General features: G+C 38.8%; 2 protein-coding genes across 8 annotated transcripts in view; one reads left to right on the forward strand and one right to left on the reverse strand.

The window, feature by feature from the left end:
- col9a2 (procollagen, type IX, alpha 2) overlaps positions 1-1,023 on the forward strand; it is a 31,420-nt gene extending 30,397 nt beyond the window's left edge. The window contains exon 32 of the mRNA XM_053490049.1: positions 1-1,023. This exon is cut by the window's left edge and continues 2 nt beyond it. Within this exon, the coding sequence (XP_053346024.1) occupies positions 1-204 (204 nt within the window). The 3' untranslated portion in view covers positions 205-1,023.
- Positions 1,024-2,591: 1,568 nt separating this feature from the next.
- On the reverse strand, positions 2,592-106,543 carry col16a1 (collagen, type XVI, alpha 1). Of its 7 annotated transcripts, XM_053489720.1 has the most exons (69): positions 106,297-106,543; positions 105,974-106,018; positions 94,889-94,986; positions 79,561-79,629; positions 78,109-78,226; positions 73,652-73,775; positions 71,629-71,916; positions 68,533-68,613; positions 63,391-63,465; positions 54,101-54,133; positions 52,891-52,926; positions 52,525-52,581; positions 51,887-51,931; positions 51,716-51,754; positions 51,473-51,535; positions 50,807-50,851; positions 50,624-50,719; positions 49,534-49,569; positions 49,348-49,392; positions 49,011-49,046; positions 46,926-47,048; positions 45,846-45,881; positions 42,952-42,987; positions 42,729-42,836; positions 42,496-42,531; positions 40,380-40,415; positions 40,225-40,278; positions 38,540-38,584; positions 38,385-38,435; positions 37,931-37,957; positions 37,722-37,820; positions 32,530-32,652; positions 31,839-31,874; positions 31,689-31,742; positions 31,140-31,208; positions 30,725-30,778; positions 29,798-29,824; positions 28,447-28,503; positions 27,359-27,406; positions 25,514-25,585; positions 24,359-24,412; positions 21,263-21,298; positions 19,605-19,718; positions 19,073-19,111; positions 18,868-18,945; positions 15,016-15,060; positions 14,439-14,483; positions 13,064-13,117; positions 12,880-12,933; positions 12,601-12,654; positions 12,189-12,233; positions 12,011-12,064; positions 11,844-11,879; positions 11,676-11,738; positions 11,310-11,381; positions 11,067-11,120; positions 10,496-10,540; positions 10,257-10,301; positions 10,050-10,103; positions 9,344-9,397; positions 9,185-9,235; positions 8,979-9,068; positions 8,849-8,884; positions 8,702-8,746; positions 7,379-7,576; positions 7,215-7,278; positions 6,759-6,935; positions 6,578-6,655; positions 2,592-5,012 (listed from the first exon to the last, which is right to left on the reverse strand). In XM_053489720.1, the coding sequence occupies exons 3-69, from the start codon at positions 94,962-94,964 to the stop codon at positions 4,816-4,818; spliced, it is 4,584 nt and encodes a 1,527-aa protein (XP_053345695.1). In that variant the 5' UTR covers positions 94,965-94,986; positions 105,974-106,018; positions 106,297-106,543; the 3' UTR covers positions 2,592-4,815. The 7 variants fall into 7 exon arrangements, with proteins under 7 accessions (XP_053345695.1, XP_053345696.1, XP_053345694.1 ...); XM_053489721.1 differs by lacking the exon at positions 105,974-106,018 and having other exon boundaries at positions 94,889-94,982; XM_053489719.1 differs by lacking the exon at positions 105,974-106,018.
- Positions 106,544-144,179: the final 37,636 nt, after the last annotated feature.

Raw genomic sequence — 144,179 nt, forward strand, 5'->3', positions numbered from 1 at the left:
CCTCCTGGTCTGGATGGAGTTGCAAAAGATGGCAAACCAGGAGAAAGAGGCCCGCAGGGTACAGCCGGTCAACCAGGCCATCCCGGAAAAGCGGGTCCTCCTGGCCTACCTGGCTTCTGTGAAATGGCAGCATGCCTGGCGGCGTCAGCTTACACTTCCCCACGACTCCAGGAAGCTGGCACAGTCAAGGGACCATCCACTTAAAGCCTTCAAACATCAGAAATATTAAAAAGAGACCCACAGCCCTTTCTTTCATGGGACATCATCATCATGATGCAACGGTCCTGAGTGACTGAATTTGCGGTTTAGTTTGACAATTTTGTGTGTGTGTGTGTGTGTGTGAGTGGGGAAGGGTGGTGATTAGGGTTCATCAAAAACTGTAATCTAGGCTCGGCGCCGTCTCACCATGAGTGCAATGAGATATGAAAATGTCATCATTAGGACATCATGATGACAATGAGGTCCTCGGGAAGCCTTAACTCAGAGACTGAAATCTAATCCCTGGTGCTGTTTCATCTTTTGTAGTGGTCACTACATATGTTCTTAATTATAAGAATCTATGAAGCTTATGTGATATAATGAAACAAGACATGGCCGGAATTTCACAGCAAGGTTTACCCGTGTTAATATTGATAATAATAAAAAATTAACAATAATACAAAGTCCCAGAAGAATAGTGTTTAATTTTTGTAACTTATTGCTAAATACCTCGCGGAAACGTCTTTAAGCTTATAGTTGCTGTGTACATTACGCACCTGTCTATTAGCTTTTAAATAAACAACCTATTCTAACCTATTCCCTTTGCCCATCCAATAATACTGTAAATTCTTTGTAAATGATGCAAGTGTGCTAATTGTGTAGCAGTATGAATCAAATCGGTACAATATGGACAGGAACCTAAAGTTTATATAGTCAACCTTCAGAAGAACTGATTATTCACAGTAACACCCTATTTATTTGGTTCATCTGTAAAGACTTTGTTTTCATGGTTCATACCAATCAATAAAGAGGAACCTTTTGTAAGACTGAATGTTCTTCTGCATCTTGTGAAATTTCAAAATCAGAAAGAACCAAAAGGGCACGACCGCAACTACTTTTTTAAAAAAAAACCTTTTTTCTTTTCATCACCCCCCCCCCCCCCCCCCCCCATACGATCTTTCTTTACATATTCTTCCTGGAGAAAATAAACAAAATGCATCCATTTAGACGTGCAGCCTTATTTCATGGTGGAAAATACCCAGCTTTAATCCCATTAAAGTGCACGACCCTTAGGGGGTTATGATGAGCCTTGCTGCATGTGGACAAGATAAGTGAAGAAATGTAAGTGCACAAAAAAAAGAAGAAAAAAAAAGAAAACCACATTATGGTCTCATGCTGGAAAGGAAAGAAATGACCGGTTTTTGTATGGCAAGATGGATTTCCGAATGTGATTCAAGCAGCGCTGTTAAGCCAGGTAGATGCGGAAATGCAGACTACTGCACATTGTGTACAGATAGAGATCACTGTTAATTATTATTTTTTTAAATAATTGTTTTTATCCACAACACAGTGGCTCAATAAACAGCAGGATTTGTTATGTGCTTCAATTTAAGGATTATGTGAATCAAAATTTATGAAAACAAAACAAGGTTCAATAGAACACATCATAAATTAATAGTTTTTATTTTGTCTGTTTTTGTTCCATAATTTAAAGTAGGTGCATAAAATTACATTACAGTAGGTCTTGTTTGTTGTGAGCATTTGTTTTAAAGTTTCTTCCTAGAATGCAATTAGAAAATTAGTAATCAATGCAACAAAAAACAAAAAAATGCATTCAAAAGTTTAGCTGATGCTCATATGAAACCTCTGCAGTCCCACTGGGCTAAACTGAGTTGGCAGTGGATTTAGTACAAATTTAGCTCTTTTCTTCTTATGAATTTGCCATATTACTGGTTCTGGTTAGCCATGCGGCCCAGCTGAACTTTGGATCGCAATTTTGCATGATCTAAGGGGTTGTGGAATTTGAATTGTCCTTGCACTAAACTTTATAGTTGTTGTGCAGAGCAGAAACATTTATAACAACAAGATCTATGGCAATGTACTTACTGTATTTGTACCCTAATTTTGACTTAAGACAGACGTGGAATTTTTTTATTTATTTATTAAGCATTTAATCCTGTTTAGAACCTATCCCAGGGAACTCCGATTCCAACCCAATGCACACACACGTACCCACTGAGACACCCATTCACACTACGTGCACATTGGAAACACCAGTCAGCCAACAGTGCATCTCTTCAGACCTCATTGTGGTTCAGAGTTCATGTAGGAAGGCCACAAGGAGATGGGGAGAACATGCACACCTATGTTCCACACACTCACTGTACACAGATTGGAGATTAGAGCGAGATTAGAATAAAACACTCACAAAAGTCCACATGGAATCTTCCACTTATCATACTGTAAAAGTTAGCAGAAACCTTCAACCTTCAGAAATACTTTAATTTGGTAAAGAAACTTTCCCAGGACTTTTTCAACCTTTGCAACGATCAATAGATGTTACTGCTTAAACGGTTACTATTGGCATTTCAATGAACAAATCCATAGCAATCTGCTTTAAAAAAAGAACTTTATTGCGTTTTGTTAAAAAAAAAAAATTGCACAAAACAGCTAACACATTAATGACACAAATGGATCTATATGTAATGGTGGCATTTTAAAAAAAAAGCTTTTTAGTAGGCTATTATAAAGCGTTTAAAATGAAAGGACAAACGGCAACAATTTACTGTCATTTAAAAGACTTTAGTGGCCATAACAATGTAAAAGTGACCAGCGCTTGAATTTTACTGAGATTCAACAAATGAATGAAAAGTACAAAGTGCATGGTGGCATTAAAGATATAAAAGATTAAAAATTGCACTATGCATTCATTTCTATGTTTTATTTGAACATAAGTTAGTCCCAGGTCTGAGAAAATCCGATAAACCATGCAAGCACACACAAACACAAATTCCTGTATCACTGTACTTGTAAGGACCATGACTCACACTCATGTGACCTTTCTCTTTTACTGGTCCTAAAAATGAAACATGCAAAATTACATTACATATTTGAAGGCAGGAGAAGCTTAACAAACCTAATAAATGGCTACTTTAGTTATTGAACTACATACGGAATGTGAGGATGTCTGGCCATCTGATAGGTACATATACAAGTATAGATATAGAAACACTTTGTGGAGGTCTGGCAGACGGGATAAAGTGCTGATGGTAAACTTATCTCGTTGGAGCCTGGCTGACACTGCAGTGTGCTAAACGGCATGGGATCAGAAAAGCTTTTATATTGTGGGATGAAAACACTAAACCGTAGATGATAGTGAAGCACCTGGCTTTCTCATGATGGATGATGAGGAGCGGAGGAAATTTGATGAGAACGATGAGAACATGTCGAAAGAGAATTGTTCCAGAATCAACATTACGTTTTAGCTGAAAGCGATTGACGCTTAAAAAAAAATAATAATAATAATTTCAAGTCTAAAAGATATATTAAGTGGAGGTCTGAAATGGCGAAGTACGCGGTCGTAGAGAGAGAGAGAGAGAGAGAGAGAGAGAGCCCTGACATAAGACTTAAATAAATAGGATGGTTTCCAAAGTATGAAATCTGACTTAAAATGAACTTTTATTTATATAAATTCAACCAATTTACAAAAATCTCATTTTTCTTTATTTCCTAGCGCTATTACAAATACCACAATATCCGAGATGACGATTCAAAAATAAGGACTGGAATCCTGACGCTGATCTATTAAATGTATTATAAAAAGCCATGACATATAAATACAAATATGTACAACACAAGGCCTCAGAGGAAACATGAATAATTATATCCTATTTATACCTTTCCACCAAGCTACATCATAGTGCTAGGAGAGTGGCAAGTTTTTAAACAGAATGCAACATTTGGTCCAAATTTAAGATCGATTACTGTTTGGGGTGTTAGGATGAAACAAAAATAGCGAGAACGTCAGCAGCTGCCATGAAAACCCAACAAAAACCTGGTTAATGATTTGCGAAAGCATTTCAGTATCAAAAATATGGTGCAAAAAGTAAACATTGGCTAAAAAAGAACCAAGCTGGTTTCACACTGTGTTTTGTGTGTGTGTGTGTATGTGTGTGGTGGATGCAGTCGTGACAAATGGATAGTGTTGCGGCAGGTTGGGCACAAAAGTGGATGCAGCTCTCTGGAGAGAAGAAGGAAGAAAATTTTTTATTAGTTCTTCCATCTTTCTCCAAGCAAAATACCATGCCTCCTGCCCGGCTAATGGCCGCGCGCAGCAAAAGCGCCACGCGGAAGTTGAAAGCGCTTGAACTTCGGATGATCTTGTGCGCGTCGCACCGGAGATAATGTGTTTAAAATCACAGCTGTAAATTTTCTGGGAGCAGTGTGAAACCGGCTTCATAGCTGAGCTTAAAGAGACAGCACCATTATGGCCAGCGAACCAAGGATAATATGTTTAAGGTAGTGATTGTCCAGAAGGGGAAAAGTTCTTTGTGCTTAAGGTCCTTAATCCAGGAGTTTTCAGTCAAGCATCTGCAAAGAGAAAGTTGAAATCAGAGAGTGGATACACACTAGCCTTAGCACTAGTGGCCGCAGGGAATATTTTGGCAATGGGTACCCTTTTAAAATAGCTTATGAACCAATCTGGCCCAGCCATCACTATATTAACAGAAATGCCCTTTAGTTCCACTGGTTCCCCGTGGATCACATCAAAGGCATTGATAAGGCAGATTTGGTATTGTTGGTCTTTGGCTCTTGTCTCATTCTCAGATACTCTCTCTAGTACATGGGCCCTTTCATTTGCGGGCCCTTTGGACTGTAATCCACAGGTCCACTCATGCAGTCAGATGGATGGCAGCGGCCATCTTTTCCCTTTGATCCAGGGGGCCCTTGTGGTCCAGGAATGCCAGGGATGCCCTGTTGACCTGTCGGGCCTGGTGGTCCCATTTTTCCATAACCAGCGGGTCCAGGAACACCTAAGCGAGGATCAAAGAAGAGTGATGGGAATTGAATCGAAACGTAAATAATCAAACAGGTCATAGTTAGGTCAGAGAGACTGTATGTGCTAAGAAGTTTTTATTTTTAGACAGATATACAAGGAGTCTCCAGTGTCAATGCTTTGTCATTGTCAGCAGTGTTGGGAAAGTTACTCAAAAAAAGTAATCGTCTACAAATTACTAATTAAAAATTGTAATTTGATTACATTTATGATTATTACATGTAAAAAGTAATCAGATTACTAATTACGTTACTTTGAAAACATCTCATGGCGTGCGCCTCAACCTGTTGTCGCTCCTCGCTCTGTAGGCTCCCTACGTAGATACACCCCCACCCCCACCCTCCGCAGCTGCGTAAAGGGCCGAGGCTGTCAGGTCGGGCCGTCTGACGATAATTAGTGTTAACGCATCTCGGGATTTCTCTGCCTTAAAAAATTCTTATCTTTTAACCGTCCCTCCCTAAATAAAATCACCCTTTCTCCCCGTGTGTCTGTGGTGCCACCCGTGCAAAAGACTGAACCCGTTACAACATCAAATGTAAAACTACAAAACTGTCAGACGATTGAAACGTGATTTTGAAATGCATTTTGCTTAATTTTTAAACACTACATTTGTAACGCTAGTAACGTAATGTTATTGACATGGTAACTGTAATCAAATCAATGCATTTAAAACTTATGTACAAAATAGGTTACTTTACTGCGCTATTAGAAAAAGTAATTAGATTACAGAAACGTGTTACATGTTATACCCAACCCTGATAGAGAATTGGGGTCTTGGTGACATGCAAAGCTAAAAATTTTTATTAATTATTATTCTATTTTAAATTATTATTCATGTCAGTAGAAATGCTGGAATGAAAGTGACAACAAAAGCAAACTTTACAAATAACCTTAAAAACTTTTCACATTACATATAATCATAAACAGTTCAAATATTATTTCTTCAATAATGTTTAATGTTTAAAGAACTGCATAACTATCAGTAATATACTGTATGTACAGTACTGTGCAAATTCAATTCAACTAGGTACAGGCTGCAAACTGCCTAAAGATACGATAAAAAAAAATTGGTTGTTTTATGAAACAACCTCAGCAGCAGCCTCATTTCCCCTCTCATCTGTTCCAACCAATCAGCTCTCAGCATCACCAGTATACTAATCACCGGCCTGATCATTCCTTATCATCCGCACCTGTTTCTCACTGTGTGGCTTAACAAACAAAAACATTTCTCCGAAATTGCTCAGGTACAGGGACTGGTCTGAAAATGTGAGACGAATATGTCCTTCAGGAAGCCTGGAGAAGTATTGCTTAAGATGACATTAAAAATCCAATAAAATCAGACTCTTTAGAAACAAAATATAAAGAAATCACAAACTTTTGTATAGTACTGAGATATACAAGAATTACTTATACACCTAAAATTGTGATTTAAGTATTATATTCCTACATAACAAGCAACATTATTACATAATTTTTTCATGACTAGAGAACTATGTACCAAGTATAACCTCGCATTCTTAAGATTACAGATGAAGTACGTACCTGGAGCACCAGGGGGTCCACTGTCTCCCATCTCTCCTATACCTTTATCTCCTTTTTCTCCCTTGGTACCTGGAGGACCTGCAGTTGCAAATGCACAGTCGTTCTAGTCAGTATTTCAGCGTTCAGCCTAAAAAATAGTTTGTCTAAAAAAATAATAAAACTGGAACAGTGCTGATGTTACCCTGAGGGCCCATAGGTCCTTGTCGTCCCTCTCGGCCGATGTGTCCCGGACGACCCGGAAGCCCTGGAGTTCCCACTCTTCCCGGAGTGCCGTCTTTGCCTGGGGGTCCGGGTCTGCCCGGGGGTGCTACCATTTCCACTGGCATCTGCATGCGCGACATGTAATAGGCCATTCGCTCTGAAGAGATGAGTGCAGACAAGTAAGCATTAGTCAATGACAAATGACCCTAATACACAAACAAACGGACGCACCATAAAACACAGTGTGCCGCTCCAAGTCAGAATAATGCCATTACCAGGCTGGCTATTGATTTCCAAATCATTTCAGCATTAATTTTACGTTCTCGGTCTTCATACTGGCATTTCACAGAATATTACGAGTCATTTTCAAATTAAATTTTTTGAGCACAAGTTTCTCGTATCACTTTATCCTGGACGTTTTTAAATTGCGTCTCACCGTCAAAGATCTTGATGACCTGCTGTCTGATGAAAGACCTGACCTCATCATAGTTGACAACAGCCTAAAAGAAAAAAAAATGATAAACAAGAATATCATGAAGAATGAATATCACACTTCCTTCAAATCTAATTTGCACTTATTTACACAAAGATGCGTCTTACATCGTTTCCTGGCATTCCCGGTGATCCAGGAGGTCCGGACTGTCCAGGTGCTCCAGGGCTTCCTCTCTCTCCACGAGGGCCCATAGGTCCCATTATACTCATTTCAGAGTCTTTGGAGGAATATCCTGCACCTCCAGGGGGTCCAGGACGACCCCGTTCTCCTGGTGGACCTCTCAGGCCTGGACTTCCTGCCTCACCCTGCAGGAGGAAACAGACGGTTTAAAATGCAGATTACGTCATTTGTTCATTAATATTATATATTATATAGAGTACAGTATATTTCTCACGGCATCCCGTCACTGCCTTGTTGTCTGATTGTGTTCACCTGCTTTGTATTAGCTATTGATCACTGTGCCCTTTTCTGTCGCGTGCGTCACTGTTCTTCGCAAAGTCTTTTTTAAGTCTGCATTTTGATTAAGTCTAATCCTTGATTACTGTGATCCCTAGATCAGTATTCTCCTTGTCTCGTTTTTTTTTTCCTCCCTTACTTTCTGAAATTATTTAACTTTGCCTGCCTGTGTTTTGACCCCCAAATAGACTTGCATTACAACTCTGGGATTTGTTCCAATAAAGCATATGCTTTGCATATTAAATCAAGCTTTTTGCACTTGTGAAGGTACAAAAAAAATCGATAATTTGCTGTTAATTTTTATAATCCCTTAGATTTTTATGTGCCATTTCCAGCAGTCTACGTCTGCAGGTTGGAACACAGTGCACTCGGAAAAAATGATCACTTTCGCAGTTTTTAAACATGTTTTTAAATAACGACTACACTTAAAACATTTTACTCACTGAAACTGTTCAATTTTTTGTAGTAGTGCATAACCCCATCTCTCAATTAGCTCCTATTTCTATACTTTTTGAATGTTCAGTTCGGTTCAGTTTTGCTTTCTAAGAATATTAATAATAAAGTACGGTACAAGAAGGCATAAAAGATGTAATAAAGCAGGTCAAAGTACAGTAGGTTTAACAGAAGGCAATGCAAACAACAATTTGGATATGACTCTACGGTAAATCACATTGAATAAGATTTTTATGTAAAAGGATTTTTTTGAATAAACTCCAACATGCAAGTCTTGCAACATGCACTTATTTTGGCGAAACTGGAACGCAATCCAATACCAAACATGGCTACTTTTAAGCTCAGTGTTCTGCAGTTAGACCAATATCTGCAATCACTCATGTGAGCGTGAGGCTAAAACATAGCTGGAGGAGATGTGTGATGGGTGTGCTGTATAAAAGAAGGGAAAAAATACACACACACACACGCACACACACACACACAAAAACAAGCAAACTAACAAAAACTAAAAACATACACACCTTCTGCCCTTGTGGACCGGTTTCTCCTGACACACCTGGTGTTCCCTTAACACCAGATTAATAAAAGGAAATCATTAGTCAATTTCAATCTTTTGATATAAAACTGAGAGGGAAAAAAAACCAGAAGCAATAAAAAGCGAGACTTACATCTTTTCCTGCTGCACCATCACTGCCTGGTTCTCCCTGAGACAAATCAAAAGCAAACATGCACAAATTTTCAGTTTTAAAAATACTGTAATGTTTAAATACGAATTATAAATAACCATAAGAATCAGACCATCTGTCCTGGATGCCCAGGAGCCCCCGGAGACCCAGGCATTCCTGGCAGTCCTCTTTCTCCGGCCTCCCCCTTGTCACCTTGAATACCCTGTGTGTTAAACATGAGGAGAGTCAGCGGGATCATTCTGAAAACACGTAATGTATTCTAATAATACGAGCCTATTATTAGCATGTTAAACTGTCTTGTTTGGCTTGATCACTTACCGTGCCGGGAGCTCCAGCTGGTCCTGGGGGACCTGCGGGACCTGTCGAACCCTGCGAAGGGAATTAAGTAAACACTTAATAGAGCATATGCTGTCGTTTGTGCTTCCATTTATTTATTTATTTATTTATTTAAGAAGGAAGGCATTCTTCAACAGTTACCAAATGTCCCGGAGAACCAGGTGGTCCTTGTGGTCCTGGTGGACCAGGGTCACCCTGTAGGAATGAAGCAAAGACAGAAGAATACAAATCAGTTTTAGGATTTATGAAGAGGAAATACAACCGAATGACCTCCAAATCTGAGACGTATTTCCAAGTACAGTACGTTCACACACCTGCGGTTTAAACTATGGCGAGCCCATTGTTACTTATGAAGGACTGTAACCGGTGTTTAATCACGCCTATGTAACTAACAAACATAACAGACCTACAGCATTGCGCAGTTAATAATGATTCTGACTTGGGACATGGATATTCCTTCTTCAGTCCTTATTTTCTATACCATTTCCAGAGAGAGCACAGCCGATCAACTCTTGAGAAAAACGTAGAAGCTGGAGCGTTATGGGAAAACAAGGCACTATATATATATATATATATATATATATATATATATATATATATATACACTGACGCTAACTGCCTGTCAAACCAAAGTGCTTTTTCACTCGCATGACCGATCCAAGTTTATGAATACATTTAATGCATCAAGTCACTGTACACTAAGCTTTCCTTTAATGACTACTCTTGCCATAAAAGTCTACGTGCTCTGACCATCATCACACTCTTCTATAAAAACTATTATTTAAATGCCATAGTTAAGTTTGATGGACAGAAGGGACATAAAAAACAAACAAACAACAGAACTCACCTCAAGTCCTGGCCTTCCTGCTGCTCCGGGTAAGCCTTGAGGTCCAACCTCTCCCTGTAGAACACAAAGCAGGGAAAAAACTAAGGAAAACAAAATACTTCCAATTCACAAACTAGGTGACGCATTAATGGAAGTGAAAGGGGCATTTTGCTTCCGGATCTGGAGATTAGTTTATGTGCAAATAAAAATGATTAAACCATTTCTCACTTTTAGTCCTGGCAGGCCTGTATGTCCTTTTATGCCCTTGAATCCCTGCCATGAGGAAAAAAAAAAAAAACACCAAATCATCAGCATGTAACATGCAGACGCACAGGCGAACAAGCCATCTGTTAAGTTTAAATCTGAATTTTTGAGAGGCTTTAATGCCCAGACGTGATGTTCCATTAATTTGCTACTGAGATACAAGATTAAAAATAGACGAAGGGATGAAGATCCTCAAGACATACCGGGATTCCCCTAGGGCCGATTGGGCCAGGTATACCCGGATCACCCTGTATGTGAAAAATATTATTATTATTGTTATTATTGTTATTGGTAATAATAATAAAGGTAGTTTTAAGAAAAACAGCACTAACAAATTGACAAGAACCAAATACAATAATAAATGGATAGGTAAATAAATAGGGAAGATGATAAAGTTGTACTGGGCGTGTTCAAGTCAAACCGGGACATGATGAAATTTCTGATGAATAAAGGCATAAAACAGATTCACATATACAGACGACTTAAAGCACCGTCTTAGCCGGGGTAAAATATTTGAAATGTGCCACATGACGTAAAGCAAGCGGTCCGATCACGGCTCCAGAGTACTGAGAAAACTTTCTACCTTGATGGGATCCAAGCACTAGTGAAACACTGGGATAAGTGGATTAGTGTAGCAGAGGATTATTTAGAGAAATAAAGGGAGTTTTTACTTTCAAAATGCCCCGGTTTGACTTGAATGGCCATCATACTGTATATAAATTTTACAAATGTTAAACATTTTAAACAAGGAACGTGACAACGTGTAATTCTGACCCTCATCCCTGGTTTGCCATCTTTCCCATCAAGTCCTTCCATTCCAGGTGCACCCTGTATAGATAGAAAGCCAAGCACACATAAACAAGTGCAATTAGTTACAGATCTCCCCGGGGCAGGGACACTTCAGGTTGTACATCTTCACTAAATACTTCCCCAGGACATCGGTGTATCCTCTGAAGAATGCACTGCCATGTCAGCTTTACATATGCTGCAGTTTCAGAGATTGTCCTGCCGCCTTACCTGCAATCCTGGGCCTCCAGGTGGTCCCGGAGGGCCTGTAGGTCCCTGTGGACCCTGAAGTCCTGGAGTTCCCTAAGGAAAAAAAAAAAAAAACATCAAGCAACTGATTAAGTTACATAGAGAGGAGACAGTGAAAACAGTAAGGTATGCTATAATGCGATTTCAAAATGTTGATAATCATAGTATCACGTGATAAAATAGATTATTATATGTATGCGATATACTGTATACTGTATAATGATTTAAGGAAAAGTACGAGACGTGCAGATTAGGATGCGCTTTAAATTGTGCCCGGAGTCTACTCGCGATTCAGCACAATATCATAAATCTTCAATTAACAGAAACTAATCTAATAGTCCTGCTTACCGAATCTGCCTTTGGTCCTGGTGGTCCGGTAGGACCGATTTTTCCTGGAGTTCCTGGGGGTCCCTGAACATGTAATTAGCCGTTAGTCCACGAGAGAACCTGATATATATATATATATATATATATATATAATACAATGAAAATAACATCTTAGACATGTATTTCTACCTGCTGTCCTGGGAATCCTGGGGGTCCTGCGAATCCCTATAAAGGAACAAAAAACAAGACAGATACAACATGGATTGCTGAAAAGAGTTTGACAAAGTCGTGCTTTTTTCTTTTTTTCTTTCGTTAAAAACTGTTCGATACTAGCCGTCTGAGCAATACATTCTTACCTGATCTCCCTTTGGTCCTATGGGTCCTGTCAATCCTGAGTCTCCTTTGGTACCCTACACACACACACACACACACGTCTTTATATGAAGCATAAATAAGTAATATGTCAATTGTATAGCTGTGTACGTAACACTGTACAGAAGTGACAAACAGAAATCTTTAATCATGTTTTCTTACAGGTGGGCCTTGTGGTCCCTGATGACCTGGAAATCCTGGGGGGCCCTGCAGGTACAAACCAAAGTTACAGTAGAGGAGTGATTAACTTTTCTGGTGCGTGTAGACTATTGAACTCAGAATTAATTTCGGAAACTTTAGTGGTGTTACTTTACTGGGATATGTGAAGAATAAATAATTTGACAATGCAGTAATGTACATACTGTATGACGAATAAAGGCTGAACTTTTTTTTTTTAAAGGTATTGATATTAGTGTACTTGCTCTAATATGTTATCTTATTTATAATAGCAACTTATTCATAGGGACTTTTTGATATTTTATCTAGTTTTATAATAAATTGATAAAGTATTTTAATAAAGAAGTAAAAAAATAAATATATATATATATATATATATATATATATTCATTCTTACTGATTCTCCTTTCTGCCCTGAGCTGCCTGGGCTTCCTCGTTCTCCTTTAAGCCCCTAAAGCAACAGATGTAAAGTGAAAATGTGTTAGTCAGATAAAAAGTTTGGGACAACTTCCTTATTTAACAATTTTTTTCCATTGCATTTTGCAATATTTAGTATATCAGGACTTAAAATAGGTCCCTCACTTACATACAGGGTTGATTAACAAAGAAATCCAAACAATATGTCGTACAGTATCAAAATCTGGTACAAGCTCAATCAGGAAGTAGATCTACTTACAGGAAGTCCAGGTGGTCCCATTGTTCCTGGGTATCCAGGAGTTCCTGGTGGACCCTGGGGGAAAAAAAAGCAAATTGATCAAACAAACAAAAAGCTATATTAATTCGTCTTGGCAACAAATGTACTGTAAGTATAGACAACCTTTAATACATTTAGGCAAAAAGAACCATAGAAATACACCTACCTGTTCTCCTTTCTGTCCTGGAGTTCCATGTTGTCCACTCTCACCTTGCAGACCCTATAATTTGTGACCAAAAAGCAAAAAAAAGTATAATAGGAATTTTCTAGGAATGTGATTGAAGTCAGAAGAAATGTTGCATCTCCTCAAGCATAACTTTTCTGCAAGTGAGAGACCAAGCTGAAATAACGGCGTGTGTCTATACAGTATACAGTATGTATAGGTAACGCGGTGCAGTAATGCCACAGTTTAAAAGCGTCCGTTTCCCGACTCTCTCAGATAGCTTTGCGTTCTGCATGGTGATTTGAGAGGATTATAATGGCGTCTTGCCATTCAGATCTCATTTCTGCGGGGCGCTGCGCTAATGCGCCGCGCTGAATCCTGACACCATCTCATTATTTACTTCCTAAGCGAGACCTAGTAATGGGCTGGATGAATTATTGATCCCATCGTCATGTATTCCATATAAACAAACAAATGATCCATGATGAGATATTACCTTTATTATCGCGGAAGCCAAAATGTGCCTATTGGATATAGCAGTAAAATGCATAATGAAGGACATGTGCACCTGAACCGAATATGAGATTTCGGTGTTATCCATTAAGTCTTCCTGTATGGGGATATCGCTAATGGTTTTATCGATAAGAGCTTACTTGTGCAGCATAAAGCTCTTAAGTTCTTATAGTCAGGCTCTAAATAATGAATCTGTTTCTAGCAACCATGAAATCAAAATAGCCGAAAAAAAGGAAGCAGTGATATACTGACAAAGACAGTGAGTGGGAACATGTACAGTTTCTTTAGTGATACGTTGATTATTGATCTAAACAGGTCCTTCTTTAGGTCGCATGCAATACTCGACCCTGTTCTTCATGAAAACGGAAGATGAAATAAATCCTCTATCCACTATTAATCTAGAAGCTTGTTGACGAGACACCTAGAGGATAACTGACGCGGCCGATTTGCATATCAATGCCATAGAAAATTTCGGGTTCAGGAAACAGGAATCTTCGCCGTCCTGTTTTCTTGCCTCTTCCTGCTAAGAAAGAAAAATCATGCCGGCAAATTTCAAACGATTCAACGTCTATTGATGTAAATGAAAGAGTGCAGATAGAGCGCATGTCACAGTGGGCCACAATGAAAGCAGAATCCATGCTGGCTTAAACTGCTCTTAGGTCTCGAAACCAAAATCCTTGCAAATACAAAACATTCAGAGAAGAATTACAAGTAGTATGCTATCAACCCACTCGACTTGATCTTTTTCATGAACACAAAAGAGGTTTTTTTTTGGTGGGGAGGGTGTGGGGGGGTTGATTACTGGCGCTGCCGGATAGAAAAAATGTAGAAAGATGTGCAGGCGTGGAGAGCGCACTCAACTTACAGGGAGTCCAGGTGGGCCTGGAGGTCCAGGGAAACCAATAGTACCCTAAAGAAAGAGAGAGATGATTATATAAAAACTATATAAGATTCAACTAATTGAATATTGAATAAAAACAGACGGGAATATCTCAGACGTTATATCCTTTAACCATTCCTTACTCGAGTGTGCCTTCTTCCATCTCCTGGTACATTGCACTTTTAAAATGAAACACAAGAGGGCTCTGTGGTCTCACTACAAAAACCAACGGCGGTTTGCTCTATTTTTATTCTCCCCAATAGGAAACAGGGAAACTGAAACAAACTGGCCTGCGTAAACAAGCAGAGTGCACTGGGACTAAATGTTAATGGCCAAATCGAGGCATGAAGAGCACTCTGGCGTCCGCTCCACTTCTAAAAACGAGAGCCATTTTTTTCTCTGTGAATGACACGCGTTTCCACCATCTGATCTTCGATAAGCATGAAGAAGACGAAGTTTTTTTTTTTTTTGAGAAGAGATAAGACAGACAAAGATAACAAGGAAAGAAGAGGTTGATAGTTTGCTGTGGTCAAAGACAGCAAGATCAAAATCGCAGACTTACTGGAGATCCAGGAAGACCAGAAGGACCCCTGTCACCCCTGTCACCCTAGAAAACACAAATTTTACATTGAGTATACTGGATATACAAGTAGTACAATATTTACACGTGAGATCCAATACACCTGGCTCTAATATTTAAATGCTGCTGGATCAGGTTCAGGTATTAAGACATGTACCTTCAACAATATTAATATTTTTTTTCTGTCAGAGCTGAGGGGAAAACATGGTTGTTTGGCACGGTGTACATACTTCTGCTCAGTCCTCCAACCTCGTCAACCTCCTCGCTGGACAGACTGTGATGAACACAGTTAAGTGGCCTCCCTCTAAATGTCCTGGCCTCCCCCAGTCTCCTGCTGTTGAACTTGCTACGTGAGCTGAATCACTGCATTAGCACTACACCTCTGCTGCACCGTCCCACACTTCACCACCTCGATGAATGCATCGGACTTAAACCACTATTCACATCTAGCATAGTACTATATTTTGGGGTAAGGGTTGGATTTGAATTTTCTGCTATCCACTCTTTACCTGGACAATTGAAAAATGTTCGTCCAATGCTTCAGCCTTGAGCGTCAAAGAGAAGCAGTCTCTGGATGTTTTTGACATGGTGACGTGCTGACTGTGTTGGCATGCCAATGCCAACAAAGTGCATAAGGCATGAGGCTGCAAGATGGACCCTAATTTGAATTCCATGCAGTTTGTCATTGGTGAGGTCTAATGACATTGTCTGTCTTATACTAGAAATTTTTTTATTGGAGTAATCACTCTAAGGTGGCACAGTGGCTTCGTGGTTGCACCTCCAAGGTCCAGGTTCAAATCCTGCTTCTGGTTTATGTGCATGAAGTTTTTATGTTCCTGGGATAGTCTCCAGGCCCCCCATGACCTTGTATACAGGATAAAGCGGTATAGACGATGAGTAAGTAAATGAGTAATCTCTCTGAACCTGCAGCTTCTGACCAATCTGTAAAAAAACGTTGTGGGAGACCAAGACCACAGTGTAGGGTTGCTCTCTTCCAATCTGGTTTGTGGTTTATGCCAAGTGTGCACTACACAGTCTGTGCAGGGAACGGTCTTCGGGCCTACAACCATACAGTCCCTGGAGAGAGAAACCCAAGTCCTAGCAACTAAAAATTAGAACAGCCAAAAGATCTGGTCAAATGGCGTTGTCTAACTGCTCAAAGTTTGTCTCTTCTTGGACAAAGGCACAGTCAACCATTTTTTCTCTATGAATGAAACGCATTTCCACCATCTGATAGTAGTTCAGAACAAGAGTTCTACTCAACTTATTTCCTAGTTCAGAAGAAGTCTTGGTTGAGAAGGTTAACCAAAACTGTGGTCTTAAGAGGGTTAAACTAATTCCCAAAACCATTGATGGCCTATCACTGTTTGTTAATGACTTTCAGCTCATATCACTGGATCTGCATGGTGCATTTTCCTACAAAAATAAATCCCAAGTTATCAAGTATCAGTCTAAATTTAAATTCATTCAGAATGCCCTTGTCAATGCAAGGTGTGGCAGGTATTATCATTGGCGCCAATAGAATTTGGATAGGTCTTTATGTGCAACACCAATTCCCATAGAATGGCATCTGCACACAGAAGAAGTGTCCCAGATATAGGAATTTTGGCAAGACACATGTGGACCTCTGTGCTGATGCCAAATTTACTCACTATGTTTATCTCTGGCGGAGCTAAACAATTTGCTAGGTCAGGACTCTCAACTGGCCTCAGTTTACACTACGTAGATACTTTTCTGGCTCTTCCACTGATTCAGCCCATATTAAACTGAGTTCTGCAATCAGACCACAGAGTAGTAGTAAACTGCTCCACAGAATACTGGATGGAATTCCTTGGCAGATTCCCCAAATAGAAAGAATATCTCACGCATATGGGTTTGGAGCCTTGGAATTGAGGCTCAGGTAAGGCTCAATGACCGAGCAGTTTAAAAGACACACCTGAGCTCAAAAGAGCTTAGTTACACTCTGGTAGATACTGGTCTGTAAATGGTATGCACTCTAAAAGCCAGTGCATTTCCCAATTCCTAAAGTCACTTTTGTTGGCCTTTCTATGAGGGAGTGGGAGAGAGTGTCCTGGACTACACTAAGGTGGTATGTTGTGGCTATTGCAGCACATCATAACGCTCTTTATGATGTCTTGGTGTTACTGTTGATGGTGCAACATCATGCAACCTCATGTAAACTTTCTCATACCTTTCAGCCCTAGGTTGGGCCAGTTTCTTATCACCCCTGGCAGTTGGTAGGAGTGAAATATCCATGTCTTTATGAACACCTGATGAACTCCATGGTCTATTGACCCAGGCAATGTTGGATATACTGTATGACAACAGCGTTCATATGCAATATTTAGTGATACACTTTGGGATGTGTGTGCATTTGCCTATGTACAGTAAGATATATATGTAAAAGTATTGAGAAACCATAACTTTAAGTACCTTTGTAGAAAAGTGTGTAGTTGCACTGTAATTCATTTTTCTTGTGTTGTATGCTTTATAATGTCTGAAAAATTGGTATGTTTAGGCTTTGTGCCAGCTTCTTTAATAACATTTAAGGCAGGACATAATTTAGTACATCAGCACATATTTTGTTCCACAAGGTGATGGGTTAAATGTAACCTACAGTAATTTGATTCATTACTGTAACCTTGTACTGGGTCAATGATGCCTCTGTGATGTTGGCTGAGAATTCCCAATGGCTTTCTGTTCTATCCAAAGACAGCACAGTCAAGGTCTAGTTGAAGAATAACCTAATCACTGGCCTCTAATGGCAAGCCCGCTACTATGATCTGTTAACTACCTACTAAAATGGTCTAACCCACTCAACCCAGCAAGTGTAAATCACCAGTGCACTGTAAATAATAACCCAGTACAATACAATTGAGACTGGGAGGATTATTAAAATGGGAGATGTGCTAGAGAGAACACTAATTAAAAGTTATATAAAAAATTTGGGTCAAAGGTTAAATTACCAGGAACAGAGCTGGACACCTATGAGAGCAAGCAACGATGAGCGGGCCCAAGCAGCCCGTGCCATGGACAACAAAGGCACAGTGGGCACATGCATTTAAATGGGGGCATAACAATACCCTTATTACATAATTGTAAAAAAGGAAAAAGATTTATGTTTAGACATCTAAAAAGCCCTAGATCCTGAAAAAAAGCATCACCCTATGATGTCACTGAATGTGATGTCACTTAATACTGTATAATGTCACACAGAAAGTTATTAACCACTTTTCAGCTTAGTTTTGCATCCTCAATGTATTGAGATCACATGGGTATTGGTGGCTTAGTGGTAGGTGTTTTGGCTGCTATGCAAAAGGCATGGGTTCGATTCCCAACCAATTCCCAAAGTCCAGCCACTGGATGCAGTGCCGGTCCCAAGCCCGGATATAATGGGAGAGTTGCGTCAAGAAGGGCATCTGGTGTAAAACCTGTGCCAAGCTTGTATGTGTGGACCGGATGGTCTGCTGTGGCGAGCCCTTGCCGGGAGCAGCCAAAAGACCAACAACAATGTATTGAGACCCAAAAGACCCAGTTTGTGATCATACAGTATATATCCTCTAGGATGAAAAACCCATCGGTGTGTTTTGCAAACAATCCAACATAACTGACTTCCTGTTAAATTGAGCCAATGACATGCAATGCAAAGGTTGTTCAGCTTGGTGAAATCTAAATGCATACCAGGTGTGTGGATATGTGCATGTGTGTATGAGTTATGCAGCAAAATCCTTAGAAGACCAAGCTACAGGGCTGATGTCATAGTGTTTGGGCCCTAATTATTAAACCATCTGCAAAAACATTTTAACGATCAAAGCCTTCTGCTCATCTTCTTACCGGGTCTCCTTTGATCCCGGGTTGCCCTGGAATGCCCGGTGACCCTGGCACACCTGGGCAAGGGCCGCTGTTGGTATTCTAGAATAGATTAAACAGACACTGGTGCTACATTATGTTGACATAAGGATGCACTAAAGCAAGCAGTGCTTCTCATGATGAAACATGTGTTTAAAGATAGCGTCTAGACTTCTTTTGGTACACTTACAGGCCTCTGCGGTTCCTCCTCCTGCAGCCTCTCGAGACACTGGGAAAAAAAAAACAACAACCAGGGATTGCTTTACAAGCTCATTTGTATGCATCCGTAAATAAAATGAACCTGCACAACAGTACATCAAGGGCTGTGTGACTAGAAGCTAATTTCAATGTTTACTTGGCAGTAGGTTGCCAAATAGGAAGCTTCGTATCAGTACTTGCATGATCTGTGGCTGTGATTATGCAGGATATTGCACCTTTTCAAGTATAATAACTAAAAGAAAGGCAACTCGTATATTCAGTTTAGGAGAAAAATGGGCCTGAAAGTGGAACAATGCTTCAATGATTTTCGCAATATGAAAATGAATGGACGTTACAATTATTTTAATATCACATTCATACTACAAAGGGAAAGATGCGCTACACACAGGCCATTACTGTATATCATATTTTTAAATACAGACTTGCAGATATAAATTCATGAAAATAATAGAGCTGACCTAAGACATCTAATAAAAAAAAAAAACACATATTATTTTAATCACCTTCTCACATCCATCTGAAGAAATAACACCAGGCTTGCCATGATCCCTCTTGTCCGGCTTAGTGTCAGGTACCCCAGGTACGCCAGGCAGACCTTTGGCACAGTCGGCACAATCCTACAGGAGAGCACATGCATGGCAGACAAACAACTATTGAATGAAACTCAAAAAACTAAAACTAAAATAAAAATTCAGCATATAGAGGTACTTGTGAGAAAAAGTGTCTAGTGTGGCACTGAGGCACGCCCATGGGAGTATTTTATTCATTACACAGTTCAGCAAGCATGAACAGAAACCAAATAAAATGCACCCATATATTAGCTTTGAGACCAAAGGAATCACTAGTACTGTAGAGCATGACGAATGGATCCAGTTTAAGTTTTAGATGTGCAAACGTTATTGGCGTTAACGCATGAGTGAGCGGTGACCCCATGACATGAGATGAATAATTACTTTTGGTCACTCAAAGTTTGTGCCTCGTGAGAGTGAATGCAATTAAGCCACTAAAATAATGCTGAGCTACTCAAATAAATAAATAAATAAATAAATTTAATGTGTTTCTTAGACCATAGTGTTGCTTAATTATCAAATCTGATTCAGCAAAATATGTTGAGCTATGTGTGTATATACACAGATTTATTATTTTTTATATTAATCATATATACTGATTTATTATAATTATTAATCTTATTATCAATAGATATTTATATAATGAAAGCTTATTCACTGGGATAGTAAACACATAAAAAAATGTGTTGTTGTGATATAACTCATATCTATTAATATCACCATGAGGATTTCATTAAACGATAGGTGACAACATCTCATTGTATAATGTTTACAAGGCACTTATTTAAATACTTAAACATATATTTGGATTTACATTGTTTTTTTAGATTTTTCAAAGACTTTTTTTTGTTTTGTTTACTTTCGTGATATTTAAAAAAAATATTAGAATTATTATTTAAAATAGAATTAAAAAGGTACTTTTACAACAATGTATTTTTATTCCTTTCCTATCTAGGGTAATACTTTTTTCAAAATGCGCCAATAAAAAAAAAAGCTTGTTTTCTCCAAATATTTTATTTATTTATTATTATTTTATTTTTTTTAACTGACACTGGCACTTGTAAGCTACCAAATGTGGTTAACTTATGTATGTACCAGATTTAGGGTTACATATAGCTTTTTTTTTTTTAAAAAAGCATGATGTAATTCCATCTTTTTTTATTGCTTACATAAACACTAATACAAACTGTCGCATTAAGAACCTATCTCATCTGATTTAATTCATTCCAAATCAAATCATGCAGAAGCAACATCCACTCAAATCGAAACGTGTTCTGTGTTCTTAACGTTTCATTCTTTTATGAATAGAAAGGAATGTTCGTGTCTTGGATCAGTGTGCATTGCAAAATTTCACAAGTTTCAACTGAGCTCCACAATAGCTCCGAAGCTAGACTGTGAAAGTTCAGCTCTTACTGCACATGAAGTCCCAGCGTGAAGCGAAGTGTTACATGAATGTAAGAGAACGCGTGGGCATGACGGACAGACTGAAGGCTGAACTTATGTCAGGGTAGGGAATGCATGTGGGCACAGGCACTGGTTTACAAAAATATAGTATTTGATAAATATGAAAACTTTCGTACATTGTGACTAACCTTTTTGTTATTGGAAGAATCCGGATCTATTGGAATCTAGAAAATGGAGAGAGAAACAATATTCAGGAAAGTTTCAGTATACATAACTTCTGTATTTATATAACAAGTTTATTAGGGATCTCTTTGAAGAATTAAAAAAGATCAATAACATTTACATCACACTTAATATAGAATGGGGTACTTATTTTAACAACATTTTGATTATTGATTAAATATATGATTTATCATGGTTTTAACAAGAAAACCATTGTTTCATTACACACAGCAGTACAGGAGGTCCTACATCTGCCTGCAATGGTTATTAATAACATCATATTAAAAAGACACAAGGCTGTATATTTTGTCTGATTAACTCCAACAAAACCTTTTCCCCAATTTGTGCACTTTAAGGTGAAAGCATATTTTTTGTGAAATATATGTACTACTACTACTACTTCAATGTTGTACTTTACTATTATATTAATAATAATAATAATAAATACCACAACGATAATCTTAAATAGGCTTGCACCAAGCACGGAGAGAGGGATCAAACTTGTCGTTAAAAGCTCAAATATACCACTTAAGTTTAGTACGTTTTTATTCCCCATCATATAATAAAGACAGAACTGCATGTAATCTTATAGACTGAAGCTGTGCTACGCTTCACTCATGAAACCGTATAACATGCTTGTTACTTATATAGTAACGTTTATGGACATTTAAAAAAAAAAATATTTACTTTATATTTATATATAAATATATTATATAAATACAATATATACAATATTATTATTATTATTATTCTAAATATGTATATAAATATAATTACATAAATACATTAATCATAAAATGCATACAAAAAACATGATTATTATTATATAAAATAGTACTTAAAATATATAATTATATGCATATACATATCTGTTTTATTATTATTATTATTTTTATTATATTAATACTACTATTACTACTACTTATAATAATGTTTGATCCAACATAGCCTATCATTTATCATTTTATCTTTTTTATGAGTGATTTATATTAATTATATCAAACCATATAGTGAGAAGCAAACAATTCAGTGCCCTTTTTTTCTCTGAGAGCATTATTTCAGAGTATTCTTCCTATTCACTTCTGTTGTACTAAACCAGCTTCATCACCTCAGGTGTATAAAAACATACTGCAGGTAACAAGGGACTGTTAAAGACTGCCCCAGCATTGTAACGTTTCTTTGATTTACTAACTTTTCAACCTAGCCCTAATCTTGTAAAACAACACAGCAATTTTATAGTAATAATATTCATTGAATGTGTCAAACCTCCCATTTATAGCTCACCCCGTAACCCAGAAGACGTGCAGTCAGTGACCTGCTTTCACGACTGCATTCTGCAAGCACTACTGTATGTCAGTAGAAGCCAATCTGTTAAGTAATTTGGGCGCTATAGTCTCATTTTAAAGGAGAAAAAAAAAGGATCCCAAAAAAAAAGGTGCTGTAATTTTTCTTTAATGAGTGTTCTATAAAAGAACATCAATTACTGGAGCTTTTAACCTACAGCCTGGACTGGTACAGAACCTGGCAGAATTCGCCAGTGCAAGCCTATGGATGTTAATAAAGCAGGTGTCTGCAGTCACTAAACAGATGTCAGGTTCATATTTCTCCTGTCACTACTGGGTGGTCTGAAACACTGATGTGAGATGTGTGATGAAATGCTTGTAAATGGGCCTCTTGCAAACTTTGCTCTCTGTGAGATCTATCAACCCGACTCGTTCTGCGTGTACTGCTGTAATCAGCAGGGGTTGTGTTGTAATTTGCGGTTCTGAAGCAATTTGCACTAACTTTTGATTGGGTGCAATTACAGGATCTTTTAAAGACGTCATAATTATGATGTTTAGGTAAGGTTAGTGTACATACGCAGGCTATTCTGCCTTTTGATTTGAAATGGCTATTTATGTTTTTAAAGTAATTTTAACTACTTATAGCCCGGTGATTACATACATAGCAGGGAAAGTTAACGTTTGTTTAGTTTTGGTTTCGGCTCCGATGTGGTGGTTGGATTAATCAAGGATTAAGGGGCCGGATGCTGAAACAGTTTGTCTGTAAGAATCTGGTGATTTTTACCCAGAAACGGAGCAGGACTGAGACGGGATTCGTTAAAACCTTGACATTTTTCATGAAGACATGAAGGTGAGCATGGACCTTCGTCCAGAAAAAAAAAAAAAGGTACACAAACACTAGACACTAAGTGCTGCTCTAAATTAGATCTAATACCTCTTACTTTACTGCACATCGGTTACTCTAATGGCCATCCTCCCTGCAACTCAACACAATGCCGCTGTTTACCATCAAATGGAGCTTATGAACGCCGGAAGGATGACGCCGGCATTGGTCTTCATAATGAACATTGGCGCAATTGAGGCCGCTCGCGTTTGTGCTGAGCTAAAATGCTCGCGAGTGCTTACCAGTTTCTTTTCGGGAACCATTAAAAAAAATACGGTGTGTTGTTATTGTCCTCGAGATGCTGCACTAGTGAACTCCGTCTCTGCACATCATTAATCCCACTAATAGCTCGTATAAAGCCCAGCCTGCTCCAGTTTCAAAGCAGCCCTGTGTTTAAATTTTTAACACACCCTCATTGACTTCCCCTTGCCACTTTGTAACAGGGAAATCTTCATCTTCGGCTTAAGAAGTGTTTAAATACTTTATTAGCTCAAGTGACTGAAATATTAGTTCGAGAGACTGAGTCAACAAGACGGTAGACTTTAGGAGTGGTACTTTGCACTTTGATGTGATTATTTTTAATGTTTATAAACATTTACTAATTAAATAAAAGCTTTCTAAGAAAAACAAAAAACAAAAGTTGATTGGATACCTGTTTAAATCAGATTTTATGCAAGAAAACACATTGAGAATTCATTTGCACATTGTGTTACTACCAACCAGTATTAATACTCTAGGTCAGGATGAAGTCAGTAGGATCGTAGAGAAAGTGCATGAGGGTGTGATAAACCCCAAACGCAACCCAAGGCAAATATCAACCAACCAGATTCGTGAGAATTTATGTGAACCAATCAGAAAAGTACTCCATTAGCTCCTCCCACTATTCAGTTACTCACTGCTGTGCCGGGCGGACCCGGTTGCCCTGGTAAGCCATCATTGCCAGGGTGACCCTGCAAAAAGGAATTGAGGTTGAATTCAGCCTTCAGCCAGGCTCTGGACACCTCCGTCTCCAGCGTGGTATGGGAAAAGTAGCCGGGACCTGGTTTGTGTTCCAGCGCGCAGCCTTTAAACGTTTAGGTTTAGCTTGTATTTTGACTTGCGTTTAGTTTTAGATCTTCTCGTTCAGGCTTGGGAAATCAACACAACACCAGGTTAAAGACCAAGCTTTGCTCACAGTGAAGCCTTGCTGAGACACTACTGTATATTTCCCAATGTTCAATTAAGAGAATGAGCTGTTTTTAAAAGAAGCCATAAAATGACAAAAAAAAAAAAAAAAAAAAAAAAAGAAGAAGAAGAAAATACTACCTTGGGTGATATTCAAATTGAAATTTACTGGCAAATCTTATTGTTAATGACCAGAGACTGTAAAGGGGGCACCTCAACAAGGGAACTGTATTCCAGCACTTCACAGTGAGCTTGGCACGGTTTTTAAAAAGAGAAAACAAGATTACCAACTAACAACATTACTTTTAATTGGATCAATATTACTTTTAAAATTATTATTCACATTATTATTAATTTCAGATTAAAAATACATTTAATTCTACATTTACGTTACGTTTTTAAAATATATATTATAGGCAACATTCCCAGGCCCCCTTCCAAGCGTTAGTACAACTGGAACATATAGGCAGTTTAACACGACTTTAAAGGATTAATTTAGCAGCATTAACAGAAGCAGCTACATTACAAGCTACATTACATAATCAGCTGTTTTATCAGACTGTTGTGTACTTAATTATAATTTAATTAAGTTATTATTACATTGAAGTTTACATTATTTGTTTAGTTTATATAACAGTGGTTTAAATTGTACTACATTAATTACAGAAATGATATAAATAATGTGTAATATTTTATTCAGCTCTAGCCAAAGCCCACAGCTTCCCATGCAGGCCGCCTTCCCCATCAAAAAAAGCCACATACTAAGACAATGCAAGACACAGGAGACAACAGAGGACACAGAAGCTCACAGAGACACAGGTTTGAATCCCATACTGAAGACCAGAATTTTGCAAAGGAGATCCAAAAGCACACCATTAATCACTTACCTTTGGGCCTGGATGCCCTGTGAATCCTTGGGGCCCTGGAGGTCCTGGTGGACCTGGAGGTCCTGGAGGCCCCTAATAAAGCACATCCGGTACATCCAATTAAGACAAAATATAAGACAAGATAATTCAGTAAGTTTAAAAGTCCATTACACATATTCATTTTATTTTATCAGACAAATCGTGAAAAGATGTGGCATAGAAGACAGAGCGTCTTTCTAATTTAGTCATTTATTTTTCTTCAGCTATTCCTTAAACAATTATGGAGCGTAATCCCAGCAACCATGTAAAGCAAAAAAAATTGCTGAAATTTGAAGCTGGTTTGTACTGTTGCATACGAAGAATAGCAACTACTTCGCTGTTGTTGGTGTTAAATTATTTGTGGTTGGTTTCGGTGTTATGTAAATTAGTTGTGTTTTGTATCTACTTATATTTATGTATACTATAAATTTATTGCTTATTTTTTATTATTTATTTATTTTTGTATTATTTCTTAAAATAAAAAGTGCTTTTTTTTGTCATCCAGCATTTTTTTGTGGCTCTTTAATTTTAAGTATTCCAAACGAGGGTGGTACAGTAAGTTTCTCACCCGCCATGTGGAAGGCCCGGGTTCGATTCCCAGCCAATGACCAAACCTTAGCCACTGACAGAGGGGAAAAGCCTTCTGCATAGTTCAAGGGTTGTTTATAAGAATCATACCGTTGTGGCGTCAGGGGTAGCTCAGTGGTTAGGGTCACAGGTTCAAACCCCACCACCATCAAGTTACCACTGTTGAGCCCTTGAGCAAGACCCTTAACCCTCAACTGTTTAGATGGATAATGAGATAAAAATATATGGCACTCTGGATAAGAGAGTCTGCCAAGCGCTTTAATGTAAATGTTTTACAATAACCTACAACAGATCTTTAACTAGTTATAGTCTCAGTAGAGGTCCCAAATCCTGCTCTGAACCCTCACCCCTGACTGTCCTCTACCCACAGGGAGACACTCCATGAGCACTTCAATCTTGCCCAACAATCCATTCCTATCCCTGACCTGGTCCTTAATCATGTCCTTGTCTTAGGATTAACCCAAGACCCTGGTATCTGACCCCACTGGTCTGACTCCTCCTGGCTCCTCCACAGTCTTAGTTCCTGTGACCTCTACTTTTGGCTGTTGTCTTGTTATATCGACTGTTCCAATCCAGGAGACCACTGCCGCTCTGCCAGCCTCTGTGGGGTCACCATGCCAGACTCTGAGACTGGAAGCAATGGCACCATATGCTCCTAAGTGTGCCGCACCAGTTATTGTGCCAGTCTGTGCTATAACTCTCCCTGTTCATTATTTTGGCCGTTGCCACGTTATCTTAATACCTGCTTCACGTCTGCCAAGATCAATCCTTCTAGTTATTATGGAAGGACAGCTTAGGACAAAAATTGTCTATTTAGCTTATGTCAGTCAATGAGGGAATGGAGCTGTGTCTAATTTCAGGTTTTGACCTGTGACGTCTGGCCGGTTTATTATTAACTTCTGGCTAGACCTCATTCATTCCTTTGTAAAAGTCAGGACTGATAAGCCACCAGGTTTTGTAACATGTTGAAAATGTTGGTAATTTAACATTGGGACCCAAGGTAATGTTTTCTCAGTATCATTGTTCGCTTTGAATTTTAAGGAGGATGGTCCTCCCTTTCTATAATGAATAAGCCTCATCTGATATATTCCTATCAATAAAATTAAACATGTATTACAGTGTTGATCAGAGAATTATTGTTTTGCATATGTTTCTAAAAAAAAGAGAAAAAATAGCACTGCAAACAGTTAAGAGCTAAGCTTGATGACTAGTGCATTTGTTAGCCCAGAGCTTGTTAACCTGAGGACCAGGCTGCCACGGGACCGAGGGACCACCACCAGGGACACCCTGCGACACAAAAACAATGGAATTCCAAGTCACATGACCTCAAGCTGATCTTGTTCAATATGTTATCTGGACTTACACCTTAAGCATACACACACACATATGGCATTAGAGAAGCATTTTATGTCCTTAAAAAAATCAACTGCAGAATTATTGGCACCCTTTCATGAAACCAAAGTTAGTAACGATGAAGCTTTGAACTATAGGGATATTGTATTATGCCTTTATATGGAGAAAATCTGAACACAAGCCGCTTGATTTCACAAGCCGCGCCTTTTCCCCTATAGTAAATATTGAATTTAGCATCCCTTAAAAAATAACTGCACTGAAGCACTTCCTGTCTAACTTGTAGACACTTAAAGAAAGAATATTTTAGCGACATTTATTTTCCTAGATTTACTGTATGCACATGGACTTTATTCTTTTAATTCAGACCAGAGATACTGTATAGGTTTTAAACGGTATGCAAAGACTAAGAGACAGTTTCAAAACACACTAGCTCAGGAAAAAAATCGAGAACGACATTCCCAACCTCGGAAAACAATGTTTCTATTTTGCTTAGAGAAAAAATATTTATAATTTAACAAACTCTAATCATGTGATTTGTATTACATCATATAATTGATTGGTCAGGATTTAAGCTGAATGCAATTGGTTATCACTTCTAAAGGGACAAATTACATAAAAAACAAACGACAAATACATAAAAATGTGTCATTGTTGATATTGCAGAGATAACTGTAATATGTAGGTTTTACAAAGGGGTGTCATTACTTTTAAACACTGGGATAAAATTTCTTGAGGGTGCAGCACATCTTGCCACTAAAGCTGATATTGTTTTGTAATAAAATTTTTATTTTTTTTTGTTATTGAAATAATGTTTTTTTTTTTAAAGGTTCCCCATAATTCTGCAGTCGACAGCAGCTGCACACATATAAAAAGGAGAAGAAAGCCGGGGTGAGACGGATAAAGCATTTGCAATTTGGCATGCGTGTCTGAAATAACGTGCTTAAGACGACGTGACGTGACGTGACGCTACTCACAGGTCTTCCGGGTTGAAGATTTGTATACGGCACACAGTTGCATTCTCCTGGTTCTCCCTATGAAAAAGACATAACACATAACACACAGTCCTGTCTTCTTGCATGCGGTGCACTGGGATCAAACAACTCTGTTATGGTGTTCAAATATGATCTCGTGCATTAAAATCGAGTGTGAAATCCAAAGGAACGATGCGTATCTCAGTGCTCGCTGGATTACTGTACATCACATCTAATGATCTCTTCCGCTAATTCTGTTCTGAATGCTGCGGTCAGCCACACCTATGTAAAATGATCAGAAATAGTTTTACCAGTGTTGTAACATGTAGTGTTGTATGTCTTCCAACAGCGTTTTGCTCTGGTTTGATCATTTGAGATTGTAATCGTTGTGTCTTGACCACATACGTCACTAGTGTTATTTCTAATGACCTTTTCTCGACTAAGATGATGACGGGACGTCATGAACAGCGACAGTGACGAAATCAGCATGCGATATCGTTGACGAAAAAACATGAGACTAAAATATAGTTGGAAAAAAAATGAAAAAAGGAATGTGACATCTGCCTTTATTTTTGGCAACATATAATTTGCCTCACAATCCGCTGCGATACGGTGTTCATTCATGAGCAGCAGTGTTCCCGGGTCACGGCGCGCGGCATATCAGGAGTGGTTTGTGCGCGGCAGTGAAGAGATGTTACGAGCTCATTTAGCTTGGTTAAAAATAAATATAATTAGCTGAAAACATCAGATAAAAAGATACATTTTAAATGTTAGGATAATTATTTTGTGAAAAACTTGGTTTTGATATTGGTGTGAAAAAAAATGGTTTTGGCTAGACTATAGGGATAATTAATAATAATCTTTATTATACTTATTATTATTTATATTTATTATATTATTATGTATATTATTATGTATATTTATTATCATGAATAATAATCTTATTGCTAAAATGTTACATTTTGATTGACTAAAACCAGACTAAAACTATTCTGGGACTAAGACTAAGACTGAGACTAAAATACCTGACAAAATTAACAGTATGACATAAGATCACATAGTGCTTTTGCAGGATATATGATTTTTACGTAAAGTATCGATGCATCTCTAGTTTTGCATCACGTCTCGTTACCTAAGATATACCAGAGAAGCAATTTCAGTTCCTAAAAATGACATCAAATTAAAAATAACCCCATTTCTGCTTTTAGTGGCGCTTTCGAATGCCTCAGTCGCTCACCGTCCACATAATCAATTCCCTCTAGATAGCACCTACATCTCATATGCACCTTCACACACACATTTGGTTTGGAGGACCTCCAAATCCCCTCCTCAGTCCACTGAGCCGGAGTCTTACCTTGTCACCCCTGGGTCCGACAGCTCCCTGAAAGACAGGACACACACACACACACACACATCTCAGATTTAGCCTGCTATTGTGTTTAAAGCCCCTGGGCCTGTGAGATGAGTGCAGATAAGGAACGAGAGGGGACAGCTGATGAGATGAAAGCAAACAGCGCGTTGATACGGATCCCAGGCAGCGCTAGAGACAACCCCGCCCGTATCCCCATCCATTCCTGCGTCGCCTGGTAATTAACATCTGACGCTGTGAAAGCAGACAGTGTCGCCTTTGTTTCTTTAATGAGGAGCGCTTTGCCAAGACAATAAATTTCCCACATCCTTTGTCCCTATAGCTGACAAGATCGCATCCGATGCCAGGAGCATGCAGTGCCGTTTGATGAACTGAATGAGTTACAGGAGGCTCTAATATCAAGAGCAGTTTTCATTTCATCCCCCCACCCCCCAAAAAAACGTCCTTTTTGCTTATTCATCCTTTTTGTGTCACAGACACCTTATTTAGACGTTGTTTATGTTCCCTGTCATGACCCCTGTAATTCGTTTTACTCCCCTTCCATCTGGCAAGCATCTTTTAAACAGAAAAGTTAACAGGAAGCTTGGTCACATGACCATGAAGCTTCCAAATGGTTCGACTGATACAATTTAGAAAAATCGTCTTTAAAAAACATGTACGAGCTCATATATATATTTTTTTTAAAAAAAGTATCATAACCCAATAACAAGCTCTTTTTTTAAAGAGCTTGTTTTTTTACGCTGGCTGCAATTAACATGGGATGTCATATCGTCTGCACACTTTTGCAATACAATTTAAAGAATCTAATTTATAAGACTCTAAGTAATCTAATACATACTGTATAACGTATCTAAGATTTAAACGGGTTAAACATTTCATAGCGGAAAGAAGAGGCGCAAACACTTTACTCACCGGTGCTCCGTCTTCTCCTGGGATTCCTTGAGGGCCAGGGAAACCATCTCTACCCTAAAACACATTAAGCAACAGCATTATTAAGACAAATTTAATTGCGATATATTTTACATATTTATTCGCACAGGCTTAACTGGAATTGCTTTTTCCATTTTCATATAATATATTTTTATATAATGTAAGCCTACATCATTACAATATTATTCTGATAAATGACCATGAATTAAAATATTACTGTTCTGTATAATATTACTGTATTATCATTTTTTTGCATTTCTTCTACCCTTTGGCCCAACCCTATAATAATAATAATAATAATAATAATAATAATAATAATAAAGGTTTATTAATAAAGGAAAATATATTGGCAGCTCATATCACATCTGTCTTCAGACTGTTGTCTCAATAAACTTACCGGAGGTCCTGCTACGCTGATGCCGATTGGCCCCTGAGGTCCTGCCGGTCCCATTTCTCCTTTCGAACCCTGTATGGGTCACATGATTAGTCAAGGAACTGTGCATCCTCAGCCTCAGTTCCCACTTGACGGTTCAGTGTGATTTCTGCTATACAGTAAATCGCTACGTTTTCAATCCTTGTGTCTTGCTGTGGGCCCTGTAGTGACGCTGTAGTATCCACTGCAGTGGAATGATGATTGTTTTACCTAAAACCCTAACCAGCATGCTGTAGCTTGTCATAGCCCTTGGCTTGGTACGAGTGCCTCCGTTTATGTACAGAAGGTCACGAACAGGCCTACAGAAACATATGGTGAACCTGTGAGTCATGAGCTACAGATCACTGCGAGTCAGCTTAACACACCACAGCAAGCCGGGATCTTCCTGACCGCCTACGGCTCTTTGCAAAAATCATTTTAAAGTGCGAACTGGGCTTTAGCGCTTGGATATCCGCAATCATATATTATATTTGGATATTTCTATTTTTTATATTTATATTTGGAGTCTCCTACCTTTTGTCCAACTGGTCCTATAATCCCAGGAGGTCCATGAGGTCCTGATGGACCCTACGGTATAATAATTATACATGTCAGGAGTAATGTGTAAAATAATGCATGGAATTAAGTTTGAAAGCGATTACTAACGCTGTTTAATGCACTTACTGTAGGTCCGGGAACACCTCTCAGCCCTTGGTCACCCTAAATGGAAAAACAGTCACAGGATGGATTAGTGAAACGAATAAAAAAAAAAAAAAAAGAAGCAGGATTATATAATATATTTGGACTATTTAATTATATATATATATTTTTTAATATGACGACAAATCACTAACACTATAATCTACAGTGGTGTGAAAAAGTATTTGCCCCCTTACTAATGGCATGTTTGCCAGACTTTAATGTTTCTGGAAGGGAGGGGGGGGGTCAAACTGTGTGAAACATGCCAAAAAAAAAAAAAAAAAAAAGAAGTCAGTAAGGGGGCCAACACTTTTTCACACCACTGTAGGTGCACATGGCATTTTCATATTTAATCCAACATCCTAAATGAAGCAGCTTTTAAAAGGCTTCAGTCAAATGTGGTGTGGGTCGAGAGCGCATGAGCGACGCCTATAAGCACTAATAAGATTTGCTTTTTATATATCCTTGTGGGATGTGTTGGCTACGTGTATTGGAACGTTATTATAGAAATATATATTTAAAAAATCATAAAATAATAAGCTATATTTAAGCTGATTTTAAATCACATTTTCATAGATATGCTAGACATGCATTGTATAATTGGGCGTATATTTAAACCTAGCCTCAAAGCGCTCCTTTACTGTACATCCAGCGTATCGTGCGGAGAGAAACTCACTTTCTTCCCAGCTTTCCCCATGCCTGGTTCACCTGCGTCTCCCTTCTCTCCCTTGGATCCAGGTAAGCCCACAACATCGCCCCTATCCACAGGAAGTGTTGGACAGCTGTCACAGGCGTCGCCCTGGTAACAGAGGCAAAAAAAAAAAAAAAAAAAAAAGACATGAGGACCCAAGGGCTCGGTGTTTAGCATAAGCAGCTTTGACGCCACTTCAAAGGGGCTGGCGCCTGCCACTTATGTGTAAATGGGATATGTAAATAGGATGTAAGTCATTTAGTTCCATCGCTGTCACACTTTTTAAATGTTTTTTTTTTTTTTTATTACTTTTATTTATTGTCCCGAGCGAATTTGTTGCAGTCGTCTCTGTTTACACTTCTGAAAGCATTATCTGTCAGCATTTGTTGTTCGGCGGCAGAGTACATTTTAATATTTCATGAGTGTTTTACTTTTCACGTCACGTTCGGTCGTTTTACAAGTTAGGCTGTGTGAATAAGCAGCGTGCGCCATGCATATTGCATGCTTTCCTACTGTTCGCTCGTGCGCTGATCTGCTTTATAGAAAGTAACAAAGCGATCGAGTCTCTTAAAGGATTTGAGCAACCATTATATTTCTTCATTTTGAATTGAGAAGAATCAACAAGCTAGAACAAAACGTCTTAAGTATCAGAGGGTTTAAAAAAAAAAGAAAAAAAGGAAAAGCTTCACCTGGGGCTTTACAACAACTGGTAAATAATTTTGATCATAAGTCAGGGTGTAAAATTTACTTTAAAAAGTACAACACACCTGAGCATTGAGCAACTGTTTGCTCGCTTGGTTGGGTTAAAAAAAAGTGTATTTACTTTAAGTTAACGAGTATCAAATAGACAAAGTCAAAAAGAGCTACTGTAACAAACACCTGCTATGCGTATGAGGGCCGTTCAAGTCAAACCGGGACTTTGGATTGTGCAGAATAACAGAACACTATTTTTGTTCCTGGTTATTTCTCTATATAATTCCCTGCTACACTATTGCACTTATCCCACATCTGTCTGCCTGCTTCACATCTGAAACTCTGGCCTCCCAGGAACTCCTTTAATGGCTTAAATATGTGGAAATGTCTTGTAGGCAATTTAGTGGAAATAAATCTCTAATAAAGTGGCCATTTGCATTGTTATCCATTTCAGGTCTCTTGGTGCAGCTGGCTTTAGTTCTGTCCAACATCGTACAGCCTTGATGCATTGTTCACTCAAGACTACTCATCCATATTGTTGATCGTATTTTCTGGCGAACTTTATACAACCGACATTCTTCAGACAGAAATTTGCTATTTGATGCTACAATACTAATGTTGTGTCAGTTATACGCCACACATCACTACAAAGTGAAAAATTATTCCAGATGCAATCGTCAGCTGTTAGTAGTCAAAAACTTTTTTCATGTTTAAAATTAAAAACACGCTTTCCTGTATACTTCTTTGTATTTGCAGTCTGTTCACTGGATCAGGCAAAGTATCAGGCTGCAACATGGAAATGCAATAGAACTTTCTCATGGATGACATTTACAGAAGACTTTAAGCACAGTACAGTTTTAAAGAAACATTTAAAGCAGGCAGTCTGTCAATGAATGACCATCCTGGCCGAGGGGGCTTGGAGCGCTGGAGTAACTGTATTAGTGTACTTAGTGTACGCTGCATTAGTGTACTTAGTGTACGCTGGGATAAGTGCATTAGTGCACGCTGGAATAAGTGTATTAATGTAAGCTGGGTTAAGTGCATTAGTGTTCTTAGTGTACGCTGCATTAGTGTACTTGGTGTATGCTGTGATAAGTGCATTAGTGTTCGCTGGAATAAGTACATTAGTGTTCTTAGTGTACGCTGACACAAGTGTAGTAGTGTACTTAGTGTACACTACATTAGTGTTCTTAGTGTACGCTGCATTAGTGTACTTGGTGTATGCTGTGATAAGTGCATTAGTGTTCGCTGGAATAAGTACATTAGTGTTCTTAGTGTACGCTGACACAAGTGTAGTAGTGTACTTAGTGTACACTGCATTAGTGTCCTTAGTGTACGCTGCATTAGTGTACTTGGTGTATGCTGTGATAAGTGCATTAGTGTTCACTGAAATAAGAGCATTAGTGTTCTTAGTGTACGCTGACACAAGTGTATTAGTGTTCTTAGTATGCGCTGGGGTAACTGTATTAGTGTACTTAGTGTACGCTGCATTATTGTACTTAGTGTACGCTGCATTAGTGTACTTGGTGTATGCTGTAATAAGTGCATTAGTGTACGCTGAAATAAGAGCATTAGTGTTCTTAGTGTACGCTGACACAAGTGTAGTAGTGTACTTAGTGTACACTACATTAGTGTACTTGGTGTATGCTGGGATAAGTGTATTAGTGTACTTAGTATGCGCTAGGGTAACTGTATTAGTGTACTTAATGTACGCTGCATTAGTGTACTTAGTGTACGCTGGGATAAGTGTATTAATGTAAGCTGGGTTAAGTGCATTAGTGTTCTTAGTGTACGCTGCATTAGTGTACTTGGTGTATGCTGTGATAAGTGCATTAGTGTTCGCTGGAATAAGTACATTAGTGTTCTTAGTGTACGCTGACACAAGTGTAGTAGTGTACTTAGTGTACACTGCATTAGTGTCCTTAGTGTACGCTGCATTAGTGTACTTGGTGTATGCTGTAATAAGTGCATTAGTGTACGCTGGAATAAGAGCATTAGTGTTCTTAGTGTACGCTGACACAAGTGTAGTAGTGTACTTAGTGTACACTGCATTAGTGTCCTTAGTGTACGCTGGGATGAATGCATTAGTGTACTTAGTGTACACTGGGATAAGTGCATTAGTGTCCTTAGTGTACGCTGGGATGAATGCATTAGTGTACTTAGTGTACACTGGGATAAGTGCATTAGTGTACGCCGGAATAAGTGTATTATTGTACGTTGGGATAAGTGCATTAGTGTACGCTGGGATAAGTGCATAAGTGTACGCTGGGATAAGTGCATTAAGGTACACTGGGATAAGTGCATTAGTGTTCTTAGTGTACACTGGGATAAGTGCATTAGTGTACGCTGGGATAAGTGTATTAGTGTAAGCTGGGATAAGTGTATTAGTGTACGCTGCATTAGTGTACTTAGTGTACACTGGGATAAGTGCATTAGTGTTCTTAATGTACGCTGGGATAAGTGCATTAGTGTACGCTGGGATAAGTGTATTAATGTACGCTGGATAAGTGGAGTAGTGTACGTAGTGTACACTGCATTAGTGTATTTAGTGTGAGCTGGGATAAGCGCTGTAGTGTACATTGCATTAGTGTACTTAGTGTGCGCTGGGATAAGTGCAGAAATATACTTAGTGTGCGCTGGGATAAGTGCATTAATGTACGTAGTGAACACTGCATTAGTGTATTTAATGTCTGCTGGGATAAGTGCATTAATGTACGTAGTATACATTGCATTAGTGTATTTAGTGTGCACTAAAATAAGTGCATTAGTGTATGTGGTGTACACTGCATTAGTATACGTAGTGTATGCTGGGATAAGTGTATTAGTGTATGCGGGGTACATTGCATTAGTGTACTTAGTGTGTGCTAAGATAAGTGCATTAGCGTATGTGGTGTACACTGCATTAGTATACGTAGTGTATGCTGGGATAAGTGCAGTAGTGTAATTAGTGTGCTTTAGGATAAGTGCAGTAGTGTGCTCTGTTATTCTGCACACTTAAAAGTCCTGGTTTGACTTGAACACCCCTTTATATTAATAAGCCTAGTTACAGCAACGATATATATCATTCCTTTGTTGGTGTTTCATTTTGATTAGAACATTTCTTATTTTTATGGTATGATTTTTAAGTGTGCACTCACTTAAAAATGCTCAGCCATGCCACCACTCCACACTCACATCACTAAACCAGTTCATTTAATTATATTCATTACGAAAAAAATATTCTAAGGAATATGTCCTTTTGATTTTTTTTCCATCTTATTACTGTTCACATCATATTTTCACTTATGCTCATGAAACCCCAGAGCTTTCAGACTACATCCTGACTTCATTAGAATTCAGCTTCGACTGCAAGTTATGTTCAGACCCACACTGATAGCAATGCACCATGACTTTAATCACTGGAAAGATGCGCTACACCGCTGACAGATGGATCAAGAGTGCTTATTAGAAGAGAATTCCCGGAGTATTCAGCCACATGCCTGAGCTTCTTTGTGGAACTCATTTGAGTCAAGGAGGATGTAAAAACTCTCCCAGGACTCCTTGGATAGCTAAAATAACCTTTCATAATGTAGAACAAGTATCAAAGTATTGCATTTGTTCTGAAAAAAAAAAAAAAAATTAGACAAAAGTGATCTTTACCTTACAAGGAAATACTCTCTAACATATATATATATATATATATATATATATATATATATATATATATATATATATATAAATATATATATATACATAATATACATATATACATAAAACGCATAGGAAAATAATCAATGTGAGGATGGGTTTATATGGCCAGATACATTACAAAACACTCCCTATACTTACTTACGACTCGTTCTTAATACCATGTAAAGGCGTGAAGGCTATCCCAGGGGACTCGGGCATGAGAAGGGGTACACCCTATATGGGGTGCCAATCAATCAAAGGGCACACTAGCACACACTCACACACTACGGGCAATTTGAAAATGCCACTAACTCTAACGTGCATGTCTTTGTACTGTGGGAGGAAACCGGATTACCCAGAGGAAACCCACCAAGCGCGGGAAGAACATGCAAACTCCACACACACTGACACGAAGGTGCGATTCAAAACCTCGTCTCTGGGGGTGCGAGGCGACGGTGCTAACCACTACGCCACCGTGCCGCCAAACAAACAGTCAATGTTGTGTAACAGCTGCAGTAAGGACATGATGTATGCTAAAGAGGCTATAATCAGTCTTTCTATTACCACTTACCTATTTTAAAATTGCGACTTAAACAGTATAAAACAAAAATGTGTTGCAAAGAAATCGCAAATCTTTTTAATTTGAGCATTTACAATACAAGTCCTGAGATAAGCTGCATTAATTTAATATAATATAATATAATATAATATAATATAATATAATATAATATAATATAATATTTTTTATATATTTGCATTAATATAGTTTTTGCAGCTGGAACAACTGTCCAAACAATTCTTTATTATAACGTCACCTTCTGTCCTTTGAGTCCATCTTTCCCATTCTCCCCAGGCTGTCCCGGAGATCCTGGTGTTCCACCAACTCCAGGCTCTCCCTGCAAGCCCTGATCACCCTGCAGATATGGACAGGATTATGATTATCTGACAATGTACTATAAGATGATGTCCAAAAGGTCATTGCTACAGTATAACTCCTGGCATTCACATATCTCTAAGAACTTACCTTATCTCCTTTTGGGCCTTGAGGTCCCTGTCGAGATCGAAAGAGGGATCAATTTAAAAGTGAGTCACACGCTGATGTCTGGATTAAATCAGATCTCAATGAGGATTGTGTTGTCATAAAAAAATATATATATTCTGTTAGAGAAACTATGAAGCATCATGTGATTTTTTTTTTGTCACCCTGTGTATTGTGGAAATTATGATGCATGATTACAAACTAAAAAAAAAAAAAGGAAAGAGAGATACAGAGGGAGAACTCAAACACATGCTCAGTAATGCAATTTTAAAGACATTATCATATCTTGTCTTCATCAGTTTTTCATATCAGCCAGGTGCCAAAGCATTATAATATTTGAAATATTTATTTTCTGCTTTTGGATATGTGAATTTCTTATATGATAATTAGAAATTTGCATACATATGAACGCCACTGCGACCATAAAATCAAGACACACCTCTTCGTCGTTCTCAGATGGGGAATTTGAACACACACCACACGAGTCCCCCTGAGACACACAACCAACGCGTTACATTACATTTACGCATATTCACAAACAAAGCTTCATTTAGAATAAAAAATAAATAAAAAATTACGGTAAAAGAATGGTACCTTTGCACCTTTGGTCCCTGGCAATCCAGACTGACCAGCATCTCCCTACACAATAAACATACAACTGGAATATGATTACATCATCAGGGTCACATTATTATATTATACATCACTACTGTATATATTATTAAGCCCTTTGCTGTGTGAAACTTTGCAGCGGTTATAAAGCAAAACCGAAAATAAGGATGGACAAATGATCACCCAGCAGAGCCGGATAAATGTTAAAAAATTGGCAAGTTAATCTATTTTACTGCTAACATATTTTAATAAAATATATTAATAATCTAAACAGAAAGCCAATAATATGCCTGGCTGCCTGGGGGAAACCTTTCAAATGATGCTGAGACGGGAGCCATGAGTAGGAAATGTTGAGCTTCTCAATTTCAAGGGAAAAAAGTGTAAATAAGATTTAACCATAAGAGCATAAAAATAAAAAAATATATTTATTATATAATCCTGGTCTGGCTTTCTATAAAGATTATGTTAAGTAACTGGAATATAGTTTAATATTCAAAGGGGGATTTTTTCCACAATTTTTTCCCCAGTTACTGTAAGTCGTGTCCAATTCCTCCCCGCCACTAGGGGGCTCCCACATTAAGGCTACTACTGCCATTCAGTCAGGAGAGGCCGTGTTTTCTCTGAAGCACGTGATGCCAGCCGACCACATCTTTTCAAACTGCTTGCTTGCACACCATTGGGGGCGGCGTAACACTCGGAGGACAGCGCTATCAGCTTCTTCTGCTTGCATGAGGTCACAGACGCCCTGATTGGCTGTAGAGCCGTGATTAATGTAGGAGCACTATGTACCTCTCATCTCTCCCCTCTGAGAGAGCTCGGCCAATCAGCTCTCTCTAGACCTCCGGCTGCGGGAGGCTACAGCATCACCCGGAAATCGAACTCGCGATCTCCGGGTGACAGAGCGAGCACTTTACCACTACGCCACTCGGAGGTTCAAACCGGGACTTTTAATTGTGCAAAATACCAGAACACAGTTATGTAGAGGGATATGGCAATAACTTCCAGACGATTTCCTGTAATGTTCAAGTAGTGTTGGAAAATGGTGTCTACCACAGGAAAGCGACAGGTGGTCTATGGATTTTTAAAGATGAGACGTTCCAATTGCTTGAATTGTTCCCGAAGCCACCTCAACAGGATCGCATGGCCTTCTTTAAAACGTCTGCTCCATTCAAACGTTTTATTTTAACGTGGCTTTTCACAAATCCCTTGAATGCCCTTTGTATAAAAAAAAAATCTTAATAAGGTTATACAGTGTTATGATCTGGGGTTGCTTCAGTTAGTCACGTCTAGACTTAGCAACATTATGCGGCAACAAAATGAAGTCAGCTGACCACCTGAATGTACTGAATGACCAGGTTATCTTGTACGTCTATGGAGTTTTTCCTCCCTGATGGCACGGGTATATTCCAGGACTCAATTTCTAAACATAATGGCGACCGCAACTGGGTGCTCTAATCAAAGCTAAAGGTAGTCGAACAAAAACATATGTTAAAATTTCATCAGGTGAAAGGTTTTTCCAGGCCACCACACATATACCTATTCACAGTCTGTGCAACCGAGCACATTAATATACAGAACCACAGCGCAGTCAGGAGCCCAAGGTTGCATTTTTCCCTCCTTTAAATTTTACTCCGCAGTGCAGCAGAAATGTCATAGCAGCTCATCACCTTTTCTCCTCTCTGTCCATCCTTGCCACTTAGACCTCTAGGACCAGGCTTGCCCTAAAAAAAAAGGTTTCCATTTATTGTCTAGACAATCTTTAATGTTTTGGCTATTTATTTAAATAAATGCAAGCGTTAATATATAAATAAGGCAGACTTACAGTTTTCCCATCGCTGCCTTTGACTCCTGCATCACCCTGAAACCAAAATAACAGAACAGAAAGACCATGATGTCAGTTCATCAAACTGATACACTTACTTATTGTCTATACTGCTTTATCCTGTATACAGAGTCACAGGGGGCCTGGAGCCTATCCCAGGAGGCTTAGTGCACGAGGCGGGGTACACCCTAGACAGGGTGCCAATCCATTGCAAGACACACACACTCACACAATTTCTTTAGACTGTGGAAGAAGAACTCCAGGCACACAGAGACGGAAATCGAATCTGGCTGAGAATCGACCTCAGACCCTGCAGGTGCAAGACGACAGGGTGCCACTGTGCTGCCCAAAGTGATACATTAATATGATAATACTTGTGGTAAGTCCCATAGGATTCCATATTGGTTATCCATCCATCCATCCATCTAGAGCCTCTGTTGTCCAACTAGGAACCATGGAGGACAATGATGATTGCTATTGTATCTATTCCCATATTATGCCCGGTTGAGGACCTCCGGCAACAGTTACATGTGGGAAATTTAGGAATGGCAATTTATAGATAAAAATCTGCATGTCTTTGGACTGTGTGGGGAAACCCACCAAGCACGGGGAGAACATACAAACTCCATGCACACAGACCCCCAGGCGGGAATCGAACCCAGACCCTGGACGTGCAAATCGACTAGAATCGCTATAGCTGTAATCACAATATAAATGACAATATCAGTTTAATATGGGAGCATCTACATAGTTTACATAACATCCAGAATACATAATATCCAGTAGAAAACAGTGTTACAGTACGTTTCCTCTGAGTTTAAGCTGAACACGAGTTTAGGCTGCTCTGTTGAGTCACACCTCAGCTATGCCAATACGTATTGACTCGGTTTGTATACAAGTAAACATTGCAGGAATATTAAGCAGCATGGGTTATTGGATTCGCATGGGGTTGATAAAAACCAGTGCTTTAAAAGGAAAAAGTTCCAAATATCATGATCGCATTTGAGACAACCCGGGTTTTGTTTCACATTAGAACATTAGATCTGTACAGCCGTACACGCGGAATGTTTTTGTTTTTCATTGCGTCAGGGTCCCCATTAGCTGTGTTTACACGGACGGTATTTCTTCAATCCAACTGAAATCATTCTGATTAGAGATTCTTCATCCCACTTAACTGTTTACAAGGACGCTGCTCCGACAAAATGTGTTTATTTGCTGAAAAGATTTAATCAGAATAAAACTTTTTTTTTTTCTTTTAGACATGAGAAACGTGGTTCTGCCTGCTGTGAAGTGTTTAATCTTGAAGAAATGTAACAGAGTACGTTTTTTTTTTCCTCCAGCTTTGAGGTTAGGTTTCCCATCTTTTCTGACAAAAATCGCGCTTTTTATGTTTTAATAAAAAAGAATTCAGTCTGGTCTACGATTGGTTAGATGCTGTACTATGTGCAAAATGGTAAGCCAATCAGTGTCCCGTCATCAATCAAAGACACTGTGGGTCAAAGTCTGTAAAGTAAACACTGGTGGGATAGAGTTGTTAGTTGTTCTTGCTAAGGTTTTGTTTGTAGACTGGATGGTCCGCTATGGAATTTTTAAGAAGTTTAATCAGATTATTGTAGCAAGACACTAAAACTCAACGCTATGCTTTGATCGTTGTCATGCAATATGACCAGAATGCTTTCATTTCATCACGTGGTATCAGATCTCAGCGGTGGATTTTTCAGTGGTTAAGGTATCGGACTACGGTTCAGAAGGTCCCAGGTTCACATCCCATGACTGTCCCTGTTGGGCCCTTTAGCAAGGCCTCAACTGCACACATGTATAATAAAATACAAATTTAAGTCGCTATGGATAAGGGTGTCTTGTTAAATGTCCAAATCTAAATCATACAGGTCAGTTTTGTGCTAAAGCCAATAAAGTACACTGGGTAAGGTTTTAATCCCAAAGATTGTTTTCAAACACTTGAAATCGGGGAAATCAAACTCAAATCACGCGAAATGCAACTTGATAAATGATTTTGATGTGACCGGTTAAAAGTGTTTGTGGCTTTGTATCTATGGAGACCTTAAAGACCATCAGAATTCCTTATTAATATAGAAGTGTGTTTAACAAGGCAAACCTTTTCCCCCTTTGATCCAGTTTTCCCTGGTTCTCCCTAAAAAAGAAAAAAAGAAGTATAATTTAATAACCATAGAACAGATAGAAGAAGAGAAGACCCATATTACCTATAGCGATACCATATACAGTTAAACAAACGGTGCAGTGCACAGGATCTACCATGATACACAATTCTTCCTGCCATACACAATGTTCCTAAAATACACAGCACCGCTCAGAAAAGACATAACTCACCTTCTCTCCATTCTGTCCAGTTCCTGGTTCCCCTTTAACCCCCTTCATCTGCAGATGCTGAGGTTGGGTAGTACCGGCATTCGTTGAGCACATGGCACACGACTCGCCCTGACAAGGACAGAACATGACAGATTGGTTCGGGAACCTGGCCTGAGTATTGCTGCCTGAGCAGCAGAGAGATACTTCATCTTCACGCTGTAATTCTGCAAAAGTCCAAACTCACCTTCTCCCCTTTGGGCCCCTCTAAGCCTCGCTCTCCCTGTGAAACAAACAGTCATAAAACATTCAGCTCTCTGTGAACGCTTCACAGCTAAAAGCAGGACGGATAAAGACGGAGGACATGGCGGACACGTACGGGTTGTCAAATCACACTTTGTGCAGTGTCGAGTAAGCGCTAGTTTTTGATGAATGATTTCAATAACACTAGATCTTGGAGGTGATCTTAGGACTTGTTTGATGCATTGGGGAAAGTTGGAAAAGTAATTCGATACATCATGATACATCCAAGTCCAGAACAGGACAAGAATCCCAATGTGAAATTCATTAACACTGGCCAAACAGGCACAAGTAGGATTTAGTTTATATAGTTGCCTGGCTGACAATTTGGTTTAATTACCATTTAGGGAAGGTTGATGATTGGTAAGAAAAGTAGGCCAATCTGAGACAGACTAAGGCCGGACACGCGTTGCCAAAATGGGGAAAAATATTATTGGCGATACCTGCTTGTCAATTCATTGTGACCCACACCAAAATATGGCCTCTTATAGAAAATTTAAAATAATCATGGGGCATTAGTGGCTCAGTAAGGTTCAATTCCCACCCATTGCCCAAACCTTAGGTTTTTTCAAACCAGAATAAAATGGAAGGATTTTATCACGAAGGGCATCCGGCATAAAACCTGTGCCAAATTGCATCCGGATCGGATGGCACACTGTGGTGACCCTTCGACAAGAGCAGCCGACAACCAAAAATCTACATAATCAAATTAACAAGGATGATGAGTCAAGGCAACTAAGTGGACAAAAACTAGCTTGCAAAACATATGACCCCACTACGGGGTCAGGGGTTCAAACCCCACAACCACCGAGTTACCACTGTTGGGCCCTTGAGCAAGACCCTAAACCCTCAACTGCTCGGATGTATAATGGGATACAAATGTACAGTAAGTCACTCTGGATAAGGGTGTCTGCCAAATGCCTGAATGTATACCTTTTACATTAACTCCAGCGTATCCTACTACAAATATTTGTACTTTCTAATCCACTAGATTTCCAACCTGGCATTGCATTACATACAGTAATCAGAGTGGCACATGGTATTTGCCTTCTCTAATCATGTAGCAGGTGTCTGAAATCAGTGGAAACAGTTGGAGATATTGACAAAACAGAACACCCATGGTTGGTTGGGTTGGCCTGGTCCACATTGTTATTTTACTATGTCTTAAAGTACGTTACTATAAGCTAAGGCAAGCTCAATACCATTTGATACTCAAGTATATATGAAGGTAAGTACTTTGGTACTCGTGCTCAGGTAGAATTGGTAAATGAGGGATTCTACTTTTACTTGATTAATATTTTTATACTGGTACAGAATCCGTGTACTTTTTCCCATCTTAACCAGCGCCTACGCCCTCTCAGTCCCCAAACTCAGCCGGAGGGGATGCTGACAGTGCTGGAGATGCAGCCACTTTGATTACAACTTCGAAGGAAGATGATGTTAACAACCTGAAAATCTGCATCTCTGTGGCTTATGTTAATTTCATAATGATTCCCCGAAGTCGAGCAGCAGAAGTGACAAGTGTGTAAATACTCCCAGCTTATTCTAGTGTGAAGTAAATATGCATGAGACGTCTTAAGTAGCTTGTACATCTGTACGTTTCTGACGTTATTTAAATCAGCCTATTATCAGCAAGCAGCAAAAATCAAGCAGTTACAAATCAAGGGCATCAGTTAATGTAATGTAATGTAACAACAAACATCCGAATAAAGGGATAATGTAATCTCTCTGACTTTAACTGTGGCCTACATGATGGTACCAAAATGTGCTGGATTAAATATTTTCCGAAAATGTGGATAGAAAAGCGTTGTTGTTAAAGAGGTCGGAGAAAAATGACCCGATTGGCTCAAGCTCCCAGAAAGAATATAAACTTAAATGAGTTTATATTCTTCGTTTATGTTTATGAATATTATTATTATTCCTTTATAGTTTTAACTCCCTTTCTGATCATTCTCCTTTGATCTCTCAGAAGCAATCTGCATGATTTTATGGAATGTAATTCTACATGATTGAAGCAGGCATGAATAAAGGTGGAGGTCTCTAATAAAGAGAAAGGTTGTCATAATTGCATGTTTTTTTTTTGTGCTATATAAACAGACCAGGTCTTAGATGTGTTTAGCTCCACCCCAGGATCCAAATCAGAATCCTTTAGTTCCTTTCCTAACACATGACATTAACATTGATTATCTATAAAAAACTATGTCTGTACATGAAAAATATTTGCAAAAAAATTATTTATGGTGACGTAAAATGAATAATTGAACACATCAAGATTGTTTGTTTGTGCACGCATCACGTAAAAACCACTAAACAAATTTTAATGGGGTTTTCAAACAAGTATTTGTCCAGCTTGAGGTAACATACAGGCTTTGGTTCTTCGCAATCGGCCCACGGGAAGAGAAAATATGCTACATTGAAATTATAATGGAAAAACACTCTTATATTAAAAAAAAAAATCAAACAGATGGTGCTGTACATTTTTTAATACGCAAAATCCTGGCTCTGAAAGAAAGGTATCAGAACACCCAGTGCATCACAGCCTGCCGCATATGGAGCTTACCAGGCAAAAGGTTCAAGGTGGTTGATCAAGCCCACTAACTGATATGCTGGACAAACAAATCAGAAGTCTTGTGGAGTCATACCTCACGGTCGGAGCAGTTTTGGTGACACGATATTGGGCTTAATGTTTTAGGTTTTAAAGTAATGAGAGCTGTTCGGTGTAGCTCCCTCAGATGGGAATGTGTTTGTGTCTGGATATGGTACTAATTGCAATATTTTCATGCTTTAATAGTTAGAAACCATTCCTTAATTAGCGACATTAAAACATTAATTGGTACAAACCTTTTCTCCTGCGTTTCCGTCTTTCCCTGGAGAGCCCTAGAAGGTGGAGATAAAAACAACATTGATGGCACTGCTCTCTTGCATACGGACGCTATATCATTTTACACACTGTACACTCTCTCTCTCTCTCAATTTATCTATCATTCCCGGCCCTTCCTTGCGCTCTCCATCTCTCCTCGCCCTTCTCCCCAGGCCAACATCTGATTATGAGGAACCGACTCTGACTTTATTGCAAATTGTTACAGAGAAATGCACACCGTTGTCTTACGGTGAGCCAGGCAGACTTATTCCGCCGATTCGATCCTCCTCGCACAGTGGAACAGACAGTAAGACTAAATAGGTAAAATGGGGGAAAAAAGATGGAAGAGCCGAAAGCACACACTACGCTGCGAAGATTTCATCTCTGCCAACTCGAGCGCGATGAAAAAGGGGGGAAGGGGGGAGAAAAACCTGCTGCTGTTGACAATGGAATAGGGGTTTTGTTTAGAGAAAAATCACCAGGCCTCAACAGATGAGTTATAAAAACACTCCCAGTGGCTATAATTATGTGAGATGGAATATGATTATGTGGCTTGGTTGGTGGCGAGCGGAATAAGGGCATCGTTACTCATTGAATATAAACCCAGCAGGCTTGAAGCATCGTTTCATCGGTTTAGAAACTAAAAGCAAAGAAGAAAAAAAGGTGAAGATTGCCTCCCACAAGGTAACCCGACTAAAAAAAATAGCGACGCGAGAGAGAAGCGTGCCGAGGCAAGATAATATATTGACTTTTTGCAGCACGCGGAAAAGTCCCAGAATTCAGAGAGCAGGACTTGGCCACTTTATTGTCCTCTTTGTAGACTCTTTTTTCCTTTTTTTTTTTTAAGATAAGAAATCTAGCTAGTCGTGCTCATGGGACCATAGGATTTCGCATCAATTCACACATCCCTGCTTCAGTGTCATGTCCGTGTAACAGGTTTTATCATGCTGTAGGTGTGAATGATACATCAGCATAGATTTGAATGCTGTTCCATCATTCCTTAGGACTTAGAAAAGAATAAAAGATTAAAATTGGCTTTTCAAAAATCACTTTGGACTTACAGGCAAACCCTGCTCTCCTTCGCCTGGTGCTCCGGGTTCTCCTTTGGGACCAGGCTTCCCCTGAAGGACTGTGGTTCCACTTGTATCCTTTGGCAACACTGGACAAACTTCACATGGTTCTCCCTTAAAAATTGGGGACATATTATATATTTAGTACATACAGTATACATTCCATTACAGACAATTGAAAAGGTTTCCATCATCTTTTGTCCATGTTTAATTTGCTAATCAGCTCTGAGAACACTGTGTTTTAGTTTAGCAGTGACATGAATGCAGTTTGGGGTCAGGGAGAGGGAACGTAAACTGTAGCAGAGGGAAAGGAAGAACACTGGAGCACTGCAGGAGCTAGAAGCAATGCCAGATGTGGCTTACACGTGCCGTGTACCGTCCATCTCTATCGTAAGTGCTCTGGTGAACTTTCATGAACTTTGGAGTTTAATCAGAGCCAGAGCACGCCCCTGCTGTCGCTCTACGACTCAACAACTCTACGACATTACCTCTGTCGGTAAAATAGACCACTTTAAAGTTTAAAGTGCCACACAAGATGTTTTGTACTAATATATACCCTAAGGATGGATGATTTACAATGCCGGTGATACAGGATGGCATTCTGAAGGCTCCACAAGCTGTGCATTTTCCAGTTTTTTAAGCCACAAAGCGACTAATATTTCTTTTAACATTACTGTTTTTTACTCGGTGGTTAGCACTGTCGCCTTGCACCTCCAGGGTCTAGGTTCGATTCCTACCCCGGGTCTGTGTGCATTTTCTCCCTGTGCTTAGTGGGTTTCCAACCAGATGCAGATTAGGCTGATTGGCGTTCCCAAACTGCCTTTATTGTGTGTATGTGTGTGCCCTGCAATGGATTAGCACCCTGTCCATGGTGCCCTAAGTCTCCTGGGATAGGCTCCAGGCTCCAGGCCTCCTGTGACCCTTGAATTTCATGTAACCCTGGTTGTTAGACCAGATCTCAGCTTGCACCCAGAAGCTACGAGGCAGATCTGTGAAATGGCCACTGGTTCATTGAAGACAAATTATTGAGCGAAGTAAACTGGATAAGTCTTTTCTCATATCACATCCATACTTTATCAATGTGTAGGGTCATGGTGGAGCCTATCTATCCCAGGCAACTTACTGTATGGCACAAGGCAAGGTGCACCCACTTCACCACATGGCTCAAGCCCATATGATCCCATCATCAACCTACACTGCATGTCGTTGGACTGTTGGAGACAACTGGAGTACCTAAAGGAAACCACCCAACCATAGAACATTCAAACTCCATATACTGTACACACTAAGACTGGAGGCGAAATTCAAACCTCTGTGAGGCAACAGTACTAACCACTGAGACACCATGCTGCCACTTTATGGAACAGAGTTGGTTTAATAGACTTAAACAATGCTTGGACACAGTGGTTTAATATACAGTACAATAGCAGATTATTCAGAATAAAGGCAAAATACAGGGAATATCTTGAAGTAAATGTGCAAGTAGTTTGAAATGCAGTAGTAAAAATTTTGGACACACTTTCTAATTCCATGATCATTGTTACTTCTTTCAACATTGTGAACCAATGCTGAAGGCATCAATCAAATTATGCATTTGAACAGCTGATATTGAGATGTTTCTGCTACTCATGATCCTTCATAACGGCTTTAATATGAGGTTCTGATTGTTAATTGGTGATTTCTGAGGCTGGTCTCTCTACAGTAAATGAACTTCTCCTCTGCAGCAGAGGTAAATTTTAGTCTTGCTTTCCTGGGAAGGTCTTCATGAGAGCCAGTTTCATCATGGTGCAAGATGGGTTTTGCAAATGCACTTGAGACAAAACTGTTCTTGCAAGCACTATTCCAAAACAGCTGACAATTGACTTTTATAATAACTGTTGTATAATAATAGTTGTTACATAATTCTCTAATTCCATACGTGTTATTTCACAGTTTTAAAATAAGAAATCAAGTATTGTTTTGGAATTTAGGAACTTATTCCAAACTTGTGTCGAAACTTTTGACTGTGTGACAGTTTAATAGAGTAAAATACAGTACAGTTTGATTAATAATCTATAAAGTATTGTGTTGGCTCACCTTTTCACCTTTGGGACCTCCTGGACCTCTTGGACCCTGCAAGCACCCAAAGCACATCGACAAAATACACATTGGGTTTTGATCAGGTTTTCAGCTTTCACTGTACTTGTAGATAATTATGATGTAATTTTAAACAATGTATTATTATTATTATTATTATTATTATTATTATTATATATGTATTGTAGTTAATTAATTATTATAATGATAGTAAGAACAGTTGCGGCTGTGGTGTTAATGTCGGTGTTAATACCGACAGAGAGTGCACAGTCGGTGCTCTCTGAATCATAAGGAGATTGAAATCAACTTCTTAACATGAAAGGGTCATCACACTTACAGGATCGCCTGTCGTGCCATCCTCCCCGGGCATCCCAGAATCCCCCTAGAAGGGTGAAATAAAGATATCACTTTGATCAGACACGGTTCTTTCGCAACGTCTCATGATGTAGTCATGAGAAGTAACAATTCAGTACCTTAGTCTAACAAATTCTTACAATAATCAGTTGAATTCGGTTTGACTCACTTTGTCTCCCTTTGATCCAGGTAATCCTGGGCTCCCCTGAGGACAAATAAAGAAGAAGATGGGAAGAAGAAGAAAAAAAAAAGCGGTTGATCATCCAGAACGACTTTAATAAAGACAAATTCGTACTCATGTCATAAATCATTACACGCGAAGGGAGCCCAGACGTCTTCTACTTTAATCTGCCTCCGAGAGAGAATGAATGCAATGCCGTGTAAGAACGTATTGCAGGAATGATGCTAATTTCGGTGAAAGCATGTGAAATGATTAAGTATAATGAGCCAGTCTCAAATGTTAGGTGTTAAAAAAAATGGGCAAAATCCTTTATATAACCATTGGTAGCAACATAAGAAAGAGAAAAGCATCTCATATGATGCACAACACACCAGACCTTGAGGTCGAAGCCCCACAATAGCAATAGACCTAAAACAGGAATCTAAGGCTACGGAGAGTTATAAAATATTTGATTTATCTTGAATTATGCTAAAACTTCCAGATGTTAGAGTCAACAGCATGAGTCCCACCTTGCCTTGTACTGTATGAACTTGCCCCCTATTTGAACCTTTTTTCACTGACTATAATTTGAATGCCGTAGCCAACTGTATATGTATTACAAAGTCATCTCTAACTGGTATTTCCAGTGTACTTTAAAGCCACTCCCAGGCACTGGATCTAAATCTAATAGCTCTCCTATGGGATATGGTTGAATGAGAGATTTGTGTGTTTGTGCGAGTGCGGCTTACAAATCCGTAGAAATCATTTCATCATGTACTAGGAATGTTTCCAGCATCTTGTGGGATCCATGCCGCATGAAATCGAAGAAACGAAGAAAGGGTTCTAGCAAGTATTGCAACAAGTAGGGTGGTGCATGAGCGTCTTCGTCTTTGCATTTAAGAAGGATTGAAATGCAAGACGGGGTCAACACATGTCTAGTGTTGGGAAACGTACAGGACCGTGCAAAAGATAATTCCAGACAACTATTCGTCAAGACTACATACAATAATGCATGGCTTTTTGGAAGCAAAATAGTGGAGATCAAGCCAGGACTACAGTATATAATATGAGATGTGAATGATATAATTAAAGTGCTTACAGGATTTCCTGGTGTGCTGACGCCAGGAGGTCCAGGAGGTCCTGGTAGGCCTGGGTCTCCTGCGAGTCCCTCGGGACCAACAGAACCTGTGTTTCCCTTTTTAAACCATTCACAGCTGTTAAAGGTTTTATATGCTACAGTGTAAAATCAATCTTTACATGTTGAAGGATCAGACAGTTTTACCTTCGGCCCTTTAGGACCAACGATACAAATAGTTCCGGCACGACCCTGGAAAAAAGCAGACCACTTCAATGTACATGCCAACAGCAATAACACACACACACACACACATACAAACACTGCAGAAGTAATCAACAACAGGTCATCAGTGAAGGCTGGTTTAACCAGATAAATAATTCTGATTAATAAACAAATTAAACCTGTAAACAAACACTAAGCAGTGAATCTGTTAGCATACTCATTTCCTGAAAAGAAAAGAAAAAAAAAAAAGATTAGTGTGTTTAAATCTTGGTTAATACGCTCCGACTCTCCATTTAAAAGAATCAATGGAGGAGAATTGATTTGCAGGCCTTTGTTGGTCTAAGGTAATCTATGAGGCATTAAAGAGATTTAAGTTCTAAAGAGATCCTGCAGAAGAGGGAACAGGCGGCGGCGAACAGCTTAAATCGAGTGTAATTCTTTATAACGCTTTTAAAAAGCTGTGTACTATGAATGTATGGATTTTAAAGAGCAGAGGGAAGAAGCGCTTGAGGAGCGCACGCGCTTAAGCAGCAGCAAGATACATGGGGTACAATTACCCTGAATATTGATTTCTTTTATTAAAAAAAAAAAAAAAAGTCGAACAATAGAAATGAAGATGTATTAATGTAGTGTAGATTCTGCACATACATCTTTCCCCGGACTTCCAGAAAGACCTGGGGATCCAACCTCCCCTTTCTGCCCTTTATTCCCCTGGAAGTGAAAAGAGCAGTGTGAATTATATAGTAATAGAGATGGTGAGAGACGGGGGCGGGGCTTATGGATATATCATTTTATTAGCTTTACATATGTAGAAATCAAATAAACCGTTATAATACGTATGTATCACGTATGTATGGGAAACCATTGCTTGTTTTTTTTGTTTTTTTTCACCTTGACTCCTAAAGCCGCCTCCCAGTTTCCGGTCGCAGCCTGAAATATAAGCGAATAAGGAACGGTTGAATCGAAAAAGTGCAAACAGGATCAAGATATATCCCTTGGCTCAAGCAGAGCCTCTTGAACAATCTATTGATCTCAGACAAGCACACACACACACACACTCACCGGCTCGCCTTTCTCTCCTTTCTCCCCCTTCACTCCTTCTGCGTACTGCAAAGCAAGCAAACAGGTTGAGCAAAACATTAGTACATATAATAAATAAATAAATAAATAAATAAATAACCCCTCCCATCTGTCATTATACACCAAATCAATATTGAAATTGAAACGAAAGCTGTGACCAGGAACGGTGCCGTCCAGACCCTGCGGATGGATTAAAAGGATCGTTGCATAGCGGTACTGTATAATATAATCCCCTTAAAAGGTATTCTGATGCTCCCCAAACAAGAGAAGCACAAAGACAAGTTTAATATCCTCTCATGATCGTCTCATAGCCTCCCATTAAGGAGATGGGCTTCGCTATTAATGTATCAGTAGACAATGCCAAAAATAATGAAAGCTCGGAAAAGTCAGTCTATTCAAAGAGACGCTTTGGCACGAAAAAAAAAAAAGAAAAAAAAAAAAAAGCAGGAGTCTCTAATGAGCCAGAGCTTAATGATGCCAAAACAAATGAAGCTCCCTGTGTGCGTGCTGACTTATTCGTCTAATCTCGGAAGGTCTGGGCCGTGAATGACAGCTGTGTTTTTTTTTATGTGCCCTGCCAAATGCAAGTCAGTAATAGTGAACAAACTGCTAATTCTTACCCGCTCTCCTTTTTCTCCTTTCTGGCCACGCTGACCCGCTTCACCTTCCTGGACGAGCTGCAACACAGCAGCACAGGACCTGTTATGATGATGATGATGATGATGATGATGATGCGACGTGGAAAATGTGGCGTGCTCACACAAGCTGAGTGGAAATGCATCATGCAGCGTGACGCCGGGCTGCAAATCCATCTTACACTATTTTTTTCCCCCTCTCAAACAGCTTTCCTAATGCCCCTTATCTTGGGTGGGGTGGGGGTGGGGAAAGGGGAGATGTGGAGGAGAGGACGTGGAAGTGGAACGCCGTCCAAAAGCGCTTTCATGCATACTGTATGGTGCAATACATGCACGATATGTTATACCCACATTTTGATCCTCAGTGATCAACACACAGCCTGCGCACTAGGAGAGAAAGTAGAAAAGTCCAATCACTTTACTTGGACACGCGGAGACTCGCATGAGAGTTCCACATGTTGGACTGAGGATGGCAGTAAAGCACAGTTTAAAAACGAAGGACGGAGCAGAAAAAAAACAAAAAAACAGACAGGGCATATAAGGAGGGGGTAAACAGCAAAAGAAGGGGTGGCGGGTGGGAGGGGTAGGGGTGCACTGGTGCGTCTTTTTAGCATGGCCTATCTCTCTCGCGGGAGATAAAGATCAGTAAGAACAGCAGGATCCCTACGGCGGCGCTGGCACACGCCAGCTGGAGCGCTACACGGGCAGGAGGGGGCACATGTGAACTAAAGCAAGTCATAAATAGCCGACACTTATGGCGGAAGGCCGTAATTAAAACAAAATCTACCACCCGTCGCGCCTGTGAGTCCTGCGTTCGCGACCGGGCTGTTAATGTATACTGACTGGAGCGGGCTAAGACAAGGAGAGGACGAGAGAACGCGATGAAACAGGTCTCCTGGCAGGAGCGGCGTACTTACTCATCGTTTCCAGTCACACATCTGTAATGTGGAGGGGAGAGGAGAGGGGGGGGGGGGTGGAAATGTGAAATATACCATTGTACATGTTGAGTTTGAACTCTTCGGGACCGCGCTGCTCCCAGATGAAATAACACACTAATATATATTTTTTAACAACAATGGAAGCGTTTCAACCCCGAGAGGCATTAGGACATGTTTTTAATTCAGCCGAAAACAGGTAGAATCCTTTCTCTCGCCGAGCCATAAGTGATCAGGAGTCTACGCAGCTGAAGTGCGAAACAGACTGACAGGAGATGTTTAGTATGCTAATTTGAAGCGCTACTCGGTTATTGCACATGAGCGACAAAACAGGCAGGAAACCAGCGAGCCCCTGAAGATCGCTGCTGCATAATAACATACAAATCATTCCGCTGTCAGTGTATTATCTCAATTTTCAATCTCGTCTCTCTCCGCCGCGGCTCCGGTATTCAGCTATCTGCTTACCATTTATTCCGAATTACAGAACGGGTCAGAGGTCTGTCGGTGCGCGAAGGAGGAGGAGCTTCCAGACTGAGCTCGGAATTAACGCGGCACATGTGGCGGATTCTCCTAGAAAGATAGGGGGATTAAATGAGGTTTCCATTGGCGCGGTTTACGAGACTTACTTTTTCCGCCAACTCCTTTGATCCATGGATTGGCTGTAAAAAAAAGAGAAAGGGATAACATTAGTCAGGATCAAGTTTAATAACTCTTTTTTGTCTATATATATATACAGTCATTGGCCACTTTAACAGGAAAATCTATACCGTCTCCACTTACTGCTGATCTCTTGGGATTTTCAAGAGCGAACAAGGCAGAAGAGGATAATGTCCCTGTTGAGGTTGACGAGAGAATTCAGAGGAAATTGGCCAGATACTATAGGTTTGATTTCAGATAATCTCTTTTTATGATTGTGGCCAGCAAAAAAGCAATTCGGAATAGAATAAAGTGGTAAAGTGCTCGCCCTATAATCCCGGAGATCGCGAGTTCAATTCCCGGGTGATGCTGTAGCCTCTCGCAGCCGGAGGTCCAGAGAGAGCTGGTTGGCCGAGCTCTCTCAGAGGGGAGGGATGAGACGTGCTTCGTGCTCCCACATTAATCACGGCTCTACAGCCAATCAGGGGCGTCTGTGAGCTTACGCACGCGGAAGTGGATAGCGCTGTCCTTCGAGTGTGTTACGCCGCCCCCCAACGGTGCGTAAGCGAGCAGTTCGAAAAGGTGCGGTCAGCTGGCGTCATGTGGTTCGGAGGAAACACGTAATAATCATCGGCCCTCCCGACTAAGTGGTAGTAGTAGCTTAATGTGGGAGCCCCCTAGTGACGGGGAGGAATTGGACACGACTAAACTAGGGAGAAAATCGGGGAAAAATCCAAACATCTTTTTCTGTACAGCCAGATTTTGTTTAAACTAGAGATCATCAGTTATCGAGACTGATTTTTAATAAGAATGTTAAGGAAGGAGCTTGACCTACACTACTGCTACATAACTACATGTAGATGACTAAACTAAATTCATGTTCCTATTAACGTGGCCAGTGAATGCATTTCAAATATAATCAACACAGCATTTATCTTACATCAGTGATATATATATATATATATATATATATATATATATATATATATATATATATATATATATATAATGTACTTTTATAAGGTTTATTATCAACAATTTTATTAAAAAGATTAAAAGAACTAAAAAACAGGAAATCAAGACAATGAGATTTTTCTCTTTTTTTGGAAATAGTGAAGAAAGAAACTAGAAAAGAATAACACTGGGATGAACCCTGAGAAAATAGAGTGTGTGCTGGAGGAGAGCGTGATCCTATCTCTTAACACTGCCAGCAGTTTATGTCCTGAGGGAATCACTAGCTTAGCCAAGAGACATCATATTTTTTAAGGTAGAGACATTAGATTAATCGTTGTCCTGAAATGCTATTTACAATTATGCATTATTATTTTTTTTTTTTAACTACGGACTTGAGTAAAAACAAACAAAACAGCAAGGTAAAAGACACAATAGCAAATAAAGCTGAGCACCTAATCTCCAGATGTGCCTGCAGGACCGAACAACATATTAAGAGCCAAGTAAAGCAACACACACACACACACACACACACACACACACACAAACATGTACACAGTGGAAGTCCACACAGCTCCAGGCATGCACAGGACTGAAAACCATAACAGTGACGCGTTGTAAACACACGAGCGAGGAATGTAGCTATTAATAATGCACGGCGTCTTTGTTTAAGTCGGCTGTGATGATTTCACTCGGGCCGTGCCGGCGTGGCAGCGCGCGGGATGACGCTGGGAATCCATCAGTCACCGACACACCGCCTGCATCTCATTAGCCACAGACACGCAGATGTGTGTGTACACACACTCCATGGGCTGTGCAGCACCGAACGCCACATTATGCTGTAGCTCTGGGGTCAGCAACAACAGCGAGCATGTGTGTGCACGCATCCAGTGCAGAGGCGGCTGACGCATCCATGGGAGCGTTTCCTTTTCAAAAATTGCCAGCAGATTAACTTCACTTCCAGCAGGAGTTAAATTAACACTAATATCCAGCAGCGAAGGTCGGAAATGGCTGCATGCACAAGAGAAAACCCCCCCGAAAAAACAAGCACAAACATGCGCACACATACACACAAAAGCGTGTGCACACTGCCATAAAAAACACCTCGCTCCTTTCATTACATTACATTCTCTCCAACTCAGGGGTCATCAGTTCCAGTCCTACAGGGCTACAGTCTAGCACAGTTCGGCGTTTTGCTTTTGCAGCCTAATATTTACCTGGTGAGTCCAATCATTGGTCTTTCAACAGGAAAATCACCAAACTGTGCTGGATCCCCCTCTAGGACTATGATTACTTTCTAGCGAAATGAGATCGAATCGATATAAAATCCCGAAATGAAAAGCCGTGAGCAGAAAGGCATTTAAAAGATGATTTAGAAAAACATGCGGTGACTATGTAGAGTTCATTTAGTGTGAATATTATGTCGTACTTTGACAACACATACACAGCACTCTGGGAATACCCATCAGATACGACTAAATTCTGGAAAAAAAAAAAAAAAACTTAATAGTTACAGTAATTGTTTTCCTCTTTCTTTGAAGAGGCAAAAAACAAACAAACATGGTGGTAAAGATGTCTACAAGGATTTCATCATTGAATCCTGAAACTGATCCTGTACTGGTATACTGTTGTGAGAAATTGGAAAAAAAAAACAATTAGCGGGAGATGATTATCAAGTTCATCAGAGTTCCACACAGCTTGACTTGACAATGGCGGCACGGTGGCTTAGTGGTTTCCATCTCCATGTCCTGTGTTCGGTTCCTGCTTCGGATCTGTGTGCATGGAGTTTGCATGTTCTCCCCGTGCTTGGTGGGTTTCCTCCAGGTACTCCGGTTTCCTCCCATGCAAATTAGGCTAATTAGCGTTTCCAAATTGCACGTAGTGTGTGAATGTTGAGCGGAGGTCAACCCTACCACGGTCATTTAAATGGGAAGAAATACAATGGTCACCATCAGTCCCGAGTTGGACTAGAGAGATTCCTAGAGGTTCTCCGTCTGGTGGGTTCCTTAGACTTTATAATGCTGTTTGCTTACTAATGTTCTCTAACAAACCTCTGAGATTAAATCACACACACTAATCAGTTGACTTCTAAAGGCAACTAGCTTCAATTTTAGTTGAAATACAAATGCACGCTGCACTTTTTAGATTTTTATTAGATTTTTCACATTGTGCTGGTCTATCTTGTAATATCCCAATAAAATACATTTTTACGTTTGTGTGAAAATGTAAAAAATTTCAAGGGGTACGAATACTGTCAAATGCAGCCATGAGCACTCAACTACTTAATAGTATGCTCTAATTAGAATGCCGTTCAAGTCAAACTGGGACTTGTGATGAAATTTCTTTGGATAAAGATGTAAAACTCATAGACATGTATAGAAGACTTCAAGAACATTACAAAGAGGAGATGAGATTCCTAGCCGCAGTAAAATAATGGCATAGTGCAAACATTTTAAAGAAGTGGAATGCCTGATCCTTAAAAAATAAATAAATAATCGACTAGTCAGAAAAGACGCATCTATGTGTGGGAACTGTACACATAATCATTCACAAACACCACTTGCACATTACAGGAAGTACATACAGGATTTCCCATACAGGAGTTCCTGGGAGGCCAGAATTATACATACTTGAAGCTGGCTGCGGCTTACTGAGAAAAAGCGTTCTGCCATACAAACACTAGTGAAACGTTGGGATAAGTGCATTAGTGTAGTTATATAGAGAAATAAAGAGGGGTTTTACCCTCATAACTGTGTTCTTTTATTCTGTACAATCAAAAGTCCTGGTTTGACTTGAACACCCATCGTAGATACAAAATCCATGGCCAAATCCAATCCTGCACTCCAATGAGCCAATCATACAGTATGTCGTGTGTTTTGCATGCTCAATTTAGTTTTTCTATGCTATATGAAATAAAAAAAAAATAAAAAAAAATTCAGAAAGCAGCGAGTGCACAGGACAAGAATCAACCAATTAGCTTCACCTTTCCCATCCTCCTGGATCAGTGGGTGAAATTCTCCATGCTGTCTTCGTGCTTGAAGGATAGGGCGCATCCAAACAAACAATAAATCTAGTAGCACTGCTCTTGCGAGGGCTTTTCGGTGCTGTTGGTAATTCATTAATATCCGGCAACATCCCGGTTGTCATACAGCACGCAGGTCATGGGTGCTTACCAACCGCAGACACCGTGGGATTGCAAGCGATATGAGAGAGTGGCACTGCTGGTCGTTTTCCAGGTGTTTTTATAAAGAAAATGTGAACGGCAATTCCTAATAGGAATTGCACCGGGTGTGAGGAAGTTTAGTATACAAGTGTGGGGCAGGTTTATAGCTTTTGTAGTCATAGGTAGTCTGGAAATGTGCAAAGCCTGGTTGCTAATTATTGCATATCTGTGCATCTCTACAGTTTTTTAAAAATATAACTATACTGTATACAGTAGAAATTGGGAAATATATAAACATTTTTTAAAAGTTTGTAATAAAGGGTAAGTCAAAAATTATCCGCACTCCAGTTATATAAAAATTTCCATCGGCCAAACTGTCTCCCCAGGTGAGAACCTGTTACATCAGTTCATTTGTACAGTAACTGCGATGCGAGATGCCCCGCTTGTGATTTGCACAAAAGAAGAGCAGCGTGCAGTGATTCGTTGTTCTATGGTCTGAGGGTATACAAAATTTAGACTGATACTCTAAGGAAGTTTCTTAAAGGAAACAATTACTGAACACGACCGAGAAAAAGTTCTAAAGTCAACCATCAGCTGGAAAATTCATCAACGCTTACAGTTTTCTGGGATTCTCAAGGGCCAGAAATATTGGAACATTATCAGAAAAAAGGTTCAAACAATCAACAGTGGTCGTGACAGCGAGGCGATTATTGAAGCGCTAAAGTCTAGGAGATTACATTATGTATTTGTCTTTTCTAAAAATGAATAAAAAAAATGTCTATATTGATATATATGATATTATGAGAATAAAACAATATTATTAATATTTTGTAAATATGCCGTCATATAACATTATTTTCTGAAGTGTGTATACATGTTTTTTAGCCTGACCCTACACACACACACACACACACACATACACGTCTGGGAATTTTATGGAGCAATAGAAGCAAAATTGAGCAAGAAAATATTGAGACGAACCAAAGACCGACCATAAACAGAATAATAACAACACTTGTCTGAGACGTTTTAAGTCAGGCTGGACTAACACAGCAACAGATGTCTATGAGCACTGCTGCAGAAATTGCTGCTCGCTGGGACCAGATAGAAAATGAAGTGCTTTACTGCAGTAGGTTTTTGTTGCATTCTGATGACCCTGTTTAAATTCACACACACAAACACACACACACACGCACACACGAAAAAAAAAAAAAACTCAAGCGAAAAAACCCAGAACAAGCATTATCCATGCTCTTTGTGAGACATTTTTCCTAAATGAGACCACATTAACCAGCAGGGGTCTTATAACCCACAAAGACCAAGGCAAAAAAAAACAAACAGTCCAGCACTGAATCACCGAAAACATCCAGGTTGAATCGTGATTGTGTGAACATTTATACGGTGGGAGGGGAAACGGGCCAATTCTTTAAACAAGGCGTGTACTTACAGCAACAGTAACTGACATGCAACAAAAGATTACCAGTACATTACTGCCTTTATTTATATGCACTTCTAAAAAAACAAAAAAATGAAGGGATGCGATGATGTTTCTGAACTCCCACTCTAAGCATGACTTATAAACTATTTAAACCTATATAAAAAGTAAGAGGATAATAAAGATAACAAAATAACGAGCTTTGTGCTTCTGTTTATACAGAAAAAAAAATGCATTAAAAATCTCTGGAACTGCTTCGTGTACACATATGTGTGTGTGTGTGTGTGTCAGTGACGGAGCAAACAAACAGCAGATGTGAGGGAGCAGCTAAGGGCAGAAAACAGTGAGAAGGTGATCAAAGTATAAATCTCCGAGGAGCACACGTCTTTATTAACCTGCTAAATGACCCACGCTGGTTGCTACCATATGCGGGGAAAACATGAGCTTACGCCATGAGTAACCTCCAGCTAATAATCCAATTACTCTATTCTTCTCGACCGCTTGGTGTCGAATAATATTTTGGTGAAAGGGCACCAAATGCTTTACCAGGGGAAAAAAAGAAGCCCAGGCAAATCTACTTTAAACGGTTCTGGTATAAGCTTTCAATAATTACTTACAAAAAACTAATATGTTTCAACCGTTTCAATATATTTCATACATACACATATACCGCTGAACAAAGGACATGTCGCACTATAAAAATTAGACAAGGATAATCTGACTCACAAGTGCCACCGTGCATGTTGCCATGTGATTACAGCATGTCCAGCAGGTATCAAACGTTAGGAAACCATTCGGATTGAGCATTTGGTCTTCACACTATGACGCCCTGTTCAGACAATGCTAACAGGGAGAAGGCCATCGGATTGGTGCAGCGAAAGCATACACCAGCGGAAGTTTTAGAAATGCCAGGAATACCATTTCCAGGCTATGGAACCAATTCCCAACAGCTGCTGGTTCCACTGCTGATCACTCTAGATCTGGAAGGCCATAGGACAATGCCAAGACAAGACGGACAAATTTGATGGCATAATTTTGAGAAATTGTACAGAAAATGCTGCCACTATTGTTGGTACTCCAGGGTTCCACTCCATAGATAAGCAATGTTCAACATGTTTGGCTGCAGCTGGATGTGCAAGGGAGCCGTACCGTGGGCCAACTTACTGTACGTCATTATCGTAGATTGACATCTGAATTTGGAATTTCTGATGGACATACCGGAAATTGAACTCTTATTTATATGGGGGCATGCATAAGGGTAACTGGCGTTCCCAAATTGCTCAGTGTGTGTGTGTGTGTGGTGTGTAATGAAATGATACCCCATCCAGGGTGTACCCTGCCTCGTGCCCTAAGTCTCCTAGGATAGACTCCAGGCCCCCCGCGACCCTGAATACAGGATAAAGTGGTATAGATGATCAGTGAGTGAGAAATTTACATGTGCAACATTTCTCCTCCCCCAGTCCAGTAGTCCCACATTGCCTATAGTATATGATTGGGTATGTGCTTGTGCCCTGTGATGGGTGGGCATTCCTTCTGGTGCACCAAATTTAGGCTTCGTGACTCCACACAGTGTAAGCAGACAATGAAGGGACAGGTGGATGGATATTGCACCATTTATAACGCATATGAAGCCACCTCAGGAACAAATATCTTACTTTGCATATGGTTTCTTTGGTGAAAACTAACAGGGTTGACTTAACTATAGCTTAGAGTTAGTCGAATTTTTAATGTGGACTAAATGCAGTGTAATAAAATATTGCAACATCAATGGCATACCAATTGCAACCAATGTGCGAAAAAAAATACCTTTACAGCTAGTTTGTGAAGTCATCATTAATAAATGTAGCTCCTAATATCCAACAACAAACGGAACATCAACAGCACATTACAACAATATTAGCTAGATGCTAAACTAGCTAACGTGCATTTCAGGAAGCTACACCTCGTGACTTTCCTTTAAAAAACGCTTCACCTGGAATATTTTAATACTGTAATAATAAAGGACACTTAGTACTTAGAACATTTAGGAACATCACCGACACTTACAGAATTCAACCAATTTAACTCAGTTTTTCTTATCTCTGCGGGAAAAGTCTGTGTCTTGACAGATGAGCCAATCTGTGAGTTCTCGATTTTCATTCTGCGCTTTTTAGTCCTGCTTATTCTCGTAGACAACCGCAGAGCTTTAAACCCATTACTGCTCTCTCATTTTGGAAACGGGCCGAACATCTATCACGCGGTTCTACCTTCCGTCGGCTCTGCATCACAAAAACCCGATACGGTTCCGAAGAGCTTAATCTTCCCAAGGTGTATTTTTGATCCTTCAAGGATTCAAAGTAGCGTAATTGGTGTTACGAGTTGCGACGTTTGGTTTCCAGTGGCTTTGTTGGCTGATGAATAGGTTCTGGTGGAAAACAAGACGAATATTAAAAAAAATAAAAGAAGAAGGTGGCCTATTTAGATTGGCCTTGATAAAAAGGAAGAAAGAAAGAGAGAGAGAAACTTAAGTTCAGTGAGTTTACACATGCTAATAACTGCTGAGCTGAACCTCTGGTTTGTAAAAGGCATGTTAGGAGCAGCTTTATTTGCAGTGCGAGCTGAGCCATCGGAGAACAAATAGATTGCAGCTGGGAACAGGGCACACACTCAAGTCATTAACAGAAGGGGAGATGAGCAAGGAGCAACAATTCACTCTGAATGCAAAATAGACAAAGGCAGTAAGTGATAAAGGCCAGTGGAAAAAAAAAAGCGCCAGGAAATGAGGAAAAAGCGATATGGAACTATACCCTGGCCTAAACATCACTAGTGAAGCAGGTAATCCACCCGCCAACATCATGCATGTCTGCGATTCTGATAATGGTCCTCATTCATATTCAGCGAGCGCATCATCCCGCTCAGTGTTATAATGGATCACGGCGAGGTGGACAGCGTCGCTTGTGTTAGACAGACATACAGTAGATGGGCGTCGAGTTTACTATCATCTCTCCAGCTCTTCTCCTGCAGATAACCATTTGCAGATGGCACACATCTGCACACAGACTAATGTGAGCTAGATTACGCTTATCTGAGCTTTGTGAAGTGAGCTTCGATACTCAAACACTGGCTTAATCAAAAGCTTCTGACTAAAGGCAGCCCTGGGGTTAAGCATTTCCTAAAGGCGCTCTTTGATTAGCGTGAGTTTCAATGCTTTGTCTGATCTACTGTCAGTTTTACAGAGGCCAAAAGTATTGACGCAAGAGTGAAATTCATTGCTTAGATCACCTAATTTTTTATAAGATAATATGTTATTTTATGCAATGGAATCGCTATGGAATAATAGATATTTATTCCAGTCATTTATTCTTTAAAACCTGTTGGGAGCCTAAAAGGACGTTTGTGGTACTCTGGTGTCACTCGCTTAATCGATGCCTGCTTGATTGCTTCCTGAAGATAATGTACAGAAGATGTTTTTTGCCTTTGCCACCATTGTCCAACAGATTTCTACAGGTCTGGAGATGACCTGGAGATGTCCACGGCTCCAGAAGCTGAACATCATTGTCGCCACATAGACCGTTTTTCACTCTTCAGTCAGACAGGCTACAACTTATTATTGAAATCATATGTTTTGTGCACATGAATGAGTTTTGGCCGTTAATAAAAAAAAAAAAAGCTTAAGGAAATATAATCTTTAAAGGTGGTGATGGTAAACGCATCACACCACTGATTATTTTTGTTCCAGTTCAGACACCTACCTGGCTGAAAGGGTTGGGTTGAATTTCCACCAGATTCTCCGCCGCTCGGCGACTCTTCGGGGCATCTGGAGGGCACTGAAAAGAAAACAAAGCCTGTGATCAAATTGTTCCCTATTCAGATCTAAAGTGTGGGAAGCCTGCCAGACGTCTGTATACTTAGTTATCACACCACCTGGCTTTGATGAAGGGTTCAAAACAGATCTGATTAAAAAAAAAAAAAAAACGTCTGCAGACGTTTGTTTCCTTTTCTAAAACTTGTAAAGACAACTAATGTTGAGGGGTTTTTTTTCTACTTCTTCTTCCTAAAGTTTGTTTAGAGGGCATCTGTTGCCCTTGTTTCCATTTTAAACTCTGCTCACAGGGAGCCCTGAGCATATGCCCCAGCAGAACGCCGCACGCAGAAGATCTAGGGCTCATTAAAAAAGCCTCATTAAAATGTTTGACTCGGAGTAGTTTAGCGTCACACTTACGATGAACAAGCCTGCCCTCCCAAATAACGCAAATCGGAAATCCAGGCATCCGTGAAACATTTCGCTGTTACAACACGCCGCTGTTGAATTCTCGACTTAAAAGGTGCGGATTAATTTTCTATAACAGCAGTATTACTGCTACTGCTGGTTCTAATCCTGTATTGTTTATGTACTAACAACTCTGCGTTATGTTATTATCTTAAAAGAATATTTTGAATTAGTGGTTAGCAGTGTCGCCTTGCACCGCCAGGGTCTGGGTTCGATTCCCGCCTCGAGGTCTGTGTGCATAGAGTTTGCATGTTCCCCCCGGGCTTGGTGGGTTTCATCCGGGTACTCCGGTTTCCTTCTTCCTTCCACAGTCCAAAGCCATGCAGATTAGTCTAACTGGCGTTCCAAATTGCCCGTAGTGTGTGAAAGAGTGTGTCCAGGGTATGCCCCGCCTACTGCCCTAAGTCTCCTGGGATAGACTCCATGCCCCCCGTGACCCTGAATACAGGATAAAAGTGGTATAGTCTATTTGTGTCTGTCTGAACGGACAAATATGACCTGAAGTCACTTTAGTATGTGTTCTTAGATCGGATGCATATCTAATACATACTCAGCATGTTCAAATCAGAACTCATGTGTCCTTTTGCCTCGGCACACAGCGCTCACTGACATCAGTCAGGAACGGCAGCACAGGGATTTCAGAGCCGCGTTATCAGCGGCGACTGGACTTCCTTCTCCGGAGCAGATAATTTTTTTTTTTTGGTAGAAATCACCTTCATTGTTTGATATGAATGAGTAGTCGCACAAATATGATGAGTTTTAAACCAGATGGTGTGAACCAAGACGAATAGATGTGCGTGCCTTTATATAGGATGGACGCATTCACATTAGAGTCAGATAAAAGTCATTTGTAAGTATGAACATGGGTTCGATTCCCGCCTAGAGTATGGAGTTTGCATGTTCGCCTCATGCTTGGTGGGTTTCCTCTGGGTACTCTGGTTTCCTCCCACAGTCAAAAGACATGCAGATTAAATTAATTAGCATTCCCAAATTGCCCATAGTGTGTGTGTGTGGGTGTGTGTGTGTGCGCTATGGATTGGCACCCTTTCCAAGGTAACCCCACCTTGTGCCCACAGTCTCCCCTTCCCCCCACAGGATGAGCAGCATAGAAAAAGAATAAATGAATAAATGAATGAATGAATGAAGGAATGAATGAGAAAGACTCAGGCTACTATAAACTACTGTTTATACAGTTGGAACCATCTTGATTTACCGAAATTGCTGAAAAATCCAAGAATTAAAACACATCACAGAAAAAGCATTCTCTTCATGACATCACGATGTCTAGCGCTCATTGCATCAGCTGAGTTTTAATATACCTTCTGATCATAAAGCACACACAGTTCTCAACTTCAGAGCTAAACTGATTCTAAGTTCTCTCCTGCGGCCTGCTTTCTTCTTACACAGGAAGCGTTTCCTGAGCTTTTCATTTCGACTATTTCTAGGCATTATTCAGGAAGCTGGATGCTTTTCGTGTAGGCAGGAGCTCCATGGGAGCCAAAGAGTTCTGTGAACCTTAAAAATTCAGCAAGCTGTACCCTGTCAGAGCTCTGATCAATTTTTTTTGGGGGGGGAAAAAAAAACGCACACCGCATTCTAGTTCCTGTGGAAAATAAATAAATAAGTAAATAAATAAAAAAATAAAATGCAATAAAAAAAACTTTAATACAGATGACTCAAACCGAGTTCTGGCCCCCAGGACATTCTTATGTAAGTTGATTCCATGATACAAGCCCTGCTTGAGTCTTTGTACTGATATTTTGACATTTTAATGTTTATTAATATCTGTTTTTGGGAGGATTCACTTTAAAGTGTGCTTTACATGCTTCCACACTAGATGTTGAATGCATGTCTCACTGATTTCCCAGCTGTAATAGACATCAGTTATACTGGCCAGCTACAGTATGACCCCCTACTAAAAGAACAAACAAACACAAAAAGAGAGAGCAGAGATCACCTCTAGAGATGCCCTGGATTAAAAAGAAAAATGTTCTTTCCTACATGCACCCATGCTGGTGTTCTCATCTTGTTGAATAATTCAGCAGAAATATCGTGCATGTCCAGTGCCTAATGAGACTCATTTCTCTCCTGAAGACAATCTCACTTTTTCTCCAAGTCTTCAACAAAAACTTTGCCTGGCGTCTGCTCAAGCGGAACTATCGATATGTTGGGGTAATTTGGCAGTACGGTCTAACTAAGCTTTTAAATTGAAGTTTAAATGACACATTAGCTGCATTTTGGGCAATTTATCAAATACATTTAGGCATTTGGCAGACGCTCTTATCCAGAGCGACTTACATCTTTTATCTTATTACACATCTGAGCAGTTGAGGGTTAAGGGCCTTGATCAAGGGCCCAACAGTGGCAACTTGGTGGGTGTGGGGTTTGAACCTGGGATCATCCGAACCGTAGTCCAATGCCTTAACCACTGAGCTACCCCTAATTCATAGAAAATGTACTCGTTACAAAAGAAAGAGAAAAAAAAGCATGCATATATATACAGAAACATTCATACACTAATACACTCGTACACTAATGCTATGCAAGCTGTCATGCCTGTGGTAATCGAATCCAGCGAAATTTGATTAACAGCAAGGAAATTATCACCGCATCAAGGTGTTATATGTTGTTGTGCACAAATATATAATTCTGTATAATTTAATTGAGTTGGAAACAAAACTACAGGCTCCCTAATGACTGATCATTTATTCTGCAAATATTGTTTGCACCATTCATTTAAAAAAAACATACACACACACACACACACACACGCATTAGGGATTAAATATATGATTGCGCCATCAAAGACTGTTTTTATTCACCAGAGTCAAAGGGAAACTCATATAAAGTTAGATTGATTATATGGTTTAACAAATAATGACAAAGCTTTGCTAATGCATTGCAAAAATATTCAAGTCAACGGTGTTCAAGTCAAACTGGGACTTTTGTACAGAATAATACGACACAGTTATGAGGGTAAAAACTGCCTATATTCCTCTATATAATCCCATAATGCACTTATCCCAGTGTTTCACTAATGCTTGAAACGCTGGCCTCCCAGGAACTCCTTTGAAGCAGATTGCTGGGATTGATGTTTTTGCAAGACAGTGCACAACCTCATACTGCCCACCGCATCACTGGCACATTACATACTCTTAGCTGGGAGTTTTTAGGGGATTATATAGAGAAATAAAGCAAGTTTTTAACTGTGTTCTGTTATTCTGCACAATCAAAAGTCCTGGTTTGAACGGAACGCCCCCGTGCATGACTATAAACATTGTGTACAGACTGCATAAACATGGTACTCTATAGAAACTTCACTGAGACCTAAAAAAATAACTTAAAAAACGATTAACTTGGCAAACTCTCCAGAAACCACACAAAGGCACTTGGTCCAAACTTTTAGGCACTGGAAATGGAGACAAAAACTTTTTTTTTAGTCTTTGCATGAACAAAAAGTTCACAGACATTTCTGGTGCAGCTGAGATCTAGTCCTTAATCTACTTCCTCCCTTAATACAGGAATAATTCTGTACATCATCCAAACACAAACTTTAGTCAATGTTTACAGGAAATGATTGGATTCAATTCTGATTATTTGATTTAAACCAAGGTCTTGGTGACTTTTTAAACGGTTGCTGAACAGCAGATTTTTCAGCTAGCTAAAAAAAAAAAGGTTTTCGGTTTTCCATCCACAGTCCTGTTCCAAAATATGCTTTGGCAACCCTGGATGCTAATACAAGACCCATATTGTTGTACTGACTTACATAAAACTGTCTTAACAGCTTGTCTTAACCATTTGCAGGAAACTATTATTCTAAATTATTATTCTTTTACTGTAAAAAGGGACACTGTTGCATATCATATCATGTGGATTTTTCTTTTCCATAAAAAAAAAATGCACTTGTATTTAAATGCATCATTTTTGGCTAATCATAAAAATCTGATCATTGCAAGCATAGACAGAAATGAAATTTTGGCTAGCTCTTTTTAGTGCTGTCAATCGATTGGAATTTTTAATCTAGTTAATCACAGTCATAGACTAATTAATCACGATTAATCACAATTTTAAAACACTCAGATTTACTTGTATTATAAACGAAATAAAGAAATGCATGACCAATTGGTTATAGGAAACAGATTATGCAGTTTTATAATATCTCAAACAAACGTTAAATTAAAATCCACCAAACGCGAACCCAACATCAATGGTGGGACTTGAACCTAGAGCATTAGCCGCCTGAGCCACCACTCCCGCAGCTTACCTTAAGATATGTTCAAGCACACAACTTTGGTTTGATTTCATCCAAACTTCAAACGCATCAAAAAACATTAATGCATTATTATTTCTAGATTAATAACATGCTTTAATATTGCGTTTTCTTTTTCCAATTTTGTACAATGTCCTGATGTTTTAGGAAAGTGATGGCTTAGTGATTAAGACTGATTAGAAGGTCATGAGTTCAAATGCAAACTGTGCCAAGCTGCTATGTTCATTCCTTGAGTCAGCTCCTTAATCCCCAACTACTCAGTTGTATCCAGTCAAAATTATAACTCTTGCCACAAAAATAAAGCTGTTAGCCAAAATGTAACTGTAATGAACAATTCAAGGTACTATGACTTACCCTGGCTCCTGGAATTTCACAGCAAGCTTCCTGGATGGCCAAAGATGGGTCACAGTACACCACGGCCTGCTGGAGGTCCATCTAACAGAAAAAAAAAGCAACAAACAGCAGTTTAATTGTAAAAAACAAATAGTATTAAAAAAGGTTTAATATGAACCAAATGACCTGAACCAACCACATTGTTATTCGTTACTGAAGAAGCGAAAGAAAAGCAAAAGCAATGGAATAGAGTTAGAGTGGGCACATGTGAAGAAGTGAAAGTCGTCTCGAGTCTCATGTCAGCTTGAGTCGGTAAGGCTGCTGGGTACTTGGTCCTCACCGGTTCATACATACTACATCTACGTGACATGAGTAGGTGAGAAACGTCTTGCTTTGCCTTATCCTAGCTTATTAGCAAGTTAAAAAGATTCAGACAGCTTGCATAAGCAGCACAGAGGAGCATCCCTGAGGCAGCATCACTTCGAGCTCTTTCAGTGTTGAAACTTTTTTTTCTTTTCCCCTACGCTGCATGCAGCTTTATTATTAACGACAATGGCATTTAAGGAGAAAATAAAATGCGTTAATACTGCTCGACAATATGGAATGAAAATGCACCTCAACACAATCTCTAAAAAAGGTAAAACAAAATAGAAACGCTATACTGTACTCTATAAATAAACGAAATACTGTACTGTAAACTGGCGAAGAGTTGGGTTAAGCTCATGTAGGAGTGATTGAATATTGAAAAAGTGCATGTTTTTCTGCAGATCTCAGATGTACAGTGAGTACTGACTTACAGGGATTGCTTGGATGGCTGTGTGGGAAATGTGCACAGGGACATGGGACGAAGTCTGCAGAAAACAGATGTGTGTTTCAGCTATATGCGAGTCTGACCTTGGATTTGTGGGAAATTGGCTTGAGCGAGGAGCAGTATTACGTCCAGCCCCACTGTCTGACAGAGTGATGTAACCACAACACAGTCTTGAGCCACCCTTCATTTCTTCATATTTTGCTTCCAAAGAGTCAGACTTTGGTGTATTTTTAATGTAGTCTTGAGGAATAGATCTCCAGGCTTCCTTAAGGACTTTTTTGGCTCCTATTTTCAGTTTTCAGTTTTTAAAGGAATGCTTTTCTTTTTTTTTTTTTTTTTTTTTGTTAAGCCACATGGAGACCATGCGGATTAAAATCATTCAAGCAAAAAAGAAAAAATCAGGTGCAGATGTTGACAGATGATCAGGCCAGTGACTAGTAAGAGGTGGCGACTAGTAAGAACTGGTGACGCTGAGTGGTTGAAACAGACGAAAGGGGAAATGAGGTCGCTGCTGAGGTTGTTACATAACAACAGAGACCCACGCCGTGACAGATGTTTTCAAAGTAACTTGAAAGTAACGTAATTAGTATCTGATTACTTTTTACATGCAATAATCAGTAATGTAATCAAATTGCTATTTTAAATGAGTAGTTTGTAGTAGATTACTTTTTTTGAGTAACTTACCCAACACTCATAAACAACGATTTTTAAATTTAGTTTATTGATACATTTTTCCTATTTCTTAACTGAATCTACATAATTTAATTTAATTTAGTATGACATTATGAAGGGTGGGCCAAGATTTTCGCACAGTACTATATGTTACACTGACACTGTAAAATGCCATGCATGGTTGATTTTAGATACCTACAGTATATAAAACTATAGTATTTTTTTTTTTTTAGCTCATCCCTTAAAAAACTGATGACCGAAAGGATTTTTATGGATAAAACTGTCATCCAACAAAATATAAATTACAGGATGTTATGGATCAAGTGCTAGGCTATTAAGTATTAAATAATAAGGGCATCATGCTTTTTAAACAGTATATCTCAGAACTTGGATAAATGCATAAGACGATTCTGAATATGAGAAACTTTCCCAGTATATACTGCTTAAGAAGAGAACTTAGGAACTGAAACCTAAGTCTCCAACCCGAGATAAAAAGCCTACAGGAATTCTGTATATATAAGCAATCGAAGCATGTAAGCAGCACGCTGAGTCACTCATATTGCTTAAATTCCATATGACCATCTAGTTGATCATTCAGCCAAGTGTGCTTCTGGACTTGATTTGATTAAAAAGTAGGAACTGATTAATAAATCATGGATGATGGGGGATGCTTGTTAAGACGGCCCTCTCAGGGTTCTGGTTTCATCACACTTTTACAGAGCTGAGTAACATGAGCCTAAAGGACCAGCGCCTGTGGTTATCCTTCTGCAGACATTTCCTTAGATAACCTTCCAAAACACACTCACACACTCATATCCGCAAAGCCCATGGCTGAGCCTGCAGGTAGCCTGTGCACAGGAAGCAACGTTTCTACACCATTAGTAATGTTCCGCACAATTAGCAGGGGAGCAGGAAGTCAGCTGGCACTTTTATATACAGTATATATATATATATATATATATAATTTTTTTATTAAAATTTTTTTTTAAGGTAACATAGGCAGTTTCTCTCCATTGGATGTTAACCGTTGGGTCAAAATTTCCCATTTTTATGCTCAGCTTAAATGATCTACAATAATTTATTTTATTATATACTGTATAATAAATATTGTACATAGACATTAATATAATATATGTTAGAACAATTGTATTACATTGCATGCTCATTTACATAATATTTCTACACCAACTCTGCCACCATAATAAATATTTCACATTTTGATGAATAAATTAATAAATAAAAATTTAATTAAAAAAAAAGGTATGAATTAATGATCCAATGAAAATAAAGTATATGTTTTTGCCCTTTCCTTCTATAAAAAAAAAAAATATATATATATATATAAAAAATAACAATGAAAAAACCTAGTCAAACTTTTCCTGGTTGAAATTCAAACTTTAACAAACTTGTTTAGAATTATTTTTAAAGGTCAATTACTACCTTGTAAAAAAAAAAATAAGCATTTTAAATACTATTTAGAACACTAAAGAAATGAAAATGTCAAAATACAGTGCATTTACCTCCATAATGCTTGTTTCCTAAATGTAATAATTTTATTTCAGCACATCACAACTATGTCAACTAAAGTAAGATAATAAAAACGCATTCTCTTCTACGCAATGAATGCATTGTACCTCGACAGGAGCTGCATTGCTGGCCCTCATAAACATCAGTGTGTGTCCAGTAATCGGGATGTGACCCCAAGCATCCAGCGGCTTCGTCTCGATAGAGCCGCAGTCTACGTGTAGCGATGCTGCGTTCTTCTGCACGCTCAGAGCTACTTTGTGCCAGCGCAGGTCCATCAGAGACTCCACACCTTCTCCGCTGAACACACACCCTGCTGTCGAGGCATCCTCGTCTGCATAGGAGGCATAGGACCGCAGTGCCAGCGTGCCCTCCGGCCCGTTCAGGTCCAGCGACAGCTGCGTGGAAAATAAGAGACATTAAAAAAAATAACAAATAAAACAGAGGGTTAACGTTCAATCCTTATGTTCATTTTTCTACAGCAAATACTGAAGCATGGTTAAGGATAAGTTCTAGCTCATTAGCTTCAGAGGTCTTTAAGCACTAATTATCAGCGAGGCAATAAACGGACACCTGCTGTTTAACTTCACATGACGAGGTTTAATGAAAGACTTGGAATTAATGGCAAATGTTGGAGCGAATGATATGGATACAGGTTATTGGTTCCTGAGAAAGCCTGAAGGCATGTTTTGATTGATTGCCGTACACCTAGCTGCGATTAACCATTTGTCTTGTCTGATTCAATGACGAGTCTGAAAGGATGGCAATAATGTGCACACACACAGACATTTATCCGCATTAAATATACACATCCATTACATTTCTGTTGACTCTTACGCCGTTTACATCCAACAACAATCTGCTTTCTAACTAAGTGTCACAGCCGTAACAAGGCTGATCCTCGTCTACTGTAAGCTTTGTTTACAATTTGTTGTTTACTGTTGTGATGTTGGCCATTGAATAAAGGAGATCTACAAGCACATTTTCAGTCTGGGTTTTTTTTTTCTTTTTCTTTTATCTTTAGTTTCCCTTAATTATGTATTAAGTGTAAAATAAAACAAGACCATCCTCATTCCCAGAGCATTTATTAAGGTTATATAAGCAATAAGAACTTTATTGGAACCACACTTTAAAACATTTTGAATAAACATTAAATAACATTAATGCGGACCAGACTTGAATAATTTTCTTAGAGCAAACGGTAAATAACGATACACGGAACAAAAAAAAAAAATTACATAACTTAATAGGCACCTTTATTTTTATTTATCTGATTGTTCTGGCATCCTTGTGTTTGTCTGATGTTGGGGGATGGGCGGGGGAGGGGGGGTTCATTTTGTGTTGTTTTTTTTTTTTTTTTCTGTATAGTTTGCAAATAAATATATAAAACTTTAAATATGTTTATGGAAACAATGTTTCCAGAACCTACGGTACTAATATAGTTCCCAAAATAATAATATACAAACCTTATTGTAACATTATTGCACGTTATCCGACAACATAATGGTATGTGTATAGTATACAGTACATATGGTAATATGTCATTTAAGAACACGCTTTAGATAATAATGTTCTAAAAACATTCTACTGATTTAAATGATCCTAGCACACAGCCATATAGATACTGTACATTGTTAAATTGAGACATGATAGCAAAATTCAATCGATTTATTATTATTTTTTATGAAACTTTTATGAAATTCAATTTAAATTTTTATTTTATTTTATTATTTTTTCTTTTAAAAATGGCTTATTATTAGTATTGGATTATGTAGATCGTCAGCTGTATACTTCCCTGGGAAACGATACACAGTACAGGACTGTAATAGATCTGTGCTTTTACGACATCATCGTAACAGATTTAGCCGAGTCAAATCATCGGGTTGCTGTGTTTTATTCGCAAACATAATTAGAATTACTTCATACATAAGGCTTTTATAAAGAAAACATGATTACATCATAACGGGGCAGTTATAACATTGTACAAAAGGAAAACTAATTGGGAATGAATATTTACTGACAAATGATTGCGTAATCTAACCGGCTAGAACGAGCTTAAATAATTCATTCAACTGATAATTGGTGTGTCCGACATTTTAGCACAAGATAGATCGAAGGAATATGATTCTGTACCTGTGGGTACCCTTGCTCATCAGATATCTGGAAAAGGTAGATGTTATCCCTCAGAGCCTTGGCCTTCAACAGCAGGGTGAAGACCAGTGTGAACTCCTCGGGCAGTCCATGTGGAAACACTTGACTGTGGAGAGAGTTGATGGAATGGGATCACACACACACACACACAAACACACACAGCTTCGGGATTGCATCAGCAGGCATTTTCTCTATTTGGCTGCACACTAAAGGGTGACCTCTGACCCTGGTTTTCATAAGAAACACAGTTGTTTTTTTTTCGTCGTCCTCGTATCCATTCCTACAGTATGGCTGGTTGCTACTTTAGACAAACTGCGCGAACGTGTCCGCTGTAGCGAACACACACTTTCTCTCCTAATCGCGGCAAGCTTGAGCGCAGGACGTGGGTCACGGGGTGAGGGAACGTATAAATAAGCACACACTCGCGTACGCACGAACACAACCGGCGGGACACACGGACGAGTACCTTCACATTGTAGTAAGGCAGCTGGTTCATGTCTTTACCGCAGACAAGGATGACAGTGATTTACAACAGACTGAGGGAATCCAAGGAAATAATAGAGCAGCTGCCAACTGAGGCATTTTGTTTTCAACTGACACACACACACACACACACACACACACACACACACACACAAAGAAGAACAGTGTGATTTTTTTTTTATTTCATTTTTAAACTTTTATTTGTTGTCACTATTGCCCTTTTAGATGTTCTTTTTCTTACAGCGGCATCTCCCTCTTTTTTCACCCACACACACACACACACATACACACACACCTACCATCCAGGATCGGGTAAAGTCGGACAGGAATCACAATAAAGGGTCGCGCCTTTATTATAGCCTGGTGTCAGAAAATAACTCGCACGAAAAGGGCGTGAAGGCCGAAAAACAAGCAAACCTTCACACCTTTTTTTTCGAGCCTGGAACTACAAAAAGGAATCGCTTAGATCGAAAGAATTGGGTTTAAAAAAAAAAGAAAAGAAAAAGGAAAAGAAAAACAGTAACGCTGGTAAATTAATGCAGGCTGTGTCCTGTGTTAGGTAAACACATCTGACAGTATGAATTGTGAACACAAGCTCTCCAAGGCCCTGTCTAGAAGATGGGAAGGATTTTGAGTGTGTGTGTGTGTGTGTGTGTGTGTGTGTGGGTGTAAGAGAGAGGGAGCGGGGTCAGCGTTTAAATGGGAAAAGCATCTAAGGCTCTGAAAAATCCATCCTGATTGAGGGACAGCCTAATAGCCATATGTGTGTGTGTGTGTGTGTGTGTGGTGTATACCTGTCAGTGTCCATCTCCAGCTAGGGATTTCACATAGTGTCAAACATCACACTCTGTAAATTTCCCTGCAGCTTCTGCAGAGCGCACGCACGTCTGAAGCCTCGCCATTAAAAAGACGGCGTCTCGATAACGCACTCCGTCATCCGCGAATATTAAGAGCAGACAAAAGAGACCAGACGTTCGCTTTGACGTTATTAATAAAAAGAAAAAAAAAATGTATATATTTTCTGCGGTAAAAGAGAAAGCTGCAGTCTGACAGGCACATCCGCCGGCATTGTGAATACAGTCTGTGTGATCTGCATAGCATTAGGTGTAACTGGGTCAATGTGATGCAAAGCACAGAGCAGGAACAGACATCATCTCGTCTGGCCGCACGACCCGGTCCTAGGGTACCAGTCAAAAGTTTGGACACACCTTCTCATTTTTGTTTTTCGACATTGGAGAAGAACAATCCTAAAACTTTTTTTTTTTAATGATTCATGGTGGTTAGCACTGTCACATTGCACCGCTTTGATCTAGGTTCGATTCCCGCCTCTGGTCCGTGTTCTCCCCGTGCTTAGTGGGTTTCCCCTGGGTAATCCGGTTTCCTCCCCCAGTCCAAAGACGTGCAGATTAGGTTAACTGGCGTTCCTAATTTGTGTGTATTGTGTGAATGAGCATGTGAGTGTGTCCCCTGAGATGGACTGTACACCCAGGAAGTACAGGACCACGCCGAAGTCTACTGGGATAGGCTCTAGACCCCCCGCGACCCTGTTTACAGGATAAAGTGAATCAAATAAGTGAAACAAATATATGAAACTGGTCAGACATGGGGAACATACTGGAAATTTGAGGCAGAAATAAGAGCCAAAAAAAATAAATAAAAAAATAGTCTCCTAGAAAGCGTGGAGAGCTGTTACGCAAGACTACATTAAAAATACAAGAAAGTCTGGCTCTTCAGACGAAAAATGTAAAGAAGCATTTGGTGGGTTGAGTGAGCTCTTCAGGCTGTTTGTTTTTCACTTTTCACCACGTTAAACATTTAGAAGTATTTCACTCGAATGCTTTCACTTGAATACAGATTGATAGTTGGATCATTTTACCGCAGCGTATAATTTCTCCGTGCTCCTTCTACCCCCTCTGATTCCGGCTATGATTTCAGGTCACATCTCTAATTGTGCTGTACAGACACCTGGAGCTGGCCACAAATAAGCGGGATGATGGTAATCCTTCTTAAAAGACAATATTCAATTAAGCTAAAATACAAGCCACTGGCTGTATCCTGAATCTGTAATCTAGTAAAGAAGACGTTGAAACTAGCAAATCTTAAAGGAAACCATTCATCCAATTCCGCGATTATCGATTTTGATTGTATTTTATCTTTTTATTATGCAGAGTGACTTAATTAAGCCTATAATGTGTGTAGTCTTGTCAGCTGTGACTTACTGTAGCGTGCATTTATCTATATTAAACAATGCAGATAGAGAATAAACATAATGAGATACTATAACTACTTTATTTTGGTTGTGACCTTATAAAAAAAATCAGCAAATCCGTCAGAAAACAGACTCTCACCATTTTATTAAATTATTTTAATATAGTATATGATCGTTCAATAACTGCTCCAGCATTACGGCCCCTCGATACACTAAAATACGAGGCTACAAATAATACAAATAAATAAACAAGAATACTTAGACTGATGCATTTCACTAAGTCAAATCCGGATACGTATCCCGAGGGCTGTTGTGCTGCACTTTGCATGGCCTATTGATTGGCGTATGGAGAACCGTTCCAGTGTGAATGTGATCGTTTTTGGCACACAGCTTGTTCTAACTCATTACATGAAACCCGTGATCAGTACATGACCGAGAACATACAGAACAGTACAGTATGTATGATCTACTCTGGTAATATGCATTACCCGCCGTCCCGCCCAGGCCTTTCCTATGAGAATTCCATCAGCGCTCTTCAGCATCGACATCGCCCTCAATACCTCAACCCGGGTAATAAACATTCGCTTCCGCTCTCTCGCTCATCTCCATACTTTTTATGAGCGTCTAAAAGCTTTCCCGCACATAAGTCAGCCAAGGGCCAGTCACCATCATCTCCCAATCAAACTGTCAAATCACATGCTCGGATATCTACACAGCAAACAGGAAAGAAGGCGAGAGCGGAGATTCCAGCTGGAGACACTGTGTCACTCAATGCATCTTCATCTTCAAGGGACGGTTCTGTCCCAGATTTTAAACAACGTGATATATGCATGACAGATTAATGGTGATGATGTGTCTGAAAGAGCATAACAGACCTTTTTTATCTGTGGCCAACGTTTTTCTCTGGCCCTCTTTTGTTGTTTTGTCTGAGAGCGTCGTGAAAGTCACGTGTGTCGGGGGATGGGGTGGACGAGTTTAACGCAGGAATCTTCTACATTTATTCTCCTTTAAGTCTCAATCGGATGCCCTTTAAAATGTATTCATGTTTATGTATTTATTCCGCACAATATTTTATATATCATATTTAGTCATATCCTTGTTATTAAAGTGAGCACTTTACTGACAGCTTGTCAATTCAAGTCCTATAAAGCTATAGTCATAAAAACACATTCGATTGTACTGTGGTTTACGGTCACACCAAAAAATGATGGGTCCTTAATATTATTGTTAATAAAACATTTTACCGCCCTGGGCTGAGTGGCAAGAGCTCGGTGCCAGTCCGATTTTCAGAAGTGCATTAATGGAACGGGTGGCACAGAGTCAACCTCCAGATGGTTGTCACAGTATTTGGATATTTCCTTTTTTTTCCACGCTTTAGGCCTAAGTTCTTAATCAACAACTATCTGTCGGATTTAAAATTCAGACACAAGCTTGTGCTGGCATGTTTTATTACTATTGAAGTTATGTACACGTACAGCTGTGCCAGTTAGCGGTGAGAGAGGGTGTGCGGAGGTGGGGTGGGGGGGTGTACGGCTTTTGTAATTACAAAAACAGACAAAAGCAAACTCTGGAAAGCCCTTTTTGGAAATAGAATCAATGAGATCATAGTGAAGTTGTAACTTTTATTGCTAAGTGAATGCTTATTTCTCGAAAACTAGCCACAAAATCTAAGGAGGTTTTAAGAAGATTGAGACAGAGAGAGGGAAAGAGAGAGAGGGAGAGAGACAGAGAAAGATCAAAGGCTTACTCAGTGGGCTGGATGAGGCGAACTTTTCCCAGGCGTAGGATGACAGGCCCTCGCGGGTTACGTATCTTCTTCACATCGCTGTTCTTCATCAGGGAAAAGCGCCGCACCAGATTGAAACCTGTGGATCAATCGATCAATTCATTAACCATCCAGCAGGCTAATCAATCAGCAGTGTGCTGTGCGACAGGCACCATGCAGTATGTCACTAAAGGGGTTCGAAGCTAGAGCAGAAAAAGCCTTTAACTTTTAAAGAGATCAAGAGCAGAAGCACATAAGCCTAAATCCCTACACATTAATGACTATGTCTTTAGCGATTCTCCATGAGCGAATGTGTTTGGCGATCCGTTAAGAGCTTCCAATACTCTACATGAAGGATACGTAAATGGTTCACGTGACTAATATTCAACCTACACAAAACAAACCCGAAAGTTGATTTGATGACACCATGACAACCGTATAATTTTAGATGTTTCGATCACCAGCCATGAGTGTAGACTTCGTACCAAACGGAGCGTGTCATTGTCTTATTGTTGCCAAGTGCAATTAGGGAGAAATATACTGTATAGGTTACATTATATTTAAGCCTCGTCCTGCGTGTAAACGGCCCAAGGCACGATTTAATAGTGTATATTAACATGACTGTTAATTAACCAAAAACTACAGGTTATGGTTCATTAACATGCTATGCTCATTAAATACATCTAGCAGCCATTAATAAAAGTAAAGCAGTAAACTAAAAGACAGAAAAGGATCCATGGTAGCAATACTTCCTGGGGTTTTAAGGTATCTGTAGAGGACTTCAAATCATGCATAATCATTTAAATATACAAAAAAGTGCATGCTAGTAGACATTGTGACTAAGTGCCACATCATACACCACCAGTACGTATTGTAAAACTGGTTTACTCACTAGCTTCAGCTTCATTAACCACTAGGACCAGTTGAAATCAACTGACTAGAGTAAAAACTTACTTATTAGTTTTGCCCTTTATTGATAAGTCACTGAATAATAGGTCACTTTTAGGTCATTTGAGTAATGCTTCACTTTTCAGATTCCTGGTTCAATATTACTATACCATGTCCGGTGGAAAAACATTGAAAACAACTGTGTTAACCGGCTTGGCTAGTCTTACTTAAAGTGCTTTAAAACTATGTTTAGAATTAAAATTTTCTTAATTCTAAAGAAGGATCAGGATTTATCAGTTGATTGTTGAATTTGCTATTACATGAATTGATTTAATAAGATGGGTCACATATACATAAAGAAGAATAACTGACTAATACTCAGGGATTTAAAGAGGGCTCTGAAGTATTGCTGTTGTCTTAAAGCTCCATGATGCCTGTGTCAATCCTGAACTCCATCCTCAATCTAATGTAATGCATAGTCTCCTTATGTCTGCTTTGGCACCATCACCCAGATCCAAAGGAAATCCATGACCAGACGCACCGTACCTGTAATGTTGTGTCTGGCTGTCTGAGGAAACTTCCAGTCTTCGACCTGCATGGAAGGACACCGCTCACCTATTGAAAGGAAGATAAAATGAGAAAGACCAAAAGTTCAACATACAGACAGACATGTAATTTGCTGCCTAAACTTTCTAACGCTGAAAGTTTTCTAGTGGAAGTTGGGTGTCTAGCTGAGGACAGCTATGTCAAATGTTAGACCTAAGCAAAGGGCAAACGTGTTGCCGTGATCAAAGTCTGTGCGGGGAAGACAGACAAGAACTCAGATACCAGGCCAAAAATAAATACTGTCTGTCTGAAAGAATCACTCCATAATCTGAAGACAAGACCTCTGACAGGCCGCTTGACATTCCATCGATGGGTGGACGTCACATGATTGATTTACTCGCGCTGACACGTACTGTTGCGGGCCGAAGCGCTGTCTGTCATACAGCTAGGAAAGGCGTCACCTCCGAAAAAGATTCGGTGGTAGAACATCATAACAAGAACATCTAAAGACATTTCCAGCAGAATGCTTTAAGTGATGGTGGTTTTACCATACGATTCCGTCGAATTACAGTTAGGTCAATGCATGCTGGGATGAGCTGAAAGACCTGTTCATCTCAATGTGCGCCATCATGCTAACGCAGTGTGGCTCTGAGTGCAGCTGTCAATTAGACGTTTTGTAGATGAGGAGCATATCAAAAGCTGGAGCTATGACTGAGAGAGCAAGCAACTCGGGGAGGATGTATACGGGAGGTGAGAGGAGGAATAATGAGAGAGCTGTAGCTCCAACCTGGTTCTCCTTGTCAAGTTCTATAAATCTCTTTCCTCAAACTCGAGACACCCGAATCCCTCTTCTGCTAACGCAGCAACCTTAGGGCTTGCGAGGAAATATCAGACAAACTTATCTGACAGACTAAGAGATCATTTTGCAACATTCGTGCATTTTGGGCTTTTTTGAAGTCAAGCAGGACTACTCTACAAAGCTCTCGCTCAACCCCTGCTTCCAAAAAGATGAATTCCTTAATTTGGAGATTATTACAGAGAAACCATGGGGCCCTGAAGGATGATCAGCTCCTGAGGAAAGTAAGAAAATGAAGCAAGTAAAAAAAAAAAAAAAAGGCACCCGAAGAAACACGGTAACGTGACAAATTTAATTTATTTATTCATAGGAATTGTATTGGTAAGGAGAGGTTTGATTCTGTGTGTGGGAGTGCATCTCTCAAAAAGTGAAACTTTCTTGTTTATTCAGAGGGGACTCATCAATCTGTCCCAAACTCCTACAGAGCAAACCGAGGGCTACAATGGCAAAGAAAAACTCCCTCACAGAGTTAAAGAGGAAGACACCAGCAGTGCAACATGTCTTTCTCTGGCTGCCAGTGTGACTCAAAATATTCTTTTTATGAAAAACAAAGATCATGGTTGAGAATTGTCTTAACGAGGCTATAAAAACTCCATTTCCTAACCAAGTTTATTGTTTAAGAAAAAGAACCCAAAATAACCCTTTTGTCACCAAAAAAAAAGTACTGTACTGTAGGTCTACTGGTCTACTTGAGGTCTACTTGTGTAGACCTCAACCCTTTATGGCTTAAATCCTAAAAAAAGATCCAGATACTAATACAAACACTAAAAATATATACACACCAATCAACAATGCAAAACATTATACCCAATATTGTGCTGGTTGCCTTAGTACCACCTGGGCAGCTCTGCCCCCTTGGGGCATGAATCACACCATGACGTTGGCAGTGGATCCTTTGGGTGCTGATTGGGATCAGAGTGCGGTTCTCAATAGATCGGATTTGTCTGTCCTGCACCTCCCATGGGTACCAGATTGGATTGGCGAGTTTGGACGCTGAGTGAGTTGGCAGTCTTGAACTCTTTGCCTGCTGGGCAAAATGTGCAGTGGACTGTAAAGCAAATAGGCTGGCTTTTGGTACCTTCAGACGATGGTGAGCCTTGGATGCCTATGATCCTGATACCGGTGTATAATTTATAAGTTCAGCCTTTTTTCATCTCATATGCATTACTATGTCTGTGAAGATTCCCAATCATACAGATTAACTGGAGGTTGAGTCATGTCATCTCGTTCAGTGGAAATGTTTCTCTACTCATCCAAGCAGCTTCTTCAGTCTAAACCACTGTAAGTTGGAAAATTCCTTCTAAGGTCAAGGAGTCTCTCATGTTTGAAAAGCCTTGTTACCAATGAAGAAGGTAAGAGTAGGATGGAGGCTCGTTAGAAAGACAATAGAGAGAAAGTCGTTAAGGTGTAAACACATTGAACAGTGAATTTCTTAATTCTTTACATACTGTATACCAGCTTTTCTCAGTAGGCTGGGGTCAGAGTGCAGGGTCAGCCAGTGTACAGAGAGGGTTAGGGGCCTTGCTCAAGAGTTCAACAGTGGCAATCTGGCAGATTGATAATTAATTCATTAATAATTTCTTACTAATAAATGTTACTTAATTAATAAATGTTACTATGTTAATTTTATGTTGTGGATAATCGGTGTATAGTAAGGGTGTCATATTACCCAAAAGTCGCACATACTTAAGTGCAGTATGTTTTAATCAGTACATTGAAAAAATAAATAAACTAAACATGATTTATTTATGAATTTATTATAAAATTTGTAAATTTATAAAAACATTTCTCAAAAAAATTATAATAAATAATTAATTAATATAAAAATTAAAAAGGCATCTAGGTGTTAAGGAGTATTAATAGCACTAAATATAGTGCTAGTGAAATAGTAAAAACATTTTTTTTTTAAATAATGGATATTTTCACTATTCCACTTTTTCCCCACAACTCTGAATGAACCTTTTAGTCTTGACAGAAAAAAAAATCTTGACATGAAGTGCCACTGCAACAAAAGTCAACTTGTGTTATTATTCCCAAATCTGAGTTTCTTTCCTGCTTACAGGGTGAAGTAAAATCAAAGAATGGCTGTGCACACTACTGTATTATACAAACACAAAGAAAGACTTACAGGCACAATTGTTTGTCAAATCTAAGACACTGATTATACTGTTTGACAAAAAACAATATGCATCAGTCACTCAAATTACCTGAAAAGCATGTTGCATAACACCTGAACATGGGGGCTTTCAGGTTCCTACTTCGGCTGTCAAATGCACTAAAGTGGAAAATGACTTATTCTGACCGGCGAATTAGCACTTACACAGTAAGCAATTCCCCAATGCTGAATTAACACCCAGCAGTGTTTGCGTGAGTCCAGGTGGACTCTGAAAGTGTTAAATACTTTACTGTGTAGGATGTAATGCTGAATTATATTTTGCATAAATTTGTTCATCTGCCACTTCAAACCAGCACAAACTTTCTTTCTATGAAGTGTTATTTGAATCTTTTTCTACAAGATACGTCTTCAGAGACATGCTACAGTACTGTATGTTTTCCTTTAATTTGAATGATCCAAATTAATGGGGAAAATCACCGTGCACTAATTACATTTTGACTCTATTCACTGAACATCTGGGACGAACTGAAACTGAAATCCTCCTACTGTTACATCCCTAATGTATAGGTACAGTAATGTCATCGAATTAATCCTACTCTTCAGATTGACAGCGCTATGACAGTAAAACTGTAGGAACTCTGGCACTATTCACGAAAAATCTGCTTAGACATGCGATTTAATTATAGAAACTGTACAACCTTGAAAGATTCACAAGTAATTTATTCCTGCCAGAAGTCACCTTTGTGCACATTAACTTGAATCCTATTATTTCACTGGAATAAGATGTTAATTAAACAGTGACCCTAATACAAAAAAAAGAATATCCACTATTATGACCATTTACTTTAGAATATCATAAATTATCTGATAATTATGTTTGCGCAGATAGTGATCTCTTTCACTATACTGTATATGCCAAGTAGGCTTAGTGTTCCTTAGTAAGATTTTAGCAGACCTTAAACGTCAGCAAGTATCTATCTATCCTGGGTGTTAGAGACAATCTCACTTAAAGTCTCACCTCACTTTTCTCTGGAAGGAAGATATCACAAGTGATGCTTAGAAAGAACAGGTGTAAAGATGTCCTAAAGCAGGGCGATGAGTTTTTTTCAAAGAAACCTACCCATACACCTACTGTACTATCTTCCACTAACCGCAAACTAACACTAAAGAAAATGTTAGTTGTATCCAGTAGATGGTTAGATACAGGATATATATTAAGAAATACATTTTCCATTATCATTTAACAATACAGCATTAATTGTGATATATCTGGTAATGCATATGTGAAAAAAACAACCGACAAATACGCTGGCGATGACATCCATATGTGTATCATATACAGTGGAACCTTGGATTACGAGCATAATTCGTTCCAGAAGTGGAACACTTCTACAGTGGTACACTCATAAACCAAATCAAATTTTCGCATAAGATATAATAGAAACTCAAATAATTTGTTCCACAGCCCCAAAAAATAAATACATAAAAAGAATGAATACAAAATATTAAGTAAAAATAAAACAAATTAACCTGCACTACCTGAAAAAAAAAGTCAAGTGTTTCTGTTTATGGGGTGTGTATTCCGCTGTGGGTGTGTGTTTGGGCCGTTAGCCGTCTCAGAAACAGTGTGGAATCTGTTATGGCGTGTGTGTCAACCTTCATACCTTTGTACTGGAAAGCACGTTAGGCGTCCACAAACATTTAGCCAGATAGAACAGATTACAGAATATCCATATCCACATATTTATTCCCAATTATCTGGGAAACACTACGTCATTGCAGTGCCTGTAAACTAGCCAGGTTAAAGACGTCAACACAATATAAAGATGTATGGTTCGCCAGTTAGCTAGTTATGCATTAATGTTTGTGGCACCAACAAGAAGTCAGCTGATTAATGTTTCAGTCATGCAACATTTTTTTTGTTCTATCCATCATAAGTATTATTTATGTTTGGCATCCTTTTTTTTACTATACACTCTCCATCCACTTCATTAGCTACACATTGATATTACTGGGCTGGTCCACCTTGTGCCTTCAAAGCTGCCATAATTCTCCATTGCACAGATTTAACAAGGTGATGGAAACAATCTTAGAAGTTTTGGTCCATATCAACATGATACTGTAGCATAACACACGTGCTGGAGGTTTGTATCCATAGTACAAGATTCTCCACCATTCCACCACATCCCAAAGGTGCTCTACTGGATTGAGATCTGTCAACTGTGGAGGCCATTTAAGTACAGCGAACTCAATGTAATTTTATATCAAAAGCAGTTATCATGGGTCATAAAAGGATGGACATGGCCAGCAACTACCACATCCACCAGCCTGAACAGTTGATGCAAAGCAGGGTAAATCAATGCATTCATCTTGTTTATGACATATTTTGACCCTATCATCAAGACTCATCAGACTGGGGAACGTTTTTCCATTCTTCTATTGCCCAACTTTGGTGATGCCATGCAAATTGTACCCTCAGTTTTCTGAGTTTGCATCAAGAAGGCATGTTCACCCACACACCCACTCATGGAATAGTTTCTCTTTTTCACACCATTCTTTGTAAACCCTAGCGAAGGTTATAAGTAAAAATCACAACAGATCAGCAGATTCTAAAATACTCAGACTAGCTTATCTGGCACAAACAACCATGCCATGATCAAAGTTACTCAAATGACTTTTCTTCCCCATTCTGATGCTCGGTTTGAATATCATCTTGACCATTTCTACATGTACTAAGAAGCTGCCATGCAATTGGATGTAAGCATTAACAAGCAGTTGAAATCATGTACCTGCTGTAATAAAGTGGCCAGTGAGTGTATAACCGGAAATGTTAAATTACAGCTTTGCACATACTGTACAGTACTGTATAGTCTGTATATTCTATTAAATACAACAACAACGTAAAAACAGTGCTTTATATTTGCATATACTGTATTTCAATCCAAACACAGTAAGTCTTTTTTGTTTGTTTGTTTGTTTGTTTTTTACTTTTGGCCAGACAATGTACAAATGATTATTATTTTCAGTAGGTGTGAATAAAAATCTGGCACACAGCCTAGGGATTTGTCCACCCTGGTATAAAATGTTCCTGTTGGCATCCAGTTTTATGCAAATAGTTAAAGCTAACTTGTATAATCTGTCCTGTAGGGTTTTTTGATCGCGGGCTTTTTGATCGCAGTAATGCTGTGGGCTCGATACATCAAAGTATGGCCGATTCTTTGTCTAAGTCGGAACTGATGCTGTAAGGTTAAAAAGAAATGAATAAAAATAACGCTGTGTATCAGTGGCATTATCATGCTTGGCACAATAGCTACAAGCAATCCGGTATAACTGCTGTGCTGAAAATGATCCACCACTGAAATAATACCTGGTTAGATATGGACCTATTGTGTTAACTACCAACATGTCACTTTGCTTCTCCCTGCTCTAATGATGGGTTCCAGCTGAAGGGTGAATTATATGTTGCAGAGGTCTCGAGAAGTCTTATAAATTTCCTCTTTTAAAAGTTAAGGATTTGTTCAGTCATGCAATCTTTTAGGGTGAAAGCATCCACATAACTTAGTGTTCACTGTTCACTTACTGTAAAAAGACCAGACTAATAGGCTAGCCCAGGGAATGCATTCACTCTTATATATATACAGAGAAATGCACACACATTGCATTAAAGTTTCTGTATTTTAAAGCAAAATTATTCGTATTAGTGATCCTAAACAAAAAAAAAATTCCTCCTTTGTACAACCGACTGATAATACCCAACCTATACACTCACGGTAACCTACATTCACAGGAACTCCTGTAGAGTTTATTTAAGCCTGTAGCCTCAGATTCCTCTTCTTTCCTGATTCGAGTGGAACCTGATCATGTTTATTCTCCTCATTCACTTTAAGGTTTGATATGGTTTGCATTCTGGGATGCTTTTCTGCTTCACATACAATCCTTTAAATTACTATTTCTTTCATGTCAACTCGAACCTGGTCATTTTTTTTTCTGACCTCTTTTGTCAACAAGTTGTTTCCGGCAACAGAACTGATGCTTACAAAAAAAAAAATCTTTTTTTGCTTGTCTGTTTTTGGTTTTTTCATCTTTCTGTGCATAGTTAAAAATAGGAATTAGTTCTGCAATACTCAAACAAACATGCAATGATGAAAGAGAGATAGCTTTTTTTTCCCGTTTTGATTTTTGATGTGCAAGTTAACCGAATCTCTTGAGCTACATCTGCATGATTTTATGCACTGAGCTGTTGCTACAGGATGGCTGATTGGATAACTGCATGAATGATTGGGTGTACTAACAAAATAGTTGCTGACAGTACATTACACACATACACACACAAATACACACAAATACACACAAATGTTCGGAATTCAATTCAAACCTGTACTTTCGACTGTGCAGAATAAAAGAACACAGTTATGAGACTAAAAACTCCTTTTATATAATCCCCTGCTACACTAATGCACTTATCCCAATGTTTCACTAGTGCCTGGATACCATCAAGGTAGAAAATTTTCTCTGTATGCCAGAGCCGTGATCAGCCTGCCTGCTTCAAGTCTGGAACACTGGCCTCCCAGGAACTCCCAGGAACAGGTCAGGACTGTATGGGGGATGTGGCAATAACTTCCAGCCGAGTTCGCACAGGCTAAGGTTTCTCTCCCATAAGTTGGTATCCATCATTTTTCACAGATCAGGCGTTCTACTCTCTGAATGTTCATGGAAACAACTGCAGTGTGCTCCGAGCCTCCTCAGCCGGGATTGCCATTCACAAATGTACGGTCTTCTGAAAAACATTCGGACCATTCTATTTTACTATGTCTGGGTGCTAATGGTGACCACTTTGACAACCTAATGCGATTGCATAATTTAAACATGACTTTTGACAGCTACCCTTTCATGGTCATATACATTTAATAATAAAATGATTGTGCATATATTTTTCATGTTAAAATGGGCATGCAGTATAGTATATTCGGTTAAGAGTATTTTCAAAACTGCTTATATACTGGGATTCTTATACACAAGCATCTCTAGAGAATAGTCAGAAAATGAGAAAATATCCAGCGAGCAGCAGTTTTCTGGGAGAAAATGCTTCGTTGATGCCAGAGGTCAGAGGAGAATGGCCAGACTGGTTCGAGCTGATAGAAAGGCAACATTAACTAAATGGCATCTTGTTGCAACCGAGGTATCCCAAGGAGCTGCTCTGAATGCACAACACGTTGAAACTTAAAGCAGATGTGCTACAGCAGCAGAAGGCCACACCACACCGGGTGCCACCGCTGTGAGCCAAGAACAGGAAACTGAAGCACAGACTCGGAGATCCATCCTGCATTGTATCAATGGCTCAAGCTGGTGATGGTGGTGTTAGGGATATTTTTGGCACGCTTTGGGCCCATTAGCACCAATTGATCATCATTAGCATAAAAAAACCTAAGTATTGTAGCTGACCATGTCCATCCCTTAAGAACCACAGGATAACAAACAATGTCATAAACTGGTTTCTTGAATATGACAATGAGTTCACTGTGCTCAAGTGGTCTCCACAGTCTCCAGATCTCACATTTTTGTTGGTTTTTGCTTATTTTGCTGCAAGTCCCAAATTAAAGACAATACATCTAAAATGTATACCACTATATTGTGATATGCAAGCATATTTTACTATCATATTTGAATGTACACTACCCAGTATACAGTATTAAGTGGATTACGATGGTCTTTGATTTCTTTATAGGCCTAAGTATTTAAAAATATAGTCCTAATTAAGTTCTGTGTGAGTTTTGCTTAAGCATGGTCGATACTGCGCACCCACTGGGATTGAGAATTGAGTATCTCTGCTTTTATTTCCCTGAGTATGTGCTGTTTACTTCCAGAATCGTCTGGAAGGACTCATTACAGAGCGGGCCGATGGGTGCTCAGCACAGCAGGCGGAGTGAAAAAGGAGCTTCAGAAGTGTCTGATCAGCTTTATTGGTACAACATAAAGCTTTACAGTTTGATAGGGCTGCAGAAACGGACAAGCCATGTTTGCTGGTGTTATTGGAATCTGAGCAATTCCCCCAATTGCAAATTCTAGCTTGTGCTGTAACAGCAAGAGGCAAATTGTAAGTTAAATGAGAAGGCTTTAGTATCCAAACAGGAGAACGGGAGAGGTTAGGGCTTCAAGTTCACATTGTGTTTAATGAGGTTTCCTGTTTCTGAAGGATGCACACACCAGCAAAAAAAGATTTTGAACTACAGTTAAGTAGCTGTTAGAGCTGTGTGATCGAATTGCTTTAGCAATTTAATCGAACTTTTGTTGGTCGATTCAGTTCATTGAATCGATGAGTCAGTTTTTGATTCAAAATCGATTCATTCTTTTGAAATTACAAACATTAAATGGTTTAAAATGTACAAATTCTTAAAAAAAAATTGCACAGGTTTTGCACAAAAAAAATGCATTTCACAAGCGGTGGGTTGTTTATGAATGGATTCCCTCTTTATGAACGAGTCTTTAACATGACTCATGAAGAAGGAGTATTCTCAGAGAGTGATTTGCTTATTTTCTACTGGACGTGCATGTGCAAAGCATCGCAAAACTGCACATCACAAATGTACAGGAAACTTAGCGGTTCATCTCGTGAGTCTTTTAGTCTGAATTGTTCTTTTGTTACTGTACGTGACTCTCATAGACGCTAAAAGCATAAAAGAACGAACGACTCGGACTAGAAGATATGAGAGGTGAGCTGCTCGTTCTGTTTAACGTAATATGTCCTTAGCGGCATTGTCATATTTTCATTTCTGGAACTATAATATTTGTGTATATAGACGTGTTGGCGGTCTGTTTATTGAAAATGTTTTGAAAACTAAATGACTTAAAAAAGATCCGTTTATTTTGATAAACGTGATTCAAAGAACCGAGTCACTAAAAGGATTTAAACTTCCTATTACTAGAGACGATCATGTCTTCTTTCTTAAGGATATAGTCAGTTTGTGCAATACTGCCACCTATTGGACTGGACTAAGAAGATTACGATTATCGATCTGTTTGAAAAGACATTTAAACAACCAACAACATAGGATACACAGTTCAATCTTTATCAAATAAAATTTTTAGATTTGAACACTTCAACACATTAAAAAAATAATAAAGCTGTCTGCAACATATCAGACAATAAACATTAGTGCGAAAATTGCATCAACAGTCTACCTAGGATTCACAGCTCTTGCAGGTATCAGCACTGACATTTTTGAGCGGAATATAACATGTAAAAAAAAAAATGCACATTTTCCATCCAACCCCTCTAGGGAAAGCTCTAAGCCTCTGACCTCTAGATCTCATAATTGGGGGCAGGCTGAAGTTACTAGTATATGATACACAAGCATGCTGCGGTGCATGTAAACACCTTGAGGCATGTCTTTCTCTGCCTTCCAGGCACTTTTTTTTTTGAAAAAAAAAAAAAAGGGTACAGTTTTAGGTAAGCCTGCTCAAAGCAAAAGCAATAGCCTAATTGAGGGCATCTCATAAATGTGAGCTTGGAGATCATGGGCTTCATCTATTAACCATGTATACACATAGTTGCATGCACAAAACTGTCTACAGCCATGGTCAAAAGTTTTGAGAACGACACAAATATAAATTTTCACATGGTGGGGTGCTTCAGTGTTTTTTAATCTTTTGTCAGATGTTACTATGGTATACTTAAGTAGTTAAGTTATTTGATTTTAAACATTACATAAGTGTTAAAGGCTTTTATTGACAATTACATTAAGTTTATGCAGAGTCCATACTTTCTGTAATTCGCCCTGGCATGCTGTCAATTAACTTCTGGACCACATCCTGACTGATGGCAGCCCATTCTTGCATAACCAATGTTCGGTAGAATTTGTAGGTTTTTGATTGTCCGCCCATCTGTTGAGGATTGACCAGAATTCCTCAATGGGATTAAGGTCTGGAGAGTTTCCTGGCCATGAACCTGACCTTTCAAAGTTAACTTAGTTATCATGTTTTACTTATAGTAAAGTGCTGGAAAAGGCATTATTCCTCACGAAACTGGATGGTTGGAAGAAGGTGCTCTCGAAATATGTTTTTGTACTTTTCTTTATTCATGGCTGTTTTAGTGAAAAATTATGAGTGAGCCCACAGTCCATGACACACAGCTGTAAATGAACGTTTCTATGCACTAAATGAAGAATGGGGAAGAAAGGTGTGTTAAGTGATTTTGAATGTGGTATTCACATTCTGCTGCCAGACGATCTAGACTAAGTATTTCCAAAACTGCTGATCTACAGGGATTTTCACACACAACCCATCTTTAGGATTTACAGAGAATTATGTGAGAAAAAAAAATATCCTGTGAGTTCTCTTAGAAAAAATGCCTTGTTGATGCCAGGTCAAGGGTCAAAGGAGTCTTGTTGGAACTGGTAGAAGGGTAACAGTAAATCAAATTACGTTACAAACAAGGAATGCCGGAGTGCTTCTATGAATGCACAATCCTTGAAACCTTGAAGCAGATGGTCTACAATAGCAGAAGACCACACCGGATGCAACTCCTTTTTTCAAACAGGAAATTGGCTTGCAGAAATTGGACAACAGAAGATTGGAAAAACGTTGTCTGGCTTGACGAGTTTTGATTTATGCTGCAACATTCCTATGGTAGGGTCAGAATTTGTTGTATACAACATGAAAGCATGGATCCATCCTGCCTTCATGCGTCAACGGTTCAGGCTGGTGGTGATGGTGTAATTCACCAGTGTTATGACCACAGGATACACGGCATGTCACAAAGCTTAAATTATCTCACACTGGTTTCTTGAACATGGCGATGAGTTCACTGTCTTCAAATGATCTCCACAGTCACCAGATCTCAGTCCAATAGAGCAGCTTTGGTATGTGGTGGAACATGGATGTGCAGCCGACTAATCCACGGTGATGTCAATACGGACCAAAAAAAATTTAAAATTATATACAAGGCACACAAAGACTGATTGGAATTATACCTGGTTTGAAGTTTTGGCTTATGCAGCTGTAAAGAGAAAGGGATATGTCTGGAAATTCTATTCTGAGAGTGAAGAGTGGATCATTAGCAATTTCATTTGCTTAATGCAATTTAATTTGATCCCTATTCTAGGGTTTTTAGCTGAAAGCACATTTCAAAGAGAAATTAAAACAGACGTTTCACCAACAACAACTGGCATTGGTGGTTCGGTGGTAGGTTTCTCGCCTGCCATGCAGAAGCATGGAAAAAATGCTCGTATCACGAAATCCTCCATGCCACTGCCTCCTAACTTCATGCTGCATTTTTTTTTCAAACATGACACTTAAAAAGCTTAATCTCAGCAGCATACTGAACCCAAAAGAGAAGTTATTCCTTAAAAAAAAAAAAATCTGTTGCTTTAGAATACAGATTGTGCAGAGAGTTGATTATGCTAAGCAGTGTGACTCAGGAACGTTCTGTACTAAGAAGTGCTAAGAAAACGGTTAGCCTCCTCAATCCCTCTCTCTTCATCACCTCTTTTTCACTTCTACCTCATGCATTCGACAGCTTTGTAGAAATACCTCTCCGGAAAAGAAGCTGTAAGGGAAGTTGAGAGGTGATGAACACTGTGACACTGGAAGTTTGCTTGAGTTTAGTCAGTGCTACCTTTAGCACCAAGAGTGGCTCTCCTGAGGCGGCACAGACAGAGCGCAGACGCTAACGGAAATGATTTCCCACAGGAAAAAATCCCCAGTGTTAAGGAGCCTCTTTCCAAATAAATAAATAAAAAACAGAGCGGTATATAAAGCAAGAGCTGAAAAAACAACCAGAAGGCATGGCTTTAAATCTAAAATATACTAGAAATATGTCAGTGGTATACAACTCCTATATATACTAGACAATATATATAGACACATATAACCTCAAAATATATCAGGACAAATATATATTGACATATATACTTGTCCTTATATATTTCGAGTATATATATATATACACACACACACACACACACACACACTGTAGCAAAAGGGGGGAAAACACATTTTTACACAAGGCTATGTAGTTTTGAATTTAGTTTTTCCATAAATTCAAATTAAAACTTTATTTGTCACATACACAGTACGATATGCAGTGGAATGCTTATACGACCGCCAGTGACCTTAAATAGAGAATTAAAACTTATATTGAGAAATAAAAGAAATATGATAGAAAATAAATTTAACTAGGATAAGAATTAAAATTAAAATACAAATATACTGTATATAAAAATAGAAATATATACTGTACATAGAATTTTTTTTTTTTTAATTGAAGCATCTGAGGTGGTACAAACGCTGCCGGGCCTTTTTTACCACGGTGTTGATGTGACAGGACCATGACAGGTCCTGCGTAATATGAACACTGAGGTATCGAAAGCTGTCCACTCTCTCCACTGGGCTTCTGTTGATGACGGGGGTCTGGTAGTCTGGTAGTTCAGTCCTAATAGTGGACTGAAGTCCACTATTAGCTCCTTTGTCTTGCTGACGTTCAGGAGGAGATTCAGTCCTCCAGATTTCCAATCTCCTCCAGGTAGGCCGTCTCGTCGTTGTTCGTGATCAGGCCGACCACGACAGTGTCGTCAGCAAACTTGATAACGGTGCTGGAGCTGGTAGTGGCCACGCAATCATAGGTGTACAAAGAGTACATCAGGGGGCTCAGAACACAACCCTGGGGGTCTCCAGTGCTGAGAGTGAGTGAGGCTGAGACATGTCCGCCCATCCTTACTGCCTCTAGTCTGTCAGTCAGAAAATTGGAGATCCACTGACACATAGATGAGCTGAGTCCCAGGTGCTCCATAATAATAATAATAAAACCCTTCAGTTAAAAACTGCTTGACGTGTTTACCTGTGTTATCTTGTTATCTTTTAGTAAAATTTAAATTAGTTTTAATGATCTGAAGCATTAAAGTGTGACAAACGTGCAGAAAAATAAGAAATCAATAAGGGGGCAAACACTTTTTCACACCACTGTATATACAGTATGAGATCATCTTTTCAACATAGCCACAATATCTAGTCATGTTAATTAATGCCAGGTCTTGCTTCAGTAGTCTGATGCAAACTGTTCCATTTATTTCGCAATAACACCTCAGGGAGTGCTTTATTCCCATTATTTCACTGCAATTTGTCACACATGTGGTAGAATATCCAGATCGAGATGCTCAATATAAAGTATTCAAAGGGGGGGCCTTACGTTACCAACCAATATAACTTCCGTAAATGTTAAATACACTTCTTAGTATTAAGAATTTCACCATAGTAATGCATTTAAATGGTCATAATGTGTACACTAACTTCATGAGGTACACCTGTTCAACTGCTTGTTACTGCAAATATATAATCAGCCAATCACATAGCATCGACTTATGCATTCAGCTCATCTGCTGAAGTTTAAACAGAGGATAAGAATGGGAAAGAAAGGCGAATTAAGTGACTTTGAACGCGGCATGGGTGTCGGTGCCAGACGAGCTGGTCTGAGTATTTGCAAAAACTGCTGATCTACTGGGATTTTCACACACTACCAACCCTAGTGAGAATGGTCTGAAAAACAGAAAATAACCAGTGAGCAGCAGTTTTGTGGGCGAAAATGCCTTGTTGATGCCAGTAGCAGAGAACCACACCAGGTGCCACTCCTGTCAGCTAAGAACAGGAAACTGAGGCTACAAATTGCATGGGCTCACCAAAAATCATACAACAGAAGATTGGAAAACTTTGCCTGGTCTGATGGGTCTCGATTTCTGCTGTGACAGTTGGGTGATGGGGTCAGAATTTTTTAATAAAGAACACGAAAGCTTGAATCTATACTGCCTTGTGGCAATGGTTCAGGCTGGCATTTGTTTGGCACACTTTGGGCCCCTTATTTCCTGAGTATTGTTGCTGGCCATGTCCATCAGTTTATGACCACAGGATAAACCAAATGTCACAAAGCTAAAACCATGTCAAACTGGTTTCTTGAGCTTGACAACAAGTTCACTGTCCTCAAATGGCCTCCACAGTCACCAGATCAATCCAGCCGAGCACCTTTGGGATGTGGTGTAAGGAGAGATAGATGTGCAGCCGATGAATCTGCAGTAACTGCATGACACAATCAGGTCCATATGGACGAAAATCTCTAAGGAATGTTTCTAACACCTTGTTTAGTCTATGCCACCAAGAATTAAACCAGTTCTGAAGCCAACTCAGGAAGTCCATCCCAGAACTAGCAATGTGTATCTACTGTAATAAAGTGCTGGTGAGTATATAATGTATTAGTCTTTCTAACAGCACTTTTTAAAAGCCTGTTTGTCTTTTAGGCATTAAATTCACAAATTCAACAGAGCTTTAAAAGTTATTTAAAGAAGGTATTACATATATTGCAAATTTCTCACCTTTAGACTCCTCCAGTCGAACTCCATGACCTGACCAGATGGTCAGCAGCACAACGGAGCACAAGATGATCCTCATGGCTCCCTCCGTCTACTCCTACCTAAAACGGAAGAAAGAGAATAAATGAACATTTTAAAGCTGAAGAGATTAAACAAAATGAAGACCCGAATCCCGAAAAAAAAAAAATCCCATAATTAATCTTCACTAAATGGAAATATGTCTTAAGGGTTAATTGTAGCGGTCAAAGAGGAAGAAGTAGGACATAAAAGTTGATTACATGCTGAAAATACACCCACGTTTAAAGACATAAATACTAATGCTAATGTCCTCTGTTTGGCTCTATTAAAAAGAAGCTTTGAAGCAGGATTAATGAAGGTGGCTTTCAGGTTGGACAGGTCCTTGGAAATGTGTAAACTGGCCTAATTGCCCATAACGGTTCCTATAAAGCTTTGTAACCCATGTGCCTTGAGGATTGTCATTACAATGCCCATCTGTGCCTCTCTCAGTGCGACTGTCTCAGTATGAACTGACACACACCTGGCATAAAACCTAATGAAATGCATGGCTGAAACTACACATAACATTCCTAATCTAATGAATCTAATATTAAACAGTCAACAGTATGGTGCAAAAAGATGGACATATTTTTTTCACTTCAACTGTTTCCACAGCTATATAATTTCAGTGCATGCTGCATTTTACGAACCACATGCACATTCACTTTTGTCCCCATGTCCTTCAGTTGAAACTAATTATAAACAGGCAAAGGTATGTGGCGAGGATTTGTTCACGTCTGGCACATACTGTATGCCTCAAGGCGTGAACATTACACTCTTGATAAAGCACACATGCTCATGCTCAACACACGTGTCAATGGAAAACTCCAGTTTAAAAAATTCTGTAGCTCCTGTCAAGGCCTGGACTTACATTCCCTAGTGCTTTTCTTATAATCAAAGTGACCCAGAATGGCATGTCTCATGTTTTAACACACAACTGTCAGAATGAAGGATGGCCATGGAACATGACTTCATTGCTATCCTTTTTTTTTTTTTTTTTACAGCCTGGATGTCACAGATAGGTAATCTGCATCTTCCTGACTGCTAGTGAGACACATCGGAGAAATTATGTACTACTGATGATGAAAAAAGTATGCCCTGTACATTTTGGCCATGGCACAAAGTAATACGAATGGCAGAAACCATATTGGAGAACACCACGTATACTATGAAGAATGGTAGTGGTAGTGTGTTATGAAGTTCAGCACCGCCCTGGGTTGATTCTTTTACTGTACTATTCATATCTGAACTCTGCCAGAGTTGTGGTTGTACCATATTTGTTTGTATGTATTAAATAAGGTTGACATTTATCATTAATGAAGAACGGCCATGAAATAAGACTTCAATGCTCTCTTGTAAATGTCAGATTGTATGCCAGAAATAAGTAGACCTAATCTGCATTCTATAATTGAACTAGCATTAAATCACATACTACTGCTGACTTAACGTGATGGCAGAAAACCAACAGAGATCATTATCCCTGCAATGAAGCATGGTGGTGGAAGCTAACCAACACTCTTTTTCATCAACCATTTGACATAGTCAGAGCTGTGCCATATACAGTACTTTCCATGTTTTAATAATGCATTTTACAATGCTGACACATCAGAATTAAAAATGAACATGAAGCAAGACTTTATTGCTATTCCCTATATTACAGACTGGATGCCACAGATAGGCAGGCCTAATCTTTATTCACAAAGGGTGAAGTGCATACCACTACTGACTGGCAGAAAATCAATGAGGCAAAATGGTACCCAGCACTTACTCTGGGTCACTAATACAGAGAATAACATACTTGCAATGAAGCGCGGTGGTGGTAGCATCAGGGTAAAGAGTTACCACTGACACCTTGGTTGCATCTCTGATTAATGCCTTTCTTATCTGGTTGCCGACCTTAAAGGTCACGATTGCGCCGGATCCTTTTCATGCTTTTATAGCAGATTGAATGCTGCTGACATGCCTCAAAACATAGCTGTCAGAATGAAAAATGACCACGGAACAAGACTTTATTACTATTCTGCACATTACACCCTGGTGCCGTAGACAGTTAGGCCTCAATCTGCATCCCCTGACTCAACCTAAAAGCCTTGGGGAAGTTGTATACTACCACTGACATATTGTAATGGCAGGGAAAAAACAAGTGCACCATTCTCCGAGAATTATTTCCCGTTCCTAACTTAAGGTGCTGAACGCCTCGCTTTCCAATGCCCTGTCCAGAAAAGCGAATTTCTCCTCGACACTGTCAACATTGCTCTTTGTAAACAAGACAACATCCATTAGAAGAGGGAAGCAGCTATATCGCAGACTCTCAGTGTGTCAAAGCCATCTCTTCATTTTAGTTTAATTCTACGGGGGTACAATAGAAGCTCGCGGCTGCTTTGTTCTCCTCTAATTTGTTTTCAATGTAAGTGCTAAAAAAAAAAAAAAAAAAAAGGAGTATCCATCTGGCTTGCACAGATAAGTGTCTCTCAGAATCTTGGCTCTCTGCCTGGCGTGGTCAAAATTCAAAATCATCACGGTAGTGCGCTAGCAGTTACAGACTCCGAGCAGATATCTACTGTGATCCATGACCATTCGCCATCAACCACGTAGTAAAAATCGATCACATCCGCATTGAGAGTACTTCAAGAAGCCAGGGATTCAGCAACTTCAAAAGGGAAGACAAAGCCCGACAATCAATAAACAAGTAGTAAAATGTAATGAGCTGCCAAGCACAGCGTGTAGGGATTTTGTTTTTCAGCGGTGGAGGGCTGTCACACACCATGCTGTTTTCATGTCACAGCCTAAGCATTACTTGTTGTGCTCTTGACTCAATGCCATGTGATGAATGCAGCCCCCAAACGCACTTTTTATAGATGCACACCGACTCTCTGTAATTTTGATAGGTTTCAGTGCAAAATAAATTGGATGTCTACCTCGTCGCTCCTGAGAAAACAAGTGGAATAGTAAATCCAAAACACCGAAGGAAGAAAAAAATAGTATACTGGTTTCAAATGTCCTGATGTGCACGATAAGGCGGGTTGGATGGGGGGTGGGGGGGGGGTGCATTGCACAAACTGACCCAGATAAAGCCCAGTCCCAAATGCAGGATGTATTTCACATGTGACTCACTATCCAAACAGATTTAGTGTAGCTAGCGAAGCATGGGTGCTGGAAGGACGCTCATGAATGCAAAGAGAGCGAGGGAGCAAAAGTCTATATATTTTCATAGCTTTCTGGCCCTTATGAGTGAAAGCAGCCCCTGTTGTTTTTTTCCTCCGCACACATACTGTACGGTACAAATATTCATTTTATTATTAATCACCGATGATGATCCAGTCCCAATACAAGATAACAAAGTTTATAATTTTTTCAGTATGAGCATGTTGTAACTATTTCACTTATTTAGTACATACAACAGCAATTAAATTTTTTATTCAATATAATTAAATTTTTTATGTTGTGCAACACGAAAAAATAAAAATACAACGTTAAAGACACTGGAGATTCCTTCACTAAATATTTAACTAAAATTTTTGAAATAACAATGCATTGCTTAACCCATTTTTGTTATAAGTCTTAGCAGAATCATAAATACCCCAAAGAAACTTTAGTCGGATGATAGCGGTACTGTAATATATAGTGTAGTACTGTGGCACTTATTGCTAATATGCTTCTACCATGATACATACATGTACTACAGTATGCCACATGATTCCACCCTGTACTCTAATACAGTATGTTATATATCTTTATGTACCATAATGGTATAAATTATAGAGCACAGTACCAGTGGATGTAACATTTAATGAAGTAGCCATTGTCTATGTTGAAACTTTTAATATTCCTTACAATAATATGTACTATCATAACAGTAGTACACTATGTACTAACATAGTACAGTATGAACAAATTTACCATTTTAGATACCTGATAAATTTGGTAGCGAATGTGATACCCAATAAGTATAGTACCATGGTACACACACCACAGTACTACCATGGTGCCCACTGAAGAGCCAAAGTACCAACCCTGATAATCTATAAAGTCCTGTAGTGTCTACCATGGTGTCGGAAGTACTACATTAATACTATGGTAAATTATGATATGTACTATAATTTAGTACTTTAATATAATACATACATTTCTTATGGGTAGTTGTTCGTCAGCATTGCTCTGATTTATACCTTTTACAATGGAGATGCAGCTTTAGAAACAGTACATGCTTATTAGCTTGTGATAATATTAAAATCTGCACTAAAAGCAAGATTCATTTAACAGTAAATAAAAAAAGGCTTTAAACTCAAGTATAAATAAGGCATTATTCATGCTCATGTTGTCTTTAATGAGGTCTCTCATGAATGTGGGGATGCATGACACGTAGGAAAAGAAGAGGTTTCAAAGTACATGCTACACTATTTCTCTGATGAGAGGGTACTTATAAATATTTTCACTCAAAAAAATGATCTGTGTAGATTTTACATTTTGATGTCAACTTTACTAAGTTTGTAATGTACATAATTCTGTATAATAACAAATACATTTTTATCATTAGTTCAACTTATCATACATATTACACTGGAGTGGAAATTCTATTCTAAGAAAAAAAAAGCACCAAAATATAGTGGTATCTTGGCATACAAATTTAATTCGTTTTGGAGGCAAGTTCTTAAAATAGAAATTCGTATTGAGAAACGCATTTTCCCATAGGAAATAATGTAAATGCAGATAATCCGTTCCAGCCACCCAAAAATATTACCAATATTACCAGTTTCCAACACTATAATCATATTTTTGCATATAAAAACAATCGAAAAGACATGTAAATGAAGTGAAATATAAAATAAATAGACATTAAACCTCAACTTAACCTTAATTTATGATTCCTCTTGGCACCGGCTGCTTTAAAAACAGTGTACTACAGTTTGGAATTTAATAAAATTTTCTGACTAAATAAAAATGTAAAAAAAATTCAAACGGAAAAAGTACAACTGTACAAACCTCGATTTTGTATTACATATCTGATTTGCATAGAAATGTTACATATATTAAAATATGTTTCTTTTTGTCACCTTGCCCAATTATTGTGATTAGTTCACAAACTATCACAACTAAATATCAATAGTGAATCTGTATTTTATTTTAAATATACTGTCTTTTTTAATGTAATATTATAAAATGTACATGACGAAGGAAAGGACTAAAACATAAAAATATTTCTGCTAGTTTTTAAGTTTTTTAAAACAAATAATTCATTACATTTATTAAATTCCTACACCAACAACAGTCCCCCCACCCACCCTCACCCACACAATGTACACACAAAAAAAAAAATGCCGACTTGATTTTCTGCAGGGATTATTGCTGTATTTATATTCAAATCAAAATTTATCCATGTACATCTGCCTTCACACCTGCGCATAACACACAGCTAATTAATCTCCAGCTGTGTAAGTCATGGTGAAAATTGTGTATGATGAAAGAAATAAAGCACTTTTAGTAAGCCCACCACAAGGAAGAATGTTTCTTTTCTTTTTTTTTTCCCTTTCTTTCAAATTGTTGATATTGCTATTCCTGATGAAGCCTGCATCACCCAGCTGAGACCCTACCGCACTTCCACGCTTGGATAAACATGTGATTTGAAATGATTTGCTCTTTCTGCTTCACAGTGTTAACAATGAAATGCATGTAGAAGAGTAGGAAGAAATTCCACTCATTTCATAACAAAATGTTTTTGAAAGAATGCACAAATTAAGAGTTAATATATTTGTGAAATTTCTGGAAGTAGACATCCAGAATTCCTTTCATACAGGTGAGAGTGAAATTAAGAGACAATTTGATAAAGTACAAAGAAATTAATCACTTTGCATTTTATATTTTTTCTTTCTATAAATTTGTTATTGTGGTTAATAAGCATATTGAAATGAGTGCATTAATATACACACCTGCTTTGAGTTTTAACTTTTGATTTCACTGTGATTGTTAAAGAAAGTCTTCAGACAAGTCAGAAATTAATACGCATTATACTATTGGTGTAAATGTTATTATCTGTACTAGTATGATATAAGAAGTCATTAACTATGCTAAATAATATTGAACAACTTCAGGGTCAATGTTTCGATTTATGCCTCGGCTCTGTGTGCTTGGAGTTTGCATGGTGGGTTTCCTCTGGGTACTCCAGTTTCCTCCCAAAGTCCTAAAACATGCCGGTTAAGCAAATTGGCGTTTCGTGTGTATGAGTCTGAGTACTTGCTAGCTTGGGCCTTGCGCTGGACTGGCACCATCCAGGGTGTATTCTGCTTTGTGCCCCGTGTCTTCTGGCCCCACAGCGACCCTGAACAGGATAAGTGTTACTGTATAAATATTAGGGATGCACCGAAATGAAAATTCTGGGCCGAAAACGAAACCGAAATTTTTGGATGCACTTGGCCGAAAACCGATACCGAAACCGAAAATGGCTTCATTAAAAAACTTGTTTAAAATATTTTCTTCTTGTTTGTATTAAAAAAACTACAAATTAATTAAGCAATCAAACTTTTATTGATAATAAATAACAGTAATAAGGCTGTTTATCAATAATAAAACTTGCTTCCAAGTGCTTCCAAACCGCCGACATACTCCGTGTTTGATGCGTAATGACAGCGCGAACGAGACGGGAGGATGGGAGAGGCGTGGCGACACTTTCGGCTTTTATTTTCGGCGCTTTCTTACGTTTCGGCCGAAACCGATAATGCTATTTCGGCCGAAAATTTTCGGCGGCCGAAATTTCGGTGCATCCCTAATAAATATAGATCATAGCACCCAAGTTTCATCAATGCCCATGGAAAGCAAAGGCCAGCATACCCGGTCAAATCTCCCAAAAAAAGCCAATCAACCACAAACTGCTTGAAAAAGTAAATGCTGGTCACAATAACAGCCATGTCAATGACAGCATGACATCCTGCAGTGTATGAGACCTGATCCAGGCTCCAAATTTACCAGAATTGGAAAATTTCCCCAGATTGGCCACATCAGATCTTTAACCAACCATACACCCATGGGATGCTCTATATAAACAAGTCCGATCTGTGGAGGACTAAAACCAGAGCTGACAAAAAATCTTCCTCGAACATTCTAGAGTGAGACACAAAAACACACCTCTAGATGTTTTGCGAAGTATTGCCATGATGAGCAAGAGCTGCCCTGGTGGCACAAGAGGAACTTACAAAATAATGTGTTGGGTAATAAAGTTATGGCTGATTCGAGTTTATGCCCAGTGACATGGGTACAGTAGATTATTAACATTAGGGAACATGATGTTATTTGTTTTATGCTTATTAATGCTGAGATTTTGGAAATAAAGCAATAATTAATGGTCAATCAAAGTGTAGTTTAATACTTTGGGACCTGATTGTTATATTAACACTGTTTTATTAACTATAAGCCTTCAGCTGTTTTAGGATTGTACAGCACTTTGTTTAACTAAGTTGTGTTAAACGTGCTTTAAAAGCACATCTGAATTTGACTTGCCTTGTATGGTTCTATATATTTTTGTCATTTTGATTACAAAGTTTAGATTTAGAACAAATGATTAGAATCAGGGGTAGATAAAAACCTGTTATACATGATTCAATTCTAGAGAGAGGAATCAGCTACTGTAGACCTCGAAGGAAGAACCTAATAAACCTAGGTAGAACTGATGTCCTAATAAGACCTGATGAGAAAAGCTTCATGCTTGTATAACTTGCTATACCTGGAAAGAAGAATCTGATAGACCTGGGTAGAACATGATAAACCTGAAGAGAAAAAAAAACTGCAGTTACAGCCTGACAAACCTGGTAGGAATGATCTCTTAGATGTGGTTTTAATGTGATATACTGTACTTAGAGAGAAGAACCCCATATGCCTAAATAAAAGAACCTGATAAACCTGGTTAGAACCTGATAAAAAGAAGAAAAAAAATAAGTTACAACTTGATTTACCAGAAGAGAATAAACTGATAGACTTAATTAGAACCCGATAGACCCTTTTCCACTGAAAAAGGGTTCCAGAGGTAGTTTGAAGCCGGTGCCTGATTTCGAACCAGTTCTTAGTTTTTGGACAGTATTGGCCCTTAGACAGAAAAAAAAAACAGTTCCATGGTCGCACCAACACTTTGTTGTGCAATAAATATATAAATAAAGCCAGGAGTACTGCTCACAAAGCCATGTTAAAGTTCCATTGTTGTTGTTGTGCTTGTCGTTATCATTTTTTGCCAGTTTTTTTTTTTATTTTTGCCGCTAGCATTGCCCCTAGCATTGTACCGATGTGGCTCTCTAGCGCATGGGAAAAAAGCCAATTCTTAAGAGGTTCGCTATTGGATTGACTCCGAACCAGCATTAGCACCAGACATAAACCAGCACCAGGTTCACTTTGGTGGAAAAGAGGGTAAAAGACCTGAAGAAAAGAACCTGATAGATCTGTGATCACAACCTGAGAGACTTAATAAAATTCATTGAAAACTGGTGGGAAGAAACTGGTAAACTAGGTTAGAACCTAATAAACCTGGAGGAACAAAACTAAACTGATAGACATGGTTGGTACCTGATGGAGTTGGAAACAAGAACCTAACAGATACGCTATGACTTTGCACTGTGTATTAAAACCAATCCAGCCACCTTCACTGCAATTATATCTCCACTGGCCCCTACCCCTGCAAGTCCACCTCACGTGTGATTTAAACCTGTAGAAATGAACTAAGATTGGTACTTAACCAAATAATGCAGCTTCAACTATATAACTATACAAACTTTTGCAATCTTTAAATGCAACTGTGCTTGGAATGGAATACCCAGCTAACGCTTAGAGACAGTTTTAAAATCCTCAAAGCCGTTGCCTGTGTTCTGCCCCATTCATTTCCATCAGGTTTACAATGGATTACGATGCTTTAATTGTGGCAGACTGAAACAGATGCCAACTTTCCATCTGCAGCAGAAGCTGGAACTAAACAGCTCTTCCTTAAGGCACTTACAACTGGCTCTGCACCTTATTTAATAAAGTGTGGAGAACAGAGTGAGTGCATGTTCCTCCCATTACATCACTCACTCAAATGGAAAGAAAGACATATATCAGGAAGCTCAGCATATCCAAAAAACACATTTACCTTGAGTCATATAGCATGCTGGGGAAAAAAAAATGGATTTGCCAGAAGGCGAAGGGCACAAGCAAAGTCGGGGTCATCTTTCAAAGAACCAGCCACAAACATATCAGACGTTTTATCTTGTTTTATGTCTAAAAAAAGAACAAACCACCTCATCAATCAGACATTGGAAATAAACTGAAGAATCTGCAGTCACAAACACATCTTTCCCATCCTACAGCGATGTAGCCATGAGTGATCTAATACCGCTTTGGTAACAGACCCCCGACCCAAGACTATACATATAGCGGGAGGAAGAGTTTACCGAAGGTTACCTGGTAGCGATTTGTGGTACTTACAATTAGTGAAACATTTCAATCATTGCCAGGTGTACATCATTTATCTTGAAATGAGGTATGTCTGGTACGTATGTCTTCCTCAAAGGGTAAGAGGAAAAATGCTTGTCGTGGAATTGTCTCCCGAACGAGAGAACCAGATGTGACGGTGGAATAAAAGCCCTTCTGGAGGACAAATGGCCAACAGAAAAAAACATAAGGAAGTAACCTTGACAGGAACCAGACTCAATGGGGAACCCATCTTTTTTTCTGGGACACTAAATCATTAATGTTTTCGGCAATTTCTAACAGCTGGAAGGGGATTCAGTATGAGCATATTGTTAATTAGAGTTCTGGGACAATCTGACTGAATGTAAGAGTACGTCCTCATGGACCTGAAGCAAGACTTGGACGTAATCTATTTTTGGCCTATTTACATAGAACAATCCACACCGGCAGAATTCTGTATATGTCTTTTCGTCAACATTAAAATACATGTTTCCTCTAAGGTAAATCTTCAAAAGTAAAGTTCAAAGCAATGGGCAAGGTGTCTTGTTGCAGTACGATAAACCCTACGTAGGAAGCTTACTTCAAAATTGGCTTATAACCAGAACTTAAATTAAATAGCTAGATTAAATATTATAGATTTTAATTAAATAGCTAGAAGACACACTAATAAGATAATAAAAAAAATAATAATAACAATCTGACAAAATTAACTTGCAAAGTTTCTTGTCAGTCTACTGAAATGTACTATTTAGATAGAAAAATGATTCTAGTCTCATAAAACAGAAAACAAATAAACTTGCGAATTCAGCATGGATTCATGCGTACTGCTCTGCTCACTTGGCGGTCGAAATAGCGACAACATCTGGGATAAGAGCCGAGCTGGATCACATCATCTTGTAGGAAAGTGAAATAAGAGCTGGCCACGTGTATAGTGGGCTGATCAGGCCTTTTCCTCCCTAATCTGCGTCTGCTTCCATTAACAAACAAAAAAAAATGTGAGAAAGATGTTTTTTTCTGTATATTTATCAGTACGTGTCATCATTTGGATGTCACTTTCATTTAAACTAGAAGAATTCCTTAAATATATTCCAGCACAATCACACAGTGTCTGTTCATTCAACACAATCTCCACTGAAGCCTTGATGGTTAGTCGCAACTATAGTCATCCAACATATTCACAATTCTACAGCACTCACCTGTCTGTGGAAACAAGTACGGAAACATTTGCAAGAAACCATGTTTTGCTAGGGGTATAAAAATGAATGCAAAAATGGAAATCTTAAGAAAAAATGACATTGCATTTTAAGCATGAGCAATAAAAAAATCAATCAGCTTGTAAACTGTAGTGCACTTTACATGTGTCACATATTTTTACCTGATTTACACCCAAAACCATACATGAGTCTCGAGTCAATAACCCATCACCGGCAGCTTGGCAGTGATGGGATTTGAACCGGCATCCTTTTGATCAAACCACCAACATCATCATATAAAAAAAGGCCTGCCCCATTGTGACTTCTTTCATGAAATAAAATGCAAGCACTATTTTATACTGAAAAATTAAAGAAGTAAAAATTCAAACCAGTCTTATACCAGTATCATACTAACCTACTCGGATGCTTCTACTTTTTTCCACAATGTCGTATCCAGCCACTAGGGGGAGCAAAGTGTCAAAAGTTTTAAGACCTACCTGTGTCAAAGTTTTGCTTCCATACACTTTATTTAATATTACCAATATTCGTATATAATAATTTCTAAACATGTGCATTAAAATAATGTTCATGGGATTAAAATATAAACAAATGCCTTTGGTTAAAAATTCTGAAAATAGTGCAGAAGAGAAACTGCTATAAGCCCAGCAAGAGAGATGGACACAGAAAAAGAGACTCCTTCCAATGCAGTGATGGGGGGGAAAAGAAGTGTGTCCATACCTACAAGCAATCGATAAATCCACTCAATAAGGACAACATTAATCCACAGAAAAGCCGATGCGTCCGGGATTGGAAACCGTTTTTCTTTTTCTTTTCTTTTTTTTTTTGTGCAATCCACTTTTCGCTCCTCCACTCTTTCCCCAGTGCTTTTTTAACGGGGGAAGGGGAAGTAAAAGACCAGGAATCCTTCTTTTCTAACTTCTATCGTTTCCCCTCCCCTCACTGTGGTAGGAAGAAGAAAAAAAGTTTTCCTTCTCTCTCTCTCTCTCTCTCTCTCTCCTGAAAGACGCGCCAACTTATGGAAGGCCAAAAGGGACCAACGTTGCTCGAGCTTCTCGGAGCTAAAGTAACTGACACATGCTTTTAAAAAAAAAAAAAAGTTGCTACATTACGTCATACGCTGACGCATTCATCCTGATCACTAACATATCAAATTACAAATTAGAGCGCATGAAGAATAGAATCGACTAAAATAGAATTTCAGGCGACACACCTAAACTACCTATAGATCTGATGTAGGCTCTGAGATAGGCTCCAGGCCCCCCTGCGACCCTGCACAATACAAAACAAGTGATCAAACTTTCTTTATTCAATAAACAATATTGAAATATGTAGAAATATGTAGTTACTGGTTATGGCACTACAAATAAAACTTTTGCACAAAAAATACTAACAAGGATGCACAAAAAAGCAGCAGGCACAAAGGTGATCAGTTATGGAGAAAATTATGTCTCATTGGGATCAGTGATTGGTCAATAGAAACAGTGATGATCAGTGATTGGTCAATGGAAACAGTGATTATCAGTGAATGGTTGTTGGGAAATAGTGGTGATCAATAATTGTTCATTGGGAAACAGTGATCATCAGTGATTAGTAACAGTGGTCACCAATGATTGGTCATTGGGAAACAGTGATGATCAGTGATTGTTCATTTGGAAACTGATGATCAGTGATTGGTTGTTGGAAAATAGTGATGATCAGTTATTGCTTTTTGTTGGGAAACAGTGGTGATCAGTGATTGGACATTAGAGACAGTGATTTTTTTTGTAAGTACAACAGGCATTAAACAGCAGCTGTGACATGGGCTGTATCAAGTTTAAGACAGTCACTAAAGTGCAGTTGAAAAATCTTCAACTTTTTCTCTATTAAATTAAACTTACCAAAGGACACCCCTGTAAGGTACAGGTTTGCATAATAACTGAGAAAATGATCACTTGCAGTCAGGTGTGCCTACAGCAACTTAAAAGTTGGCTTAGGTATTTTTTTTCAGCTATAATTCTACCTTAATCTAAGCAGCAATGAGCTCCCACAGGCTGAACAGCTCAACCTTGTGGACCCTTAAACAGTAATTGCTGGATTGCAGTCCAGTTTCAGACTTGAAGAATTTCAGTGACCTAAATCAACTGCTTGAGTATTGCAGCAGAGAAAAAGCATAAAAAAATAGCTAATTCAGCAAATCTAGTTTTCCAAACATGATCGAGCTAAGCTCGTCTGTTGAGGTTTATCCAAAGATGCACGTTTATGGAAATTATTGAACTGAAGGCAGATCATGAAATCAGAACCTAGCTAAGGGGTTGGAGACATGAAGTCAGTCAGAAAGTGGAGAGTGTTCATAGATATTTCATTTTTATTTACCCTCTCTGGTCTGATTAGTAAACTGCTGACTTTTTATTTAGTTTTAAAGGAAAGTCAACACCAACATATGAATGTTTGATGAGTGATGGACAGATACAGAACATGTTTTTAGGTGTTTTTTTACACGTCCATTTCAAAACAGATATCTCTTCACAGTCTGCAGTGCTTGTCAAAGTCGTAAATGAGGAGAAGAGGGAAAAACATTGAGAAACAAACTTTCTTATTTATGATCATAAAACAATCAAACTTGACCTATAAATTTTATTTATTCTACTGGACATACTACTAGAACTTTTTTTTTTTCCAAGATGGTCAGAACTGCTGCTAATGTTAAAACATAAGCATTTTATTAGCAAAAATGGCAAAACAGTGAGGCAGGTTAATAATTCTATTTATAATATTTATATAATATTTAAATAATAAGGAAGATGTCCTGCCAGCTCAACCTGCATTTTTTTATTTATTTGTTTTATTAATTTTTTTTTTTTTTTTTTACAAAAAGGCGGGAAAACACATTCCTTACATAATTACTAATGTTAGATACCTCCTTTTAAAGAGATACAGTACTAAAGATCATTTTTAGCATCATGGCAGAGTTGCCAAACATAATATGCGTCACTGGGCAGGATTGACCTAGTTACGGATATCCATGGACATTACTGCTCAGTCAGTCTTCACTAGGTTCACTGCAAAATGTTATAGCTAATGTTACAGTAAATACATTAGTAAATTTGGTATTGCTATTGTACTCCAGCAAAGCCTACTTCTTGTCCCTAGCTATGTTAGTACCTATGTATTCAGTGCCATCAAATGATTTTAAGTTGTTATTTTTTGGCACAGTACGTAAATGATTCAGATCATCAAATCCAAACCATTAAATGTCCAAACCTACCTAAGCCTAATAACTGTATTAGTTTTACACCAGATGTAACAGGACACACACCGTCCCAAACATTTAATTTTGGTCTTATAAGTCCACAGAATATTTGCTCAAAAGTCTTGGGGATAATCAAGATATTTTTGGCAAATGTGAGCTCTTTCCCATGGATGACATTTTTTACCCAGTCTCTTTCTTATTGTTGAATCATTAACACTGACCTTAACTGAGGTAAGTGAGGCAGTTCTTTGGATGTTGTTCTAAAAATGGCTTGGTAACCCTTTCCAGACTTATACATGTCAATTACTTTCTTTCCCATCTGTACTTCAATTTGTTTAGATTGTGATGCTTTTTTTTTAAGAACTTTTACCGTGCTGCACTTTGTCAGACAAGTTTGTATTTGTATTAACACAAAATATTAATATTGTGTAATATTAAAATTTGCTTTAGTCATGTAAGCATGACAGATATGCAAAAAAAAAAAAAATCAGGAAGGAGAATTCAACTGCATTAAGTTATGGCTGTTGTTTGCTTGAAAGAATTTTACAAAATGCAAAGCCAGACTTTTGACAAAATCTTGTAACCGCAAAAATTTTACTCAATGAATTCAGATTGCATAGATATCGTAAAAGGTTTCTTGATCTGGAATCAACTATACAAATATGTACATGAAACTCTGCGGTGCTTTGCAATTTACTGTGCATGTCTTTGGAACCAAAGAATCAGAAAGAAGTTTGAATAAAGGGAATTGTCTCCTTTTATGAATATATTTGACATAATCTATATGTTCACCTGTTCACACTTTTGTTTTTTTGTTTTTTTTTTTGCTTAGGTTGTCTTTACCAGGGAAATTTTTGTGCTTGGTTGGTTTTATATTGCAGCAATTCCCATGCAAATAGGTTGCACACAAAGTTTGTTCTTGATTAGTTAGGCATTTGTCAGGACATCCTTGATGAAGATTACTTATGTTGGAGATTAGAGCATTTTATTTAAGAAAATAAATCTAACCAGTGACTATTTTGGTGCACATTAATCTGAAGTTTAGTGATGTGATGATATCATCTTGGAGATCATTTTTTGGAATTTGGACTTGACAAAAAATCTATAATTTATCTATTATCGAGGGAGGGAAAGTAGGAGGGATTATACAATGAATAAAGGATATCAACACTTACCAAACATTTAAGTTATGAAGTATAATTTAACATATCCATGAAGTACAAAATCAGATGATTGAGTAAATTAGGAATTAGCTTCCTAAGTAATTCAACTGTCTAAAAATTTGTGCTGTTGTTGGCAGAACTTGAGTTGAAATTCTGAGAATGTTTTCGGAGAGAAAAAAAAAGAAAAAAAGAAAGCCTGGGTTTGGCTTGAAGGGCCTGGATAATGATTCTAGGGCTTTTATAAAGAAGGGCCTGGATGAAGAATCAAACCAATATTGGTGTTAAGAGTTGAACACAGTCACACAAACACTGGTGAGGAGAAGCTGGGATGGTTGGACCAGTTTGAGCACTATAACCCTTTTGTGCTCATTTGTAGGCAAAATGCAACTGTCAGTAACAATCTTACCCGATACATATGGAATTTCCTTTTCTTCTTAAATAACACTTTAACTTTAAGCATCCTACATGAAAAGATACACTCCAAATAAAAGGAAACTGACTTACATATGAATCCTACTTTATGCTGCTAAAAAGCAAAGACATTTTTGTTTTTTAATGAACCCTAATGACTGTGGTTATAAATCCACAGATCCTTAGCTGGGAAATAAATAGTTTATGTTAAAAAAAGTTATTTAAAATAAATGATAATAAATAGTAAAATTATAAAGACAATAGAACCACAACCTAAATATATTAATTCTGTCGTGCTGGGATATTTATTTAGAAGATGAATGTATGAATATATGAATGAATGAATGAATGAATGTTGTTGGGCCATTATACCAGATTTTCTCATGAATGAAGCAGTAAAACCCATTGACATTTACAGAATTCCAACACAGCACAGTGACGGAATATTTAAATGTTGCTAACGATGACTCTTGCCTACTGTAGGTGGCTCGGAGCCCACTGCAGCTTTTGCCATGAACAATCAGTGAGAGGATGCCTGATTTTTGAAAATTGATGGATTGAACATTAATTTGACATCAATTTATGAAACAAGCACCAATTGCACATTAGGGCAAGTTTTTTCCACATCCTCCATACAGTCCTGAACTCACTCCAAGCCATTTCCACATGTTTGGGTCATTAAAGGAGTTCCTGGGAGGCTAACGTTTCAGCTGTGAAGAAGGCAGTCTGATCATGGCTTCGGTGTACCAAGAAAAGTTTCTTTCTTGATAATATCCAATCACTAGTGAAACATTGGAATAAGTGCATTAGTGTAGCAGGGGATTATGTCATTCTGACAATCAAAAGTCCTGGTTTGACTTGAACAAGCTTCATATGATCTAAAATAAACCAATGGGTTTACAATGGTCTTAAAATATGCTGTATATGCACTGATAATCAAACAGTATAATTCAACATTTTTAAAAATTATATAACTTCTTATATAATTATAGTTTATATAATGCCAATTATATAACATAATAATAATAAAAACAGTCTGGCACCTTAGCACTGTATATATTCCCACACTCAGAATTATTTATAAGTATGATAAAGATTATTATTAACTTTCCGTATTGGCATAGTCATTCATCCTGATGATGGCTTTAAGGAAAGAAAGATTAAGGAGAGACAAAGTTGCACAAACCTCCATATTCCACCAAGATTTTTCAGCAATCATCCTGCCAAAGCTCTAACATTATCTCCAGGCATCATGCCATTAACTGAGACTAGGGTGGGTGGGTGGGATTTCACAGTAGGGAGGTTTTCAATAGGGATTGCCAGTGAAAAGCACCAAAATGAATTTCCTGTCATTCAAAATCAGCCTTTGGTTAAATAGATCAAATCCCCAATCATTTGGAACATTTGCTTGTGACTGATAGATTTAATTAGATAGTTTAAAAAAAATAAATAAATAAAGCTTCAGTCATCCAAAAATCAGCCATAGAATGATTTAGGCGTCTGATAATAATTTGAAACTCTTTAGGAAGTCTCAGCACACTTTTGACAGATTAACTTTACTGAACGGGAAGTAGTGGGTGAGTGCATTGACTCTTAGGGCATCCAAACTCTAAGGAAGTAGCCATACGGAAATATGCTGACGATATCTTATTATATGCAAATGGAGTATATTGTAACAAACTGAAAATATATTGCATTTTTATGGGGAGTAAGTAAGGAGATGTTCTCCTTTCTCTCTTGCTCTGTGTGTGTGTGTGTGTGTGTGTGTGTGTGTGTGTGTGTGTGTGTGTGTGTGTGTGTGTGTGTGTGTGTGTGTGTGTCTTTTCCAGTTTGAGAGAGTCTGGCAGGCTTTTTATTGGCCCTTTATTTTCATTCCATGCAGTTTTGCACTCTTAAGAGGATGAAAGATGGGGGACACAGGGATCAGTGAAAGCATTAGGAGATGGAAGAAAGCAAAAAGAAGAAGCATTTTCGCTTTGCCTCCTTCTCTCGACCGCTACGGTGGATTTCAAAATTGGATAACACGAGACAGTCAGAGATCATGAACTAAACCAAGCATGTCAGTGCTCGACTGGATTTCATTTTTAAGACTGAGTGCACAGTAAGGACATGATACAAAATACAACATTAATGCATACGGACACAGATGCATGCAGGCACTCGGTGCAATAAGAGTTGCAAATATTCTGAGTCTGGCCGTAGCTCTGGTAGGTCTGTGTGAAAAGGACAGGTCAGTGCATGCTGACAGAGGAGAGACAATGCTGCGGCTCGCTGAGCTGAGTTATTGCACCAATAGACAGTGCAGTTAGCATGACGGCTCGGTTCCAAGGAGTCAAGATTGAGTCAACAATCACAGATTTACCGCATAAGGGGCACCATGTTTCCCCTTGAATTAAATAGATGAGCTGAGAATTCTGAAACGTACAGTTCGCAGTCTGAAAAGAAAGAGGGAGAAAAGGGAACATGGAACAGCAGGCTAGTCCTTAGTCCTCATCAGAGCTGTGTGGTCTACAGCCAGAGCAAAGAATCATGGGATTTATCTGGCAAACTGACAGACATTTGAGCTGGATTTTCCCATCTATCTCTAAAGAGCAGAAAAATAGAGGGGGTTGAATTGGAATATGCTGAGTTAGCAGGAAAAAGCTGGATGAAGAGTGAGTACAGGAGCTGGAGTGACTCAACCATCTTATTACAGCTTGTGCTGAATGCGTGCATAAATTCATTTACTTGGAATATTAGTGCATACGACTTGTTGAAAGGATTGAGGTGGGCTGGCTGTATAGAATCTTACACTCACTCACTTATCATCCATAAAGCTTTATCATGTATACAGGGTCAGGGGGCCTGGAGCCCATCCCAGGAGACTTGGGACAGGAGATGGGGTACACCCTGGACGGGGTGCCAATCCATTGGCCTAACCTGCTTGTCTTTGGAAAACTGAAGGAAACCCACCAAGTGACATGGAAACTCCATGCACACAAACCCCTAGACGAGAATCGAACCCAGAACCTGCAGGTCCAAGGCGACAGTGCTAACCACTAAGCCGACATGCCTTCCAGAGTCTCACATTGGTTTAGAAAACATACACCCAAGAACTGCTGCTGTAGAAATAAAGCCTGTCCTGTGCTCATCCCAGGACTCTTATCTTTTCAGTACTGTTGTTCTTTATAGTACACAGTTTTGGAGAGAAATTATTCATGATCCTGCCATCTGGTGTCACCTACTGTAGATGACGATATTTTCTTCCCACATGTTCTTCTTCCTCATGTCACGTCAGGACTTTTATGCCTGCCACTGTTTCTCCCGGCTCGCTCATTAGGAATCCAAATCTATCTCCAGATTTCTGCGAAGCTGCTGTGAGACAATATGGATTGTTTAAACTGCTCCACCATATGTGCTCCATGTGTGCGCTGTGAGGTGGCAGAGAAAGAAAGGAAGAAAAAAGAAGTTTATGTCTGAAGGAAATGAATCACATGACTGGCAGAGGGGAAAACTTACAGGCACTCTGGGAATTCTTTACTCACTTTAATTTCTGCACTTTCCACGGAGCTCTCCAAACATGCAACGCAACGGCGTTCCGAACATGAAGCCCACTACTTCAGGCTAAATGCGTTTTCCAGCCCGCTTGCCTTACAAACTTTTTTTTTCCCCCCTTCAACTCAACTTTTAACACACATCCCATCTGAATAACTTTCCAAAAAGGAAGGGAGTTGTTTTCCAATTTCAACACAGCCACACAAACACATTCATATACACCTAGAACGAGATGGCAGAATGGCTGTTGTGTCAAGGCTGGCCTGTTTCCATCTTACCTTTCTGTGCCTTAGGGAGATAAATTGAGAAATAGAGTGAATGCTGAGAGCCCCACGTCGATGTGGCCTGTTCCCCCATGAAAGCGAGAGGAAGAGACAAAGAGGAAGAACGGTATAAGAAAATAGCAACAAAGAGGGGAGCGAAACGTAGAGTCTCATATTTGCCGCTGTCAGATATTTTGTTTTTTGATTTACCCTGCTCGACTCTAAATTGTCTACTTCGCTTGTTGGCCCTTACCGCAGCAGCAATAAAAAAAAGCAAGCTTTAAAAGGTCAGAAAAATGTGCCGCAGCTCACATATTCATCATGACAATACAGAAAATCAGTTTTGACTCGCCAAATTAGTATTGGCCGCCTGCGAAAATTGTGCTTTTAAGAAAAGGCTCTTTTTCTCACGTCTGCTTTATCAGCCGAGTAAAATCCATTTGCATACTTCCTAACATGAAAAAAAAAAACAGAAAGAAGACAAATGAAAGAAATCTCCTACAGAGTCACATAATGTTCAAGGACTACTGCATTTACAATGTAAGGGAAATGAAAGAACCACATGTTTATGACAGGATTATAAAAGTACGTGTAGTACCCCTGGGGAAACCCTACACATGGTCAGATCGACGATATGTAGAGTCAATTGTTTGCTAAATGACATTGTTTCCTGATGTTAAAAAAAGTCACTTTTTATGCCAAACAAGCTTTTAAACAAGCCGAACAGATTCAACCACTATTGTGACCTCATATAAGAAAATCTCCTCCCACAGCTGGGTGTTAAGTTCTGCTGTTTAGCTATAAAATGATTGATTGAGCTCTGAGACTTATGTTCATTGATACACTGCATGGCTGAAAACGTTATTTTTTCAGAAAGGAAAATGATTGGCCTGCGTTAAGTACAGAAAACAATGAAGTATATTTGGAGCCAATGGAATTGGCTTAGAACTGTCCAACATGTTATTAAAATCTGTAAGGACTGTGCTGGACCTTCAACATTGTGAAAGAAATCACTTAAATGTAAAAAAAAAAAAGAAAAAACTGACCATAGATATCACAGCTACAGTATGTTAGATAGTAAAATTAAGAGCATTTACACGTGCACTATGTGACAAGAACTCACAGGACTGGGATTAAGTGATGGACATGTCAGGGTAGGAAGGGAAGTGCATGAAGTGAAGCCACTGTACCAGCCTCTGGAGACAGTGTTATCATCTGGGGTTGCTTCAGTTGGTCAGGTCTAGACTCAGCAACGTTATGTTGCAATAAAATGAAGTCAGCTGATGACCTGAATGTACTGAATGGCCAGCTTAACTTTTTCCTTTCCTGATGGCATGAGCATATTCCATGATTCAAATTGGGAATGTGTGGCTCAGGGAGCATGGCTTTCTGTAACACACTGTGCACCGTTACCAAAGCTAAAGGTAGTCAATAAAATCCTTCACATGGTTAACTCCAACAAAAAGGAATAATATTAAATTCTCAAAAAAACTCATGTTAATTAATCATAAAAAGCATACATTTATAATTTATGGTACCAAAGGGAAAAAAAAAACTTTATTATAAGCTAGAATCTGTGGAGAAAAATCTCTGATTTATTTTTTTTTTTTTTTTTTAAATGGCTAAATTTATTTATTTATTTTTAAATATCGCTTTATTTCATCTGTTAAACTGTTGGAAATTTTTTAAAGAGTGTGTATTTTCTTCTCAGTTTTGATGATGCTGTGATATTGCAAAGGCATGCCGGATATTTTGATATCTAACAATATCTGAGTACAAAATTATATATATATATATATATATATATATATATATATATATATATATATATATATAAAATATTGCCTTATGTTAATTTCTGCTTGCCACATATTATGCACTTTTAGAAATTTATGGCAAAATTTACAGCCTGGTATAATCCTGTTATGTTCAAAAGCAGTGCATTACTTTTATTCATTTTTTTTACTGTTGATAAAATCAGGTAGACATAATTTAACAGTATGGTACCATATTTATTGCACAAAGAAAGAAAACAGGACTTTACAGTATTTTGGGAATGGAAAACTGCAGCGAGCACATGTGGATTTTCATCCGTCTCCATCCTGTGAGTTAATAGGCGAGTGCCATTTCGCTTTGCTCATTATAGACAATATACCCATTTGCCATTTCAAATAGCTGTGCAAATAACTGTAATAATTGTGGACGCTGAAAGTGTAACTATTTTTATACTCTTCTTTCAGTTACAAACAACGTGCCAATTATGTCTCAATAGAGTGGAGCTGGCTTTTTGATTCAGATATTCTCCTCATACAGGGTAAGTTTTATTAAACTTTTCATCAAATAAGTTTTATGATAAACTGTACTATAAGCTCTTTTGTAAAGGTAAGCCTTCAAACATCATTGCAACAAAATTACATTGATGCATCTCTGTAGCATGTTGAAATGGTCTGCTTCTTGTTGGCTTATACTAGTTTGCAAGACAAAATGTTAATTTTGGTGCCACTGTGCTGGAAAATTTGGTTAAGCTTGTTCTATTTTATACGTAACTTTCTTCTGAGCTGTTCTGGCTGTTTTTCGATTTTTTCTTTTATGTTGCCTTTTGTTTTATTGCATCTATAAAAGTTGTTGATGGGTTTGATGATAGAATACTAAAATATTAATGTTTTACAACTAATTTGTACCAGTTAAGTACAATTAGTGTTCAAAATGTTGTTTTTGCTGGGGGTTGTATTGTATTGTAATGGAAATTGCCCTGCTAATAAACATTTTATTGTGGTGAATGTTTTCTAGTTAAGATTCTAGTTGGGATTAATTTATTCCAAAGAACTGTCCAAAGACATGTCATTTATGTAGGTTACCAGTGGCCTTTGTAAAGCACATGTGGATTCCCAGTAATACCCCTAACTTGTTTCTTCACTTCTGTTTTTAGGACTGCAATAGGAAATTTGAATATTTAGCAGCATACTGTATTTATATTCATCTTAAAGTGCACATTGAAGGATGATGAACAGTGGCATGCCCCTTTAAGCAGTTTGATCAATCAGTAATATCTACAGTTACCTCTTACCTATTAAGGGGGGAAAACAGTCACATGTAAAAGTTAGTGTCCCCCTTTTTAATTAAACTTTTTTTTTTTGTCAAAACATAAAAACCATCTGTTCCTAGTGGGTCCCTCCTAAATCATGTGGAAGCTTTTTTTTTTTTTTTTTTACTTCTGGCTTTATTTTTGTTACATAAATAATGACAGTTAAAAAAGTTATATTTTATTGTTGATATTTTATATGCTCAATACTACTAAGGCCTGCTATTATCAGGTGAATAAAGAACAATTTAAAGGCTAAAAAGCACTAACATGTACAAATGACTGTACTACATTTTCTGAACCATGCTTCTATATGGGTTTATATTTAAGATATTATTATCCGTATTAAATATAATATACTGTAGGTGTATCTTACAGTAATGTTCATACAAAAATAAACTTAAATAAACTATAAACCTTCATAGTTTTGCTAAGTTGTTCTCTGAGTCATTTTTTTGTTTTACATTTAAAGGTTTTTTTTTTTTTCCACAGGAAATATTTTGTGGTTATTAGCTGTTTACACTCATCATACTTTTAGTATTTCATTTTATTTTGTTGGCTGAAATTTTAGTTTTTGTCCTAAAAGTGTTTTAGGCTTTTGTTTTTTAAAAATGTAATAAAGAAAAAAAAGATATTTTTAAAGTACAGTATCATTTGTGTTGAATCTTTAATGTTTATTCCACATTTGTTTTTATTGCAAGAGGTACAATAAGAGGTAATAAGCAAGGGGTAATTAATAAAATAATTTATTATGATATGGTTTGAAAAAAGAAATATAACAAAATAGTAGCGTTTTTTAAGTTTCTTTTTATAAGCACTTATTATTCAGAACATGTACATTTGTCCTGTAATTTACAGTAAAATTCAGCAAATATACCACAGGGGAAGAAGTCGAATAAACATTAATTAACTGGTAACGCTTTTAACAGCATTTAGCTGTAAATGAAAAAAATAACAGCTTTATCCTGTATTTGCAGTAAACTGTAAATTTCAGCAACAGCAAGACACCGTTAATTTAACAGTAACTTGCTGGCAAACATGCTGCTGGTTACCTACTGTTTTTAATGGGGCGATTTTAAATAGTATAGCTCTTCAACATTTTAATTAAATCATAACTTTAAGTGTGTATAAGTGTGTATTCTAGCAAGGTTTTAGATATTTGTAAGGGAGATTGTCTGCAATCACTCCTGTCCCGCCTTGGGTCTGTGTGCATGGAGTTTGTATTTCCTCCAGGTACTCCGGTTTCCTCCTACAGTCCAAAGACCTGCAGATTAGGCTAACTGGTGTTCTCAAATTGCCAGTAACACATGAATGTATATATGTGTGTGTGCATTGTAATGGATTGGCAACCGTCCGTCTCTCACTCACTCATCTTCTATACCGCTTTAACCTGTATACAGGGTCATTCATAGCCTGGAGCTTATCCCAGGAGACTTAGGAGTACACCCAGGCAATTTTGGGAACGCCAATTAGCCTGCATGTCTTAATAGGAAACTGGAGTACCTGAAGGAAACCCACTAAGCACAGGGAGAACGTGCAAACTCCATGCACACAGACCACGAAGTGGGAATCGAACAATCGACTACACACTAAAAAATGCTGGGTTGTTTTTTCTACCTAAACGTTGGGTTGCCTCTGTTGGGTCATTTTTCTGGATTATTTACACAGAGAGTTGGGTAGTTTTTGTTCTGTCTGTATACATATGTTCACTCACCTATATGTAAAAAATTATCACTATTGGTAACATTTATTACTGTTACCGTGTTAAGGTTACACTCAAACTTACAGGCTGGTCTGAGGTAAGATAATTTAGCTGACAATAGCTGCTATAGTTAGCCAAAGAACCCCACCTGTGTGTGAAAGAAACAGCTAAGATGTCTGAGCTTTTTAGCTTTCTTTGTAGAATGTTTGCAGGGTGTACGAAGATGGTAAAGTGAGAAATGAACGCTAAACTGTTAACTGTAGTATTAGCATGACGCAGGCATTTAGTTAGGTTGCTAGCGTTAGCAACCACATTAACATTAGAACTTTATTAATCTCACTGCTTGAGACAATAAAATGCTGGGTGTTACAAAACACTGAACACTTCCCTGGAAACTCTCACTTTTTACTAGCTACTAATTTACTCCGCTGTCAAAATTCATCCTCGTTTCCCCCAAGTTATAACAATATTTTACACCTTTCCCCCTATGGTAAGTATGCTAATACAGATCTGGCCATTAAGAACGCACGTTTTGAGAAAAGGAATCCCGCGACTTGCCGCGACTGCGCACGGCAAGCTGTTAAAATGCCCTTCATTACCTGTAGGGGGCAGTCGTGTTTCAGTCTGAAGTATTCTATGTCTACTTAGCCGAAAATGTGTTCTCTTTCTTAGGCGCCCATTGACATCAAGCGACAGAGCTCATAAACGTGTCAAGCTCAAACTGTAAATACTGATATGTATTTGTTTTTCATTTTCTTCTGTCCTTCAATGATAATACTTCTTTGACTATGCTTTCTCCATTTAGTATTATTATTAGTACTGGTAGTAGTGCTCCGAATTTATTATTGTTATTCTTCTTATTATTATTGTAATGCACACGCGCGTGTGCAAAAAGACTATGAAAATATATGATATGTTTGCCTAAAACATTATTGTTTTATTGTGTTTATGCGCTTTAAATATACAAACCGGATTCCAAAAAAGTTGGGACACTATACAAATCGTGAATAAAAACTGAATGCAATGATGTGGAGGTGCCAACTTCTAAGATTTTATTCAGAATAGAACATAAATCGGAACAAAAGTTTAAACTAAGAAAAAGTATTATTTCAAGGGAAAAATATGTTGATTCAAAATTGCATGGTGTCAACAAATCCCAAAAAAGTTGGGAAAGCCTCTTTATATATATATATATATATATATATATATATATATTATTTAATGAAAACAAAGTGCTTTAGACTTTTCATTATGATTTTTGCTGTTTGAGTCCAGCATTGAATAATTATTTCATCCATTATTTGACCACGGCTGGAAATAAGAGCTGGAATGTGATTGTGAATTTACAAGTGAAATAAAGCTGTTCTTTGCCGTGCGGAAACCTGTGGCTACTTTCACTATATATATATATAATATGAACTAATAATCATTCATGTTTTCTGTTGATGGCGACACATTTTTACGTTTTAACTAAGACATGTTGGCACAATTACTATTAGGCAGTGGCGGACTGGGACAATAATTCAGGCCGGGAATTTGACTCCACTCCCAGGCCACCTCTGCTGCTGCAGTCACCACCACCCTATTCATGTAATCTACTGGACTGATAAACTTGTAGGCTAACCCTATTATTGTAACAGGTAGACTACCAGATGCAATATAAATGAATACAAAAATAGCCCTTAACAACTCACTAGGAATACACCATTTATACTACCAAACCAATGACAAATAGAAAATTGGCTTTTTAAAAGAGATAATAAGAGACACATTCACATGTTGAAATATTTACATTTTATGTATTTTCAGTGCTCAACTCTAGTATATCAAATGCATCAGAAACACAAACACAAATAAACTTAACAAAACCTATAACAGCGCAAGTAACAGATAACAATGTTTACTCAATTATGGCATTATGTGGAACAGACCAGTAAGAGTAAACAGTAAGTAATTAGCACTACTAGTACACCAGTAGGCGTTTGAATTGGGTGAAACTTAAAAAAAAAAAAATCTTAATCCTTAGACTGTGGACAGGCAAAATAATCAAAAGAGATATCAAGGCTTTCACTGTCTCCTTAATCTTTCCCTGAATCCTTCTCTCTCTCACTCTGCACATCTAGTTGCTCTGCAATATGAAATAGGCGTGTTCAATAATCTGTACTTATAATTGTGCAGCCATCAGTTGTATGTCCCCAAAATCACAGTCCTACTACTGATCTTATAAATCATAAAAAAGCACATGTTGTTTAAAAAGTATAGCCTGCTGCCTGCATGTTTAGTTTTGCTTATCTTTAACTTTACCTGAAGGTCCCTGCTCTGACTCACACGCTGAACTGTCCACCACCTCTAGCTCAACAGCAGGAGCATTTACAGCACTAGTGCTACTGCTGCTTCCTCCGTCACCTTTTCAGACGAAACGAGACTTGACACAGCACAGCAGCACTTACATATTGTTGCTCGTTTGTTGGTTTAGTTTTATCGATTGTGATGATCTAAGTGATTTGGATGAAAGTGTTCGTCTGCCAAATTATTATAAATATAATGTAGATGTAATCTTGACCGACCTGTTCCCTTACTGGCGAACATGGCTGGGATTTTGCAGCAGCTTGCTGCGTCTGCGGCCAGGGCTTTTATTTTTATTTTTTTTACGCTGACTCTCTGCTCCTCCTTTGCGTTTACGCTCCATTTTTTGAACGATTTAGTCAGATATGCCCTGTCTCTGGATATAGCCAGATATTAGGCAGTGCGTCGCTGACGTTGGGTCATGTGATGTGGGAGTGTAATTTTCCCTCCTGATCTTCTAATCTTCCCCTCCCTTTCCATTGCCTGATTCGTAGATTGAGAGATCCGTCAATTAATTCGTAGTTATACACCAGCCTATCACATGCCAGGCTGATCGTCTGCACAGCGGCAGCCGGCAGGCCAGAACGACCGTCAGGCCAGCGGGAAATGTCCCGGTGCTCCCGATGGCCAGTCCGCCCCTGACTTGCGGCAAGTAACGGCACGCCGTGCGCCAAATTGCAGCATCTCACGGGAAAACGTGCATTCTTAATGGCCACATCTGTATGTCACCATTTACTGCTGCATGGAAGCTAACCAGGTAGCCCCCTTTAACTAAAGTTGCTTGTGACTCAGACTAAATTAACTATCAGTCAACGCACCAACTATGGAAAAAAGTACCACAGCTGTACAGATAACTACTAGATGGAAGTATTAATATTTGGGTGATTGTAATGTGCCAGTATGACCCCAGCTATGACAATGCATCTTCTTGGTAATTAGCTTAATATCAACGCGGACCACAAGATTACCTAGTCTGACTAAAAAAAAAAAATCCTATTTAGGAGCTTTATCCTAAAAGCCATGCTTATTTTATTTTGGTAGTCGTTTCAGGTTACCTATACCTTTTGTTTCAGGTTACCTATACCTTTTGTTTCAGGTTACCTATACCCTAGCTTTGTCATTTTTTATTTAGCATCAATCCTATTACACACCAAAGTAATAGTCTTATTCAGTTTAATCTTTGCTATTCAACAAAATTTTAACTTTCTTTCATTTCTTTCTAAGGTTGGCACCAACATGGTGGAATACCTCCAGCAGGCTGAAGGGTCAAGGCCGTACCCCTACTGTACATCCTGACGTTGGGAGATGATGACCAGCGCTGCTCTCAGGCATTCGTCATTCTGGTGGGACAGGCTCTGGAGCAATGCACACTACTTGGGGCGGTTAATGTGTGCTTCAAGGCATTTTATATTTTTGACATTAACTATCCAAAGCAGTGTGCTCCTGTATAGGACTTTTTGTAATGTTACTACAGTATGAAATAGCAAGGCCTACTTGAAAAGTCATAGACAGTGTTTGTATGTTAAAATGAGACCAGGGCTGGATAGTTTTGTTCTGCAGTAAAGATATCTAATGTCACAAAGAGATCCTGCTCTGTAGAAGCTGCCTCAGCCTATTTGTGTTATTACTCCATTCTTCCCTTGTGAGTAATAGTATAGTAATGATGTCGCTGTTGATTATCTGTTCTTGCGCTTTTGAAAAATAAACGTTTTTTCTATGAACATTTAATAGGATGTTGTTTATTGCATATATGTATGGTTTGTCTTTGTAATAGACCAGTATATCAAAGTAATTTAACTGTTTAATAGACATGGATAGTTTTTTTTTTTTTTTTTTTACAGATTCACTGTAAAACATGAAAATAATAATAACCTATTTGTGAGGTAGAATTAACCCATCAACCAAACATCTGGGTAGAACATTTGACCTGAATTTATGTGGTAGAAATAACCCAGCATTATAGTTAAAATAGACCTAGCAAATGGGTTGAATATTTAACTTATTTTGCTGGGTTAAACGAATAACTCATTTTGCTCGGTTAAATTAACCCAGCATGTAGTTAGTCCAATATTTACCCAGACTGGGTTGTTTTTCACCCAGTATTTTTTATGATGCATATATAAATATTATTATAAGAATAAAAAGATTGTTTGTTGTGCGTAGTATAAATCCTAACACCACAGACATGTGCAGTTGGTTCCTCCTGTTCTCCCACAGCATGGTTGTAATCATGGTTGTACAGCCATCATATCTATATTATAAGCCCTTGGTCTATAACTGCATTTAGCAATACTGTACTGTGCATGCAGCATCCGGAGGGCTGCCGTATTTGTATGTTTAGGGACCTTTACTCTGCCTGATCACGTACAGGATCAATTTCCTCCTGGGTGTTCCAGTACCTCATGTTTTACAGATTAAGCTTAGGCCCGGCTGCCTCACATGTACTATATACAGGGGATATGTTGCTTTTTATAATATAATGAAAACTGTAATCACTGAACTGAGACTCTCACAATGTAAGTTGAAAGCAATTACCAAGTGAAAAAAAAAACAATGGTAAAAACCTCTCATTAAAAGAGTACTGTATAGACATTTTTTTCTTTTAGCCTTAAATATGTTATTCGGTATTATTATAACTTACACTGCAAACAACACTTAGAAATTAAAACATTCTTGAATATCGCACAAGTCAAATATTTTTTTCTTCATTAGATTGTATTTGTGATATATGGTACTAATTATGGCTTTTTTATTCTTATTATTACAAGCTTAAACCTTTCTTTTTCTGTTAGCAGATAGTTAGGTTGTTAGTGGCTTCTTACATTACATTTCCCCATAGACGCCATGCTTCCTGCTTACTTTGTTCCATCTGAGTTCCTCCTCATTTTTTTATATGGCAAAACTTCCTGTAGTTCATTTCATTTGCTTTTGTTTCTTCAGACTTCACCAGAACATGTTAATGACTCTTGCTCTCTATGGATGTGATGGATGAGCGTGATGCTGGGCATTTGCCTAAGGAATTCCATATCTCTTTGTGCTGTTAATAGACAATAGAGTGTTCGACACTAAATCGCAAGAATTTTGGAGCCGACCAGTAACTATATCAAAGCGAAGCAGCCATATCAAGCAATTCCTACGTCAATTTAACTTCATTCATCCATCTTTTTTACCACTTATCCTGTGTAATAGGTCACACAGTCCTGAAGCCTATACCAGGAGACTTTGGTTTTAAAAGGGGTACACCGTGGACAGGGTACAGATACATTGCACACACATTGAAACACCAATTAGTCTTTTGGACTGGTGGAGGGAACCAAAAGAAATCTAAAAAGTATGGGGAGAACATGCAAACTCTACGCACACACATCCAAGGCAGGATTCGAACCCTGGCCCCTGAAGGTGCGAGGCCACAGTGCAATCACTACCCCACTGTCCCACCTCAGTTTAATTTAAAACAGATAATGTTCCTAGGTTTTATCATTCAAAATACACACACAAAAAAAACTTTTCTTTTACTCAAGACATCTTTACTTTCTAATATGGTTTGCAGTCTGTTTGGCGATGAAAATGCATGACATTTTGGCCCCTTGAGAATTTCTCAATTTTTTAAAAGTGTTTACAGCAAAGCAACATATTATTGCCTTCTGGAATAAACAAGCACCTTTCACTGTAGATGTTAATTATTCATATAGAGCATATATGATTATCCAGCTTCAGTGTTATTATTTGACTGGTACGTAGGCGAAGCCAGCAAAATTGGTCTCATTGAAATTTGGCTCTTTAGTGAATCTGTAGGCAGAAAAAAGAGAACTGTTAACCTTCATTGTATAAATAATGAAAATAAAGAAATTAGAATGAACCCAGAACAAGACGACAGCAACATCACACAGTACAAATGAGAACTTCTGGGAAGTTCTCACATTCCTGCAAAGAATCTGATTAAGTTGCTGATGGAAAGTCACGTCTGTCCATGTTGTTAGGATCCTTGGTGTCCCTTAGGTGCTTCGTGGAGTTAAAGGTCTTGGAAGGGCAATCAGACTTTCATTTGTTCTTCTGGTCTGCTGAAACTGTTTTATGGTAACGTGCACCCATCTGTCCAGTTTCCAACCTGCTCATCCTGGTGCACAAGGTGGAACCAACACACCAGCACACACAATTGGGAAATGTCAATCACATTTGTATCACATGGGTTTGAACTTTAAAAGGAACCATTTTGGAGTATTTGAAAGTGACCCACCAACCATGTGGAACTCCAAACACACAGACTGAATCAATCAGAGCTTCTCTTTTGTTTTTGTTTTATCTCTATATGAAAGACTTATTTTGGTGCCATCTTCTAACAATAAACCCTCCCTATTGGTTTGCTGAATTATCTCACGTTTCGGTTTAAGGCAGCTGTAAACAAATTGGCTGTCCCGTAGACAATTTCTAAGCTGCTGAATCTCGCTGCTGCCTTATTCTTGTAATTGCCCCGAGGTGGCATGAACACTCATTTATCATTAAAGTGCAAAGCTTCGCTTTAAGGAATATGCATTATGTGCCAGCATTATACGACGCTACTCCTGACTGTTCAAGTCATTTCACACTTCTACTATGCATAATTACTGCTCGGCCATGCATAGAAAAGTACATGTGGATGGATAGACAGACAGAGACTACTGTATGTTCACACTACACGCCACATTGGTCAGTTTTTGTTCATTTTTTTTGTGTTAGATCAGATTGGCATGCCATGATGGTTCACATTCATAAATACAACTGACTTTTATCTGACTCTAATGTAGATGCATCTGTCCTCTAAAGCAACACACATGTGCACATCGATATAGCTTTGCTCGCTGCATCCGAGTTAAAACACGTCACTCACTGCGTTCAAACAATGGATGTGATTTTAGAGGGGGAAAAAAAATCTTAGGGTTTTGTTCTGGAATAGGCAAGCATGTATGTCGAAGGGCTGTATGTCGAAACCCAGAAGAAGGAAGAAAGCCAGATGCCTCGCTTTAGCTTTTTTAGCAGCTATTGCTTGCAATGCTATGCAATCCCTACGCTACTGCTGCTGAATGATGTCAGCGATCGCCCCAAGCATGCGCGGAAGCAAAAAGCAAAAAAAAATATTGGATCTATAGCCGATCTAGAACCATGGATCAGATCTAAAAAACATCAGATTTGTGCATTTAGACAGCCATAAAAAAAAATCTGTGTCATGTTAGAATTAAAAAAAATAAAACAAAATTGATTCACTCCAGGATGGTAATGTGAACATAGCCAGAGGAGGAGGAAATATTTAAAGGAAGCATATAAAGTTTTTGCTCTTTATCTCTTTAAGGATCTCTGAAGATCTCTTCAGGTTTGCACATTCTCTCTCACACACACACACACAAGATGAAAAGACAACTTGTAGCTTGTGTCTACGCACAAAAGAAGGAGTCTTAAAAAGGACACAGATCTCCCACGTCCTTAACACAGCTGCTTTTACTCCACCTTTTTTTCAACCCGAAATCACACACACACACACACACACACACACACACACACACACACACACACACACACACACATTATCTCCCGTTCTCTGACTCTCCTTTTTTCTCCATGTCTTGCTTGCTCTCTCTTTTTCTCTCTTGCACACACACTTACACGAATAAGAAAACAGCAGAAACACATGATTCCTGAAATGAAAGAGCAAGGTATTCATGTTCTCTCATATCCCAAATACTGTCTGTCTGTCTCTCTTCCTCTCCCTCGCACATGCACACAAAGATAAACTAAAATGGAAAGCTCTCTAAAAAGAAAGAAAAAAAAGAGAAACTCTGGCTCTATCATGTCTTCATGCATGTGCTCTTTCTCTCACTCTTTCCCCCTAGTTCTCTCTCTCTCTCTCTCTCTCTCTTTCTCTCAGGAGGATGAGTGAAGGAAAGCATACTCCCTCAGAAATTCTCTCTTTTCCTAAATACATGCTCTCTCTCCCCTCTCTTCCCCTCGAGCAGGCACAGAGAGGTTCTTCATCACGCAGAAACAGACAAGTTCGAACCAAATTAAGCAATAGATAAACTGATGTAATAAAACGCTACCAAAGCAAAAGACAAAAGGCAATCTTCTCTTTTGACCGCCGCTATCCATCCCTGTCTAATGGCCAATAAAACATACAGTTGTGGTCTAATCAAATCGATATGTGTACACAGCAGTGAGCTATCCTAGCATAAAGGTTCTGTCCATCCGCCCTCTCTCCCATAAGCCCCCCCACACACACCCCCAGCCCCCAACCATGACTGTCCTCTCTTCCTTTTGTCCTGCTTTTTAGTAGTCCCCTGGTCCTGGCAGCACCACTTTCTGTACAGGGAACATTTCTGATAAGCAGTCAAAATGCAGAGCTTGATAAAAGGTGACCTTATCCAGACACAGCAGGATGTAATCTGAAGTCTAAACCATGAGTAAAAACCTATTATTGGTTCCTTTCTTTCTGAGGGAAAAAAAGACTTTCAATTAAAGTTGAATCTTCATCTTTAGGGCAGAACATTTTGTAGATGTTAAAATTATAGCTGGATTAAAATGATTTCGTATTGTGCTGGCAAAAACAATAAAGTCAGAGCTAATAATTAGCCACATGATGACATGATTTATTATTATTATTATTATTATTATTGGTTTGTTTAATGGAACACGATGTGACAAGACGACTTCATAATGAGTCATTACTTGACTTTCTATTAGCATTCATTTCTATTAAGCTTCTTATGATTTTTAGTCCACCACACATTGTAATAAAGGATACACAAGGATATACACAAGGATATATTTTCCAGGAAAAAACCTTTTCTATTTTTCCTATGTGCCATCCAGCAGAAATGATTCAACTAATTTGACAAAAAAAAAAAAAAAATCTTTGTCTCTTTGGGAGCATTTAAGAAAATGCTGGGTCAAATTGCAGTAGAGATGGCGGTGATGGAGGACAGGATGTGCCAAGATAACTTAATCTTAGGCCTAAAGGAAGCTCTAATGGAATTATGTCATTTCTTATGTGCAGAATAGGCTTTGCATCTTGATCCCATATAAGGCGCTTATGGAGATTTTGTGAAGTTACAGTATTGGCAAGAACAAACCACTTTCTTCTACATGTTTTATTTTTAAGTATCTACAGTAGGTCAGTTACATTCTGAGAAAAGGCACAAATTGGGCCTATTGGGCATGTGACCATGGGTTATGGCTACTAGGAGTTCCTTAACAAGTCCAGATTTATTCTGAATGATTCGATTGACTGCTCACAGCACACACAGATCAATATATTGTTTGCTTTGTAGCCTGTGTTTATTTATTTATTTATTTTTTTAGATTTTTGTTTTAATAATCATATATATAGGGCTCAGAATTGTACGATATAGAGAGACATACTGTACTGTATAATTTTTTTCAGCACAAAACAGGTAATATAATTAACTGAATTTTATTTAGTATACAACCATGACTGAGAAAAAAAACACACAGATAAGACATAACACAGAGTTCTGGTTGTTTTTTGTTGTTGTAATGACAATAATAATAATAATAATAATAATAATAATAATAATAATAATAATAATAACAATAATAATAATAATATGCTCATTTTAAAAGGTTATACATACAGTCCCCCACATACGAACAAGTTTTATTCTGAGAACTCGTCCGTAAGTTTATTGGTCCAATACACATTGTCTACACACAACTGTATAATAATAATAATACACAGTAGAAAACAATACCAGCAGTACCAGCTTCATTCCCACTGCTTCCAGGCATCCTGGGACGCACACGGCATGCACAACATGTGATCTAACTTGTGCAATTGATCATGCACAAATGTACGTTCGTATCTTCAAAAGTTTGTAACTCGAATGTTCGTATGTATAGGACTTAGTGTATTTACAATTCTCGTTCGCCAATAGTAAAATTTACACATTATAGAAGTAATGATAACTTTTGTTTTACATGACAATTGTTATTGACCTATGCTGTGTTGCCAGCACAGATCTGTTCCCCCTGAGTATAAAGTTAATGAGACAATGAGAATCTAAAATCAATTCGGAAATGTGATTAGTGTCTAGCTAAGTACGTTCGTATCAACACCACTCAGTAAGAAAATAACCATAAAATGGAATGAGGAAAACAAGGACATTGTTTTCCCCCAAATGGGTCAGATTGTAAATGGCCAATTAGGACTCATCATGCTGTCATTGCTGGTCACTGAGTTAAGCTGGACATTCTGAAGATTTTTACAGTCCAGGTTTAACCAGGTGGGAAAGTAGTCCCACATAAATTCCTGTACAAGGGACAAGGATTAAATAACCCATCCCTGTCAGAGTTGCAAGGAGAAGGGCAGTAAAAATCGATAGAGGTTCTTACATCTGCTATAAATTACAGTGACTTTACCTCCAAGCATTAGAGTCCCTGCCATGCCGTCATGACCAGAGCTTGTACTGCCAGTTATCAAAAGTTTTATTTAAACAGTTGCTTATTTTCTGTGCAACTAAAACCTTGAGAGGTATAAGCTAATCTCATTTCAGTTTGACTTCCTATTGGGCAATTACACACCAAAACTGGTAAGTTAAAGTTGAAAAATACCAGAATTCTGAACTAGGCCAAAAGGAGTCAAAACCAATTTAGTAATTTGCTATTGTAGCACAACTGGTTTAAGGTTTAACACTTTGTGCATTTTGTTTATCATGGTTATCTGAGTTACCTTATACCTCTTTGTCAGCTTAAAATTAGCGGGTCTATCCTCTCTCATCATTAAAGTATTTCCACTTAAAGAACTAATGCTCACTGAATGTTTTTTGTTTTTCACACCATGCTGTAGAAACTCTAGAGACTGTTATTTATGAAAATTCCAGATGAGCAGTTTCTGACTTACCTACTTAAACCAGTGCACTGAACCTCAACAGCCATGCCAAACTCCATCACTTTCATAAAGGTGCTTCTTTAAACAAGCTTAGGCTTTAATCTGTATAAATAAATGTAATGCTACATGGCGAGATAATTCCACACTGGAATTTTGTTTCATTTTGAACCTAAACTTGGTGCCATTTTATTTTTCAGTCACCTTGAGTAGCATTTCCTATGGGTGGTTATGCACCATATGGGCCTTAGCGATAACTTTCATCAATTCAACAACCATAGTAATGATGTACGTTCTGCTTGGCTTTCTATAGCTAGAGGTTCTGTCCTCTGGTCCACTTTATTTTTCTATTTCCTTAGAATGTCTTCCATCAAATAAAACCATGATCTTATTACTGTGCTATACCACTATAGTTATCCTTATGTCCCCAATGTCTTTCTTTTTATTTTAGTCAGATCTTGGGCTCTAAAAAATGTATAAATGAGGGAACATTATTATTACTACCTGTAAATAATTCAGGTAAGCAGCCTGTCATTTCTTTTAATATCCTTGATATTTGAAATAAAAAGGATAACACGTACTGTCAGTGCTAAGTTTAAGAGATTACTTTCTCATTTTATTCAGCCATTTCGGTTATAAAAATGAATATCCTTCCAGATATAAATTTGTTTTGCTTTTTTATGCTTTTTTGGTCTTTGCCTAAGGGCTACTGAAACAAAATTCATTCTCTAACATCTATATTTGTGTGGGTCAGAAAGACTTAAAATATCAGAAGAGGCAGAAAACCTTTCGGGAGTTTAGCAAACTTCCAGAAGTATTGTACTACACTCAGAGTACTACTTCTTGATTGAACCCTGACCCGCCAGTGTTTTTCGTATCCTGTTGAAGAAATGATTTTCCTCAACAACTTGAAAAATTTCAACTTTATTAAAATATTTCTTATAGGCAGTCCAAAAAGAAAAGTTTAGTTTATTTTTCTTTAAATGTGTAATCTTGCAGACATACATTGTTTACGGTTTCACCCTTATTTATAGTAGGTATTTGTCAAATTATTGGAAGTCATCTTAGAGAACAAATCAATTAAATTTTTTTATAGCCCAATAACATTCTCTTTAGACATTCACTCATTTCTAGCCTTTCCAAAAAGTTTTCTGTGCCTATTAATTTTTTTCTACAATTTCTCCAATTGCTTAACATACTGTACATATGGAGACTAATACATTAGGCAAAGATCCCATCAATGTGACTATGAAATTACCAAAGGTTTTTTTTTTATTATAATTTTTTCTTTTAATTATAGTGAATTTATTTCCATTCTATTTTATTTATATAGCGAAGCAGCTTAATGTAGATTGCTAATAAGCAAACCAAATGCAAGTGGCAAGGAAAAACCTTCTGAGAAGACATGAAGACAAATCCTTGAGACAAACCAGACTCAAAAGGAAGTCCACGCTCTTTTAGGTTATACAGGCTTCTTCTAACCGCATAAATAGAAAGAATGTTATGTAAAGAACATATTTATCTTTAAGATAACTCAATATCCAGGTTGCCAGATTATTATGAGTTGCTCGGTGGAAGATTGTTTCTGTCTCTCTTTTTACTGTTTAAATTCTTTTGCTTATCAAGAGCTCCAATATAGGTTTTATCAGACCAGACCAGAAAAAATATTTTTTGTTGATGGAAATTGTGTCTTTTATCTATATTACAGATATATACAGTGGTGTGAAAAACTATTTGCCCCCTTCCTGATTTCTTATTCTTTTGCATGTTTGTCACACAAAATGTTTCTGATCATCAAACACATTTAACTATTAGTCAAAGATAATATAATTGAACAAAAAGTGCAGTTTTTAAATGATGGTTTTTATTATTTAGGGAGAAAAAAAATCCAAACCTACATGGCCCTGTGTGAAAAAGTGATTGCCCCCCTTGTTAAAAAATAACTTAACTGTGGTTTATCACACCTGAGTTCAATTTCTGTAGTCACCCCCAGGCCTGATTACTGCCACACCTGTTTCAATCAAGAAATCACTTAAATAGGAGCTACCTGACACAGAGAAGTAGACCAAAAGCACCTCAAAAGCTAGACATCATGCCAAGATCCAAAGAAATTCAGGAACAAATGAGAACAAAAGTAATTGAGATCTATCAGTCTGGTAAAGGTTATAAAGCCATTTCTAAAGCTTTGGGACTCCAGCGAACCACAGTGAGAGCCATTATCCACAAATGGCAAAAACATGGAACAGTGGAGAACCTTCCCAGGAGTGGCCGGCCGACCAAAATTACCCCAAGAGCGCAGAGACAACTCATCCGAGAGGCCACAAAAGACCCCAGGACAACATCTAAAGAACTGCAGGCCTCACTTGCCTAAATTAAGGTCAGTGTTCATGACTCCACCATAAGAAAGAGACTGGGCAAAAACGGCCTGCATGGCAGATTTCCAAGGTGCAAACCACTTAAGCAAAAAGAACATCAAGGCTCGTCTCAATTTTGCTAAAAAACATCTCAATGATTGCCAGGACTTTTGGGAAAATACCTTGTGGACCGACGAGACAAAAGTAAAACTTTTTGGAAGGTGCGTGTCCCGTTACATCTGGCGTAAAAGTAACACAGCATTTCAGAAAAAGAACATCATACCAACAGTAAAATATGGTGGTGGTAGTGTGATGGTCTGGGGTTGTTTTGCTGCTTCAGGACCTGGAAGGCTTGCTGTGATAGATGGAACCATGAATTCTACTGTCTACCAAAAATTCCTGAAGGAAAATGTCCGGCCATCTGTTCATCAACTCAAGCTGAAACGATCTTGGGTGCTGCAGCAGGACAATGACCCAAAACGCACCAGCAAATCCACCTCTGAATGGCTGAAGAAAAACAAAATGAAGACTTTGGAGTGGCCTAGTCAAAGTCCTGACCTGAATCCTATTGAGATGTTGTGGCATGACCTTAAAAAGGCGATTCATGCTAGAAAACCCTCAAATAAAGCTGAATTACAACAATTCTGCAAAGATGAGTGGGCCAAAATTCCTCCAGAGCGCTGTAAAAGACTCGTTGCAAGTTATCGCAAACGCTTGATTGCAGTTATTGCTGCTAAGGGTGGCCCAACCAGTTATTAGGTTCAGGGGGCAATTACTTTTTCACACAGGGCCATGTAGGTTTGGATTTTTTTTTCTCCCTAAATAATAAAAACCATCATTTAAAAACTGCATTTTGTGTTTACTTGTGTTATCTTTGACTAATAGTTAAATGTGTTTGATGATCAGAAACATTTTGTGTAACAAACATGCAAAAGAATAAGAAATCAGGAAGGGGGCAAATAGTTTTTCACACCACTGTAGGTATTTACAGTACATGGATAACCAAAATTCACAGACAGAAACCAAAAAACATCTTATTCTAAGGGAAATGTAATAGTTTTGGTTAGGTTAGGTTCGAGTTACTTTGACATTACAAGCTGAGCTGCTCAATTTTTGGTCAGATCATATTTGAATGTCATGACGATTTACATTTAAACTGTAATTACAAGTGAGTTTTTTTTTTTTTTACAACGTTTACAACATGGACACATCTGTCTTCTGAAACAACACACATGCACACATAAAAATGTGTTTGCTCTTGTCAGCTGGATTAAAACACGTTATATTTCTGCGATCACTTATTTATTTCAAACAATGAATGCAATTTTATCAAAAATAAGCAAGCAGTCAGTCGGCTGTATTTGTTGATGTCCAGATAAAGGAAACAAGCCAGACGGCCTGCTTTAGCTGTTTTTATCAGATATTGCTAGAACTGCTATGAAATCCACATGCTCACTGTGCTGACTAATGACTTTAGCACTCCACACATTGCAGATGTGCCCGATGTGCAACGCCCGAGTTGCACATAAAATTCCAATCTGGCCGTTCTTATTTAAGTCATGTGACCACATGTTTGAAATATATCTGAATGATATAAGAAAGTGAGTTAGATCTGAAAAATATCAGGTTTGTGTGTTTTAACATCCCTAAGCCCTAAAAATTTTATCTTTACCACATTAGGCTAAAAAATTTCATTTGAGTCACTTTAGGCTTGTAATGTGATTGGCATGGCATTTTAATTACAAAATTAATAAATGCACAAGAAGTTATTTATTATTTAAACAAAAAGATTTTTTACTTTAAACTTTTTTAAATTTACCACCACCACTACTCCTACTATTATTATTATTATTATTATAAATGTGAAGAAAGGCATTTTTTGTCACCATCAGAGAAGTTACCCATTATAAGAGGATCCTTGCTATGACTTAGCAGCAGAAAGCTCTATGTTGTCTTGGCACATAAGCTCAGAAACTTAGCCAGATTGTATAAATACTCTGTCCAAACATTGTTTGGAAGAATTCTCCAAACCTATTATGGAGAATGCAATGTCAAAACTTGTTTAAGTCACTCCTTAGGCATGGCAGATGCCTACTTCTGTTTCTTACAGTGGAAGAACATAAACACTGACAGCCTTCTGATGTTTCAGGATTAAGTTTACCCTCATCATATCTAACATAGAGGCTGTACTGAAAAAGTAGTCATGGGTTGGCAGGAACAGGACTAATCATATTTGGCAGAGTGTGCTAAATTCCTTGGGGATTAGCCCATACTGTCGAATTTAAGCACTATTTCAATACAAAACCTGACTGTTGATGATTTTCAGAACCAGACTGAGACTCAGTTGCTCAGTTAACTGCCCAAACAGTCCCTGATTGATCTGTTGGACATTTGTAGGCATTTCAAATCTTGAAAGGTGACTGTATTTCTTACTAGCTTTATTCCTAGTCCAGCTTTTTCACACTGTTCACCAGTTTCCCAAACACTTTCTGTTCCAAATACACAATATCACATTGTATTGTAATATCACATTGTATTTTATCAAATTTAAATGGCTTAGTGGTTAGCACTGTCACCTCCAGGGTTGGTGTTTGATTCCTGCCTTGGGTCTGTGTGCATGGAGTTTGCATGTTCTCCTCTTGCTCAATGGGTCTCTTCTCGGCTTACTCTGGTTTCCTTTCCACAGTCCGAAGACATGCAGATTAGACTAATCTTCCATTCCCAAATTGCCCATAGTGTGTGAATGACTATGTAAGTGTGTGACCTGCGATGGATTGGCACCCTGTCCAGGGTGTACCCCGCCTTGTCCCCTACATTTCCTGGGGTAATCGTCAGGCCCCCCATGACCTTGCGTACAGGATTAAGCGGTATAGATGATGAGTGAGTGAATAAGTGATTGCTGCATATTGTGAATGATCAGTGCAATATCAGCAAAAAAAATTAGTAAGTGCAGCATTAGAATTTGCATAAAGTGAATTTCGAGTCTATTACGTCATACACAAAAAGGTACATTTTGAACTAAGTTCAAATAAGTTTTCTACTTTTAAGCAATTAATCATGCAAAATGTGCTTAAGTGCTAGCTCCCCCTTGTGGAGGTTCCTCCACCACTATCCTTAATATTTAACAGCAGTAAGGCAAATTGAATGTCAACAACTTTGAAAACAACAAGCTAGGAACAGATCACAGACGCACTGATACCCAAACAAGGATTAAGAAAGACTACATTGAAAAAGACTAATGAGTCCACACATTGCAAAGAAGTGTGTATAATTTGGGGATGAGGTTTATGACAAAGCACTACGGAATAAATTGAATTAGAAATCCTGGAACAGACTACGGATAAACCCCTGGCTGCAGTATCTATTTAAGCTGATGATTTACTAATTATTAATGTATAAAGCCTATTGTGTTCCATTCACACTTTAATATACTGGGCAGAAGTTCAATTTTACACCCTGCAATTACTTTAACCCGCTCAGATCCAAACTTTAATGTTGTGCACATTGTACGTTCTTTTTATTGTTTCCGTTTATTAGCACCTGATAACTAAAAAACGTAATCAATGTCTTAAAACAGTTTGAAAAAATGTTTGGTAAATGAGTAACACCCCATGGTTCTCATATGGGAATCTTACCAGAATATACACACAATACAGTTTGTAAAAATGTGATTTCCTTGAATAAGTGCAGGTGTAAAGATTACAGAACCCACACACAATGTACTGAAGAGCATTTGTTGGAAGGCCCTCAAAGAAATGATGACTAGGAACCCAGGAACATTTAGACCAGCTAGGATGCCTGTCCATTGCAGGGCAAAATGAACACCTGCTTTTACACACTGATTCACACCTAGGGGTAATTTAGCATAGTCACTCCACCTATATGCAGGATTTGGAGAGTGGGGTTAAACTGAAGAACCCAACGGAAGCCCCTAGGAACACAAGGAAAACTTGCACAACTCCCCACACAGAGTAGCATGAGCTCAGGGACAAACTTTGGACCCAGAAGCCCTGACATAGCAAATCCAACATTAAGTCAAACTAGTCTTTCTCTGTTTCCAGAAGTTTGAGTTTAGGCCACAGATGTTTCCTGTTTAAATCTGAAAACAATTATGGATACAGATTTTTCTGACACAGACAGTGTCATAGTGCTACCCCATGGAACTCAGTTCCAGATTGGGCTTTACCATCTGCTTCTTGGGGACACTCTGGATCATGATAGAATGAGAGAGGCAAGCATCTTCCATCTTGTCCACACATATGCTACTGAACCATATGCCAGTGTGCTTTTTCTCAGTCAACAAGACGTCCCTTTTAGACTATGAAGTCTGGGTATAACATCTGGGGATTTTCTATCAGAGCACATCAGGATGTTCCTGTATTCATCAAAGCCATACACTTACTATAGTAGGTTTTAGAACTAATTACTGTAGAATTGTTTAAGATATTTAATTTTCTGTTCTTTACCTCACAATAGATGTTACAACAATATTTTGACTCAATGTAAATGAGGTTATGGGACCTTTGCTGAAATGCCATGACATTACATACTCGTTAAAGTACCTGAAATGTGGTTTAAGATGGTCTAGGTGTTGTGTCAGTACATAGACATTTACATTTAGGCATTTGGCAGACCTTCTTATCAAGAGCGACTTACAAAAAGTGCTTTGAAGTTTCCATCACTGAATAAATACTTACACTGGGTTACTGGGTTACTAACTAACAGTTGGGAATGGTTTCTTTTTTAGGAGGGGATGGGGGGGGGTGTTGGAGGGATTAGTCCAAGTATTGAAGTAACAGATATGTCTTAAATCGTCGTTTAAAAATTTAAAAAAGACTCCGCTGTTCGGACATCTAGAGGAAGTTTGTTTTACCACCTACGTGCCAGAACAGAAAAGAGTCTGGATGAATAAATTGAGTTAGAAATCCTGTTCCCTTTCAAAAGCGGGAACAAGATGCTGCGTTGAAACGCTATGGGAACATCTTTTGTGTTGCCGGTTGTGAAGCATGTGTGTATCAAACATGCCAAATTTTGGCTTATATAACCTCGGTTAGATGATGTCATCTGATGAAGTGCACCTGCAAGTTATAAATAGGAGTGAACCGGAAACATTCATCAGATCTTTTTGTCTTTAGGACTTTATTGTGTATTGCATTTGTATGCGCAAGCAAGTTTAAAAGTGGTAACTCACCGATATGGTGGAGTTTGTTAGGAGATCCTGACCTCCGTGTAATAGATATTTTTTGGAGCGCGATCTCCACATATTTGTTTCGAGTGCTTCGTGCGCGGTTTGCATTCTTTAAAGAGAAACCGGAAGCCGTGACGCATTCCTGGGGTTAAACAGTGCAATCTGGCAGACGCGCATGAGATGGAATTCCCCCTTTCTCTTGCGCTCTCCCCGGATCAGGAAGTTTTCCGTCCACTTCTCAAGCGCGCCTCGGCACTTCTTGTGAATGGACAGGAGAGACCTACTCTCTCGCTTCCGCGGATATGGAGGAGTTACAGAAGGTAACTAATGCATGCGATTGAGCGATTGCATATCGTCTGGCCTGCAGAAGCGGGATTTCCTCAAGCGCTCAAAATTAGACGACAGGTCTAGTGGCCGGGGAGGGAGCCTCATCGCCGCTCTTTTTCTCTCTCCCTTTTTTTTGCGCCCTTCATGACGAGGTCTTTCATGGAATAAGCCTTTTTTATCCCGTCTTTAATTTATTTGAATATCCTTAATGCGAAGTTGCAGGGTCATATGATGATGCCTCAGATAGAAGAGACGCTTGTGGGCTATCTCTCTTTTCTTCGGACATCATCCTCCCTGAAAAAACACACACTCACCACCAAGCCGCGCAGACTGACATTATCCCTGGTGGGGAAAATCTTTCAGGCAGTGGGTCAGGCTGGTGCTCCACTGCACACCATGGCGGTTTCAGGCTTACAGTACCAGGCTGACCTGCTGAAAGATTTGAGCATTGGCGGGGCTCTTAATGATAGGGTGTTCCTGGAACTACGCCAAGCCACAGACCTGTCTCTTCGTGAAACAAAGCAGACGGCCCATGCTATCAGCTGTTGTATGGCTGCAATGGAATGAAGTGTTCTCCCTGGCACCCCCAGGAGGTCGGTGTTCTTGCTATGCCACCACTGGTGTTTCGGGCAACACCGGTCTCCAACGGAATATTACTTCTTCGGTCATTTTCTGCCATGTTTTAGGATGCCAAACATCTAACACCCCCCCAACCCCCCCCCCCCATCTAACCGAGCTTCCAAAACTTGTGACCCTTTCGGCAAAATTGGCAGTGTAGAAGCTACTGCCAGGTATATCTCCTTGGGTACTAAGCACTGTAGAGAGAGGCTACAGGATTCAGTTCGAAAATTGCCCTGAAAAACATTGCTGGTAAAACCGGAAATTGCGCACCTGCTGACTCTAGAATTATAGACATTGATGAGAAAAGAGGGGCTACTACAGTCAGTATTTCTTGGTTCCAAAGAAAAACGGGGAGCTGCGTCCAATTTTAGATCTTTAGCTATCTGAAAAAGTGCTGGTTCAAGATGTTGAATCCCAAGTTCTTATTTAGTACAGTAGCCTGCCTAACAAAACCTAAGATGCCTGCAGAGAGTACTCCACAACATTTTAGTAGTGAAGATTTTATGGACTTCTTTAATGAAAAAATCGATAGCATAAGCAAGAAAATAACAGAGGTTCAACCTCTAATAGCATCTCATGATCTAGTTCAGCCTAGAGCTTCACATTTAGATTTTCAGTGCTTTACAGGTATAGGACAGGAAGAGCTGTATAAACTTATCACCTCAGCTAAATCAACAACGTGCCTGTTAGACCCAATACCAACCAGATTTTTAAAAGAAGTGATGCTTACAGTTGGAGAGCCACTTCTAAACATTATTAATTCTTCATTATATCTAGGTCACGTCCCTAAACCTTTAAAGCTGGCAGTTATTAAGCCACTTCTTAAAAAATCTAATTTGGACGCGAATTAAATAACAAATTATAGACCGATTTCAAACCTTCCGTTCATATCAAAAATATTAGAAAAAGTAGTATCAGCTCAAATATGCACATTCTTGCAGGAAAACAACATCCTAGAAGAATTTCAGTCAGGTTTCAGGCCCCATCATAGTACAGAAACTGCACTAGTTAAGATTGCAAACGACTTGTTTTTAGCTTCAGACCAAGGCTGCATCTCAATACTAGTCTTACTTGATCTAAGTGCTGCATTCGACACCATAGATCATAATATTCTCATAGATCGCCTACAAAATCATATAGGTATTCAGGGGCAGGCATTAAAATGGTTTAGATCATATCTGTCTGATCGATACCATTTTGTAGATCTAAATGGAGTACCGTCTGATGTAATGCCAGTGAAATATGGGGTCCCACAAGGGTCAGTTTTAGGACCTCTCCTGTTCTCAATTTATCAACATCATTAGAAGGCATGGGATTAGTTTCCATTGTTATGCTGATGATACCCAATTATACATCTTAACAAAACCAGATGAAATACCCAAGTTGTCTAAATTAACAGAGTGTGTCTAGGACATAAAAGATTGGATGACCAATAACTTTCTTTTACTAAATTCAGATAAGACAGAGATATTGCTCATCGGCCCAAAAACCAGCACACAACAGCTTTCACAATTCAGCCTGCGTTTAGAAGGATGTACTGTTACTACTAGCTCAACAGTAAAAGACCTGGGCGTGATATTAGACAGTAACTTGTCTTTTGAAAATCATATTTCCAATATCACAAAAACAGCCTTTTTCCATCTTAGAAATATTGCCAAACTTAGGAGTATCCTATCCGTATCTGATGCAGAAAAGCTAGTTCATGCATTCATGACCTCCAGACTGGACTATTGTAATGCATTACTAGGTGGTTGTCCTGCATCCTCAATAAACAAGCTACAGTTAGTCCAAAATGCAGCCGCCAGGGTTCTCACTAGATCCAGAAAATATGATCATATAACACCTATATTATCATCCCTGCACTGGCTACCTGTTCAATTTAGAATTAATTACAAAATAGTACTACTTACATACAAGGCTTTAAATGGTTTAGCTCCCTCATACCCAACCAGTCTTTTGATACGCTATAATCCACCACGTCCCTTAAGATCACAAAACACCGGACTTCTGGTAATTCACAGAATTTTAAAATCTACAAAAGGGGGCAGGGCATTTTCATATTTGGCTCCAAAGCTTTGGAATAGCCTTCCAGACACTGTTCAGGGAGCAGACACGGTTTCCCAATTCAAAAGTAGGCTCAAGACGCATCTCTTTAATCTGGCATACGCGTAACTCATCCCATAACCTCATACTCCAGTACACCTATCCTGAATGGCAACTACGCTAATTCTCTCCACCTTTTCTGTATTTTTCTACCCATCCTGAGGCATCTGGAGATTGTGCCAGCTTCAGTAGACAAAGGCCAACCCTGCGAGGTTTCTAAGGCATCTTGAGAAGGACCTGCTCCAGCTAGATTCTGCTTTATGATGGCTGGAGTTACACATCCTGCTCCTGTGCTTCCAGTGATCCTGACCCCATCTGCCCTCTGTACTTACTGCTGAACTGAATCTACACAACTTCTGTTATATTGAACTTTCACCTGCACAACACACTTGATGTTATTTCTATCTGTTATCACCCAGATGAGGATGGGTTCCCTGTTGAGTCTGGTTCCTCTCAAGGTTTCTTCCTATTGCCATCTCAGGGAGTTTTTCAAGCCACTGTCGCCGTCACCCTTGGCTTGCTCATCAGAGACATTTCATTCATAATTCATTCATTTAATTATTATCTAGACACATTTTTCTCACACATACACACTTCCAAATATTTTCTTTTCTTTTCTTTTCTAAAAAAAAAAAAAAAAAATCTTTAATTTTTTTTTTTTTTTGTGAAGCTGCTTTGGGACAATGACCATTGTTAAAAGCGCTATATAAATAAAATTGAATTGAATTGAATGTTGACTGTCAAAAGGATTGTTTCTTAAATACAACCAGAGAATTGGCTTGTGACAATCGACCCGAAAGACACATATTTTTATAAAAAAATATTGCCACAACACAGGAAGTTCCTGAGGTTCGCTTTTGGAGGCGAAGCTTACCAGTATCGGGTCCTTCCATTTGGCCTAGCTCTGTCACGCGCACATATACAAAATGCTTGGATGCAGTCCTGGCTCCATTACGACTCCAGGGCATCCGTATTTTGAATGACATAGACGACTAGCTGATTCTGGCTCAGTCTCAGAAGCTAGCGCATCGGCATGTCGTCTTAGCTCATCTTGATTTTTTAGGATTGAGACTCAACGCCATAAAAAGCGTTCTCTTTCCGGTTCAGAACACAACATATTTGGGTGTCACTCACGAGCTGGGGTGCGGTCTTGGATGGCTGTCCAGCCCAAGGGAGTTGGAGAGGTCATCTTCTCATGTGGCACATCAATTGGCTCAAAATGATGGCTTTATTTTTGGCCCTAAAACACTTCCTCCTACAGTTGAGGGGCTACCATGTCCTAGTGCGGGTGAACTACGCTGCGGTAGTCTCGTATATAATCGCCAGCGCGGACTGTGCTCGCGCCGCTTGAAGAAGCTAGCGCACCAGGTTCTGCTTGGGGCACAGGATGAGTCCCTTTCCTATAGGGCGATTTACATTCCAGGGCATATGAAGTTGGGAGCTCTGGAACCTTCACGCCACTGGAAGAACTTATGCCCTCAAATGGAGTGTATTTGAAAGTTGGTTCATGGCAAAATATGTAGTCCCAATCCACTGCCGAATTGTTTCAGTGCTGGAGTTTCTGCAGGAAAAGTTGTCCTCTGGCTTATGCCCTAGTACCCTCAGAATGTACATAGCCGCTATTTCGGCTTGTCATGTTCTGACTGATGGGGTTTCTGTGGGAAAGCAGCTTTTTGTTTCCCATTTATTTGTGGAGCTAAACGGTTGAGGCTGTCCCACTAGAACGACGGTTCCTTTCTTGGGACATAGCGATTATGCACGAAGGTCTGGTTGATATCCCTTTCAAACCACTAAAGTCAGCACCTGTTGGGCTTCTGACCCTTAAGATGGTTTTTCTTATAGTGACTTCTTTTAAGAAAATTGGAGCTCTGCAGCCTTTGTCAGTCTACCCATCCTGGCTAGACTTTGCCCCTGGGCTAGTCAGAGCTATTCTGCATCCTCACTCAAACTATCTTCCGAAAGTTTCATTCTCTACCATGCACCCAGTTTTTCTCGAAGCCTTCTGTCCTTCGCCTTTTACAGCTCTGGAGCAGGAAAGGTTTCACTTACTGTGTTCAGTATGCGCTCCTTAGATTTACGTCCACCACACTAGCCAGTGGCATAAATCAGAGCAGCCTTTTTTATGCCAAACACTGTCACATCGGGTGAGAAATGCTATGGCCCTAGCCTACAAGGCACGTGGTCACACTTCACCTCTAGGAATCAGGGCTCATTCGACCAGGGGATTGCCCCATCTATTGCGCTGGCCAGAGGTGTCCCCTTGCAGCAAGTGTGTGATGCACAGGTTGGTCCTCTCCCATTCTATAGTTTGGATGTTCATGCTACTCCGGGCTCACAGGTCCTCGAGTCAGCCTCCCAGAGCTAGGTCTGAGACCTCCTTGGCTATTGTGCGCACACGCAACACAACCCTGGGGGCTCAGACACTTGCAGTGCGGCGGTGTTGGTATTCTCGTTTCCATAGCCTTTCCACACAGCATTGAATGTAGCTTTTGAAAGTGAATGTCTTGGGTTACTTTGCTGTAACCCTGTTCCCTGAAAAAGCGGGAATGAAATGCTGTGCCCCAATGCCACACTGGTTGCGTGACTGGACGTCCTTTCAGACAAAATTGGTCTGAGGAATGTTTCCGGTTCACTCCTATTTATAACCTGCAGGTGCACTTCATCAGATGACGCCACCTGCCTGAGGTCATATAAGCCAAAATTTGGCGTGTTTGATACACACATGCTTCACAATCGGCAACACAAAAGATGTTCCCATAGCGTTTCCACACAGCATCTCGTTCCTGCTTTTTCAGGGTTACAGCAATGAAACCCAAGACGGATAACGTAAACGGGCGTTAACCAACCTGGAATTAGATTAACTGTTATAATACATGGCCAAGTGGTTGGCTTCTTTAAGTTAATGTATTTGGCAAGAAAAAAGAACTTTTTGCAATTGTGATGAGCAGAAAAGCATCTCAGAATGCATACATATTAATTAAACCTTGAAGCAGATGGCCTACAGCATCAGAAGATCACCTTGGCTTCCAAACCTGTGCGAATCTAAAGCTCCAGATTTCTGTTGACATAAGCTAGCTAAACTTGAAAAGTATGTAAAAAGGATTGTGGATTACTATCCACAGTGACCAAAAGCATTAAGACAACATATGCCATGTATTAGTTTTCTTTCTGCACAAAGCAGGTGATTTCCATAAATAGTTCTAGGCTGTCTGGCTGACGAGTCATGCTAATTAACAATTTTTGAAAAACTAACATGGCAGTGGTATTTTAGCTCCTGGAGTCAACGTCCATCCTAAACCAAATAGAAAACTGTTGGACAATGGTGAAGAAAGCAGGAGAAGTAAAGAAACCATCTGTATGTGTACCTGTAAATGTTGTTTTGACTGGATTCAGCTGTTTATAAAG

This window comes from Clarias gariepinus, chromosome 28 (assembly GCF_024256425.1).
Source record: "Clarias gariepinus isolate MV-2021 ecotype Netherlands chromosome 28, CGAR_prim_01v2, whole genome shotgun sequence".
Lineage (NCBI taxonomy): Eukaryota > Metazoa > Chordata > Actinopteri > Siluriformes > Clariidae > Clarias > Clarias gariepinus.

Bases quoted from the DNA above. Each gene is read 5' to 3' on its own strand.
- col16a1 (XM_053489721.1), bottom strand. From the start codon at position 94,964: ATGAGGATCATCTTGTGCTCCGTTGTGCTGCTGACCATCTGGTCAGGT. The intron at 73,776-78,108 runs GTAAGCCTTTGA...CTCTCTCCACAG, and splicing joins CGCCTCATCCAGCCCACTGA to TCAAGTGTTTCCACATGGAC. The intron at 5,013-6,577 runs GTACGTACTTCA...ATCCTCGCTTAG, and splicing joins TGGACCCCCTGGTGCTCCAG to GTGTTCCTGGACCCGCTGGT.